This window comes from Palaemon carinicauda, chromosome 39, assembly GCF_036898095.1.
Source record: "Palaemon carinicauda isolate YSFRI2023 chromosome 39, ASM3689809v2, whole genome shotgun sequence".
Lineage (NCBI taxonomy): Eukaryota > Metazoa > Arthropoda > Malacostraca > Decapoda > Palaemonidae > Palaemon > Palaemon carinicauda.
The window spans coordinates 63,606,189-63,746,687 of NC_090763.1; the positions used below are offsets into that span (position 1 = coordinate 63,606,189).

The following is a 140,499-nucleotide window of genomic DNA, read 5'->3' on the forward strand; positions in this document are numbered from 1 at the left end:
TAAATCAATAGCTTTCATTCTCCTGTTTCAGTGATTAACATTAATAGATCCACCTGTCTAGTTTTCATTTACTTTTGCTCACACATTTTCCCTCAACGTTGTTTTAAAAACTTTCATGTTTATGAAGTCTGCTAAACTTAATCGTTACTGCATCGTTTGGCAATCACTCTACACTAATAATAATTTTTTTTTAATACCACATCTTTATCCCTTCATGGAATTTGCTTTATCCCTAAAAATATTCAACAGCTATGTAGACGTAATGCAACTCTAAGGTGGGCTTTTATAAAATTGTTGCTGCCATCTACAAATTTGAACTTTTTATTCTCTCTAATCATACATACATACATACATATACCAAGGCACGTCCCCCAATTTTGGAGGGTAGCCGACATCAACAAATGAAACAAAAACAAAAAAGGGGACCTCTACTCTCTACGTTCCTCCCAGCCTAACAAGGGACTCAACCGAGTTCAGCTGGTACTGTTAGGGTGCCACAGCCCACCCTCCCACATTATCCACCACAGATGAAGCTTCATAATGATGAATCCCCTACTGCTGCTACCTCCGCGGTCATCTAAGGCACCGGAGGCAGCAGCAGGGCCTACCGGAACTGCGTCACAATCGCTCGCCATTCATTCCTATTTCTAGCACGCTCTCTTGCCTCTCTCACATCTATCCTCCTATCACCCAGAGCTTCCTTCACACCATCCATCCACCCAAACCTTGGCCTTCCTCTTGTACTTCTCCCATCAACTCTTGCATTCATCACCTTCTTTAGCAGACAGCCATTTTCCATTCTCTCAACATGGCCAAACCACCTCAACACATTCATATCCACTCTAGCTGCTAACTCATTTCTTACACCCGTTCTCACTCTCACCACTTCGTTCTCAACCCTATCTACTCGAGATACACCAGCCATACTCCTTAGACACTTCATCTCAAACACATTCAATTTCTGTCTCTCCATCACTTTCATTCCCCACAACTCCGATCCATACATCACAGTTGGTACAATCACTTTCTCATATAGAACTCTCTTTACATTCATGCCCAACCATCTATTTTTTACTACTCCCTTAACTGCCCCCAATACTTTGCAACCTTCATTCACTCTGTGACGTACATCTGCTTCCACTCCACTCCACCATTTGCTGCAACAACAGACCCCTAAGTACTTAAATTGATCCACCTCCTCAAGTAACTCTCCATTCAACATGACATTTAACCTTGCACCACCTTCCCTTCTCCTACATCTCATAACCTTACTCTTACCCACATTAACTCTCAACTTCCTTCTCTCACACACTCTTCCAAATTCTGTCACTAATCGGCCAAACTTTTCTTGTGTGTCTGCAACCAGTACAGTATCATCCGCAAACAGCAACTGATTTACCTCCCATTCATGGTCATTCTTGTCTACCAGTTTTAATCCTCGTCCAAGCACTCGAGCATTCACCTCTCTCACCACTCCATCAACATACAAGTTAAACAACCACGGCAACATCACACATCCCTGTCTCAGCTCCACTCTCACCGGAAACCAATCACTAACTTCATTTCCTATACTAACACATGCTTTACTACCTTTGTAGAAACTTTTCACTGTTTGCAACAACCTTCCACCAACTCCATATAACCTCATCACATTCCACATTGCTTCCCTATCAACTCTATCATACGCTTTCTCCAGATCCATAAACGCAACATACACCTCCTTACCTTTTGCTAAATATTTCTCGCATATCTGCCTAACTGTAAAAATCTGATTCATACAACCCCTACCTCTTCTAAAACCACCCTGTATTTCTAAGATTGCATTCTCTGTTTTATCCTTGATCCTATTAATCATTACTCTACCATACACTTTTCCAACTACGCTTAACAAACTAATACAGTGATGCCTCAGGATACGAAATTAATCCGTTCACGATGCGGTTTCGTATCCTGATATTTTCGTATCCTGAGTCGCGTTTTACACGTAAATAGCCTAATCCGTTCCAAGCCTTATAAAAAGTCACCTTTTCTTTCATAAACACGCTAAACTGTAGTAATAAACATGCAATGCAGCCATTTCTATCATTCAATAATTAACACAACCGTTAAAAACAGCCTAATCCATTCCAGAAACCACTATATTATTCAATAATGTAGTTATAGCCAAGTTATCCCCCCCAAGCCCAAAGAAAACGGTCCGTTTTCTTTACTACTGTATAAAAGTTACGGTACTGTATGTACGTAAAGCATTTAGATCAGTGAAGGTGTATTGTTACCTGTACGTACACCTAAATTAAGGATTGATACCTGTACACTCTGAAAAAAAGGTTACAGTTAATTAGTGTAACAAAAAAGTTGAAACTTACCTTTTGATTGAGACGATGTCCGATAGCGAAGTCGCGGCAGAGGAGGATGGCATAAGGCAGAAAACGTAACAAGTGACAGACTACGTACAGTAATTTACACACTTAACACATTAACACTTAAACTTTACGAAATAAAAAAATGGCAGAAATAATTAACACTTAACCTTACGTATGGAAAACTATAAAATGAAAGAAAAAATTACTTTAACACTTAACGGTAACATAAAACTTAAAATTGAATGTTTTTTTTTTGCTTTTTTATAACTTTATGTTTTTCTTATTTTCTAAATCTCTTCTACTTCTTCATCACTTTCTTTTTTCTGTTTCTTTTCTTTACTTTCACCTTCTAATTCTTCATCCCTTCCTCTTTTCTGTTTCTTTTCTTCATTTTCACCTTCGTCTTGGCCTACTAATACCGCTGGCCTCTTTAATAAGAAACTATCCATTGAAGCTTGTTTCTGCCTACTTTTCAACACATTTCTAAAATGCGTTAGGCAAACGTCATTGCAGTGTTGAAGCGCACGGTTGGTATAAACTTTTTCTGGATGTTCCTTTTCGACGTAGTCTGCCATTTTATGGAAACATGCAAGAATTTCCTTGATGTCTGCCGTTTTCAAAGGTGCAACATCCTCCTCATCACCGCTAGAGAGCTGCTCTTGAAAATCACTCACTTGCATCGTCTCCAACTCCTTCAAGTCGTCCGTCGTCAACTCCTCGTGGTGCTCCTCGATAAGTTCATCGATATCTTCCGAGCTAACTTCCAGCCCCATGGACGTACCAAGATGTACGATGTCAGCCACCTCAGACTGCTGAATTGGTTCAGGATGGTCAACGATCTCGGCTTCTCCTCCAGGCTTCCCGAACCCCTCGAAGTCTCGTGCAGAGACAGCATCAGGCCACAGCTTCCTCCAAGATGAGTTTAGGGTACGCCTCGAAACTTCCTGCCAAGCGAGATCGATGAGTTTGAGGCATATCACGATGTTGAAGTGATCTTTCCAAAATTCACGCAGAGTGAGGTTTGTACTCTCTGTGACTTGGAAACATCTCTTGAAGAGATGCTTCGTGTACAATTTTTCAAAATTAGAAATAACTTGCTGGTCCATGGGCTGGAGGAGAGGGGTGGTGTTAGGCGGTAGATACAGGACCTTTATGAAGGAATACTCGGCCAGACGATATTCCTCGAGGCCAGGAGGGTGAGCTGGAGCATTGTCCAACACCAGCAGACATTTCATAGGGAAGCGCTTTTCTTCCAAATATTTTCGGACAGTCGGACCGAAGCAGACATTCACCCAATCAATGAACAGTTGCCTCGTTACCCAGGCTTTTGCATTCGCCTTCCACATCACGGGAAGGTTCTCCTTAATGACTTTGTGGGCTTTGAAGGCTCGGGGATTTTCTGAATGGTACACCAGCAGGGGCTTTATCTTGCAGTCCCCACTGGCGTTTGCACAAAAAGCAAGGGTAAGCCTGTCCTTCATAGGCTTATGTCCGGGTAGCCTCTTCTCCTCCGCCATGATGAACGTCCGACGAGGCATTTTCTTCCAGAAAAGCCCAGTTTCGTCGCAATTGAAAACTTGCTGCGAACTGTAGCCTTCCTGCAGAGTCAACTCGTCGAACGTTTTAACAAAGGCTTCGGCGGCCTTCGTGTCCGAGCTGGCTGCCTCCCCATGCCGTACCACTGAATGGATGCCAGTCCTTTTCTTGAATTTCTCGAACCACCCACGAGAAGCCTTGAACTCTGGGGGTTCCTGCTGGGATGTTCCTTCTCCTGCTCCTTTTTCGGCCTGAGCACGCACGAGATCACCGAAAATAGCGGAGGCCTTCTGGCAAATTGTAGTCTCAGTGATGGTGTCTCCTGAGATCTCTTTGTCCTTGATCCACACAAGAAGCAGCCTCTCCATCTCGTCATGCACGTGCGTTCTCTTGTTGGAGAAAATAGTGACGCCCTTAGAAGGTGTTGCTGCTTTGATGGCCGCCTTCTGCTTCAGGATGGTGCCTATCGTAGACGGATTCCGGCCATACTCCTTGGCGATCGCACTTAAACGCATGCCAGACTCGTACTTTTTAACGATTTCAAGTTTCGTCTCCATCGAGAGCATCGTCTTCTTCTTCTTTCCTTCGGCAACATTCTTGGGACCCATGGCTACAGTAATACGTAATATAATACACTACGTAACGTTATATACAGTCTATGTATAGTAAACACTAATACAGTACAGTGCACAGTAACGAATGTTTATTAACGATAACACGTGGCGTACGAATGTACTGTATATTAACACTAAGTCAAACAAGCGAAAGCACACAATGTCTGTTAACGATACCGCGGTCGGAACGAAAAGAGAGAGAGAGAGATGAACGCCCGTGCGTAGGCAAGCTGGGATAGTTGCCGACCAATAGGAAAGCAGGATCTTATGGCGTCAGCTAGCGTCTGAGTAGGGAGATAACCAATGGGTGAGCGGGAGGCTGTAAGTGAGTCTACCCAAGTTCAAAGTCAGGCGGCGCGCGCTTTTTAAAATTACTCTCGGCGAAGAGTTGGGATCTCGTAAGGTTTTCGTATCCTGAAATTTTATCCGTATTCTGGGGCATAAAAATCTTCGAATCACTTTTCGCATCCTGAATTTTTCGTAAGCAGAAACTTTCGTATCCAGAGGTATCACTGTACCTCTTGAATTACAACACTCATGCACATCTCCCTTACCCTTATATAGTGGTACAATACATGGACAAACCCTATCTACTGGTACCATTGACAACACAAAACACATATTAAACAATCTCGCCAACCATTCAAGTACAGTCACACCCCCTTCCTTCAACATCTCAGTTCTCACACCATCCATACCAGATGCTTTTCCTACTCTCGTTTCATCTAGTGCTCTCCTCACTTCATCTATTGTAATCCTTCTCATTCTCATCGCCCATCACTGGCACCTCAACACCTGCAACAGCAATTATATCTGCCTCCCTATTATCCTCGACACTCAGTAAACTTTCAAAATATTCCGCCCATCTTTTCCTTGCCTCCTCTCCTTTTAACAACCTTCCATTTCCATCTTTCACTGTCTCTTCAATTCTTGAGCCAGCCTTCCTTACTCTCTTCACTTCTTTCCAAAACTTCTTCTTATTCTCTTCGGATCCCACTTGAAGCGGAAAAAGGGAAAGAAGGTACAAGGGGGTTTAAGGAACGAACCTGTGTCTCTTGTGCTTGTTACCTGCGGTTATCACTGAGGCTATGCCTTTAAACCGCTTGGAGCGCGGAAACGACGGTACCTATCGAGAACCTGTCCAGGGATCTTCTTGAATAGTCCTTCAAATAGTGAGCCATGAAGGTAGACTGGTTGGCCCAGGTGCCTGCCCTTAGGATCTGGCCCACTGCCATATTCTTCTCGAAAGCCAATGTAGTACTCAGGCCCCTAATGTCATGGGGCCTGGGCTTCCCCGGCAGGGGGATTCCTGCCTTACTGTAGGCCCTGATGATGACCTGCCGCAACCAGAAGGAGATGGTATTCTTCGAGACTGGCTTCTTCACGAGGCCTGTGGAAACAAAAATACTTTTGATCCCGGGCTGGAGTTTTGCTGTCCTTTCCAAGTATTTCCTCACTGCCCTGACGGGGCACAGGCGCAAATCCTTCGCGTCGTCCGACCGGGGGATTGCCGAAATTGAGAAACCTTTAAATCTGGGGTCCCACACGGCAGGGTTCTGGGTCTTAGCTACGAAGGAAGGGACGAACTTGAACGTGACTTCTCGCCAACCTTTAGAGTGAGCCACTTCGTAGGACAGACCATGTATCTCGCCTACCCGTTTAGCTGACGCTAACACCAGCAAGAACACCGTCTTGAGAGTGAGATCCTTGTCCACGATGTCTTTCAGGGGTTCGAACGGGGGTTCGGATAACATTTTCAGGACCCTTGCCACGTCCCATTGTGGCATCTTCACAGCTTGCGGGGGGCATGATTGCTCAAAACTCTTAATGACCATTGAGATATGTCTGGAGTTACCCAGGTCTATGCCTTTCAGGAGAAAAACTTGGCCCAGAGCAGTGCAGACTCCCTTAATGGCTGGGATGGACATGTTGACCACGTCCCTGAGGTAAACTAGGAAGTCCGCTACTTGCGGGATGGAGGCCTTCAGGGGCCTGATGTCCCTAGCGGCGCACCATTTGGTAAAGGTGGCCCACTTAGCCTGGTAGACAGCTGTCGATGACCGTCTCAGGTAGCCCGACATCCTCGTTGCTGTACTCGACGAATAGCCCTTCCCTCCTCAGGAGACGCTCGATAACCTCCACGCATGAAGGCGAAGAGACCGAGGATTCTCGTGGAATCTTTGGAAGTGTGGTTGCCGGAGAAGGTCTGGCCTGTCCGGAAGGGGCCATGGCGGCTGTTGTGCTAACTCCCTTAGGTCCACGAGCCATTCTCTCTCCGGCCACCAGGGCGCTACCAAAGTCATCCATAGGTTGTCCGTCCTTCTTACTCTGTTGAGGACCTGCCTGAGCATCCCGAAGTGGGGAAAAGCGTACACGTCGAGATTGTCCCAAGGATGTTGGAAGGCGTCCTCGAACGCCGCTTTTGGGTCTGGTACAGAACAGAACACGGGGAGCTGCATGTTCAGCCTTGTTGCGAAGAGGTCCATCACCGGAGAACCCCATTTCTGAATGACAGTCCTGGCTACTTCCGGGTGCAGAGACCATTCGGACGCTACCACTTGCCCCATCCTGCTGAGGTCGTCGGCGAGGACGTTCCTTTTCCTTGGAATGAACCTTGCTGAGATTCTGATCTGCTCCACTTCAGCCCATTCCAGAAGTTGTAACGTGAGGACGCACAGCTCCTTCGACCTTAGGCCTCCGTTTCTTTATGTAAGCTACTACCGTGGCGTTGTCGCACATCAGCGCCACGGTGTTTCCTTGGAGTAGGTGTACGAACTCATGGCACGCTCTTTGTACTGCCCTCATCTCTAGTACGTTTATGTGCTGGGTCTTCTCTAGGGCTGTCCAGTTCCCTCTTGCTGATTTCCCTATGAGATGGGCACCCCACCCCTCCTTCGATGCGTCCGTGAACAGAAGCATCTCCGGAGGGTCGGCTGCAAAGGGCATCCCTTTGAGGGTGTTCGTCCTGCAGCTCCAACATTCTAGGACCCGTTTCGTCTTCGGGAACACCGGGACCACTCTGTGGGGGGAATCCGTTTGGTTCCATCTTTCCTTTAGGTTCCATTGGACCTCCCTGAGCTTTAGCCTGCCCTGGGGGACCAGTTTCTCCAACGACACAAGGTGGCCTATCAGTCTCTGCCAGTCCTTCGCTCTCCTGGGTTGGTCCGTCAGGAAGGGGCGGAGGACCTGGTCCAAGTTGTCCAGCCTGTCAGCGGAGGGGAAGGCTTTCACTAACCGGGAATCCAGAACCATTCCGAGGTAGGTCGTCCTGGTGGAGGGTATCATTTGGGACTTCTTTAGGTTGATGGTGATCCCCAGAACGTTGCAGAACCGCAGCAACATCGCGCCTTGCTCCTTCAGTACTTCCTCTGAGGCTGAAAGTAACAACCAGTTGTCCAGGTAACGAATCAGGCGAATGCCCTGTTCGTGTGCCCAGACTGAGACCGTTGTGAAGACCCTTGTGAAGACCTGGGGGGCAGTGGACAGCCCGAAGCAGAGGGTCTTGAACTGCAACGTTTGGCTCTCCCATTTTACCCGTAGTTACTTCCTGCTGGAGGGATGAACCGGGATTTGGAAATAAGCATCCTTGAGATCTACTGACATCATGAAGTCCCCTTCTCTCAAGGATGTCAAGACTGATTTCGGAGTGTCCATTTTGAAGTCGGTCTTGCAGACGAACTTGTTGAAGGCTGAGAAGTCTATGACCGGTCTCCATCCTCCTGTCGCTTTCTCCACCAGGAATAGCCTGCTATAGAACCCCGGACCTGGGTCCTGGACAGGTTCCATTGCCCCTTTTGCCAACATCGCTGAGACCTCTCCCTGCAGAGCTGTCTGTTTCAAGGGATCCTAGGGGGCTAGCCACTCCGCCTGCTGGTCTGGCATCAGAGGTGGGTCCACTAGGAAGGGCAACCTGTGCCCTTCCTTCAGTACTGTCACGGTCCACGGGTCTGCTCCGTGTTCTTCCCATGCTTGCCAAGAACATTTGAGGCATCCCCCCACCTGAGGCTTCGGCAGGAGTAGGGGGCCTCCCTCCCTATCTTCTCCTTGAGGAGCGGCCTGAACACCCTCTTCTGGACGCCGCGAACGACGGCCTATAGGCGGCTTGGGTCGAGGCTGATCCCCTACGGCAGGGCTGAGACGACTGGGACCAGGTTGTAGCCGAGTTGTCTCTCCTAGGCTGGCTAGGAGCGGGCCGAGGAGGGCGAGGCGCGTCGACGGAGGACCTTCTGTACGCCGTCCTTCTGACCGGGTGGGGCCTGGTCTCGTACGGTCCCTTCAGCCTTCGAACTCTCTCCATCGACTCCTCCGCTGCCTTCGGGGGAAAGATCGCGTCGTCCCACAGGGTCAGGTTCCTCAGAGACCTGGCCTCTCTGTCCGGAAGCCTCCTAGTCAGCTTGCTTAAGACGGTGTCCCTCCTCCGTAGGACCCAATTGGCGGCCAGGGCTAGCGACTGGTAGGATAGGAATTTCAGGGCCTTACCTCCCGAACTGATAAGTTCCTTAAGTAAGGCCTGGGTTTCCGGTATGGTCAGGTCGTAGGATGACTGTACGCCCACCAGTCCAGCCAAGCGGAGACGTTGACTAGGTCCTTCAAGATCTCCTCCATCATGACCGCCTCCGAAGGAGAGAAGCAGATCGGAGCCGTGGACGCCCTTTCTTCTGAGGCTCCCTGCCCCAACACGGTGAGTGCTGGCTCCAGTGCACAGGCGCCCGCTCGCTGTCCCTCTGGGAGGTAGAACTTGCTCTGGGACTTCAGGCCCTGGAGCAGCTTGGAGGCGCTCTGGTTCTTGGGCGCCTCGGCGTGGTTGGCCACGATCCTACCACGTGGGCTCTTCTCAACTTAACGTCCCTCGCTAAAGGAAGAGCCAAGGAGGGGCGTCCACTATCCTGTTGAGGCTGGAACGCCATGCATCTTCGGAGGAGTGTTCCAGCACGTCCAGTCTGTGGTGGCTTCTGATGAGGCCTATCACCCTCCGATAGGCCGATACCTCCGCTGCCGACCCCTCTCCATGGTCGTCGAGATCCTCCGACGGGCGCGCTGACACATGTGACGGGGGTACTCCGACGGGGGACCTCGCACATGGAGAAGTCCTGGACTGACGTCCTCGCAGGAGTTCACGTTGAAGGACGGGCATCGCCGTCGGGACGGGGGCTGCCGTCCTGGGTCCATCATCTCTTCCGGAGGTTCTCGTATCTGCGGGCCTGCCCGTCGAGGAAAGCCGAGGGCCGCGCTCGTGACGAACTAGGTGGCCTTTGGAGGTCAGGACTCGGCTGCCACACCGTAGGGGCGACTCTCTCCTCTGGGCAGATGGAGCCAGAATCTTCGCGGTCTTACGCCTGTCGACTGGAACCTGCCATGATGAGTCCCTCCGTCGGGTGCCACTGCTGCCTGAGGAGTATCTATCCGGGGAGCTCGTCCTCGGATGCCAACTTAAAGGGCCCGGCGCCGCAGCTAGCTCCAGCAGCCTGTCGCGGTGAACCATCACCCACTCACCGTCCGGGGAGGCCCTTTCCTTCCACTTCCTCATGGGGGATCCTGGGCGCCGACTCTCGTGGCGCGACCTCGAGCGGGAGCGAGAGCGCGACATCTTCTTGCAGGACTTCTCCCTTCGTCTCCTGAGCTTCCTCAGTACCTCGTCCTCCAAAGAGCAGGAAAGCTCCTCCACAGAGGAGACCGACGACTTATAGGCCCTCTTCGAAGACCTCGCCTCCCTCGCTGGTGTAGGAGGATTCCTGTGACGCTCCGTGGAAGACAACGCCTGCAAAAACACCTCTGGGAAAACAGCCGACGGCTCTGGGGGGGAGCGAGGAGGCTCTCCCGTGGGAGACCAGGTCCCGAAGTCTTCCTCCATCCTCATCGGAGACCTGAAGGGCGTCTTAGGGGGAACCCACGCAGTGGGGTCTGACGGCGGGGAAAGCTCCTTCTCGACGTCGCCCTCGGCTGCTGAACCGCCTGAAAAACACGCCCAAGAGGCTGGAGAAGAATTAGTAACATTTTTCCCCCACATCGGGTCATCTGAGGAGACGTGACCTGCTGGCACCAGGCCACCGTCTCCCGAAAACACTCCCGCCCCTCCCTCAGGTCCCTCACTCGCCTGGAACGACGCCACAACACCACTGTCTCGAAGGTCAGACTCTTGGGGAAGGGCCGCGGGCCTCTTCCCCGCAACGGACTTACCTCGTCCCCTACTCTGGGTAGGGGAGGTTGGAAGAGAAGCTCGGACCGACAAGACGCCCGGCGAAGCAAGGGAGGAAGGGACGCTCGGCTTCTTAGGCGACTTCTTCGTCGCCTTCTTCTTTTTGGTGCTATACTGCACCCACTGCACCTCATTCCACGACTCGCACTCCGGACACGTGGCGGAAAGGGAACACACGCTGCCCCTGCACAAGGAACACAGAGTGCGGGTCAACTTCAGGTTTCGTGAGGAACGCTCCACACGATTTGCCGGCCATAGGCCCAGGACAACGGCGAGGATGCTCCATGATGTTTGAGAAGCACTACGAGACACAAGCACGCACAGGGAAAGCACAAAGAGAAAGCACAATGGGACCACGTGGGTACCGCATGAGACACAAAGGGTCGGGGACACACAAAGTCACACTGGGATTAGGAGAGCGGCGAGATGATATCGCGACGCGACCAGAGAACTTACCTGAGCAGGCATGCTCTCTGACCCGGGGTTAGCCTCAGGGCGCGTATCACTCCGCCTGAGGTTACCCCTCAAAGAAAATGGGTTTAGGGTAAACTACACAAAACTCTGGTCGGATGGGAGGAGATCCCAGATACTCCTAAGAAAGTAGTTCGAGGTAAGTACTTCGTGTTGGAACAACTCTCATTTATAGTTGATGCCGACTGATTTACTGTAGCATACAATTCAGTATATTAAAAATAGGATACAAGTACAGGTATAAAGAAAAATCTCAAAACTATGGACTTTATTACTTGGTAGAATGTAATAAAAATACTGTGTGAGGGCTTGAAATCATTATGCATCCCATTTTGTCCCGAAGCGAGCAAAAAGTTTGCATTTGTGTTCTAGATTTAAGAAAAACTAAAAAAATATCTGTAATAGTTTTAAAGGATAGAATATCATTAAAGAGCTCTAAAATACAGCTCAACATCAAAAAGACATACAGCTGTTTATCTCAAAGCATAAAACACTTCACTCAAAAGTATGAAAATTATTTTAAAATGTTCCTTTTCCATGTACAAATAACTACTTCAGTAAAATGTTGTGCAAACTATAATGTTACGTACAGTATTAAATATACAACATATAAATATGGCAGACAGATAACAGAAAGTCCTGCATTGAGTAGATCTATTACAAATCGTACGATGAAGGTTGATAAAGTTCACTCAGTTGTCGATACACATACGATGGAGCAATTCCTCGACTGAAAATAAGAAAAATATTTTTGCGAGTAATGATAAATATCTTCTTGTAAACTTGTTGCTATAGATAATGCTTACACTTCTTAAAACTTAGTAGACAAAAGTAGTTTTGCACTAATGAATATAACAATTCTTAGTGCAACACGTTATATGCAAGAATGACAGTTGAATCAGTGGAACTTCAAATGTTCAAACGTGCAGCAAATGTCTTTTATATTGAACAGGCTGACATGTCTCTTTCCATAGTTTATATATGGAAGATCTATTTTAATGTTGTTACCATTTTAAAAACATTTTATTTTAATTGTTCATAACTTCTCTTGCAGTTTATTTCCCTTCCTCACTGGGCTATTTTTCCCTGTTGGAGCTCTTGGGTTTAAAGCATCCTTGCTTTCCAACTAGGGTTGCAGCTTAGCTAGTAATAATAATAATAATAATAATAATAATAATAATACAAAACATATGGAATTTAACCCTGCAGTTTATTCAACATTTAGTTAAAAAAAACTGTAATCCTTTATCAATACAATAACATACATTATGTGCTGAGAAATAGATCATAATGCTTTTGGAATTTTATCCAGAAAGCTAATGTCAAACCAGATTATATTACAATAAAGAGAGCTAATTTGACTTGCATGAAAAAACGGGAGATACTGACATCGAGAAAAAGACTGGTTTACCATTTTTTCTAACTATTTCAGATCTGAATTATTACCACTTCTATTCTCAATGCAATTTTTATGGTTAGAACTGCAGATGAAATAAGGAAATAAACAAAAACAACTTAGAATCAGAATTTCTTTCTCATGCAAATTCATGGTATTTTACTAAATATGTTATTTTCATTAGTAAAATAAATTTTTGAATATACTTACCCGGTGATCATATAGCTGTCAGCTCTGCTGCCCGACAGAAAAACCTAAGGACAAAATACGCCAGCGATCGCTATACAGGTGGGGGTGTACATCAACAGCGCCATCTGTCGAGCAGGTACTCAAGTACTCCATGTCAACACAGAACCAATTTTCTCCTCTGCCCACTGGGTCTCTATTGGGGAGGAAGGGAGGGTCCTTTAATTTATGATCACCGGGTAAGTATATTCAAAAATTTATTTTACTAATGAAAATAACATTTTTCAATATTAAACTTAGCCGGTGATCATATAGCTGATTCACACCCAGGAGGGTGGGTAGAGACCAGCATTATGTGTTACATTAAGAGCTAAGTATTTTGTATTCCATTTTAGCAGTTATTCAAAATAACAAACATAAAATCAATAAGTACCTGGTAAGGAAGTCGACTTGAACAATTACTCTGCCTTTTTAAGTACGTCTTCCTTACTGAGCCTCGCGATCCTCATAGGATGCTGAGCGACTCCTAGGAGCTGAAGTATGAAGGGTTGCAACCCATACTAAAGGACCTCATCAAAACCTCTAATCTAGGCGCTTCTCAAGAAATGACTTTGACCACCCGCCAAATCAAGTAGGATGCGAAAGGCTTCTTAGCCTTCCGGACAACCCAAAAACAAAAATAAAACATTTCAAGAGAAAGATTAAAAAGGTTATGGAATTAGGGAATTGTAGTGGTTGAGCCCTCACCCACTACTGCACTCGTTGCTACGAATGGTCCCAGAGTGTAGCAGTTCTCGTAAAGAGACTGGACATTCTTAAGATAAAAAGACGCGAACACTGATTTGCTTTTCCAATAGGTTGCGTCGATTATACTTTGCAGAGATCTATTTTGTTTAAAGGCCACTGAAGTTGCGACAGCTCTAACTTCGTGTGTCCTTGCCTTCAGCAAAGCTTGGTCTTCCTCATTCAGATGGGAATGAGCCTCTCGTAATAACAGTCTGATAAAATAGGATAAAGCATTCTTTGACATAGGCAAAGATGGATTCTTAACTGAACACCATAAAGCTTCAGACGGGCCTCGTAAAGGTTTTTAAATAGAACTTAAGAGCTCTTACAGGACATAAGACTCTTTCTAGTTCATTTCCAACCATGCGATAAGTTTGGAATATCGAACGATATTGGTCAAGGCCGAGAAGGCAGCTCGTGTTTGGCTAGAAAACCAAGTTGTAGAACATGTAGCCGTTTCGGATGAGAATCCGATGTTCTTGCTGAAGGCATGAATCTCACTGACTCTTTTAGCTGTGGCTAAGCATATCAGGAAAAGAGTCTTTAAGGTGAGATCTTTCAGGGAGGCTGATTGTTGCGGTTCGAACCTGTCTGACATAAGGAATCTTAGTACCACGTCTAAATTCCAACCAGGTGTAACCAAACGACGCTCCTTCGTGGTCTCAAAAGACTTAAGGAGGTCCTGTAGATCTTTATTGTTGGAAAGATCTAAGCCTCTGTGACGGAAGACTGATGCCAACATGCTTCTGTAACCCTTGATAGTGGGAGCTGAAAGAGATCGTTCTTTCCTCAGATATAAGAGAAAGTCAGCTATTTGAGTTACAGAGGTACTGGTCGAGGATACGGATACTGACTTGCACCAGTTTCGGAAGATTTCCCACTTCGATTGGTAGACTCTAAGGGTGGATGTTCTCCTTGCTCTAGCAATCGCTCTGGCTGCCTCCTTCGAAAAGTCTCTAGCTCTCGAGAGTCTTTCGATAGTCTGAAGGCAGTCAGACGAAGAGCGTGGAGGCCTTGGTGTACCTTCTTTACGCGTGGCTGACGTAGAAGGTCCACCCTTAGGGGAAGAGTTCTGGGAACGTCTACTAGCCATCGAAGTACCTCGGTGAGCCATTCTCTCGCGGGCCAGAGGGAAGCAACTAGCGTCAACCTTGTCCCTTCGTGAGAGGCGAACTTCTGCAGTACCTTGTTGACAATCTTGAACGGAGGGAATGCATATAGATCTAGATGTGACCAATCTAGTAGAAAGGCATCTATATGAACTGCTGCTGGGTCCGGGATTGGTGAGCAAAATATTGGGAGCCTCTTGGTCATCGAGGTTGCGAAGAGATCTATGGTTGGTTGGCCCCAGGTGGCCCAAAGTCTCTTGCATACATCCTTGTGGAGGGTCCATTCTGTTGGAATTATTTGTCCCTTCCGACTGAGACAATCTGCCATGACATTCAAGTTGCCTTGGATGAACCTCGTTACTATTGAAATGTCTAGACCTTTTGACCAGGTGAGGAGGTCCCTTGCGATCTCGTACAATGTCAGAGAGTAGGTCCCTCCTTGCTTGGAGATGTACGCCAAAGCCGTGGTGTTGTCCGAGTTCACCTCCACCACTTTGCTTTGAAGGAGAGACCTGAAGCTTTTCCAGGTCAGACAAACTGCCAGTAGCTCCTTGCAGTTGAAATGCATTGTCCTTTGACTCGAGTTCCATAATCCCGAGCATTCCCTACCGTCTAATGTCGCACCCCAGCCTACGTCCGATGCGTCCGAGAAGAGAACGTGGTTGGTAGTCTGAACAGTCAGGGGAAGACCCTCTCTGAGGTTAATATAGTCCTTTCACCAAGTCAGACAAGACTTTAACTTTCCGGAAACCGGGATCGAGACCGCTTCTAGCGTCTTGTCCTTTTTCCAGTGAAAAGCTAGATGGTATAGAAGAGGACGGAGGTGTAGTCTTCCTAGTGACACAAATTGATCCACGGATGACAGTGTCCCTACCAGACTCATCCACAGCCTGACTGGGCAGCGTTCCTTCTTCAGCATCTTCTGGATGGATAGCAGGGCTGGGGGCTGATCGTCTTGTTCAGCAACGTCCTCATCAGAGGGTTCCTCATCCGAAACTGATGAGGAAACGGCAACGGAGTGGGCAACGTCTGACTCGCTGAATCCGGTCGCACTGGTGGATGCGTGACGGAGCCGGACGCAATATCATGGCACTGCTGCACAGTCTGTGAACTGTCAACAACCATGGGTGCGCGAGGAAGTACAGCGTCAACCCGAAACTGTCTAGACTGCTGGGTTGTGCAGTCAACACCCTACCGGGTTGCTGAGGTTGACGCACTGCGTCACAACAAGTCACCTCTGCTGGTTGTTGAACGTCTTCCTAGTGACACACTGAACGTCAACAACCACCTCCGAGCGTCGCTTAACATCAACGTGCGACTGGCAACCCACACTGGGTCGCATCGGTGGAGGAACCACCTCAACTGGTAGACGCGAGTAGGATACCTCAGCGCAACAGGGCGCACAACCAACCGGTTGGAAGGTTGTTGGCCAGAAGGTTCTTCTCCGCATTTAAGTCCTCTATCAAGGACACAAGCTTGGACTGCATGTCTTGCAGCAAAGCCCATTAAGGGTCTACGGGAGCAGGTGTGGCAACAGACGGGGTTAGCGACTGAGGCGGAACCATTTACCATCCCTGGAAGCCTTGTTATGTGTGACATAATAGTACAGCAAAACTTCAAAGGCTCGACAAAAGCTGAGAAGTTGACCTGTAAACAACTTGGAGCGTCTCCTGGCTAGGCGCCAGGGCGAGTCTACCAGAATTGAGAAATCTATTTGGGCAGAGGCATGAACTTCCAAGCCGAGAACTTTTCTCGTGTCCTATCAGACTCTCGCTCTATAAGCCAGTTTAAAAGAAGGGAAATCAAAGGCTGTATCCCTAAAACTCCTCCTGGTGCAAAAACCAGTCGCCTAGCCAACGTAACGCTCTCTAGGAGAGCGAGAGAGCACTAGCTTAACAACAACGGCTTCGAAGTAGCTAGGCCTAGTGTAAGTTCTGACGTTTAGGCGAACGAGGAGCAGCAGTTACAAGATCCGGACGAAGATCCTTAAAAAAATCATCATGATTTAATTAAAGACCATAGGAGGCTAAGCAGCTTAAGGCTCCTCTCCAAATGACAGAGTCCTCAAAGGAATATCAGTAGGAGGGAGAACAGCACTTTCTCATCTACAGGAACCTTGTCCGATAAAAGCTAGGTTATCTCAGTGAGTCTCTCACTGGTGCATTAGTAGCAGACCAGAAGGCAATGTCATGTAACTGCTTGACAGTCTGTGAACTGTCAACAACTGAACTGTCAACCACAACAGGTGCGTGAGGACATACAGCACTGGTGCATTAGTAGCAGACCAGAAGGCAACGTCATGTAACTGCTTGATAGACTGTGAACTGTCAACAACTGAACTGTCAACCACAACAGGAGCGTGAGGACATACAGTGTTCACTCGAGACTGCTTTGACTGTCTATACTGAGCAGTCAAAACAACTCTAGAATGCGGAGGTTGACGTACAGCGTCAAAACAAAGCAACTTAACTCCACCCTCCTGTTGTTGTGGTAACTCGCGAACGTCAACGGAGGGTAGCGTGCGTCTGTGAACGTCAACGTGCGGCTGGCAGGGTACACTGCGCATGGGTGGTGGAACTCTCACAGGCGGAGTGCGGGAGCAGGTAGCGTCAGCGTCTACTGTACGCACAACCTTGGTTGGTTGTAGGCTAACGGGTGCAGCGTCAACCTTCTCCGCACGATACTCCTGCATAAAAGATGCTAACTGTGTCTGCATAGACTGTAGCAAAGACCACTTAGGGTCTACAGTAGCAGGTGCGGCAGCAGACGGTGTTACTGCCTGTTGCGGTACCGCTTTGCCTCTCTTAGGAGGTGAGCAGTCGTCGGAAGACTGCAGGGAGTCCGAACTGACCCAGTGGCTACAACTGGGCCGTTGGACTTGCGCGGAAGGGACCGACTTGCGCTTAATAAGCTGCGAGACCTTGGTCCATGGTTTCTTACGAGAAACCTCTTCCGCAGACGAGAAGTAAATGGGCTCTCTCGTCTTTGTGTGGGTGGGGCGATCTTGGGTAGATACGCCCGAAACCACGGAGGGAAACGTCTGTTCGTTGATCAAGGCCTGACGAACCCATAAGTCGTTCGACATTACTTCTCCCCTGGGCTTGGGAGCTTGCAAGAGGTCCCGGACTAGGTGAACGACAGGCACGAACAGACGAACCCTCGGACGCAACACTGTAACACTTTGCGCATATCACTTTATCACTTCGATTTTCTGTTTTGCCCTTATTTCACTGAAATCGAAACTTTTACTGATTTCTACCTGAAACACGCAATTCTACCCTTCATTAAAAGGTAGTAATTGCGAAAACAGTCGTATAATGCAGCTCATTAATACTAGCAAAAACAGAAAACATATAAAGATAAAGAATTCAGTGGCTGGGAAAGAGACTAAACACTAGTTCAATTAAACTACGTTTACAATCTCTCACCGCACATAGCCTGGGGACAAGAATAAAACCCTAGAAACGTTTTACCTTCTTCCCCGTACAGCGACTAGGGAGGAGAGTGACACGAGAACAACATTACCCGCTTGAACGGAACGTTTTTTCTCCTCTCTCTCCCTCCGTCTCTATCTCTCTCTCTCTTTCTCTTTTGATTTTGCACCTGAGAGAAGAGCCCAATTATATATCGTCAAAAAAACATGTTATATGGCTAAAGGAAAAAACTGAAAGGTTTTCCAAATAAAAAGTTCCTTTAATTTAGAATTTAAACCATTTAAGTTAAGAAAGAATGAACGAAACGTCAGAATCGATTTACTCTTACTGCAAAGTGAAACCGTGATACTCTCTCTCTCTCTATCGTAACGATAGAGCGCATGTTGAACGTCCTGAACGTCAACAACTGCGTAGTCTAAAAAAACTAAACGTTAGTTCATCTTTGAAAACAGTACGAAGACTATCAAAGAAATTCTTTCATAAAACATTAAATTTAAAAAGTTTTAAATTCTTTAAAGGCTAAATACGATAAAACGGGCTCAACGTTGATTAACTTCGGTTCCAAGTTAGGACCGCCTACTATCAGGAAAGGTCGCAAATAAACAAAACATAAAAATTTCTTTTTATATGTTTATAATAAATGGAAAGTTAATCGAAGAGGCCTAATAAAGGCGGAGAGATATAAAATATATAGATCTATAACGTGTTAAGCAAAATTACTAAAAACCTAAACACACTTCCGTCTAAGGGAAGGGTCGGCCATTTAAAAGTGAAAGAGAGTCCATACTCTCTTAGTCACCATAATTAAATCTATCCAAAACGAGTTCAAGTTTTGAGATGAAGATAAAACCCCTGCATAGCGAAAGCTCAAAACTAGAATAGTGTACTTCACCAAATAGTTGTGAAAACAAATCCAGTTAGTAACAGCGTATTTTAGTAGGTCTTGCCAGTGGCACGACAGAGAGAAAATTGGTTCTGTGTTGACATGGAGTACTTGAGTACCTGCTCGACAGATGGCGCTGTTGATGTACACCCCCCCCTGTATAGCGATCGCTGGCGTATTTTGTCCTTAGGTTTTTCTGTCGGGCAGCAGAGCTGACAGCTATATGATCACCGGCTAAGTTTAATATTGAAAAATATTGTACATATCACTCCTCAAAATAACAACACAGCCAGGTTTCCATAACAGTATTATCATTGCAAGGACACTATAAAAATAACTTTACATGTCAATAACACAAATGGCTATTTTAAAATGCAATATGTGACAAACTTAATTTTGCTAAGGGTAGGACCTGAACCAAATCTAAATCTTTCTTCAAATTTAAAAAAAATTATACTTTCTAGCAACATAAATATGAAATGTTAAGGGAGTAGTAAAAAATAGAGGGTTGGGCATGCATGTAAAGAATTCTGTATGAGAAAGTGATTGTACCAACTCTGATGTCGTGGGGAATGAAAGTGACGGAGAGACAGAAATTGAATGCGTTTGAGATGAAGTGTCTAAGGTGTATGGCTGGTGTATCTCGAGTAGATAGGGTTAGGAACGAAGTAGTAAGGGTGAGAAAAGGTGTAAGAAATGAGTTAGCAGCTAGAGTGGATATGAATGTGTTGAGGTGGTTTGGCCATGTTAAGAGAATGGAAAATGGCTGTCTGCTAAAGAAGGTGATGAATACAAGAGATGATGGGAGAAGTACAAGAGGAAGGCCAAGGTTTGGGTGGATGGATGGAGTGAAGGAAGCTCTGGGTGATAGGGGGATAGATGTGAGAGAGACAAGAGAGCGTGCTAGAAATAGGAATGAATGGCGAGCGATAGTGACGCAGTTCCGGTAAGCCCTGCTGCTTCCTCCGGTGCCTTGGATGACCACGGAGGTAGCAGCAGTAGGGGATTCAGCGTTATGAAGCTTCATCTGTGGTGGATAACGGGGGAGGGTGGGCTGTGGCACCCTAACAGTACCAGCTGAACTCAGTAGAGTCCCTTGTCAGGCTGGGAGGAGCGTAGAGAGGAGAGGTCCCCTTTGGTGTTTCATTTGTTTGATGTCGGCTACCCCCCAAAATTGGGGGAAGTGCCTTGGTATATGTATGTATGTACTATGCAAATACAGTAGTGAAAACTATCATAAAAGCAAATACTACAGAACCATCGTAAAAAGAATAAGAAACTGGGCTACTTACTTATTTGTGATGAAACTTGTTACATTTTCTGGAGGGACATAATCAAACTGAGCTGACACAACATTAACGGATGGCGGTAAGTTGACGTCCTTTGGGAGAATCAATGTTCCACTTCCGTAATGGTTTACCTCTTCATAGGCAATGGGGCTGAACTTGTACGTTGGTGTACAAACATAAAGCTGACAACAAATAAAATCGTAAGTTCATAAGAAGTTTTAAGACAAGTTATATATGTACTATAAAATATAGATCACATTAATCTTTGTGAATACAGCTACATTAGTTGATATTGTAAATATGTTTCATATAAATACAGTACTCCATTTCATAAGTAAACTATTAAATGTATGAACCCCAACAATCCCAACCATAACTTGAAAAAATCTGGTTTTATTTTACACTTTTTAATGTTCCTTACCACAGTAACATATTTTATATACTTAGTCTGCTGTTGGAAGATACAGCATGAAACTCAAAACTAAAGAAATTAAATCTATATGCATTGCAATAAGGAAATTATATCATTAGAATTTCCAAACCCAACACTAACATTTTATGACCTGATGAACAATACAACATGTGCAATGCGTACAATTTCATTTTTTAATATTACTGTAATGTATACTGCAATCAAATGATGCAGTGATATTACATAAATATTTCTCAAAGAGAAAGGTAAAACCCCAAGCTTTTAATGACGGCAAAATATTAATTTTTTGGTAAATATAGGAAACAAAATCCAGTTATTCTAACTTACTGGTACAGAATAAAATCTTGCAGCTGAGGCTAAGGGTGCAGCCCCGACAAATGTCTTGATTCCTCCATTACTAAGAACGGTCTTGGTGCCAATAATAACCTTATTTACTCGGGACATCATGGAAAATACTGCACAGTCTTGGATAAGTGTAGTTTGAATGCCAACTGAGCAGAGGGCCTTGGCCATCTTGTGACCCTGTTAACATGAAAAATAAAAATAGGGGAATAAGATGTCATATCCTTTTATATTAAATATGTACCTAAACTGATACTTTAAAAATACTTATAGATAACAAGTAATTGACAATACAGTACAGTATTAGATGAATGAAAGCCAATGACAAGAATAGGACTGACGTAATAATTATCATATCTTTATTATTGAAGAAAAGTTTAATTAGATAACTGGGTCCTACATTTACATCACTCATGCCCTAACCAGGAAAAAAATTATATTACTAAAACACACTTTCTTCATCATAACCACATCAATCACGTGTACTGTATATCTGAATTGCTATTTAGGTGCGAGCCAGAGCTACTAAAGTTCCTAGAGCGGTTGGTTCCATATGTCTGTAAGATCAAAGAGAGTCCAGTAGTATTATGGGTTATGAGTAACTTTGAATAGAAGCAAATGAGGATAAGAGCATACAAATTCAAGTTCATTTACGAACAATGCATCAGTAAGTAACAGAACTCATCCGTTCACCAATCCTTTTAGGGTCAGTCAAGCGGAGAGTGAGCCTGATGTGACAAGCTACCGCTATGGCACCGGCTGCAGGTGTGCAGTCGCATGTGCACCAAACACCATCACAGTAAACCAGGTAAGATTAGGGTATACAGTCCTTGAAGCCAACCTCCTTCTCCAAGAGGGAGTGAAAAAGCTTATCCAACAACCATCTCCCTAGGACTCGGTCAACCGGACTGTGAACCCAGTATGGCAGATACTTCTGAAATACTGGAATCAGGCACCGTCCAGGTAGAGTGGAACGTGTTCCTCCACCTCCCAAATCATTCCGTGGGACACCCTGGGGTGGCCCAAAATCAAGTGGAGTACTGTTCTGCTAACTCTCAGGTAGGTACTACGAGACAAGCTCTCTTCTCTGCATCATCAAGAGGGGAGAGTTTCAGACTCTTGATCATGTCAAACTTATGAGTGGTGAAGGCTCTGTCACCTTCATCATCTCACAGACTGTGTAACAATGACATAGAGCCACTTGGTTTCAAACACAAGTTCATGACCTCAATTCTCTCTCTGCGTGTAAGTTGACATGAAGATGCCTAGTGTCATGTCAGGGCACAGCTGTGTTACTTGAGGAGGACTTGACACCTCCCATGCGAGTGTCGCAGCCTTTTCATTAGCCTCAACAGGAATAAGGTTATTATTATTATTATTACTAGCTAAGCTACAACCCTAGTTGGAAAAGCAAAATGCTATAAGCCCAAGGGCTCCAACAGGAAGTAATGTCCCAGTGAGGAAAGGAAATAGGGAAATAAAATGGATTTTGAGCAAAGTGAAAAATCCATTTTTGGGTGAGAGTGCCATGTCGTCCTGATGGAAGGGTTCCTTTAGGTAGCCTTCTAAGGGATATTTGATACAGTGATACTCCCAGAGAAATATGTTATTTTTATTAGTAAAATAAATTTTTGAATATACTTACCCGATAATCATGTAGCTGTCAACTCCGTTGCCCGACAGAATTCTATGGAGGGATACGCCAGCTATCACAATACTAGAAGGGGGTGTACTTACCAGCGCCACCTGTGGCCAGGTACTCAAGTACTTCTTGTTGACACCTCCTCAATTATTCCTCGGTCCACTGGTTCTCTCTGGGGAGGAAGGGAGGGTCGATTAAATCATGATTATCGGGTAAGTATATTCAAAAATTTATTTTACTAATAAAAATAACATTTTTCAATATTAAACTTACCCGATAATCATGTAGCTGATTCACACCCAGGGAGGTGGGTGAAAACCAGTGTACAAGATTAAAGGATAGCTAAGTATCCCATATTTCATATAACAGTTATCTCAAATAACAATGAAATAATAAGTACCTGGTAAGGAAGTCGAATAGAACCGTTACTCTGCCTCTTTATTTAAAGTTCGTCTTCCTTACTGAGCGCAGCGTTCCTCTTGGAGGCTGAATCAACCCAAAGGTGCCAAAGTACACGGGGTTGCAACCCCTACTAAAGGACCTCTACCAAACCTTTAACCCAGGCGCTTCTCAAGAATGAATAGACCACCCGCCAAATCCAAGGATGCGGAAGGCTTCTTAGCCTACCGTAACAACCATAAAAACAACAATAAAAGTATTCAAGAGAAAGGTTAAAAAAGGTTATGGGATTAAGGGAATGTAGTGGCTGAGCCCTCACCTACTACTGCACTCGCTGCTACGAATGGTCCCAGGGTGTAGCAGTTCTCGTAAAGAGACTGGACATCTTTCAGATAAAATGATGCAAACACTGACTTGCTCCTCCAATAGGTTGCATCCATTATGCTCTGCAGAGAACGGTTTTTATTAAAGGCCATCGAAGTAGCTACGGCTCTTACTTCGTGGGTCCTTACCTTCAGCAATGCAAGGTCTTCCTCCTTTAAGTGAGAATGTGCTTCTCTGATCAGAAGCCTTATATAATACGAAAGCCCATTCTTGGACATGGGTCTCGAGGGTTTCTTGATGGCACACCATAAGGCTTCTGACTGTCCTCGAATAGGTTTAGACCTCTTAAGATAATATTTGAGAGCTCTGACAGGGCAAAGAACTCTCTCTAGTTCGTTACCTACCATGTTGGAGAGGCTAGGTATTTCGAACGATCTAGGCCAAGGACGTGAAGGAAGCTCGTTCTTTGCTAGGAATCCAAGCTGAAAAGAACATGTTGCAGATTCGGTTGTGAAACCAATGTTCTTGCTGAAGGCATGAACCTCACTGACTCTCTTAGCTGTTGCAAGGCAAACGAGAAAAAGAGTCTTGAGGGTAAGGTCCTTGAAGGAAGCTGACTGGAGAGGTTCGAACCTAGATGTCATAAGGAACCTTAAGACTACGTCTAGATTCCAGCCTGGAGTGGAAAGACGACGTTCTTTAGACGTCTCAAAAGACTTAAGAATGTCTTGAAGGTCCTTGTTGGAAGACAGGTCCAAACCTCTGTGGCGGAGAACTGAAGCCAACATACTCCTATATCCTTTAATCGTAGGTGCTGAAAGGGATCTCTCATTCCTAAGATGTAGAAGGAAGTCAGCTATTTGGGTCACAGAGGTATTGGTAGAGGATATTGAATTGGCTCTACACCAGCTTCGGAAGACCTCCCACTTAGACTGGTAGACTCTACGAGTGGAAACCCTTCTTGCTCTGGCAATCGCACTGGCTGCCTCCTTCGAAAAGCCTCTAGCTCTAGCGAATCTTTCGACAGTCTGAAGGCAGTCAGCCGAAGAGCGTGGAGGTTTGGGTGCAACCTGTCTACGTGAGGTTGACGTAGAAGGTCCACTCTTAGAGGTAGAGTCCTGGGGAAGTCGACTAGCCATTGAAGTACCTCTGTGAACCATTCTCTTGCAGGCCAAAGGGGAGCAACCAGCGTCAGCCGTGTCCCTTCGTGCGAGACGAATTTCTGCAGAACTTTGTTTATTATCTTGAACGGTGGGAATGCGTACAGGTCGAGATGGGACCAGTTCAGTAGAAAAGCATCCACATGAACTGCTGCAGGGTCTGGAACAGGGGAACAATACAGCGGAAGTCTCTTGGTTATGGAGGTGGCAAACAGATCTATGGTAGGTTGACCCCACAAGGTCCAAAGTCTGTTGCACACACTCTTGTGGAGGGTCCATTCCGTGGGAATGACCTGATTCCTTCTGCTTAGGCGATCTGCTGAGACGTTCATATCGCCCTGAATGAACCTCGTGACCAGAGTGAGGTTTAGACCTCTTGACCAAATGAGGAGGTCCCTTGCGATCTCGTATAGGCTCCTCGAATGGGTCCCTCCTTGCTTGGAGATGTAAGCCAAGGCTGTGGTATTGTCTGAGTTCACCTCCACCACTTTGCCTAGCAGGAGGGACTTGAAGTTCAACAGGGCTAGATGAACAGCTAGCAGCTCCTTGCAGTTGATGTGGAGAGATCCTTGTTCCTCGTTCCACGTTCCCGAGCATTCCCGTCCGTCCAAGGTTGCACCCCAGCCCGAGTCCGATGCATCTGAGAAGAGATGAAGATTGGGGGTCTGAATGGCCAATGATAGACCCCCCTTGAGAAGGAGGTTGTGCTTCCACCACAGGAGAGTGGTCTTCATCTCTTGGTTGATAGGGATAGAGACTGCTTCGAGAGTCGAACCCTTGTCCCAATGAGCTGCAAGATGGAATTGAAGAGGGCGGAGGTGGAGTCTCCCTAGCTCGACAAACAGGGCCAGTGATGAGAGGGTCCCTGTGAGACTCATCCACTGTCTCACTGAGCAACTGCTCCTCTTCAGCATGCTCATGATGCACTCTAGGGCCTGGCTTATCCTGGGGGCCGATGGAAAAGCCCGAAAATCCTGACTCCGAATCTCCATTCCCAGGTACACAATGGATTGGGAGGGAATGAGTTGAGACTTCTCTATATTGACTAATAGACCTAGGTCTCTGATTAAGTCTAAAGTCCAATTGAGATTCTCCAGACAACGACGACTCGTGGAGGCTCTCAACAGCCAGTCGTCTAGGTAGAGGGAGGCTCTGATGTTCGACAAGTGTAGGAATTTTGCTACATTCCTCATCAGATGAGTAAAGACCATAGGAGCTGTGCTTAGGCCAAAACACAGGGCTTGGAATTGATAGACAACCTTTCCGAAAACGAATCTCAGGAAAGGTTGGGAGTCTGGATGAATAGGAACGTGAAAGTATGCATCTTGCAAGTCCAACGAGACCATCCAGTCCTCCTGTCTGACCGCTGCTAAGACCGATTTGGTCGTCTCCATCGTGAACGTCTGCTTGGTGACATACTCGTTGAGAGCGCTGACGTCCAGCACCGGTCTCCAACCTCCTGTCTTCTTGGCCACAAGAAAGAGACGGTTGTAGAAGCCCGGGGATTGATGGTCCCGGACTATAACCACTGCCTTCTTCTGCACAAGTAGCGACACCTCCTGGTGCAATGCTAGCCTCTTGTCCTCTTCTTTGTAGTTGGGAGAGAGGTTGATGGGCGATGTGGTCAGAGGTGGTTTGAGGCAGAATGGAATCCTGTAACCGTTCCTCAGCCAACTGACAGACTGGGCGTCTGCACCTCTCTTCTCCCAGGCTCGCCAGAAGATCTTGAGTCTGGCTCCTACTGTTGTCTGGAGATGCGGAGAGTCAGTTCTTTCCTTTGGATGTCCTGGATCCTTTCCTAGACTTACTCCTGTGAGAGTCTGGACGGGAGCTTCCTCGGCTGGGGGCTCTACCACGAAAGGGCGGTATGAACCTCGTAGCAGGGGTATCAGCCACTGGGGAGCGATAAGTCTTGGGGACTGAGGTAGCAACCTTAGACTTACGAGCCGATGAGGCTACAAGATCGTGTGTATCTTTTTGTATCAGGGCAGCAGACAAGTCCTTAACCAGCTCTTCGGGAAAGAGGAACTTCGAGAGCGGAGCAAAAAGGAGTTGTGACCGTTGGCAAGGTGTAATGCTGGCGGAAAGGAAGGTACACAGTTGTTCCCTTTTCTTCAACACCCCTGATACAAACATCGACGCTAGCTCACCCGATCCATCTCTAATGGCCTTATCCATGCAGGACATTAATAGCATGGCAGAATCTTTGTCCGCAGGAGAGGTTTTCTTGCTGAGGGCCCCCAGGCACCAGTCGAGAAAGTTGAACATTTCAAATGCTCTAAACATCCCTTTCAGTAAGTGATCCAGGTCTGAGAAGGTCCAACAAACCTTCGAGCGCCTCATAGCAGTTCTCCGAGGCGAGTCTACCAGACTTGAGAAGTCAGCCTGGGCAGAGGCAGGTACTCCCAAGCCTGGTGCTTCCCCTGTGGCATACCAAACGCTCGCTTTCGAAGTGAGCTTCGTTGGAGGGAACATGAAGGAAGTCTTGCCAAGGTGTTGTTTAGACTGCAGCCACTCCCCTAAGATCCTTAAAGCCCTCTTAGAGGATCTAGCTAGGACAAGCTTAGTATAGGTGGACTTAGCTTGTTGTACGCCCAGCGAAAACTCAGATGGCGGAGAGCGGGGAATAGCAGAGACGAAGTGGTCTGGGTAAATCTCCCTGAGTAGAGCCAAGACCTTACGAAAATCAATAGACTGTGGAGAAAGCTTGGATTCGTCCACGTCTGATGAGGGATCCAGGTGTGCCTCCTCATCATCCGACACCTCATCACCAGAGTGTAGTGAAGAGATCGGACAAGAATGCTGAACCGCAGAGTCAGAACGGGTAGGAACAATAACAGTGGTTTCCTCTTCAAGTAACTGTTGAGGGAAAACCTGAGGCTCAGACTGCAAAGGCTGAACAACAGACGAAGCAGAAGGAAGGCGCATGGGTGGAGGAGGCTGACTCCTAGCATGAGAGGTTGAACCCAAGGAAAGCGCTTGCTGAGCGGTGGACGGAGGCGGAGTAGCAAGTTCCTGTTCCTGTGGTAAGAGCGGAGCATGATGAGGTTGAGGCTGCGCAGAACAAGGTAAAGTTCTCGCAAGCTGAGGCTCCTGAGGCGCAAGTCCAGGGTGTAGAGGAGCTTGCCTTGAGGAGGGTTGAGCTCGCTGCAGCGAGAGCTGAGGAGACTGACTCATGGACGGGAGAGGTTGTTGTACCTCAACCGAGAGTTGCACCACTGGTGGAGCAGCAAGGGGAGGCGGAGGAAGAGTGGAATAATCCTCCTGATCCCAACGTAAAGGTTGCCTTAAAGAAGGCTGAGGCTGAACACCACTGGGAACAGCGAACTCCGAATGTGGTTCAACATCGTACGCCTGGCAGATGGTGCTGCGACCAGGCGGAGCGAGCGCAGGCGGAGCGAGAACAGGCGGAGGGAGTGTAGGCGGAGGCGGAGGTGCAACACTCTCAGCCCGACACTCACGCATCAAGTCCGAAAGCTGAGCTTGCATGGACTGAAGCAGAGACCACTTGGGATCGGCAGAAACGACAGTAGACTGAGGTAAAGCCTTAACAGTCGAGCTCTGTTGTGGCAGAACCTTACTCCTCTTGGGCGGAGTACAGTCGACAGATGACTGAGGCGAGTCAGAGCTGAGCCAATGACTGCAACCTGGCTGAGCACTCGCGGACTGGACTCTACGTTTAAGCGGTCTCGAGACCTGAGACCAACGTTTCTTCCCGGACAGTTGATCAGCGGACGAGATAAAGACGGGCTCAATCGTCTGCAGGTGGGAGTGACGGTCTTTGGAAGACACGCCCGCAACCACCGAGGATAATTCTGTGCGCCTAACAAGGCCTGCCGAACCCTTATGCCCTTCGACATTGCTTCTCCCCTGGGCTTGGGAGCTTGCAAGAGGTCCCGGACTGGGAGGACGACTGGCTCGCACAGAAAAATCCTCACGCACCACACTGGCACTAACACTAGCACTTGGCACGGCACTGACACTAGCACTCGTCACAGCACTGGCACTAACTCCACCCACTGCACTCTTGACCTTCAGTTCTTTAACTTCGGCCATCAGAGACTTATGGTCACTTACCACTGACTCTACTTTATCGCCTAAAGCCTGAATAGCACGCAAAACAACTGACATATCAGGCGGAGGGCAAACAGTAGGTTCGGGGGTAGCCACTACAGGGGTAGGAAAAGGTAGGGGATCATGAGGTGAGGAAAAAAGTGAAGAGTGAGAAGAACTCCTCCTAACTCTACCTCTCTCTAACTTAGTTGAATATTTCAAAAGACGGACAAATTCCAATTCCGAAAGTCCGGCGCATTCCTCACATCGATTTTCTAACTGACAGGGCCTGTCCCTACAGTCAGAACAAGCGGTGTGAGGATCTACCGAGGCCTTCGGAATACGCCTATTGCAAGACCTACATCGTCTATGGGAGGGGGCTTGCGAAATGTCAGACATCTTGAATCCAAAGAGTTAGCCAAAGGGGTTCCAAAAACAAGCAAAAATTCGTTAACCGTTAATCAGGACTATATAAAAGCTATCTAGCTAATATAAGAAGGTTTCCAGTAAAGCGACAGCCGTTAATCTGAGAGAATACTTCACCAATTAGCCGTGAATAAACTCGAAGACCATAAGCGTATCCCAGAACGTCTTGCCGGAAGCACGACAGAGGAATAATTAAGGAGGTGTCAACAAGAAGTACTTGAGTACCTGGCCACAGGTGGCGCTGGTAAGTACACCCCCTTCTAGTATTGTGATAGCTGGCGTATCCCTCCATAGAATTCTGTCGGGCAACGGAGTTGACAGCTACATGATTATCGGGTAAGTTTAATATTGAAAAAAACCGAAGGTCTCCAGGATTCTAACTCCTGGCGCGGGTATCCAATTAAGGATATCGCATAATATCAGGGGAAGTATTTTCTTAGATACGACACATAGCAATCTTCTCCCCAAATAGATTTAACTCTTTGATGTAAGGGGGAAGAGTGGCAAAAGAAGGGGGTGCCGTTCTAGGTACCCGATGGATCTCCATCCGTACTACTACCGCGACGCCATTCCTTTTCTTGTCATTTAGCAGAAATGGATGGGGTCAGCAAAAGGGTGGGTCCATCAGGACGACATGGCACTCTCACCCAAAAATAGATTTTTCACTTTGCTCAAAATCCGTATTTTGGACTCGGGCCATGTCATCCTGATGGAAGCATACCAGAGAATTAACTTGAAATTACTATAGCTGTGGGTCTGTGTATGTGCCTTCTACCTTGAATGGATTTCCTTATCTGGTCTACTAGACCTGTATGTGAAATTCCAGGTAACTGTCATTTCCACTAAGCCTGGAACTGGTTTAGTGCTTCTTGCCCCTTGCAGGGAAAGTGTCAACATCGACAATAAGGATTCAAGGTTTGTACAGTATTTCCGTAGGAACAAACGGGAAAACTTTAAAGCTTACCTTTTACTTACCATGGATATCTGTATACTGATTTTAAGTTCTGAGCCCTTATAGGGATTAAATAAAACTCTGGCATGTTTTATTTGCGTGTAACTGAGGTAGCAGTAATAAGACGCAGATATGTTTTAGTATCTTTATTTTGCAACTAAATTATCAAATGTAGTTACAATAGAGTATGAATCTGATCCAACATTAAAACACATCAGGGTCCATATTTTCTCCTATAAAAAAAAAATATATAATTTCATTATAGGAATAATATCACTCAATGGAAATGTGAAACCAAATCTGTCTGACTTGATCAGATTTTTTGGACATGCATAAACACTGTGATGCAAACTTTTACTCAGCACTGGTGTTATTGGTCAGATATGCACCTATATGGAACAGTATGTCAATCATTGTTATGATTTGCACTAGAAGGTAAGTATACCCATGCACCCGATGCACTGTAAAGTCCCAAAACAGTCCACTGTTCATCGCAGCACTAGACGACAGGTTTAATGACACTACCTGCCGCCACTACAAAGTGTTTTATTTCATGTACTTGCTTCACATAGTGTTTATAGAAGACCCTGGATGATTTCCACCCAGTGTATGAGCAGAGTCTCTCAAAGTCCATGTGCTGAAAGAAATTCAACGAAGAAGCAATTTTTCTAAGATCGTGACCTGCGGATGTACTGTCATGATCCACTCTGCGAATAAAGTAGGTGAGCTTCGCTCTCAGTTGTCTTAGGGATAGGTTTAATCCTAAAGTTTTGCCTCTGAAGAGCTGTCTTCCCTTGAAGTCTGAAGTTCTTCGAAGATAGACCTTAAGACACTCTACTGGGCATAGAGAGACATCTTCCTTCAGTGGGCAGATTCTCCAAGGACCCCACTTCTTAGTGGGTAGCTCATTCTTGGCAAGAAAGGCAGGATCAGGAAAAAGGTTCAGTTCTCCTGTGTCTAGGAATTGAATATGGCCTTCGTTTCTGGATAAAGCCACTATTTCACTAACTCTAGCCCCAGAGGCTATTGCAAACAGAAAGATGACTTTCTGTGTTAGATCCTTTCGAGTACAATCCTCATTGTTTAGGTTCGAAGCATAGTGCAAGACTTTGTCCAAAGACCACGTAATGGGCTTTGGAGGGGTTGCTGGCTTGAGTCTAGCGCATGCTTTTAGGATCTTATTGAAGATTTCACTTGTGAGGTCCACTTCAAAGGTGTACAGAAGTGGTCTAGTCAGGGCCGACTTACACGCAGTAATCGCGGTGGAAGCCAGGCCTTGTTCATGTAGGTAAATGGAGAAAGCGAGACAGAAATCTATTGGTATTTCTGTTGGTTTCCTTGTTTTCACAAAGGACACCCATTTCTTCCATGACGATTCATATTGTCTCCTAGTCGAACTTGACTTATACTCTTCAATGAAGTCAACTTTATCCTTCGAGATTCCAAACTTTTTGTTCGCCGCTAGGGCGAGAAAATCATGAGAAGTAGGTTGTTGGTTCTCGAGGATGAAGCGTAGACAGTCGACTTCTGGACCAGTTGGGATAAAACTGAGTTCGGCAGGGGAAACAGCTTCAGTTTCAATTCTAGAACTAGAAGGAACCAGTTGCTTTTGGGCCATTTGGAGGCCACTACTGCTGCTGTCCCTCTGAAGGATCTTAGCTTGTCGAGGACTCTTAGCGGGAGATTGGTTGGTGGAAACAGGTAAATGCGATTCAACTGATTGCCTCTCAAAGCCAGGGTTAAATGCTAGCGACTGGGCTACTAGCTGTTGAGGGACCATCTGGAAGGTGGTCTGAGGCTGGGCTACCAGTTGAGGCACTGTGGCCATGGTCACGGCCCGAAGTTGCGCAGGTCTGCGTAGTCTCCTTACCTTTTTGTTGTTCTTAGGTTGGGGACCTCCGTCTGAGGAATATTTCCTCTTTGAGGTCATGCCCCACTTTTGGAGAAGGTTCCTTTTCTCTGTGGCTGCTCTGGCTATTACCTCTCAGACCATTTCCTGTGGGAAGAGGTCCTAACCCTAGATGCACGATGAAATCAGTTTCCTGGGTTTGTGTTTCACTGTCGCTGAGGCAAACACGTGCTCTCTGCAGGCTCGCCTTGCCCTGATGAAAGCATATGTGTCCTTCGCAAGGGTTCCCAGGAAAATATACATTTCTGGGGCGTTATGTAGGCCTGTGCACATTTCTAGGCAGTTCTGATGAAAAAGGGATTACGCAAGTCTCTCTTTCGTCTCCTGTTCCCTCCTCAGAAGATGATCTGGCAACTTTGGAAGGTTCTCATTTAACTGCTGGCCTGCTATCTCTGGATCCAATTTCGAGACGGAGAAGGTTAGGTGGACGTCTTTCCACTTCTCCTCGCAGGTAGGCATTGCTAGAGAGAATGGTTTGCATTCCTCTAGAATTGGGCAGGGTTTGCCCTCTTCGACTGCCCTGATGACAAAGTCTAGAGCTTTCTCCGAAAAGGGGAAAGAGATGGAGAAAGGAGCAATAAAGGTGGGATGCCTCTTGCTCAGTGCTGAGACTTTGGAGTTGGTGTATCCGGCTCCTTTCAAGAACTTTAAAAGGATGGCTTGCGCCTTGTCAAGTTCGAAGACAATGACTTCCTTCGGTACCGTTTCCTCACGGGATGCAAGTTCATCCCGCAGACTCACGTAACAGTCTGGGTAAGCTGAAAAGCTGGGCCAGAAGTCAAGATCTTCAAACAATGTGGCTCCCAACTTCGAGACGAATAATTTCCCATTCATCATGGGCATATGCTCCGCGTACCTCCAGGGGTGGGTTTCGGAGCAGTGAGGGAGATCTGATACTCTAAGGGGCTTCTTAGTAGAGCCCCTGGAAGGTCCAGGGTGGTCCCTTTCCTGTATCTGTCTCTGATTTTGTTGGAAGGACTGCTTCATCGCCTCCTGTTCCTTCTGGAACGCTTCCAATATCCGCTGGATCGACGTGAAAATCGCTTCACTCTTGTCGACCTGAGTAGTTGGTTGAGGAGTTGGGGTTGAAGAGGTTGACAGCATAGGTTGGTATGCCGTCACGGTGAATTGAGGGTCCTCAGTTACCATCGAAACGGATCCTTCTTCCTCCGTTCATGGTTGATCCACGTCTTCTCCGGGCCTCCTTGCAGCAGGTCCTGTTCTGTGTCGGTGGACACTTCTGACATCCGTTCTTGGTGGATGTCTATGTCTTCTAGTGCCTTGTGTATGTCCGCATCGATCTTCAGCTGTATGAGAGGAGGCTGGACCTGTTCCTGGGGCACTACCGCATTTGTTAGAGCCTTGGGGAACAGAAGGCACCTTAGAGATTCATTGGGTAGGTATGGTACAGGAGAGTTCTTTTGGAACCCCCTTACCCACCTGCTAAGAGTTTCCCTCCCTGTGTCCCTAGTCTCCAAGGTGACTGGGATAGCTTCTCCGAAGCCGTTGGCCAACAGGGTTGAGCAGGTGGAGCAAGCCTTTGGGTCCCAATACTTTAGGGATCCCGACACGATACAGCAGGGGGCATGAGTCCTGTACATCGTGTGCCCACAAACGTCTTTACTTTTGTGGTTGCAGAACAAGGTTGCACACTTCACCATCGGCTCCTCCTGTAAAGGAAATGGATCCAATGAATATTACGGTTTTTATATCATTGATATAAAAGCATACACTTTATTAACAATAGTAATCACTATTGTATATAATAGCTTAGGATAGAAAGCTGGAAAGGAAGTAGAAAAGAAATATGTCTGTGTTTCCTCTCCCAGGCAATTGCCGAAACCTCCGTCAATAATAATATTTGGATTCCCTAGCTTATAACGCTACAAGTAAAGGAATGGCGGCTGGTAGTAGTATGGATAGGAGGTCCACCGGGTACCTAGAATGGCATCCCCTTTCTTTCGCCACTCTTCCCCCTTACATCAAAGAGTTAAATCTATTCGGGGTGAAGATTGCAATGTGTCGTATTTAAAGAATACGTCCCCTGATACCTTGCGATATCCTTAACTAGATACTCGCGCCAGGAGTTAGAATCCTGGAGACCTTCGGTTTAATTATCTGGGAGTATCACTGCAACAAATATCCCTTAGAAAGCTGCCTAAAGGAACCTTCCATCAGGACGACATGGCTGAGCCCGAAAAAAGGACTATGGAAGCCTGAATAAAGTATCCAGACACTGTTCCTTTTGGCTTAGTGAGGCTGCTTGCTTGCTGATGCAACTTTGATCAATGCATACCTCTGTCATCTCAAGGAAGAACTAACGAGCCTAGCCCTGTCAGTAGTATTCCAGTTTACCTGATAGTGCACTTAGACCTGACTACCTTTGCATCTCTCTACCTTACGGATGTTACCCACAGACCCTTGGGCTCCTTTCCTTGGGTCCTGTGGTAGCTGCTCAGTAGTTGTGTAATACTACCAGCTCCATCATGGGACTTATTATCAAGTATCTCATCTAAGGTAACACTTAAGTCTTGAGGAAAGGCAAAATGACAGGCTCATCTACCTCTTGCTTGTTCCCCTCCCAAGGGGATGCATCACACACAACTATAAACGCTCACCAGACGTCTGAAACTGGTGAATTACATGTTGGAGTACCTTTCGCGCAGACATCTGCCATAAATTCAACTCCTCCATTTTCCTAGCAAAGGAGAGGATGGGTCAGTGTCTTATAAAATATTTCTCTTGATATACTGTATCTGGTTTGACAATACTGACACCATCTTATTGTTAGGGAGATAGGTTTTCCATGTCATAGTAGTGACTTCCAGGCCAGTACTGGCTGAGGGCCTAACAGTTTCTACATCCCAATGATTAGCTGTTATGAGATTGTTAGAGTCGTTTTCCTCACTTCTGTGCGCTACCAGAAAGAATATAATGATCAAGGATGAAAAGAACCTTCCAGTTTGGTTTTAGGGAACTTCCTCCTACCAATGAGCGAGTCTCCCTATATCAAAGAACAAAATTTTGTACATGTGTACAAAATAATTTTTATTTTTCTTAGGTATACAAATCACCTGAGTCTTTTAAATCAAATTTCACACCTCAACAACCCTCTTAGTTTTAGGCATAAGACAAAAGTACATTAGCTATTCTGTGACAGGTGGATGGTTGACACATCCCCCTTGCACCACCTGTCATTAACCAACTACCTTGTTAAAGATTCAAAGTAGACAAACTCCTCTGAGCATACGAGGCACAGGACTTGATGTCAAATATTGTAACTTGAAAACTTTTTTGTTTAGATACATGAACAGTGCACCAGCCTTAACTAAATACTGTACAGCATCCTCATTTTCTGTGTATTTTTGCATAAAAGTATACTAACAAGCAACAAAATTGTACACGAAGATGTCAAAACATAGATGTTATCAGATGACTTTTATATCATACAGCTAAAAAATAAACAATTCAACTTACATGGTACTTTGGGGCGCATTCTGCAACAATAACATGAAACTTCCGTCTTTTTGCAGCTTTAGTTAGAAAAGCAAGGACCATGGGACACATTCCACAAGTCATGATTACTTCGTCACTATGAATTTTGCTTACTCCTTGTTCTGCAATCAACGACTGGCTGGAGAAAACAAAAATTATTCAGCAACTATATTTTTCATATAACATAGCATCCCCTCTATTTCCATCTAAGGCTAGGGTTATTATAGATGCGAATTCTGACGAATATCTGTTCATACGACTTCTGACGAATTCGAAGAAAAAACAAACGCATGCATTCCAATGAGAGTGTTTACAGTGGTAGCAACGAACATGTCAGAACACGTAAGAAGTCGTCAGAACCAGTTGAGCGTTCAAACAAGCTTGATTTTTTCATGCGACCTGCGTCTGTTTTTGGTATTTTTGTCCATAGAATTTCATTTGATTTCATTATTCTACCATGCATAACAATACATTGATCAGCCTTGTGTACGAGAACAGGTGTTTGTGGGATATGAGAGAATAACTGGTTGACATGTTCAGTTTTTCCACCATTTAACAACACTGACGTTATTAGTGGACTTTCAAGAAAAAAAACTCTCTCTCTCTCTCTCTCTCTCCACGGTTTCTTAGAAATTTCTGGCCACGTAATCCATCATAAATGACATGTTTTGTATTGAATCAAAATTGACAGGTAAATCATTAATTACGTGTAAAGTGAAACCCAGGGTGGTAACGGGTAGTCAGAAATTAACCCCCGTTCCGGCCCACACGGTAAGGGATAAGTAAGCCAGGATTAATAGATTATTAATCCTGAAGTAAGCGGGCGGCCCACCCCATAGGTAAAGTTGTGCGTGTCAAGTAGGTTTTGTCATAATATCTTTCCCCCCAAATAAGTCACCGTTTCATATAACACAAGAACTATGTATTTTTCCAACTTGTTTTGACTGTGATTATTATTCTTATTGTTGCTGTTATTATCATTATTATTATTATTATTATTATCATCATTATTATTATTATTATCATTATTAAAGGAAAATGTTCATAAACATTCAATTTCTATATTAACGAGCATGGAGAATTTCAGACATATATCAACTTTATTATTATTATTATTAGCCTCCTGGCTAGTACAGTGGTAACGTGTCCGCTTAGCATTCGCATGGCAGCAGATCGATCCCCGTCCAAGACCGTGCGTTTTAGCTGTTTACTGGGGAGGCCACTGCTGTGGTTGGGCACCACAGTGGGGGGTTGCGCTTGCCCAACTGACGTTCTGGTGAGCATCTATTCTGATGAAACTAGAACTGAAACCAGACACCTTAAACCTTTATCATTACAGTATTACTAGCGAAGCCTCATTTGTGCTTCTTCCGTAGTGATTATATCTCCGTGAAACTGTGACATTGTGTAAGGGCTCATGTCCATCTCAGGAATATCAGGGAATAAGCATATCAGAAAACGCGTACAGTATAACCACCTTGTTCTGACGAGGATTTCTGGCGAATTCGTCAGAAGACATTTTCGTCAGAATTCGCATCCATAGTAACCCTAGCCTAAGGCTTAATGGAAAAATATCTTATGACATAAAACAGCATAGGAAAATAATATTACATACATGTACCACTGTATACAAAAGATTTAGACATTTACTTATAGATCCAACTGAAATATCACCATGAACACAAAACGATTCAGATGAAATATTCCTATGTATGCAAAATTTCGAATAACCTTTGTGATATCTTTACACAAAACACTTTCTCATACATCCCTCTTGCTACAAAAGAATTGGCTTGTACTCAAAGTACACATCAGGCTAATGTCTATAGAATTTTATTGGTGATATGATTCCATAATATGAAGACTTTCATAGAGAAGAAAGTCTTGTGATCATTTAGAAATCTGTCATACATCCTGCAAGCAGACTCTTCACATATGAATGACTTGTGTTTAAAGATTGTACTAGTGTGACCCTCAATCCTGGTTCCAATATTGGAGTGTCCAAGGTTAAGGGAGTTGCATTGAAGCCTGAACGATATAGGATTGAGGGAAGGGTAATGCCACATGCCCTAAGAAACATTTAAGAAAATTTTATGCGTTTCACTTTTGACTTATTTGTTATTTGTTTATTTGATATTCAATTTCATATAATTTTTTATATCATTTATTATATAATGACCATATTCATGCATAATGTTGGTTAGGGAAGCTATGGATAATGTGTGGAAGAATAGTGGAACTGAACAAAATCTTCCATTAGTGGCAACTTCCCCAAGATTTACTTTGTCAACACTTTCATAAAACTAGGCTACAGATGCATGTCTTTGATGCAGACAGCTAACTAATAGACTTTAATATGAGTGATGTTCCATATTAAGTATTAGAAATAGACAATATATGTGCAAATTAAAACTTAACTGTAACAAAGTATTGGAATCTAAAATTTGCATTTCATTTAATAATCCCTAGGCATAAGTTACACTTATACTGTGGGGTTGAGTGAGATGGAAATTTTCTTCAGATTCTAATAGCACAGGATACATGACTATGTATGGTTGCTATCAGTCTGTACGATGCAATGCTTGGTGGAACTGACCTTTACAGAACAGAAAATCTATAAATAACGAATAAATCATAAACAGGGGATCAAAGTTTCCAATATGAGCACAATTTGAAACCCCAGACTGAAAGCTCTCAATTCACCTAAGGCAAACAGAGTATCCTTAGCCATCTAAAGTTGCATGTACCATAGGGCTTCTCTCACAAGAACATTATTTTTGGTGTTGTGGATGGTTTCTCTATGGGACAAAATTTGGAGAAATTACTCAAAATATGACTTGGTAGTTTTGCTAACCTGACTTACAACCACTTTTGAACAGCAACTAATTCAATTGTAGAGATGAAAAGAAATTGTGGCAACTGCCAAATGGCAGAACCTGTTAATGATTTCAGACTGGGAAAAAAAATATAGAAAAAGTTCTATAAGTTCCATTTGCAGAATCCAATCTTACCAAACAGACTTGTATGGGCACTTGGCCATCCTATTTTCAGACCAAATACTGTTCGGATTCAAGCACATCATGAATTAACAGTGAAAAGAACATAAAGTAGTTGCTATTAAGAACTTGACAGACAGATTCCTGTAGACTGAGGAGCAAAGTGGGCTACACTTCTCTGGTCTTTGTTTTGGACAAATACTAAATATATTCCATGCTCCAGTCTGCACTGGAGAATCCAGTGCAGACTGAATGGGAGAGATGAAAGTTTTGAACTGAATTACTTGGTGAAAGATTAATAAAGCATAAAAGATTCTCATGATGATATACATCCTAACAATCACCTTCAGGGAAAACAAACTACAAATTCAATCAATCTCAGTGAAAAGGTAAAGGTCTCAGGGAGTATAGTATTTTTCAAGCTGCAAGCAGTATATAATAAATTAATGACAACAATCATCAAGCACACACAATCACTCAGAACTGCATTAAGCTCTAAATCACAGAATAAATAATGGAAAATTTATGAGATACTCTAATCTATAACCATAGTGTATCTAGTTGTCTCATATCTTACTAATAAACCAATTAAAAGTCCATTCTAGAATTCTTTTAAGGTTAAATAGGACTATTTTCTTTTATGGAAGAGTTGCATTATCCTATTTTCAAGGATAATATTTGTGGAATATGTAAAACAATAAACAATGAATAACTTACTAAAACCATCCAGTGGAATGTAAGGTATGACTTGTATAGGTTTTTTATAACACGATCTGAATGAAGTCTACTGCTAGACATGCAAGTTTACAGAATTCTTATGCATGGAAAACTACAAACATAACAAATTCGAAGATAATTTGTATTTTTCCTAACCATACAAACCTTAGCTATTTACAAAGGGGTTACCTTTTAGCGTAGCTGAAATGGCGAGCCATTAGAATTTAACGAGGGTGTATTACCCCCGCGATAGTTAGCGGGGGGTAGGGGAGTGGTAGCTAGCTACCCCTCCTCCCCATCACACACAGGTGAATACTCACTTTCACTTAGAGGTAGGACTTGTCTTGGGGGACAGGGCTGGCGGGCAAATATGTGTAAATAGCTAAGGTTTGTATGGTTAGGAAAAATACAAATTATCTTCGAAATTGTCATTTGTTCCGTAACCGAAATACAAACCACGCTATTTACAAAGGGTGACTTACCCCTTAGGAAGGGTGGAAAGTCCCCAGCCATACTGGCTTTGGCTTTACCCGGGGACTCAGAATCCGAGTGAGTCGCACTCGAGAAAAGGAGTCCCTGCACCTCACAAGTTCCTTGCTCCGCAAGGAACCATGTGGCCTACGTAAGCTTGTGTGTGAAGGAAGAAGTGTGACCCGTCCTAGGCAGTTGACCTGGAGTTCCAGAAGGAACTCTGGGTTAGGACGTTCCCAATACCACCACGTCAGGGTATGGGGGACGCGACAGTATTGACTCAATACTCGGAACACAAGGAAGCATGGTTTACCTGCAGAGGTTCGAGGTCAGCTATGCAGAGACCAGGATGCTGCTTCCCCGTAGAGGGGATGATGAAGAAAGAAGTAAGGGCCAGACATACTTCTTTCGTTCATGCAGACTAAAACCTGATAACAATGCCCTCAACCTTCTGCTACCTGTCCAAAAAGGAGCCTGAGGTTAGACCAGCTGTTGTGTAGCCACCACAGAGCGATAGAAAACGTATCGAGACTCCTGTGGGTCACGCCCTGCAGGAAGCGGGCTGCGAAGGTCATTAGACGCTTCCAGACTCCAGCTTGTAGCACCTGCGTCACAGAGTAGTATTACTCGAAGGCGAGGGACGTTGCGATGTATCCAACATCGTGCTGTAGGGCGACGTGACGGGGGAGGGTCTGGAGACAGGTCGAGATGAATGTCCTTGAGTCCGGGCTGAAGAGGTATACTGGTGACTCTCCCCCCATGTCCTCCTTGTGCTCCCAAATCGGCTGCAACTGAGGACAAACTGCAGCTGTTCCCAGCGCTAACCTCTCGATTCCTTTACTGGCAAGAAAGAGAAGGTCTTGGGACATCAGATACAGAATGGAGACTCGAAATCTTGAAAGAATCGGACCGAAGGGCCGGGACCCCCAGATTCTGAGTCTAGCCAACAACTCAGGAGCGAGCCTGAATGTTTCCTTCCCCTCTTCCTTAGAAAGGGGGGAGTCGTAAGAGACCAAGAAGATTGCTTACACACTGGCCGTGGCCAGAGTGAGCAGGAGACCCAAGGCGGAATACAATCCGAGGCCTGTCGTAAAGGGTCTTGAGAAGATCTCTTAAAGGACTAAAAGTCCGAGCCATGCTCCAAGTTGGAGGTCTTCCTCCGACTAGGGCAGGGACGATCGTAGCTTCGCATGAGCGAGGATAGATCCAGCGGGCAGGAAAAAGTTATTCCTTTAAGCCTGAAGGTCAGGGAAAGGCTGAGCGACGGTCTTCATTGCCGAGAGCGGAAAGGAGTTTCCTCCCGCCGAAAGGCAATAAGACCGTTATTGCTGGAGAAGAGGCCTCAAGGGAAGAGGTATATCTCCCACAGCACCAACCACCTTAGACTCTTCACTTTGCCTGGGAGACCCCTGTGGATGACTATCGCAGATGACGCGACCTCCGTACCGCGACTGTAGCGGGTTGTCTCTTCTTGAGAAGGAAGCGTAGTGTCTCCAGGCATGAAGCCGAAGCGACGCCCCGGTTCGGGAGAGATTTTGCTGTGTGGTTGCTTGAGTAGTCTGCGCCGTGGGAGAAGCTCTCCCGGGAGTTCCGTCAGGGGAAGCAGAGGGTCCAGAAACCGTTCTGCGCATAGTCCCAGTGGAGCTCTCCCATTGAAAGGTTGACAGACAACCTGGTCTTGTTGAGACCCATTGTCCACAGACAAAAAGGAGGGAAGACGCAGGCGTCGAAGTTGTCCCACCATCACCGGAATGCATCTTGCCAGAGTCTCGGGGTCTGAGACTGGGGGGAAGAATAGCGGAAGCTTGAGGTTCCAAGCTGTCGCGATCAGGTCCCCCAGACCAGCACTTGCTGGTTACCCAAGGTCAAAGACCCCCAGGTACACTCTCTCTACGAGGCTCTGCTCGGATAGTCTGAGAGAACATTCCCCTGCCTGGAATCAGAGAGCCGATGGTGGTATTGAAAGAATCTCAATCATCCCGGTATCTCTACTGCAAGATGTGAAGGTGTGAAAATGCGTCCCCTGCTGGTTAGAATACGCCAGAATCATGAAGTCGACGCGCACGGGGCGACTCGGCAGGAGCTGTAGGATCTGTAGAGGGGCCAGACTAAGGCCCCTAAGCCTGCCTGAATGATGGAGGGGTATCCTTCAGGTCTTGACCATAGGCCTGGACCGGAACATGCCCCCCCCCCCTTTCCTTTGAAGAGTCCGAGAACCGCATCAAGAATGTGGGGAAAGGACGAGAATATCCACTACCATCAAGAGGCTCCATAGGTCAACACCCATTGCAGGTCTAATAGTTCCGCTGGTCCCATAGGGCCAGGGAGTCCGGTTAAACATTGCCTGAAGCCACCGGAACTTGGATCGCCCCACATGGAACTTATCCTGAGGCGACCGTTCGGACTATAGACGGGTCAATGAGGACAGGAGAACTAGGAAACGTTCAAAGGTAGGGCTGAAAGCTCTGCTTGACTGAGAACAGGTACTGCAACTCTCCTCAGTCTTGCCACAGTCAACCGAAAGGAAGGCTCGGAGGATGTGGTAACAGAATCTGGCGTCCCCAGGTGGTCACCCATCCAAGTACCGACGTTGCTTAACCTCGCTGGACGGACGAGAAGCGGGGTTTCCAACGTGGTAAGGCCGTTGACTCAATATCATGGCCAGATACTCCAGATGTTGAGGCAGAGGAAGAGAAGGCTCCAAGCAAAATACCATGAGCTCACACTCATGGTAAGCATCCGGAAGCTTGTCCCGGCGCTGAAGAAGGTCGAACCCGAGCCTACCGGAGTTGACCAGCCCTCCAAACAGCAGAGGAGGCGGAAGCCTGCACCTGAGCGGCCAAGAGGAAGGCAGGGAGAGTTCTCTGGGGAAACAAACCTGCTATGCCACGGCGGGATAGCCACACTGCATCATAAGCAGGAATACTTGTAGTCTAGGCTGAATTCGACGAGCACCCTGGAAGATGGATGGAATGGAAACTGAAAGTACCCGTCCTTCCGATCCAGGGTTTAAGGAGTCCTGTCGCCTCGTTACCAGTCTGATCGATTCTGCTGGTCTACGCTGGCCGAAGTTTGTTCGACAAACTTGATCAGGGCTGAGAGGTCGACTACGGACATCCCCTCTCAGATCCTTCCTTACAAGAAAGGATCGACTGAGGGGGCCGGGGGTGAAGCCGTCGATGATCCTAAGGAAGACCTTCGCCTAAGGTATGGATCATTCTGCCCAACCGGGCAACTCTGCTGACGCTATGGCATAGAGGTTCAGAGACACTGAATTCGCTGACAGAGACGGCAGGCGCGATATCCTTGGCTAATCACAGAGATTGTGCGGGAATGGGCATCGGGAAGCTGTCATTCGGATGAGTAACCTTAAGCATCCTCCCAGCGAAAAACCTGCAATCCTAGAGTTTGTGAACTCCTTTTAGGACTATGCCCCCCCGGGGGAGTCTCCCGTGCCATCTGTTCCTGACAGGAGGAAACTGCAATTGGACACCTTGTCCCAGTTGTCATAGCCGATAACTTAGGCCGACGTGGTTGAAAGAAAAGGGCGCTGGAGCCCTGCAGAGTCTGGAAGAAAGTGCCTTGGAGGAGTGAAACCGGAAGTCGATTTCCTCCGCACAGCAACTGTCTAAGTCTCTGTCCTTGGGCACAAACAAACTCTTCTCAAGGATGGAAGGGTGTCTGAGGTCGTCGACCTCCACAGATGAGACACCCGAAGGAAGCCCTCAGTCAGCGCGTCCAGATGGTACAACATCGAGCTTGTCCGCAAGTTAGATACTTAACGACGAAAGGCCAAGGTGCCTGAGCTCGAGAGGAGGAAAGTACCCCTGATCTTCCTGTAGCTTCCTTGAACCAAACCTCGGGCCGTAACCGAGGAGGGAAAGAACCTGGTAAGCTCCCAGAGGAAGAGGTAAGCAGTCACCCCTTGTCCGATGGAGAAATCTCGAACGGAAAGCCCCCCCGCCAAAAATCCTTCCAGGGAATGACGGGGAAGGGCTAACCCAGGTTCAGGAAAGAGGAGTGTTGTTCAGATCTCCCTTAAGTTTCTCCTATTCTTGCAAGTGCCATGCTCTGCGTTTACGGGGTGAGGCCGTGTTCTCGAAATACGCTCCAGAAGAACTCGCCAGGCTGGCCATGCTGCGAAAACCCCATTGGGAATTGTGGTCGCAATCGCCCTGGAGCTCGCGCGACGGAAATTCAAAGATTTCGCGTGGGCGAACGTGGAAGCGCCCATGCGCGGTAACGCAAACGAAGGTGAGCGAAGGAGCGCAGAAGGAGGGCGAGCGTGGTAGGAAGGGCGAGAGCTGGTGGTCGGCGAGCGATAACCCATAGACGAGCAATGGATACTGCAAGAAATAAGCCGACGTTTGTGCGAAGAAACACTGTAGGTTCGCGCGACGGAACACCATCCGTCCGTGCGATGGAAAAACCGTTGGTTCGCGCGTGGGCGAACATTGGAGAGCATGGGCGCGGACGCGCATGAGCGTAGACGTGCAGGCACGTGGGCGTGTGGGCACGCAGGCGAGTGGTCGCGCGGGTGCGCGGGCGAGCGGTCGCGCGGGCGCGCAGGCGAGCGGTCGCGCGGGCGCGCAGGCGAGCGGTCGTGAGGGTGGGCAGGTGGATGAAAGCGAGTCCGAGGCGGCGAACGCAAGCGTTAGCGCGATGGCGAGGAAACGCGCTGCCGCGTGGGTGAGGAAGACCGCTGGCGATATGGATCAACAAGCGATCGGTGGTGAGCTGGTGAGCGCTAACGCGCAGGTTGGCGATGGCGCGTTGTGTTATGCCGAGGCGATGGTCGAGCAGCATGCGCAGGTGAGCGATCGTGCGTTGGCGAGCAGTATGCGAAAGTGAGCAATCGCGAGCAGCATGTGCAGGAGGGCGATCGCGCGATGGTGATCAGCATGCGCCGGGTCGCGCGATGGTGATCAGTATGCGCAGGGTCGGGCGATGGTGATCAGCATCCGCAGGTGTGCGGTCGCGCGATGGCGATCAGCATCCGCAGTTGAGGGTCGCGCGAAGAGAGAGAAAGACATAAGTCAAACTCGATCGCCACCCATAAAATTACGCCGTGGTGGCCTAACTGCCGAGGACTCCACAAAGATATCGTACACTACACACACAAATCTGAAAAGGAAACTTACTTACTGTATTTCTATACTCAAATATATATACAAACATGAAAACATGTTTACATATATATTGAGTAAATGAAAAGTAAGCGATTAAGTAAAGACAAAACAAACAATGGCTGCCAAGAGAGGACCAAGACAGAGACGTCTGTCACAGTCCGAGCCAAAAGTGAAAGTGAGTATTCACCTGTGTGTGAGGGGGAGGAGGGGTAGCTAGCTACCACTCCCCTACCCCCGCTAACTATCGCGGGGGTAATACACCCTCGTTAAATTCTAATGGCTCGCCATTTCAGCTACGCTAAAAGGTAACCCCTTTGTAAATAGCGTGGTTTGTATTTCGGTTACGGAACAAACTTAATTCACATCGCTGAATGCGCAAACATTATCTAGCTGTGTTAACCACACAATCATGAATGCATCATATATGATAGTTTTTGGCAATCAAGTGGATAACTGTAGCATAAAAACTAAGAAGCTGCATGCCTGACCTTCATAAAGATCAGGGCCTTAAATGACTTATAAATTCAAGTTTATTCAACAAATATAAACTAAAATTCAATGTATTACTTTATAGATACAATTAGCTCCATAAAACTCACCTTTGTTCAATCTCAGCTTTGTGCTCTGCTATTGCTTCCAGAACTCTATTTTTTAGCTCTGGAAATACTTCCATGCACTCTGGAAGATCTCCACTTGTAGGATCCCCAAACATCAGCTGTGCGACTATGTGACCGCCGAACACCATTTGGGAAATTCCATGGCCAGCCCCACTATCGCATGCTCCTCGACAAGCATTGTATTCATCAATTACAATCTGGGAAAAAAGAAATTCAATTAATACATACATACATACTGTACATATACCAAGGCACTTCCCCCAATTTTGGGGGGTAGCCGACATCAACAAATGAAACAAAACAAAAAGGGGACCTCTACTCTCTACGTTCCTCCAGCCTAACAAGGGACTCAACCGAGTTCAGCTGGTACTGCTAGGGTGACACAGCCCACCCTCCCACATTATCCACCACAGATGAAGCTTCATAATGCTGAATCCCCTACTGCTGCTACCTCCGCGGTCATCTAAGGCACCAGAGGCAGCAGCAGGGCCTACCGGAACTGCGTCACAATCGCTCGCCATTCATTCCTATTTCTAGCACGCTCTCTTGCCTCTCTCACATCTATCCTCCTATCACCCAGAGCTTCCTTCACTCCATCCATCCACCCACCCAAACCTTGGCCTTCCTCTTGTACTTCTCCCATCAACTCTTGCATTCATCACCTTCTTTGGCAGACAGCCATTTTCCATTCTCTCAACATGGCCAAACCACCTCAACACATTCATATCCACTCTAGCTGCTAACTCATTTCTTACACCCGTTCTCACTCTCACCACTTCGTTCCTAACCCTATCTACTCGAGATACACCAGCCATACTCCTTAGACACTTCATCTCAAACACATTCAATTTCTGCCTCTCCGTCACTTTCATTCCCCACAACTCCGATCCTTACATCACAGTTGGTACAATCACTTTCTCATATAGAACTCTCTTTACATTCATGCCCAACCCTCTATTTTTTACTACTCCCTTAACTGCCCCCAACACTTTGCAACCTTCATTCACTCTCTGACGTACATCTGCTTCCACTCCACCATTTGCTGCAACAACAGACCCCAAGTACTTAAACTGATCCACCTCCTCAAGTAACTCTCCATTCAACATGACATTCAACCTTGCACCACCTTCCCTTCTCGTACATCTCATAACCTTACTCTTACCCACATTAACTCTAAACTTCCTTCTCTCACACACTTCCAAATTCTGTCACTAATCGGCCAAGCTTCTCTTCCTCGTCTGCAACCAGTACAGTATCATCCGCAAACAGCAACTGATTTACCTCCCATTCACAGTCATTCTCGTCTACCAGTTTTAAACCTCGTCCAAGCACTCGAGCATTTACATCTCTCACCACTCCATCAACATACAAGTTAAACAACCACGGTGACATCACACATCCCTGTCTCAGCCCCACTCTCACCGGAAACCAATCACTCACTTCATTTCCTATCCTAACACATGCTTTACTACCTTTGTAGAAACTTTTCACTGTTTGCAACAACCTTCCACCAACTCCATATAACCTCATCACATTCCACATTGCTTCCCTATCAACTCTATCATACGCTTTCTCCAGATCCATAAACGCAACATACACCTTCTTACCTTTTGCTAAACATTTCTCGCATATCTGCCTTACTGTAAAAATCTGATTCATACAACCCCTACCTCTTCTATAACCACCCTGTATTTCTAAGATTGCATTCTCTGTTTTATCCTTGATCCTATTAATCATTACTCTACCATACACTTTTCCAACTACGCTTAACAAACTAATACCTCTTGAATTACAACACTCATGCACATCTCCCTTACCCTTATATAGTGGTACAATACATGCACAAACCCAATCTACTGGTACCATTGACAACACAAAACACATATTAAACAATCTCACCAATCATTCAAGTACAGTCACACCCCCTTCCTTCAACATCTCAGCTCTCACACCATCCATACCAGACGCTTTTCCTAATCTCGTTTCATCTAGTGCTCTCCTCACTTCATCTATTGTAATCTCTGTCTCATTCTCATCTCCCATCACTGGCACCTCAACACCTGCAACAGCAATTATATCTGCCTCCCTATTATCCTCAACATTCAGTAAACTTTCAAAATATTCCGCCCATCTTTTCCTTGCCTCCTCTCCTTTTAACAACCTTCCATTTCCATCTTTCACTGTCACTTCAATTCTTGAGCCAGCCTTTCTTACTCTCTTCACTTCTTTCCAAAACTTCTTCTTATTTTCTTCATATGAATGACCTAATCCCTGACCCCACCTCAGGTCAGCTGCCCTCTTTGCCTCACGTACCTTGCGCTTTACTTCCACATTTTTCTCTCTATATTTTTCATACTTCTCTATACTATTACTCTGCAGCCATTCTTCAAAAGCCCTCTTTTTCTCTTCCACTTTTACCTTCACTCCTTCATTCCACCATTCACTGCCCTTCCTCATGCTGCCTCCAACAACCTTCTTGCCACACACATCACTTGCAATCCCAACAATATTTTCTTTTACTAACTTCCACTCCTCCTCTAAATTGCCAGTTTCTCTTACTTTCACTTCGTCATATGTCATTTTCAACCTTTCCTGATATTTACCTTTTACCCCCAGTTTTATTAGCTCTTCAACCCTCACTAGCTCCCTTTTACATCCACCTAGTCTATTCCCCACTCTTTTGCTACAATTAATTTTCCTTCCACCAAAAAATGATCAGACATACCGTTAGCCATACCCCTAAACACGTGCACGTCTTTCAATCTTCCAAACATTCTTTTAGTTATCAACACATAATCCATTAATGCCCTTTCTACTACTCTTCCATTTGCCACTCTTACCCATGTATACTTATTTTTATCTTTCTTTTTAAAAAAGCTATTACTTATCACCATCTCTTGCTCAACACACATATCTACCAGTCTCTCACCACTCATTTTCACCTGGTACGCCATACTTCCCAATGACACCTTCTACCTCTCCAGCGCCCACTCTAGAATTCAAGTCACCCATGACAACTACATAATTCCTTTTACCCAGTCCTTCTACACACCTAGTTAATTCATTCCAGAACTCAAACCACTGCAGGTAAACCATGTTACCCTGTGTACCTAGTATTAAGATTAATAATGCTGCGTCCCCATACCCTGACGAGGTGGTATTGGAAAAGTCCCAGTCCACAGTTTTCCATCTAAAGAACTTCGGAACAACTTTCTAGGACGAGTCACACTTCTTCATACCTACACACACAGATTACGTAGGCCGCAAACCTTGCGTAGAACTGTACTGTACAGTGCTAACATAGTACAGTAAGCCCTTAACTTACTAGGAATGAAGTTAAGTGAACCTGAAAATGTGGCTGTCAAATAGTTTTCTTTAAGTCTCCACAAGTTCTTAAAACGCCACTGAATCCATAAAGATTAAGTGGTTTGTAAGCATACAATAAATGAAAAAGGGAGAGAAAGAGAGAATGGATTTACTATATTTATTAATACAATTATGATTCATACTCTATTCAATGTTATGTTTACATTTTCTCTTTCAGGTCATTATTACATGTGAACAAAGAAATATTACAAATTCGTAGATATTTTGTATTTTTCCTAACTAGACAGACCTTAGCTATTTAATAGGGGTATTACTTTCGGTGTAGCTGAAATGACGAGCCATTAATTTTTAACGAGGGTTAACTACCCACACTGCTAGTTAGCGGGGTAAGGAGGGTAACTTGCTACCGCTCCCCTCCCACACCTCTGATTGACCTCACTTTGCTTGGAGGTAGGACTTCAAGGGGGATAGGGCTGGCAGGCAAGTTTGCTTAAATAGCTAAGGTTTGTATAATTAGGAAAAATACAAATTATCTACAAATTTGTCATTTGTTCCGAAACTGGAATACAAACCATGCTATTTAATATGGGTGACTCACCCATTAGGAAGGGTAGACGTCCCAGCCAATCTGGCTTTTAGGCTTTACCCGGGTCCTCCTTATCTGAGTGTATTAGCACTCAAGAAATAAGAAGTCCCTGCACCTCGCTAAAACCTTGCTACGCAAGGTTTGCAGCCTACGTAAGCTGTGTGTGCAGGTATGAAGAAGTGTGACTCGTCCTAGAAAGTTGTTCCGAAGTTCTTTAGATGGAAAACTGTGGACTGGGACTTTTTCAATACCACCTCGTCAGGGTATGGGGACGCAGCAATATTAATCTTAATACTAGGTACACAGGGTAACACGGTTTACCTGCAGTGGTTTGAGGTCAGCTATGCAGAGAACTCAGGATGCTGCTTTCCCCAAGAGAGGGGATGATGAAGAAAAGAATAAGGGCCAGTCAAACCTTTCCATTCATGCAGACTAAAACCGGGTAACAATGCCCTCAACCTTCTGCTACTTGTCCAATAAGGAGCTTGAGCTTTTAAACCTGCAGTTGCGCAGCCACCACAGGACCGATAGAAAATGTATCGAGTCTCCTATGGGTCACGTCTTGCAGGTAGTGGGATGTGAACGTGTTTTGACGTTTCCACACCCAAGCTTGAAGAACCTACGTCACTGAAAAATTTCTTTTGAAGGCCAAGGATGTAGCTATGCCCCTGACATCATGTGCTCTGGGGCGACGTAACAGAGGAGGGTCTGGATTCAGTGCAAGGTCAATGACCCTGCGAATCCATGCTGAGATGGTGTTCTTGGTGACCCTCCTCTTAGTCATTCCTGTGCTGACGAATAGTGCTGACACACGAGGACGGGCTGCGGCTGTTCTCTTGAGGTACGGCCTCAAAATCCTTACTGGGCATAGTAAGAGATAGTCTGGGTCATCAATTACAGTACAGAGACTAGAAATCCGGAAGGAGTCGAATCGAGGATCTGCTAATCCCGGTTTCTGAGTCTTAGCAATAAACTCAGGGACAAAGCTAAACATTACTTCTCCCCATTTCCTTTAATGGGCGATGTCATGTGAGAGACCATGAAGTTCACTGACTCGCTTGGCCGAGGCCAAAGCTAGCAGGAACACCGTCTTCCAAGTCAGGTGGCGACCTGTTGCCTGACGTAATGGTTCACAGGGAGATCTCTTAAGAGACCTGAGAACTTGAACCACGTTCCATGGGGGAGGTTTCACTTCTGACTGGGGGCAGGTAATTTCATAACTCCGAATGAGTGGAGAAAGTTCTAGCGATGAAAAAATTTCCATTCCTTTCAATATGAAGGCGAGGCTTAAGGCTGAGCGATAGCCTTTCACTGCCGAGACTGAAAGGCACATTTCTTCACGCAAATACACAATGGACTCTGTTATTGCCGAAATAGTGGCATCGAGTGCAGAGATAGCCCTTCCACGGCACCAACCACAGAAGAATTTCCACTTTGCCTGGTAGACTGCTGCTGATGATTTTCACAGATGTCCAGACATCCTAATCGCAACTTGTTGCGAAAATCCTCTCTCAGAAAGGAGATGCTGGATATTCTCCAGGCGTGAAGTCGTAGTGAAGCTACGGCTTTGTAGAAGATGTTGGCGTGTGGTTGTTTGAGTAGATTGTGTCGTGGAGGGAGTTCTGTTGGTGGCTCCGTTAGGAGTTGCAGAAGGTCCGGGAACCATTCTGCATGATGCCATAGCGGAGCTATGAGGGTCATTGAAATATTGACTGATGTTCTGGTCTTGTTGAGTACCCTCCTCATCAGACAGAACGGGGAAAAAGCAAAAAAGTCGATGTTGTCTACCATTGTTGGAAAGCATCTTGCCAGAAAGCCTTGGGGTCTGGGACTGGGGAACAATACAGCAGGAGCCTGAAGTTCAGGGCCGTTGCAAAGATGTCCACAGTCGGAGAACCCCACAAAGTCAGGACTTTGTTGGCTACCAGATGATCCAAAGACCACTCAGTGATCACTATCCGAGATGCTATGCTAAGGTTGTTGGCGAGCACATTCCTTTTGCCTAGAATGAAGCGTGCGGTGGTATCGAGTGGATTTCGGCCCATCTCGGTATCTCTACTGCTAGATGGGATAGTTGCTGTGAAAGAGTACCTCCTTGTTTGTTGATGTAGGCCACTACTGTGGTGTTGTCGCTCATTACCACCACAGAGTGACTTTCCAGGTACTGTTGGAACTGTTGAAGGGCCAGAAAGACGGCTTTCATCTCTAGGAGAATTATGTGGAGGTACTTTTCTGACTCTGACCAGAGGCCTGAGGTCGTGTGGTGCAGCACGTGAGGCCCCCACCCTTTTTTTTGAAGCGTCCGAAAACAACATCAAATCCAGGGGGAGGACGAGAAGGTCCACTCCTTTTCGTAGGTTCTCATCTGCCACCCACCACTGGAGATCAGTCAGTTCCGCAGGTCCCATGGGGATCTGGATGTCCGTGGAGTTGTACGCTTGATTCCACCAGGACTTGAGTCGCCACTGGAGGGATCTCATCTTGAGGCGACCATTGGGAACTAGACGGGCCAGCGATGAAAGGTGACCGAGGAGACGTAACCACGATTGGGCTGGAAGTTCTCCTCGTCTGAGAAGAGGTCTTGTGACTTTCCTCAGCCTTGCTATCCTGTCATCTGATGGGAAGGCTTTGTGGACATTGGTGTCTATAATCATGCCTAAGTATACCAGTCTTTGAGTGGGAAGCAGTGAAGACTTCTCGAGATTTACCATGATCCCCAGATCAGGGCAAGGTCTCAGAAGTTTGTCTCAGTGTTGAAGAAGGGATGACACCGAGTCTCCTAGGATTAACCAGTCGTCCAAATAACGGAAGATACGGATACCAATCCTGTATGCCCAAGATGAAACTAGGGTGAACACTCTGGTGAAGACTTGTGGTGCTGTGGAGAGACCGAAGCACAGCACCTTGAACTGGTACTTTCTGTTGTCTAGGCTGAATCTTAAGTACTTCCTTGAAGACGGATGCACTGGGATCTGGAAGTATGCGTCCTTTAGGTCCAGTGTGCACATGAAGTCTTGCGGTCTTACTGCTAGTCTGACCGTGTCTGCCGTCTCCATGCTGAATAGAGTTTGTTTGACAAACTTGTTCAGAGCTGAGAGGTCAATGACTGGTCTCCAGCCTCCAGACGCCTTCTTTACAAGAAAGAGTCGACTGAAGAAGACTGAAGATCCGTCGAGGACCTCTTGGAGAGCGCCCTTCTTCAACAGGATCTGGACTTCTGCCTGAAAGGCTTGCCCCCTTGCCAATACCATGGCAAGGGAGTTCAATAACACTGGATTCGTTGTCAGGGGAGGTACAGATGTTATGAACGGGACGCGATATCCTAGACTGATCACGGAGATTGTCCAGGAATCAGCCTCGAGTTGCTTCCACCTGTTTGAGCAACTTTGTAGGCATCCCTCCCACTGGTGGACATGCAAGGGGACTGCCTATCCTAGCGTTTGCGGCCTCGGCTGCTCCCTCTAGGATTCTTGCCTCCCCTGGAGGACTTTATGCCTTTCCTTTCTTTGACAGGAAAAGGCTTAGACACCAAGGTTTTCCCTGCTGTTGTCGTCTTAGTGGTCTTGACTGGACGGGACTGCTGTGGTGCCGGAGGCTTATAGGGCTTGGACGTTAAAGCCCTATGAAGGAGGGAGCCTTGATGAGACTTCCTCCACCTCTCAGCGGCATGTTCTACATCCTTAGGCTCGAACAAGATGGATCCCTCTAGAGAGGAATGTCTGAGCCTATTGATCTCGGTGCTAGGGACCTTCTGATGGAATCTCTCAGCTACTGCATCCTGACGTTTCAGAATTGTATTTGCCCACAAGTTCGAGACTTGGTGGGCAAGAAACTCGATCGTGCGAGTACCTGAGAGAAGAAAGGTTTCCATAGCTTTCCTGGTACGTTCTTTGGAGAAATCCTCAGAACATATCAGGATACCTAGGGTCCCCAACCAGATATCGATGCATGGCACACTTCGCAACTTTCTCCTGGTTGAGGATCTCGGCTGCCGAGAACGAGACCTGCCGGTTGGAGAGTCTCTCAAGAGCGACTCCCCTAGTAAGCTCTTCCAGCGAGTGGTGAAGAGAAAGAGCTAAACAAGGCTCCTCAAGGATCTCGAAGTACCTCCTCTGCTGTACGCGAGGAGGTGGGAGGAGCTTGTTGGTGGCACCGTAACGGTTGGAGGAGGACATCTCGGAGAGCTATTGTGAGATCTAGTCCCTGGTACTCTTGACCCCTGAGACCAGGTCACCGTTGCACTGGTTTTAGAGGTTTTCTGAGTACCAAAGACACGGTCCAAAACCGTGTCCTTGCCCTCTCGAGGAGGGATCTCTGGGTCGGAAAACCCGTTGAGAGCCCTCAGAGTCAGAACTTGCCAAAACGCATGTTCTGACTCGTGCTGGTCTCCTCCTGCTGTAGGACTTGCAGCGAAGTCTCCTTCTATCCCCGAAGGCTCTTCTTGGGGAAAGTCGCGGACGTTCCTTGAGTGGCTAGCTGGCTCCATCCTAGTCCTAGTAGAGGACTTCGGCAATGTTTTGGAGTCCTTAGATTCCTTCCTGGGAAGAATGTAGGACTCCAACATTGACGAGGGTGGCATGTTCCTTTCAATCCCCGACTGAGTAGACACCTCGGCGCGAGGAGAGGTTTCCCCCATTGGTGCAATGGGGGAAAGTCTCTCCTCGCGTGATTCCCCTAGGAACGGGAAATCTTCGTGCGAAAGGGAAGGAGAGGCAGTCTGGGGAAAAGAGGGAACCTGCCTCGAAGGTCTGTGTGGAGTCAGTTTTGCCCTTGGGGAAGTTACCGCGTCTGGAACTCCTCTTTTTCTCTTCAAAGGGGTAGAAGCAGCCATGGATCTGTGCCCTAATTCAGAGAAGAGGGGCTTGAAAGCCTGCGTTATGGCTCTGATCAGTGCACCGAACCAGGGCTGTTAGCTGACAGATGCGCTGTCAGACATACTCTTTGAAGGGACAGGAATTGAAGGATCCCTGGGAGGAGTCCTCACCATTGGTGGGTTCGCCTGTGATGGCTTTGGTATCCTGGACCCCTCTAGATGCTTCCCTTCTCCCACAATGCGCGGTGGTATGCGCTTGCGGGGAGGGGAATGAGGCGATAGCCACCTTGCCGTGCGTATATCAGCAGTCTCACGCGCGGGATGATATTGACATTCGCGCGAGGGAGCATACCGGGGCTCGGGCGAGGGAGCATACCGGGGCTCGGGCGAGGGAGCATACCGGGGCTCGGGCGAGGGAGCATACCGGGGCTCGGGCGAGGGAGCATACCGGGGCTCGGGCGAGGGAGAATACCGGGGCTCGCGCGAGGGAGAATACCGGGACTCGCGCGCAGGAGACTGTGGGCATACGCGCGGGCACGGGAGACTGTTGGTGCGCGATCGCGCGTGAGGGAGACTGTTGGCGCGTATGCGAGCGGGGAAGAGTATTCGCGCGTGCGCAAGATCGATGGATTGAGTGCGCGCGCGAGCCAGAGTTCGCGCGTACCTGTACCAGCCGTAGGGCGCGCGCGCAGGAGAAAGATCCCTAGCGCGCGGGCGCGCAGTTGAAACATGAGAGGCACGTGGGCGCGCGATAGAACGTTGGCGTGAATCCTTTGGAGAGGATACGCGAGCGCGCGCAGGGCGGGCGTACATATCCTCGCGGATGCGTGCGGGGGGAAGGCTGGCGCAACGGCGAGCGCTGGCGCGATGGTACTAGCTGGTGCGTGAAAAAAGCCAGCTTTGTTGACTTCCCAGCAGCGCCCAGATCAGTAGATCGTTGGTGCGCAGGAGAGTTAGGTGTTGGGCACGTTTGAGCGCGGGCAGGAGACTGATGGCACGCGGGAGAGTGCTGGCAAGCAGGAGAGCCCTGGCGCGCAGGAGAGCGTTGGCGCGTAGGAGAGCGCTGGCGCACAGGTGAGAGTTGGCGCACAGCTGGGCGCGGGCGCGTTGGGAAATGTTTGCGCTTAGGCTCAGGCAAGACCTGGCGCACAGGAGAACGTGGGCGCGTATGTACATGAGGGCGTGCATAGCGCGTGATAGAGCTATGCTCCTGTTGGGACGTATGCGCGTGTTGGCGCATACGCCCTTGATGCCCTGTGTTAGGGTTTAGAGATGGGGCCTGCCGAGCTACTAAAGAGCGCTCGTCAGGTTTCGTTGGCGCATAGCGCATATCTGGTTGGCGCGCCTTAGCATGCTCAGATGAAGCCTTGTTAGGCCTATGTAAAAAAGGTGACAGCAGGTCGGCAGGTCTGTCGGGTGGAAGGACGACGTGTCCTTTAAAAGGATGACCTTCTACTGAAGGAGATCGCAAACGATCTGCAGTAAGGTCCAGGACCAGTGACCAGTGCAGGAACAGTGATAGGTGATTGGTTTCGAGGCTCCTCTGCGGTAGACTGCAACGAAGGTGATGAACCAAAGAGGCGCCTCCTCGCCGCAGGTAAAGGAAGGCCTCTTAGGCGAAGAGGAAGGTGAGCCTTCTGACGAATGAGCCCTCTGGGGGCCGTTGGATCAGCAAGCTGACCTTCTGCAATCCTCCGAAGAGGAGTCTCTGTAAGTGAACTACCCCGAGGGGAAGAAACACCAGCAGGAGAGACCGACGATGGACTTAGTTTCTCCCTCGTAGGTTGAACAGAGACGGGAGAAACTAAGCCGTCAGCTACCGTAGGGTTTGGAGTGGAAGAGTTGATGGGTGATACCGCATTGGATACCTCTGACACCACAACGTCGACAAGAAACAGAGGATCAACCTCTGCCGGTGACGGCGATTGCTTGACAGCGGCACACAATCGGATGTAGTTAAGCAAAACCTCCTTGGAGGGCGAATCCGTAAGCCCCAAGGAGGACCAAAGCTGAAAAAGGGGGGTTAGTGACATATCCTCCCTAGGGGGGAGTGGTGGAGCTGCTTCGCTAGGGGAAGCAACGTCATCTCTCAAGCCCCGAGGTTGGTAAACAGTAAATCTGTCTACGCTACCACTCGACGGTCTCTCGAAAGAGACTGACCGAGTGGGAGCTTCTGAGGAGGTTTGGTCAATGGAAGAAGAGGCCTTGGGTTTTTCTCCTTTCAAAGAAACCTTCGAAGGAGAAATATCCCGTTTGGACTTCTTCTTCCGTTGTCGCGAAAACCTCTCCCACTGTGAGGTAGACCACTCACTACACCTGTTGTTGCTATCACACCGTTGGCCCCTACAAGAAGGACAAAGGGCGTGAGGATCAGTCTCGACCGCCGACATGAATGTTCCACAGGGGCGGTCGGGAAACCCAGGGGAAGTGCGCATGATTGCAGACGCCAACTTCACAAACAGAAAAAGAAAAAGACAAAAGCATTAAATGGCTGCCAAATGACGGCGAGAATGAGAGCAGACACGTCCGATTACCATCCGAGCTGAGAGCAAAGTGAGCTCAAGCACAGGTGTGTGAGGGGGGGGGGGGGGGTTTGCAAGCTACCCTCCCCTACCCCCGCTAACTGGCGGTGTGGGTAGTAAACCCTCGTTAAAAATTAATGCCTCATCATTTCAGCTACGCCGAAAGTAATACCCCCTATTAAATAGCGTGGTTTGTATTCCAGTTACGGAACAACTGCATTTCTCACATCAATCATAATTCACCTGTGAAGGGTTGTAGGTCAAAATTAGATGACATTCCAACAGAATACGAGGCTTCTATTTTCTAATCATCAAAGATGGCCAGGGGAAAGAAGAACATCTTGACATCAAGAAAATAGTCGGTGGACACAGAGTGCAGATACTACACTCAATCTCTTTTGACAAAGGCACAACAAATCAAGTGTTCCCCTGGACACAAGTGAAATCTCTCATCCTTGTACATACTGTACAATGAATGCCTCTTCATTTCAGATCATAGGAAATTTCATTCATACTTTTCAATAGGAAAAACATACTAAGAACTAAAATAAGCCCTGGGTCTGTTTCCAGTTATGGTGCAAAATAACAGTTATGAATACAGTAATCAAATAGGTGGAAAATATGACAAATTCGTAGATAATTTGTATTTTTCCTAACTATACAGACCTTAGCTATTTATTAGGGGTATTACTTTCGGCATTGCTGAAATGTCGAGCCATTAATTTTTAACGAGGATTAACTACCCACACTGCTAGTTAGCCGGGGGGGGGGGGGGGCATAGGGAGGGTAGCTTGCTACCGCTCACCCTCACAAACCTGTGATTGAGCTCACTTTGCTTGGAGGTAGGACTTCAAGGGGGATAGCGCTGGCGGGTAAGTTTGCTTAAATACTTAAGGTTTGTATAGTTCGGAAAAATGCAAATTATCTACGAATTTGTCATTTGTTCCATAACTGGAATACAAACCACGCTATTTAATAGGGGTGACTCACCCATTATCAAGGGTGGATGTCCCAGCCAATCTGGCTTTTGGCTTTTACCCAGGGGCTCCTTATCTGAGTGTATCAGCATTCAAGAAATAAGGAGTCCCTGCATTAACAATGCTACACAAGGTTTGTGGCTGACGCAAGTTGAGTGTTGAGGTATGTAGAAGTGTGACTGTCCTGGTAAAGTTATTCAGAGTTCTTTAGAAGGAAAAACTGTGCACTAGGACTTTCCCAATACCACCTCGTCAGAGTATGGGGATGCAACAGTATTAATCTTAATACTGGGTACACAAGGGAGCATGGTTTACCTGCAGTGGTATGAGGTTAGCTATGCAGAGAACCCAGGATGCTGCTTTTCCCAAGAGAGGGGAGAGTGAAGAAAAGAATAAGGGCCAGTCAAACCTTTTCATACATGCAGACTAAAACCGGGTAACAATGCCCTCAACCTTCTGCTACTAGTCCAATAAGGACCTTGATGTTTTAAACCAGCTGTTGTGCAGCCACCACAGAACCGATAGAGAACTTATCAAGTCTCCTGTGGGTCACGTCTTGCATGTAGTGGGATATAAACGTGGTCTGACGCTTCCACACCCCAGCTTGAAGAACCTGCGTCACTGAATACTTTCTCTTGAATGCCAGGGACGTAGCTATGCCCCTGACATCATGAACTCTGGGGTGACGTGACGGAAGAGGGTCTGGATTCAGTGCATGGTCTATGATCCTGCGAATCCATGCTGAGATGGTGTTCTTGGTGACCCTCCTCTTGATCCTTACTGTGTTGATGACTAGTGCAGGCACACGAGGACGGGCTGCGGCTCTTCTCTTAAGATACAGCCTTAAACTTCTCACTGAGCATAGTAAGAGGTGGTCTGGGTTATCTGTTACAGTACGGAAACTAGAAATCCGGAAGGAGTCGAATCGAGGATCCGCTACTCCCGGGTTCTGAGTCTTAGCAATAAACTCAGGGATGAAGCTGAACGTTACCTCTCCCCATCCCCTTGAATGGGCGATGTCATATGAGAGACCATGAAGTTCACTGATTAGTTTGGCCGAAGCCAAAGCTAGCAGGGACACCGTCTTCAGAGTCAGGTGGCGATCTGTTGCCTGGCGTAATGGTTCATAGGGAGGTCTCTTAAGAGACCTGAGAACTCAAACCACGCTCCATGGGGGAGGTCTTCCTTCTGACTGGGGGCAGGTAAGTTCATAACTCCGTATGAGTAAAGAAAGTTCTAGCGATGAAGAAATGTCCATTCCTTTCAGTCTGAAGGCGAGGCATAAGGCTGAGCGATAGCCTTTCACTGCCGAGAATGGGTAGGCGCATTTCTTCACGCAAATACACAAGGAACTCCGCTATTGCTGGAACAGTGGCATCGAGTGGAGAGATACCCCTTCCACGACACCAACCACAAAAGACTTCCCACTTTGCTTGGTAGACTGCTGCTGAAGACTTTCGCAGGTGTCCAAACATCCTGATCGCAACTCGTAAAAAACCTCTCTCAGAGAGAAGATACTGGATAGTCTCCAGGCTTGAAGCCGTAGTGAACCTACGGCTTTGTGGAAGATGTTGGCATGTGGTTCTTTGAGTAGATTGTCTCGTGGAGGTAGTTCTCTTGGTGGCTCTGTTAGGAGTTGCAGAAGGTCGAGGAACCATTCTGCGTGATGCCATAACAGAGCTATGAGTGTCATTGAAAGTTTGACCGATGTTCTGTCCTCATCAGACAGAACGGAAGAAAGGTGTAAACGTCGATGTTGTCCACCGTTGTTGGAAAGCATCTTGCCAGAGAGCCTTGGGGTCTGGGACTGGGGAACAGTACAGCAGAAACCTGAAGTTCTGGCCCTTGCGAAGAGGTCCACAGTCGGAAAACCCCACAAAGTCAGGACTTTGGTGGCTACTAGATGATCCAAAGACCACTCGGTACTCACTATCTGAGATGCTCTGCTCAGGTTGTCGGCGAGCACATTCCTTCTGCCCGGAATGAAGCGTGCCGATAGTGGTATCGAGTGGATTTCGGCCCATCTCGGTATCTACTGCTAGATGGGATAGTTGCTGCGAAAAAGTACCTCCTTGTTTGTTGATGTAGGCCACTACTGTGGTGTTGTCGCTCATCACCATCACAGAGTGACTTGCCAGGTACTGTTGGAACTGTTGAAGGGCTAGAAAGATGGCCTTCATCTCTAGGAGATTTATGTGGAGGTACTTTTCTGACTCTGACCAGAGGCCTGAGGTCGTGAGGTGCAGCACGTGGGGCCCCCACCCTTTTATTGAAGCGTCCGAAAACAGCATAAAATTCGCGGGGAGGACGAGAAGATCCACTCCTTTTCGTAGGTACTTATCTGCCACCCACCACTGGAAATCTGTCAGTTCCGCAGGTCCCATGGGGATCTGAATGTCCGGGGAGTTGTATGCTTGATTCCACCAGGACTTGAGTCGCCACTGGAGGGATCTCATCCTGAGGCGACCATTGGGAACTCTACGGGCCAGCGGTGAAAGGTGACCGAGGAGACGTAACCACGATTGGGCCGGAAGTTCTTCTCGTCTGAGAAAAGGTCTTGCGACTCTCCTCAGCATTGCTATCCTGTCATCTGATGGGAAGGCTTTGTGGAGAGTGGTGTCTATAATCATGCCTAGGTATACCGGTCTTTAAGTGGGAAGCAGTGAAGACTTCTCGAGATATACCATGATCCCCACATCAGGGCAAAGTCTCAGAAGTTTGCCTCGGTGTTGAAGAAGGGTTGACACCGAGTCTACTAGGATTAACCAGTTGTCCAGATAACGGAGAAGACGGATGCCAATCTTGTGTGCCCAAGATGATACTAGGGTGAACACTCTGGTGAAGACTTGTGGTGCTGTGGAAAGACCGAAGCACAGCACCTTGAACTGGTACATTCTGTTGTCTAGGCTGAATCTTAAGTACTTCCTTGAAGACGGATGGACTGGGATCTGGAAGTACGCGTCCTTTAGGTCCAGTGTGCACATGAAGTCTTGCGGTCTTACTGCTAGTCTGACCGTGTCCGCCGTCTCCATGCTGAATAGAGTTTGTTTGACAAACTTGTTCAGAGCGGAGAGGTCGATGACTGGTCTCCAGCCCCCAGACGCCTTCTTTACAAGAAAGAGTCGACTCAAGAAGCCTGGGGATCCGTCGAGGACCTCTTGGAGAGTGCCCTTCTTCAACAGGGTCTGGACTTCTGCCCGAAGGGCTTGCCCCCTTGCCGCTCCCATAGCAAGGGAGTTCAATGACACTGGATTCGTCGTCAGGGGAGGTAGAGATGTTATGAACGGGACGCGATATCCTAGACTGTTCACGGAGATTCTCCAGGATTCAGCCCCGAGCTGTTTCCACCTGTTTGAGCAACTTTGTAGGCATCCCCCCACCGGTGGAAATGCAGGGGGGACTGCCTATCCTAGCGTTTGCGGCCTCGGCTGCTCCCTCTAGGATTCTTGTCTCCCCTGGAGGACTTTTTGCCTTTCCTTTCTTTGACAGGAAAGGGCTTAGACACCAAGATCTTCGCTGCTGTTGTCGTCCTAGTGGTCTTGACAGGACGGGACTGCTGTGATGCCAGAGGCTTATAGGGCTTGGATGTTAAAGCCCTAAGAAGGAGGGAGTCTTGATGAGACTTCCTCCACCTCTCAGCGGCATGTTCTACATCCTTAGGCTCTAACAAGACGGATCCCTTTAGGGAGGAATGTCTGAGCCTATTGATCTCGGCGCTAGGGACCTTCTGATGGAATCTCTCAGCTACTGCATCCCGACGTTTTAGGATGGTAATTACCCACAAGTTCGAGACTTGGTGGGCAAGAAACTCGATCGTGCGAGTACCGCAGGGAAGGAAGGTTTCCATAGCTTTCCTGGTACGTTCTTTGGAGAAGTCCTCAGAACGTATCAGGATACCTAGGGTCCCCAACCAGATATCGAGCTACTAAGTGGCTTGCATAGCACACTTCGCAACTTTCTCCTGGTTGAGGATTTGGCTGCCGAGAATGAGACCTGCCGGTTGGAGAGTCTCTCAAGAGGGACTCCCCAGGTTAGCTCTTCCAGCGAGTGTTGAAGAGAAAGAGCTAAACAAGGCTCCTCAAGGATCTCGAAGTACCTCCTCTGCTATACGCAAGGAGGTGGGAGGTGCTTGTTGGTGGCACCGTAACGGTATGGAGGAGGACATCTCGAAGAGCTGTTGTGAGATCTTGTCCCTGGTACTCATAACCCCCTCAGACCAGGGCAGGGTTGCACTGGTCTTAGAGGGTTTCTGAGTACCAAAGACATGGTCCAAAACCGTGTCCTTGCCCTCTCGAGGAGGGATCTCTGGGTCGGAAAACCCGTTGAGAGCCCTCAGAGTCAGAACTTGCCAAAACGCATGTTCTGACTCTTGCTGGTCTCCTTCTGCTGTAGGACTTGGAGCGAAGTCTCCTTCTATCCCCAAAGGCTCTTCTTGGGGAGAGTCGCAGACATTCCCTGAGTGGCTAGCTGGCTCCATCCTAGCCATAGTAGAGGACTTTGTCAATGTTTTGGAGTCCTTAGATTCCTTCCTGGGAAGGATATAAGACTCCAACATTGACGAGGGTGGCATGTTCCTTTCAATCCCCGACTGAGTAGACCCCTCGACGTGAAGAGAGGTTTCCCCCATTAGTGCGAGGGGGAAAGTCTCTCTTTGTGTGATTCCCTTGGGGACGGGATATCTTCGTCCGAAAGGGAAGGAGAGGCAGTCTGAGGGAAAGAAGGAACCTGCCTCGAAGGTCTGCGTGGAGTCAGTTTCGCCCTTGGGGAAGTGACCGCGTCTGGAACTCCTCTCTTCCTCTTCAAACGGGTAGAAGAAGCCATGGTTGTGTCTCAATTCAGAGAGGAAGGGCTTGAAACCCTGAGCTACGGCTCTGATCAGTGCACTGAACCAGGGCTGTTAGCTGACAGACGCGCTGTCAGACATACCCTTTGAAGGGAAAGGAATTGAAGGATCCCTGGGAGGAGTCACTACCATTGGTGGGTTCACCTGTGGTAGCTTTGGGATCCTGGACCCCTCTGGAAGTTTCCCTTCCCCAACAATGTGCGGTGGTATGCGCTTGCGGGGAGGGAAATGAGGCGATGGCGACCTTGCCGTACGTCGTTCAGTAGTCTCGCGCGCGGGAGGATATTGACGCTCGCGCGAGGGAGGATATTGGGGCTCGCACGCGGGAGACTGGTGGCGCTCGCAGGATTATCACGTTGAGTGCGCGGGCGAGTGGGAGAATGTTCACACGCATCTGTGCCGGCCGTAAGGTGCGCGCGCAGGAGAAAGTTCTCTAGCGCAAGGGGGCGAAGAGGAATCATGTAGGGAACGCGAGAGAAGGCTGGCGGGTTGGTACTGGTTGGCGCGTGGGAGAAGGTAGCATTGCTGACTTCCTGGAAGTCCTGCTATCCATTGACAGTTGGCGCACAGGTTTTACCAGGCGCATAGGATGGTGCGCAGCATGGCGCGCAGGAGAGTATGATGTTGAGCGCGTATGCGAGCGGGCAGGAGAATGTTGGCGCGCAGGAGAGTGCTGGCGTGTAGGGGAGCGCTGGCGAGCAGGAGAGCGCCATTGTGCAGGAGGTTGATGGCGCGCAGGTGGTTTGCGCGCAGGTGAGTATTGGCACGCAGGTGAGTATTGGCGCGCAGATGGGCGTGAGCGCGTGGGAGTCTGTGGGTGCGTGGGCGCAGTTTGTGCAGGCAAGACCTGACGCGCAGGAGAACAAGGGCGCATATGTGCATGAGGGCGCGCATAGCGCGTGATGGAGCTATGCTCCTGTTGGAGCGTATGCGCGTCTTTGTGTATACGCTCTTGATGCCCTGTGTTAGGGTTATGGTGAAAATCCGCGCATAGTGATGGGGCCTGACGAGCTACTAAAATAGCGATCGTCAGGTCTCGTGGGCGCGTATGTTGTTGGCGCACAACAGCGTGCTTAGGTGGAGCCTTGCTAGGCCCATGTAGAAATGGAGACGGCAGGTCGGCAGGTCTGTCGGGTGGAAGGTCGACGTGTCCTTTAAAAGGACGACCTTCCACCGAAGTAGATCGCAAACGATCTTCAGAGAGGTCCAGGACCAATGCAGGTGCAGTGATGGATGATTGGTCTAGAGGCTCCTCTGCGGGGGACTGCATCGAAGATGTTGAACCAAAGCGGCGCCTCCTCACCGCAGGTGAAGGAATGCCTCTAAGGCGAAGAGGAAGGCGAGCCTTCCAATGAATGCGCCCTCTGGGGGCCGTTGGATCAGCAAGCTGACCTTCTGCAGTCCTCCGAAAAGGAGTCTCTGTACGTGAACTCCCCCAAGGGGAAGAAACACTAGCAGGAGAGACTGACGAAGGACTTAGTTTCTCCCTCGTAGGTTGAACAGGAACAGGAGAAACTAAGCCGTCAGCTACTGTAGAGTTTGCAGTGGAAGAGGTGATGGGTGATACCGCATTGGATACCTCTGACACCATAACGTCGACAAGAGACAGAGGATCAACCTCTGACGGTGACGACGAATGCTTGACAGCAGCACCCAATCGGATCTAGTTAAGCAAAACCTCCTTGGAGGGCGAACTCGTAAGCCCCAAGGAGGACCAAAGCTGAAAAATGACAAATTCGAAGATAATTTGTATTTTTCCTAACCATACAAACCTTAGCTATTTACATTGGGTTTACCTTTTAGCGCAGCTGAAATGGCGAGCCATTAGAATTTAAAGAGGGTGTATTACCCCCGCGCTAGTTAGCGGGGGGGTAGGGGAGTGGTAGCTAGCTACCCCTCCCCCCCCTCACACACCGGTGAAGCTCACTTTCACTTAGAGGTAGGACTTGTCTTGGGGGACAGGGCTGGCGGGCAAATATGTGTAAATAGCTAAGGTTTGTATGGTTAGGAAAAATACAAATTATCTTCGAATTTGTCATTTGTTCCGTAACCGAAATACAAACCACGCTATTTACATTGGGTGACTTACCCCTTAGGTAGGGTGGAAAGTCCCCAGCCATACTGTCCTACGTAAGCTTGTGTGTGAAGGAAGAAGTGTGACCCGTCCTAGGCAGTTGACCTGGAGTTCCAGAAGAAACTCTGGGTTAGGACGTTCCCAATACCACCTCGTCAGGGTATGGGGGACGCGACAGTATTGACTCAATACTCGGAACACAAGGAAGCATGGTTTACCTGCAGAGGTTCGAGGTCAGCTATGCAGAGACCAGGATGCTGCTTCCCCGTAGAGGGGATGATGAAGAAAGAAGTAAGGGCCAGACATACTTCTTTCGTTCATGCAGACTAAAACCTGATAACAATGCCCTCAACCTTCTGCTACCTGTCCAAAAAGGAGCCTGAGGTTAGACCAGCTGTTGTGTAGCCACCACAGAGCGATAGAAAACGTATCGAAACTCCTGTGGGTCACGCCCTGCAGGAAGCGGGCTGCGAAGGTCATTAGACGCTTCCAGACTCCAGCTTGTAGCACCTGCGTCACAGAGTAGTATTACTCGAAGGCGAGGGACGTTGCGATGTACCCGACATCGTGCTGTAGGGTGATGTGACGGGGGAGGGTCTGGAGACAGGTCGTGATGAATGTCCTTGAGTCCGAGCTGAAGAGGTATACTGGTGACTCTCCCCCGTGTCCTTCTTGTGCTCCCAAACCGGCTGCAACTGAGGACAAACTGCAGCTGTTCCCAAAGCTAACCTCTCGATTCCTTTACTGGCAAGAAGGAGAAGGTTTTGGGACATCAGATACAGAATGGTGACTCGAAATCTGGAAGGAATTGGACCGAAGGGCCGGGACCCCAAGATTGTGAGTCTAGCCAACAACTCAGGAGCGAACCTGAATGTTGCCTTCCCCTATTCCTTAGAAAGGGCGGAGTCGTACGAGACCAAGAAGATTGCTTACACACTGGACGCGGCCAGAGTGAGCAGGAGACCCAAGACGGAATACGATCAGAGGCCTGACGTAAAGGGTCTTGAGAAGATCTCTTAAGGGACTAGAAAGTCCGAGCCATGCTCCAAGTTGGAGGTCTCACTCCGACTAGGGCAGGGACGTTAGCAGCTTCGCATGAGCGAGGAAAGGTCCAGCGGGAAGGAAAAAGTTATTCCTTTTAAGCCTGAAGGTCAGGGAAAGGCTGAGCGACAGGCTTCATTGCCGAGAGCGGAAAGGAGTTTCCTCCTGCCGAAAGGCAATAAGATCGTTATTGCTGGAGAAGAGGCCTCAAGGGAAGAGGTATATCTCCCACGACACCAACCACCGAAGACTCTTCACTTCGCCTGGAAGACCCCTGCGGGTGACTATCGCAGATGACGCGACCTCCGTCCCGCGACTGTAGCGGGTTGTCTCTTCTTGAGGAGGAGGCGTAGTGTCTCCAGGCATGAAGCCGAAGCGACGCCCCGGCTCGTGAAAGATGTTGCAGTGTGGTTGTTTGAGTAGCCTGTGCCGTGGGAGAAGCTCTCCCGGGAGTTCCGTCAGGGGAAGCAGAGGGTCCGGAAACCGTTCTGCGCATAGTCCCTGTGGAGCTCTCAGGGCCATTGAAAGGTTGACAGACAACCTGGTCTTGTTGAGACCCATTCTCAACAGACAACAAAGGAGGGAAGACGCAGGCGTTGATGTTGTCCCACCATCACCGGAATGCATCTTGCCAGAGTCTCGGGGTCTGAGACTGGGAGGAAGAACAGCGGAAGCTTGAGGTTCCAAGCTGTCGCGATCAGGTCCCTCAGACCAGGACTTGCTGGATACTCAAGGCCAAAGACCCCCAGGTACACTCTCTCTACGAGGCTCTGCTCGGATAGTCGGAGAGAACATTCCTCTGCCTGGAATGAGAGAGCCGATGGTGGTATTGAGAGTATCTCAAATCATCTCGGTATCTCTACTGCAAGATGCGAAGGTGTGAAAATGCGTCCCCTGCTGGTTAGAACACGCCAGAACCATGAAGTCGATGCGCACGGAGCGACTCGGCAGGAGCTGTAGGATCTGTAGAGGGGCCAGACTACGGCCCCTAAGCCTGCCTGAATGATGGAGAGGTATCCTTCAGGTCCTGACCATAGGCCTGGACCGGAACATGCCCCCCCCCCCCCTTTTCTTTGACGAGTCCGAGAACAGCATAAAAAATGTTGGGAAAGGACGAGAATATCCACTCCCATCAAGAGGTTCCATAGGTCAACACCCATTGCAGGTCTAAACGTTCCGCTGGCCCCATAGGGGCCAGAAAGTCCGGTTAATCGTTGCTTTGAAACCACCGGAACTTGGACCGCCCCGCATGGAACTTATCCTGAGGCGACCGTTCGGAACTATAGACGGGTCAATGAGGAAAAGAGAACTAGGAAACGTTCCAAGGTAGGGCTGAAAGCTCTGCTTGACTGAGAACAGGTACTGCGACTCTCCTCAGCCTTGCCAGAGTCAACTGAAGGGAAGGCTCGGAGGAGGTGGCAACAGAATCTGGCGTCCCCAGGTGGTCACCCATCCAAGTACAGACCAGAACCGACGTTGCTTAACCTCGATGGACGGACGAGAAGCGGGGTTTCCAACGTGGTAAGGCCGTTGACTCAATATCATGGCTAGATACTCCAGATGTTGAGGCAGAAGAAGAGAAGGCTCCTAGCAAAATACCATGAACCCCCACTCATGGTAAGCATCCGGAAGCTTGTCCCGGCGCTGAAGAAGGTCGAACCCGACCTACCGGAGTTGACCAGACCTCCAAAAGGCGAAGGAGGCGGAAGCCTGCACCTGAGCGGCCATGAGGAAAGCAGGGAGAGTTCTCTGGGGAAAAAAACCTGCGATGCCACGGTGGGATCGCCACACTGCATCTTAAGCAGGAATACCTGCAGTCTAGGCTGAAATCCACGAGCTTCCTGGAAGATGGATGGAATGGAAACTGAAAATACCCGTCCTTCCCATCCAGGGCCTAAGGAGTCCTGTCGCCTTGTTACCAGTCTGGACGATTCTGCTGTTCCACGCTGGACGAAGTTTGTTCGACAAACTTGATCAGGGCTGAGAGGTTGACTACGGAACTCCCGTCTCAGATACTTTCTTACAAGAAAGGATCGACTGAAGAAGCCGGGGGTGAAGCCGTCGATGATCCTATGGAGGACCTTCTCCTAAGGCATGGATCATCCTGCCCAAACGGGCAAACTCTTGCCGACCCTATGGCATAGAGGTTCAGAGACACTGAATTCGCTGACAGAGACGGCAGGCGCGATATCCTTGGCTGATCACAGAGATCGTGCAGGAATGGGCATCGGGAAGCTGTCATCCGGATGAGTAACCTTAGGCATCCTCCCAGCGTGAAACCTGCAAGGGGAAGAGGCCAATCCTAGAGTTCGTGAACTCTACCGCTCCCTCTAGGACTATGCCCCCCCTGGGAGAGCCTCCCGTGCCATCTGTTCCTGACAGGAGCGAACTGCAATTGGACACCTTGTCTCAGTTGTCGTAGCCGATCCGATAACTTAGGCCGACGTGGCTGAAAGAAAGAGGCGCTGGAGCCCTGCAGGGTCTGGAAGAAAGCGCCTTGGAGGAGTGAAAACGGAAGTCGACTTCCTCCGCACAGCCGCTGTCTATGTCTCTGTCCTTGGGCACAAACAAACTCTTCTCAAGGATGGAAGGGTGTCTGAGGTTGTCGACATCCACGGATGAGACACCCGAAAGGAAGCCCTCGGTCATTGCGTCCAGATGGTCCAACATCGAGCTTGCCCGCAAGTTCGATACTTGACGACGAAACGCCAAGGTGCTTGAGCCCGAGAGGAGGAAAGTACCCATGACCTTCCTGTAGCTTCCTTGAACCAAACCTTGGGTCGTAACCGAGGAGGGAAAGGACCTGGTAAGCCCCTTTTACGAGATGGAGAAGAGGAAGGGGTAAACAGCCACCCCTTGGCCGATGGAGAAATCTCGAACGGAAAGCCCCCGGCCAAAAATCCTTCCAGGGAATGACGGGGAAGGGCTAACCCAGGTTCTGGAAAGAAGAATGTTGCTCCCAAAAGATTCTTCTTATTCTTGCATGTTCCATGCTCTGTGTTTACGGGGTGAGGCCGTGTTCTGGAAATACGCTCCAGAAGACTCGCCAGGCTGGCCATGCTGCGAAAACCCCAATGGGAATCACGGTCGCAATCGCCCTGGAGCTCGCGCGATGGTAAATCAATGATTTGCGAGTGGGCGAACGTGGAAGCGCCCATGCGCGGTCACGCAGGAACGCAAACGAAGGTGAACGAAGGAGCGCAGAAGAAGGGCGAGCGTGGTAGGAAGGGCGAGCGTGGTAGGAAGGGCGAGAGCTGGTGGTCGGCGTGCGATAACCCATAGGCGAGCAATGGATACTGCAAGAATTAAGCGGACGTTCGTGCGAAGAAACACTGTCAGTTCGCGCGACGGAACCCCGTCGGTTCGCGCGACGGAACCCCGTCGGATCGCGCGACGGAACCCCGTCCGTCCGCGCGACGGAACCCCGTCCGTCCGCGCGACGGAACCCCGTCCGTCCGCGCGACGGAACCCCGTCCGTCCACGCGACGGAACCCCGTCCGTCCGCGCGACGGAACCCCGTCCGTCCGCGCGACGGAACCCCGTCCGTCCGCGCGACGGAACCCCGTCCGTCCACGCGACGGAACCCCGTCCGTCCGCGCGACGGAACCCCGTCCGTCCGCGCGACGGAACACCGTCCGTCCGTGCGATGGAATACCGCTGGTTCGCGCGCGAGCGAACATTGGAGAGCATGTGCGCGGTCGCGCATGAGCGTAGGCGTGCAGGGACGTGGGCATGCGGTCGCGCGGGCACTTGGGCGTGTGGCCGCGCAGGCACGTGGGCGAGCACAGGCGGTCGGGAGACCAATGACGCGTAGGCGGGCGATGGCGCGTTGACGAGCGATGGCGCGTTCTGGTGAGTGATGGCGCGTTCTGGCGAGCGATAGCCCGTAGGAGAGTGAAGGCGCGTTGGCAAGCGATTGCGCGTCGGCAAGCGATTGCGCGTCGGCAAGCGACGGCGCGTTGGCGAGCGGTGGTGCGTTAACAAAACGCTAGCACGCAGGTGAAGAATCGCGCGGGCGCGTAGGCAATTGCCAACGCGAGAGAGACTAGTGATGGTTAGCGCGCATCGCGCTAACAGAAGGCGCGCAGGTGCATCAGGAAGGTGAGCGCTGAAGCAAGCTGTTAATCAGGCGATCCTAGACGGTCAGAAAACCGTTGGCGCCCATTGGTGCGTGGCAAAGAAGGGCGCGCAGATGTGCGCTGGCAATTGAAGAAAGCTGGCGCACAGAAAGACAGAAGTAAAGGTGAGCGCTGGCGAGCAGGAGGAAGATCTACGGCAAGACTCAGCTACCGGAGATCGTGGTCCACAGCAGGCGAGCACTAGATCGCTACTGATGGTGGTCAGGCGAACTGACACACGTGGCAGATCGATGGCGATCGTTGACGCGTAGGAGATCGCTGACGAGCAGGTGAACGTTGACGCGTCTAAGGTCGCTGGCGAGCTGGTGATCGCTGACGAGCAGAAGGCAACGCGCGGAAGCCTGCGCGTAGAAGAAGAGTCCTTGACCCAGACCTGAACCGAAGTTCTAGATCGCGAGGGCGAACGTGGGCGCACAGGGCGCGTAACAGGAACCAACAGGAACAGCAGAGATGATCATCATATGAGCGCTGACGAACAGGAGAGCGCTGGCGAACAGGAGAGCGCTAGCGATCAGGAAAGCGCTGATGAGCAGGAGAGCAGAAGGGCGCGCAGGGGAACCCTGACACGCAAGGGAAGAACCCCCGTGGGAGGCAACCCTTTGCCCCGAAGGGATCGTTGTCCGTCGGGAAACTGATGTCCGTCGGAAGACCGTTGTCTGTCCGCCGGCAGACTGCTGTCCGTCGGAAGACCGTTGTCCGTCGGGAAGACCGTTGTCCGTCGGGAAGACCGTTGCCCGTCGGAAGACGAGGTCAGACTGCTGCCCATCTGCACCAGGGGCGGAAGATCAAGAAGGAGTTGTAGGTTGCATACGGAGATTCAAAAAGGCGCCTCTTAGCACCCTTATAGGGAGATGAGAGGCCCTTACGACGAGGCGGACAGGGAGCCTTACGGCGAAGGAGGCCAACAGCAACAGCAGCAGAAGAATCCTCCGAAGAGGAGTCTCTATGAGTGTACTCTCTCGCGAACGAAAGAGAAACACTTCGTAGAAGAGACTGGTCAGCCAGTGACCTAAAAGGAGCAATCCTCCGAAGAGGGGCTCCTGCAGTTGCCCAGCCCCTTGAGCGAAACTGCAGGTGCGACCGCTCAGCACCATGAGCATAGTCGCACGAAAAAAAGGCAAGAGAAGAACCCCCCAAAAGGGGAAAAACTCAAGCCTGGACAAGAAAAACTTCCCTCGGAAGGAAAGTTACCCACCCAAGGAGGCAAGCCTCCTGAGAGTTCTAAAATGAACTGGAGAGCTGTCAATTGTCACGGGAGTACTTCCAGTAGAAGGAGACACGCCCCTGACGAAAAACCAAAGGGGAGGCAGCAACAGCCGAATCCCCAGGCCTCAACAAGACAGCTCACACCGTTGCCATATTACAGAAACGAACTAGATAGGTAACTGTAAAAAAATAAAACAAAAATCATTAGTACACATTCATTCCCCCGGGAAGGCTCCGAAGAGGAATCCCGAGGGAAAGGAAACAAGAATTACACAACAGGCACGTGCCCTCACAACCACTTACACTCACGGAAGGAGAGCTGTAACCAAAACAGAATTATAACAATTATAATTATGAAACTATGTAATTATGTAATTTAAAAATGAATGAACACTAAAGAAAGAACAAAAACCCCGAAAGGAATCGTTCTACAAAGCTGAAAAAATAACAAATACAATTAGATTCATAAACTAATTGAGACAAAACGTACGGCGTAGCAACCCCCCCACACGGGAAGGAAGCTACAAGGGGCGTAGTAAACGTAGTAAAAGGGTGAACGACCTCAAGAGAGAGAGAGAGAAAGACCGAAGTCAAACTCGACCGCAACCCATAAAATACACCGTGGTGGCCTAAACTGCCGAGGGCTCCACGGAGATATCGTACACTAAACACACAACTCTGAAAAGAAAACTTACTAATTTCTACACTCAAATATATATACAAACATGAAAAACTGTTTACATATATATTGAGTAAAAGAAAAGTAAGTGATTAAGTAAAGACAAAACAAACAATGGCTGCCAAGCGAGGACAAAGACAGAGACGTCTGTCCCAGTCCGAGCCAAAACTGAAAGTGAGCTTCACCGGTGTGTGAGGGGGGGAGTCCCCTAACCCCCCGCTAACTAGCGCGGGGGTAATACACCCTCGTTAAATTCTAATGGCTCGCCATTTCAGCTGCGCTAAAAGGTAAACCCAATGTAAATAGCGTGGTTTGTATTTCGGTTACAGAACAAAGGGAGGTTAGTGACATATCCTCCCCGGGGGGGAGAGGTGGAGCTGCTTTGCTAGTGGAAGCAACGTCATCTCTTGAGTCCCGAGGTTGGTAAACAATACATCTGTCTACGCTACCACTCGACGGTCACTCGAAAGAGATCGACCGAGTGGGAGCTTCGGAGGAGGTTTGGGCAACGGAGGAAGAGGCCTTGAGTTTTTCTCCTTTCGAAGCAACCTTCGAAGGAGAAATATCCCGTTTGGACTTCTTCTTCCGTCGTCGCGAAAACCTCTCCCACGGGGAGGTAGACCACTCCCTACACTCACTACACTTGTTGTTGCTATCACACCGTTGGCCCCTACAAGAAAGACAAAGGGCGTAAGGATCAGTCTTGCCCGCCGACATGAATGGGGCGGTCGGGAAACCCAGGATAGGTGCGCATGATCGCAGAGGCCAACTTCACATAAACAGAACTATAAAAAGAAAAGACAAAAGCAATCAAATGGCTGCCAAATGACGGCGAGGATGAGAGCGGACACGTCCGACCACCATCCGAGCCGTGAGCAAAGTGAGCTCAAGCACAGGTATGTGAAAGGGGGGGTAGCAAGCTACCCTCCCCTACCCCCGCTAACTAGCGGTGTGGGTAGTAAACCCTCGTTAAAAATGGTATTTTCATTATAAAATAATTTTTTTAACATACTTACCCGGTAATTATATATATATAGCTTACGTCCCTAACGTCACGGCAGAAAATTCAAAACTCGCGCCAATCGCCGATTGGATAGCCAGGTGTACCAACCCTGCGCCCTAGCGAGGTACCTGGGAACCATTCCAGGAACCCTCATATATTCCATGCCTCTAGTCTCTTAGAGGGGAGGAGGGTGGGACTTAAATTATATATAACTACCGGGTAAGTATGTTCAAAAATTTATTTTATAATGAAAATACCATTTTTAAACATAAGACTTACCCGGTAGTTATATATATAGCTGATTAACACCTTTGGTGGAGGGTTAGAGACAGCTAGTATATCTGGAATTCTGCTTAAGAGTTAATTAAAACAAACCTAAGGGTTCGTACCTGATAAGGAAGCTGACTCCAATGATTCTCTGCCTCATTATGTCTGCTAGCCTTATGAGATCCAGCGGTCCTCCCAGGGGGCTGAAGATCTCGTATGGACTGTTAAACCGGTGTATATATCTCATTATGACAGAACCTCCTTCAATAACCAGTTCCAGGCGCTCTTCAAGGAACAAAATTGATCACCTGACTAAAATCAATGATTGTGGAAGACTGACACAATCTCCACAAACAACCATAAAAATAAATAAAAGTACCAAGAGAAGAAAAGGTTATTGGGATTATGGGAACGTAGTGGTGGATCCTTCACCCACTACTGCACTCGCTGCTACGAATGGACCCAGAGTGTAGCAGTTCTCGTAACAAGTCTGAACACTTTTCAAATAATATGAAGCGAACACAGATTTGCTCCTCCAAAAGGTTGTGTCCATTATGCTTTGCAATGATCTATTCTGTCTGAATGCTGCTGACGTGGCTACTGCTCTGACTTCGTGAGTCTTGACCTTTAGAAGTCCAAGGTCGGCTTCATTACAATGTACATGCGCTTCTTTAATCAGGAGCCTGATAAAAAATGACAGTGCATTTTTTGACATCTGTAACGTGGGCTTTTTGACTGAGCACCATAGAGCTTCAGAATTGCCTCGTAAATCTTTTGTTCTGTCCAGGTAGCATCTCAGAGCTCTTACTGGGCATAAGACTCTTTCCAACTCCTCGCCAACTAAATCCGAAAGATTCGGAATCTCAAACGCTTTGGGCCAAGATTGAGAAGGGCATTCATTTTTGGCAAGAAAGCCTAATTGTAAAGCACAGACAGCCTTACCATCACGAAAACCAACGTTCTTACTAAACGCATGTATTTCACTCACTCTTTTGGCTGTTGCGAGACTAACCAAAAATAGAGTTTTCATAGTAAGGTCCTTCATAGAAGCTGAACCTAATGGCTCAAACCTGTCACTCATAAAAAACTTCAATACAATATCCAGATTCCAGGCTGGTGAATCTTGGTTTCGTTGCTTTGTAGTCTCAAAAGACTTAAGAGGTTCTTGCAGATCCTTATTGTTAGAAAGGTCCAGGTTTCTATGCCTGAACACAGTCGCTAACATGCTCCTATATCCTTTAATCGTCGAGGAGGAGAAGTTGCACTTCCTTCGAAGGTGGAGCAGGAAGTCCGCAATTTGGGCTACAGAGGTACTGGATGAGGAAAGAAAGTTGACTCTACACCACTCTCTAAAACTCTCTAAAAACCTCCCACTTGGATTGATAAACTTTGATAGTTGAAGTTCTTCTTGCTCTGGCAATGGCTTGAGCTGCCTCCTTCGAAAAGCCTCTAGATCTAGTGAGTCTTTCGATAGTCTGAAGGCAGTCAGCTGAAGAACGTGGAGATTTTGATGGAATCTTTCCAAGTGGGGCTGTTTGAGTAGATCTACTCTTAATGGAAGGCTTCTTGGGTTGTCTACCATCCATTCCAGTACCTCTGTGAACCATTCTCTTGACGGCCAAAAGGGGACCACTAGGGTCATTCTGGTCCGTTTGGATGCTACAAACTTCTGTACCACTTTGTACAGGATCTTGTATGGTGGAAAAGCGTACAGATCTAGGTTGGGCCAATCCAACAGAAACGTGTCTATGTGGACTGCTTCTAGATCTGGTACTGGAGAGCAATACGCCTCTAACCTCTTTGTCTTTGATGTTGCGAAGAGGTCTATGCATGGTTGACCCCAAAGTCGCCACAGGCTCTTGCAAACTTGAAGATGGAGCGTCCACTCTGTTGGTAGGATCTGACCTCTTCTGCTGAGCCTGTCTGCCATTATGTTTTTCTCTCCTTGGATGAACCTTGTCATTAGGATAACGTTCCTCTCCCTTGCCCACAAAAGGAGATTCTTTGCCGTCTCGTACAGATATCTCGAGTGAGTTCCCCACTGCTTGGCAATGTAAGCCAATGTCGTCGTGTTGTCGGCATTGAATTGAACCACTTTGTTGGTGACTGATCCTTCGAAACTTTTGAGGGCTAATAGAACTGCCAACAATTCTTTGTGATTTATATGCAAGTTCTTTTGGGTCTCTGACCACAGTCCCGAAACTTCCAACTTGTTTAGGGTTGCTCCCCACCCTGAGTCCGAGGCGTCGGAGCATAACACAAGGGCTAGGTTCTTTTGCGTTAGGTCGAGACCTTCCTGGAACTTGTTCGGTTCGTCCCACCACCGAAGGCAGTCTTTGATGGAGTTCGTAATTGGAATAGTCATAGTCTCTAGGTCTTTCTCCTTGTTCCAATGGTTGTTGAGATGGAACTGGAGAGGACGAAGGTTCAGTCTTCCTAGGGGAACAAATTGTTCTAAGGAGGAGAGGGTTCCTACTAGACTCATCCACTTCCTTGCTGAACACATGTTCTTGCTTAGAAAAGATCAGAGTTTCAACCTGGCTTGCTCCATCCTTAAATGAGATGGAAAAGCCCGAAAAATCTGACTCCGAATCGTCATTCCCAAATAAAGAATCTCTTGTGATGGAATCAAGAGAGACTTTTCCTTGTTGACAAGGAGACCCAGTTCTTTTGTAAGGTTCAATGTTGTCTGAAGATCCTTCAGGCAGTGATCGTATGTGTGAGCTCTGAGAAGCCAGTCGTCGAGATACAGGGAGGCTCTGATGCCCCTTGAGTGGAGGATTTTTGCTACATTTAGCATGAACTCCGTAAAGACCTGTGGGGCTGTGCTGAGGCCGAAACATAGGGCTTGAAATTGGAAAACTTCTCCCTTGAATACGAATCTTAGGTAAGGCCTGAAGCTCGGATGTATTGGGATGTGAAAGTAAGCGTTCTGGAGGTCTAACGAGACCATCCAGTCGCCTTTCCTTACTGCCGCAAGAACTGATTTTGAAGTCTCCAGTGAGAACTTCATCTTCGGGATGAACTTGTTCAGCGCACTCACGTCCAGGACTGGACGCCATCCCCCCGAGTTCTTGGGTACCAGGAACAGGCGGTTGTAAAAGCCTGGTGAACATATATCCTGTACTCTTTCTATGGCCCCCTTTTCCAACATGAGAGACACTTGGATAATCAGAGCTTGTCTCCTCTCTGTATCTGGGAGAGAGATCCACAGGAGCTAAGACCAAAGGAGGATTCCCTAGAAAGGGGATCTTGTAACCCTCCTTCAAGATCTGTATAGACCATTGATCTGCTCCTCTCTTCTCCCACACTTGCCAGAAGTTGAGTAGTCTGGCTCCTACTGCCTGAAGGCAAAAGCAGTCAAACTCTGCTTCGGCCTGATCTGAAGCCTCTCCTCTTATTCCTTCTAGCGTCAGGTCTGGAGCTACCCCTGCTGGAAGACCTCCCTCGAAAGGGCTGGGAAAACTTGGGAAAAGAAGTTTCTTCCTTAGTTTTGCGACTGGTAAATGAAGGTGGTAGGGCTTTTCTGGCTGTCTTAGAGACCAGATCTTGACTAGCCTTTTGAGCTAAGGATGACGATATTTCCTTAATTAGTTCTTGTGGGAACAACAAGGGAGAAAGAGGCGCATACAACCGCTCAGATTTCTGGAAGAGAGTAACCCCCAGAGAAAGAAACGAGCATAACTGATCCCTTTTCTTTAGAATGCCTGCAGAAAAAAGCGCTGCTAATTCATTGGATCCATCCCGCAAAGCCTTATCCATACAAGAGTCCAGTCCAAGAAGTTAAAAACTTCGAAGGCTCTAAATATGCCCTTAAGCAGGTGATCCATCTCCGATGTAGACCAGAAGATCTTGGTCTTCCTCATGGCCGACCGACGAGGAGCATCTACGAGGCTTGAGAAATCTCCCTGGGCAGAGGCAGGTATCCCCAAGCCGAGAACTTCTCCTGTCTCGTACCAGATACTAGACCTGGAGGCTAGTCTAGCAGGAGGAAAAGGAAAAGCTGCTTTCCCTAAGGCTTTCTTGGACTGCATCCAGTCACCCATCAGTTTTAGAGCCCTCTTAGACGATCGTGATAAAACCATCTTGGTAAAGCGAGCCTGCTTAGAAGCCTTCCCAAGAGTAAACTCGGACGGTGACGAATGGGGAGCCACTGATACAAAGAAGTCTGAGAATTCCTCAGTAAAAACTTTCATAAGTTTTTTTCAAGTCACCAGAATGACGAAAAGAAACAGTCCTCGTCTTCTGAAACTTCCTCAAACTCCACAGGAGAAAGCTGACCTTCGATGTCCTTCTCTGGTAAAGTTCCATCGGGAGCAACAGTGTTGAGAGCAGTATCCTTCTCGAGAAGATCCTGAGTTCCGACAGCAACAAAAACTGAATCATTACGAATAATATCAAGCGGGCGTGTTACTTGTGGCTCAGCCAAACGCTCGCGATCAACTCGATCGGAACTAATGAGTTCCTGAACTTGAACTGCGTTAGTGTTATCTTGGAGAGGGTAAGCCTCATCGTCATAATCAAGACTAACTTCTGAAGCGTCTGAAATATGGTAAGAGGTAGGGCGTTCAGGATCGTATCCTGAAAGGTGCTTGCCGTCGCTTCCTGACAAGTGTTCAGCGCTGCGAATCGCTTGCCGCTCAACGACCTGTTCAGCTGTTTGTCGCTTGGAAACACGTCCTGGAGGATGTTCACTAAGGTAACTTGAAGAGCGGAAGGCATCCTGAGATCTAGGATGTTCGACAGCCTGTTTCGCAAGATGTTCGGCAGCCTGTTTCGTAGGGCGATCGGCAGCCTGTTTCGCAGGACGTTTGGCAGCCTGTTTCGAAGGACGTTCGACAGCCTGTTTGACAGGACGTTCGACGTCTCTCTTTGAAGGACGTTCGAGCACACGATCTGACTGAAGGATCTCCTTGCGATTGTAAGGACGTTCTTAGCCTCGTAGTAAAGCGCCTTCGACATTAGGGCTGTCAACTGCGGACTTAGGTGATTGTTTAGGATCACGTCCTAAAGGACGTTCAATGTAGCTAGCAGGAAGCTTGGAGCCTCGAATATGAGGACGTTTGACATCATGAACCACCGCGCGCTTAAGACTACGTTCGGGAACACGTCCTACAGGACGTTTCAAAACGTGCTACGCAGACTGCTCGCTCTCGATCCTGACAATAACTGTCACGTGTGTCAGCTTGAGGCTTGACGCTACGTTGGTAGTTCTGCATGAACGACGAGAGCCTGCTTTGCATCTCTTGTAGCATGATAAAATTAGGATCTGAACGTTGTGATATCGGTGATGACACCACAACGTTCTCCTCATCGCTCAGGCGTACAGAGCGCCTGGATGGAGAAAACCAGTCTGAAGGATGCGTGGGCGCCTGTATTGAGGTTAAGCCTGGTCCTGACTGCATAGTAGGATCCTTGGTAGTGTCCGACGTCCTAGAAGGACGTTTAGTCGGAGAACTTACAAACGACTGGTGTATCCCAATGGCTACAGCCAGGCCGCAAACTAGCAGGACGTTGGTTTTCCTTATCAAAGGTCCTCTTAAGAGGTCTGGAAGCAAGCTTCTAGCCTCTTTTAGGCAAAGCGTCATCTGAAGACGACGAGAAACAATTAACCTCATCTTTCCATTGGTGAGGGTGAACGTCCTGGGAAAAGCCCACAGGTACGTTCGAGGGGACGTCTGCTCGTGTTTTAAAGCCTCTCGTCTCCTTTCGCCGTCTGACATTCCTTCTCCCAGGGGTTGGGGAGCTTGGAAGAGGTCTAGGACTAGGACGACGACAGACGCGAGCAGGCGCACCCTCCACGGCACTTAACTTCACTGCACTTTTCGCACTTTCACCCTTCAACTGCTTGACGTCGGACATAAGCTGAGTTCTGTCCGCCGCAAGCGATTCCACTTGAATCGCTTGAATCGCAACCAACATGTCTTTGAGCGTCGGCTCATTAGCAGCAACAGTAGCGGGATAAGGATTTACCACGACATGGGAAGGAAGACTTTAGAAGAATGAGAAGAACTTGGTCTCAATCTATCCCTTTTGAGTTTATGTCTATACCTGTCAAACTCAGTCCATTCATGATCTGACAAAAGAACACACTCATCACAGCGATCCCCCAAATCACATTCTTTACCTCTGCAAGCAACACAGACAGAATGGGGATCAAGAGAAGCTTTTGCCATTCGGGTCTTACACCTACTCACACATAACCTAAAAGTTATAGGGGGGGTGGCCATTTGGAAAAATTTAAAGAGAAATCAGACAAGCGAGGGTCAAAAATTTTCTAAATCCAATCGTATTAAAGAATATCCAAAAGCGAGATCAAAAACAAGCGGGAGTCAACAACCAAAGTTTTGTACTTCACCAAAATAAGATCAATATTGACGAGCAGAATATCCACGTGTCGCCGCTAGCGACGGCAGGGAATATATTAGGGTTCCTGGAATGGTTCCCAGGTACCTCGCTAGGGCGCAAGGGTGGTACACCTGGCTATCCAATCGGCGATTGGCGCGAGTTTTGAATTTTCTGCCGTGACGTCAGGGACGTAAGCTCTATATATAACTACCGGGTAAGTCTTATGTTTAAAAATTAATGGCTCGTCATTTCAGCTACGCCGAAAGTAATCCCCTTATTAAATAGCGTGGTTTGTATTCCAGTTACGGAACAACTGTACATTATACATAAAAGCATTTAGTTAAAAAAAAATGGTAGGATACTTACTTTGATGACTCTGTGTACCATGTTACATGGAGTTGTTTCCCATGGCATCTTTGCCATGACAGCTGTTCCGACATTGCGTAACAAGTTCAGCAGCTGGCTAAAAAAAATTGTTTATTTTGAGAACATCGTAAATGATTCACTTAAATTTTGAATCACATTACACAATAAAAAAATAAAATACTGTCTTCCATATACACGATGAGTTGAAACAAAGTTAATAAAAATGCTAATAAAATAATAAACGGTACTAATTCCAACATTGACAAAATGATATTTTAATTATAAAATAAATTTTTGAATATACTTACCCGGTGAATATATAATAGCTGCAACTCTGTTGCTCGACAGACAAAAAACAGTAAAAACTCGCCAGCGATCGCTCTACAGGTTGCGGGTGTGCCCACCAGCGCCAACTGTCGGCCAGATACCACTCTCTCGATGTAAACAAAGACTCAATTTCTTCTCATCCCACTGCGTCTCTATTGGGGAGGAAGGGAGGGTCGTTTAATTCATATATTCACCGGGTAAGTATATTCAAAAATTTATTCTATAATTAAAATATCATTTTTAAATATTTAACTTAGCCGGTGAATATATAATAGCTGATTCACACCCAGGGTGGTGGGTAGAGACCAGTTAAATATGTTTACATCGTATAAGCTAAGAGTTTTTTTATTTCATTTTGACAGTTATCAATATAACAAAATCAAAATAAATAGGTACCTGGTAAGGAAGTCGACTTAGACGATTACTCTGCCTTGTAAGTACGTCTTCCTTACGGAGCCCCGCGATCCTCTTAGGATGCTGACAGACCCCCAGGAGCTGAAGTATCAAGGGCTGCAACCCATACAATAGGACCTCATCAAACCCCTAATCTGGGCGCTCTCAAGAAATGACTTTGACCACCCGCCAAATCAACCAGAATGCGAAAGGCTTCTTAGCCTTCCGGACAACCCATAAAAACATTAAAACATTTCAAGAGACAGATTAAAAGGATATGGAATTAGGGAATTGTAGTGGTTGAGCCCTCACCCACTACTGCACTCGCTGCTACGAATGGTCCCAGTGTGTAGCAGTTCTCGTAAAGAGACTGGACATCTTTTAAGTAACATGACACGAACACTGACTTGCTTCTCCAATAGGTTGCGTCCATGATACTTTGCAGAGATCTATTTTGCTTAAAGGCCACGGAAGTTGCTACAGCTCTAACCTCGTGCGTCTTAACCTTAAGCAAAGATCGGTCTTCCTCACTCAAGTGTGAATGAGCTTCTCGTATTAACAATCTGATAAAACATGACAAAGCATTCTTTGACATAGGCAAGGATGGTTTCTTAACCGAACACCATAACGCTTCAGATTGGCCTCTTAAAGGTTTAGTACGAGCTAAGTAGAACTTAAGAGCTCTAACAGGGCATAAGACTCTTTCTAGTTCATTGCCTACGATCTCCGATAAGCTGGGAATATCGAAAGATTTAGGCCAAGGACGAGAAGGTAGCTCATTTTTGGCTAGAAAACCAAGTTGCAGAGAACAAGTGGCTTTTTCTGACGAAAATCCGATGTTCTTGCTGAAGGCATGAATCTCACTGACTCTTTTAGCTGAGGCTAAGCATACCAGGAAAAGTCTTAAGAGTGAGATCTTTCAGGGAGGCTGACTGTAAAGGCTCAAACCTGTCTGACATGAGGAATCTTAGGACCACGTCTAAATTCCACCCAGGAGTAGCCAAACGACGCTCCTTAGTGGTCTCGAAAGACTTAAGGAGGTCTTGCAGATCTTTTTTGTTGGAAAGATCTAAGCCTCTATGCCGGAAGACCGATACCAACATGCTTCTGTAGCCCTTGATAGTGGGAGCTGAAAGGGATCGTCCTTTTCTCAGGTATAAGAGAAAATCAGCTATTTGGGCTACAGAGGTACTGGTCGAGGATACAGAAACTGACTTGCACCAGTCTCGGAAGACTTCCCACTTCGATTGGTAGACTCTAATGGTAGAAGCTCTCCTTGCTCTAGCAATCGCACTGGCTGCCTCCTTCGAAAAGCCTCTAGCTCTCGAGAGTCTTTCGATAGTCTGAAGGCAGTCAGACGAAGAGCGTGGAGGCTTTGGTGTACCTTCTTTACGTGCGGCTGACGTAGAAGGTCTACTCTTAGAGGAAGACTTCTGGGAACGTCTACTAACCATCGAAGTACCTCGGTGAACCATTCTTTCGCGGGCCAGAGGGGAGCAACTAACGTCAACCTTGTCCCTTCGTGAGAGGCGAACTTCTGCAGTACCTTGTTGACAATCTTGAATGGTGGGAATGCGTAAAGATCCAGATGTGACCAATCTAGGAGGAAGGCATCTATATGTATTGCTGCTGGGTCCGGGACTGGAGAGCAATAGATTGGAAGCCTCTTGGTCAGCGAGGTTGCAAAGAGATCTATGGTGGGTTGACCCCAAGTCGCCCAAAGTCTCTTGCACACATCCTTGTGGAGGGTCCATTCGATTGGAATTACTTGACCTTTCCGACTGAGACAATCTGCTAGGACGTTCAAGTCGCCCTGGATGAACCTCGTTACTAGGGAGATGCCTCGATCTTTTGACCAGATGAGCAGGTCCCTTGCGACCTCGTACAAAGTCAGTGAGTGGGTACCTCCCTGTTTGTAAATGTACGCCAAGGCCGTGGTGTTGTCCGAGTTTACCTCCACCACCTTGCCTCGAAGGAGATTCTCGAAGCTTAACAAGGCCAGATGAACCGCCAAAAGCTCCTTGCTGTTGATATGCATGCTCCTCTGACTCGAGTTCCACAGACCTGAGCATTCCCGACCGTCCAGCGTCGCGCCCCAGCCCAAGTCCGATGCGTCCGAGAAGAGAACGTGGTTGGGTATCTGAACTGCCAGGGGAAGACCCTCTCGTAGGCTGATATTGTCCTTCCACCAAGTCAGACAAGACTTTATCTTTTCGGAAATCGGGATCGAGACCGCCTCTAGCGTCTTGTCCTTTTTCCAGTGAAAAGCCAGATGGAATTGAAGAGGACGAAGGTGTAGCCTTCCTAGCGAGACAAATTGCTCCAGGGATGACAGCGTCCCTACCAGACTCATCCACAGCCTGACTGAGCAGCGTTCTTTCTTCAGCATCTTCTGGATGGAGAGCAGGGCTTGATCTATTCTGGGGGCCGACGGAAAAGCCCGAAAAACTTGACTGTGAATCTCCATCCCTAAATACAGAATAGTTTGGGATGGGACCAGCTGTGACTTTTCCAAATTGACTAGGAGTCCCAATTCCTTGGCCAGATCTAGAGTCCAATTGAGATCCTTCAGACAGCGATGACTGGAAGAGGCTCTGAGAAGCCAGTCGTCCAAGTACAGGGAGGCTCTGATCTCCGATAGCTCGAAACTGGTACCCCACATTCCTGTAAACAAACCTCAGAAACGGTTGGGAATCCGGGTGTATAGGAATGTGGAAGTATGCCTCCTGAAGGTCGAGAGAGACCATCCAGTCGCCTTCCATAAATGCTGTCAAGACAGCCTGGTAGACTTCACCGTGAAGTTTGTCTTGACAATGAACACATTGAGCGCACTTGCCTCTTACGTACTCCTGCAGTGAACATGGCTGCCAAATCATGGAGCCATCCCTGAGGGACTTGTCCCTGCAGAGAACGTGGCTGTCAGATCATTGGAGCCATCCCTGAAAGCCTTGTTTATGCATGACATAATTGTACAGCAAAACTTCAAAGGCTCAAAAACAGCTGTGAAGTTGACCTGTAAAATCTTGGAGCGTCTCCTGGCCAGGCACCAGGGAGAGTCTACGAGATTTGAGAAGTCTATCTGGGCAGAGGCAGGAACTCCCAAGCCGAGAACTTCTCTCGTGTCATATCAGACTCTCGCTCTATAAGCCAGTTTAAAAGAAGGGAAAGCAAAGGCTGTATCCCCCAAACTCCTCCTGGTGATAAACCAGTCGCCTAGCAAACGTAAAGCTCTCTAGGAGAGCGAGAGAGCACTAGCTTATAAAACAACGGCTTCGATTTAGTAGCTAGGCCTAGTGTAAGCTCTGACGTTTAGGCGAACGAGGAGCAGCAGTTCCAAAAAGATCCGGACAAAGATCCTTAAAAATCAGCATGATTTATTTAAAGTCCATAGAGGGCTAAGCAGCTTTAGGCTCCTCTCCGTCTGACAGAGTCCTCAAGGGAATATCAGTAGGAGGGGGAACAGCAACTTCCTCATCTAAAGGAACCTTGTCCGATAATAGCTGAGTCTCAAGCAAGGGAGAGACCTACCGTGGTGGCAATGCTTTACAAGCAGAGTCCACACGCACTGGTGCATTAGTAGCGGACCAGGACGCAACGTCATGTAACTGCTTGACAGTCTGTGAACTGTCAACAATAACAGGTGCGAGAGACCAGGACGCAACGTCATGTAACTGCTTGACAGTCTGTGAACTGTCAACAACAACAGGTGCGTGAGGACGCACAGCGTCCACTCGAGACTGCTTTGACCGCCTAGACTGAGCAGTCAAAACAACTCTAGAATGCGGAGGTTGATGCACAGCGTCAAAACAAGTCAACTCCGATTGTTAGCGAACGTCCTGAACGTCAACAGGAGCATCAGCAAGTGGCCTAACGTCCAAATGTGGCTGAAAATCCACACGAGACCGCATCGAGTGTGGTTCTAAACAACATGACTGACGTGACTTAGCTACGCCAACGTCAACAGGACGCACAAAGGAACGTTAGGTTGGCTGAAAGCCAGGATCTCGATGAGATAAACGGCTAGGCTCAACGGACTAATCGGCAGAATAGTCTTCCATAAGGGAGGCAAGCTTATTCTGCATGTCTTGCCGTACAAGCCATTTAGGATCAACGGAAATGGTTGCGGTAAGAGACGAGGGTAACGTCTGTGACCGCAACACTTTGCCAACAAAAAGAATCTCGGAGTCTGTGTTACGCTTTTGTTAGGCGGCGAGCAGTTATCCGATGACTGCATGGGGTCAGAGCTGTCCTAATGGCTGCAACCAGGACGCTGGACCTGTCCTGAAAGGACTGACTTTCGCTTAAGGGCCTCGAAACCTTGTTTCAGGTTTCTTATGCGAAAAGCCTTCGGATGACGAGGAGAAAATTGTCTCTCTCGCCTTATGGTAGGGGAGATCTTGGTAAGATACACCCGATACCATAGAGGGAAACGTCTGTTCGCTGATCAAGGCCTCTCGAACCCATAAGTCGTACGACATTACTTCTTCCCTGGGCTTGGGAGCTTGCAAGAGGTCCCGGACTAGGTGAACGACAGGCACGAACAGACGAACCCTCGGACGCAACACTGTAACACTTTGCGCAATATCACTTTATCACTACGATTTTCTGTTTTGCACTTATTTCACTGAAATCGAAACTTTTACTGATTTCTACCTGAAGCACGCAATTCTACCCTCATCAAAAGGTAGTAAATGCGAAATCAGTCGTATAATGCAAGCACATTAATACCAGCAAAAAAACAGTAAACATCTTTTAAGATAAAAAAATCAGTGGTTGGGGAAGAGAATAAACACTAGTTCATTCAAAACTACGTTTTCAATCTCTCACCGTACATTGCCTGGGGACGAGAATAAAACTAAAAACGTTTTTCTGGGCTCCGACCTGTGCCGGGCAGTGAAATACTCCTAGAGCACTATTTCTAAGGAATATAACTGCTATATATTACCAGAGAAAAAAAGCATAGGAATGCCAGGTTGAACCCAGCTCGCTCACCTATATAAGGTGTCGGTATAAAATACTGGGGCGTGATAATTCACAACCAGAGGTCTCGCACTATTTAGATATCTCCTCTTCAAAATCCCCGCCACAGCGAGGTGCCGTTCAACACTACTACCACTAACCCAACCCACGCCAGTGACGTCACTCCTTTATAGCACTTGTTGTTATTAAGTCCAACATGTTTTTTTCTCGTGTTTATCCTTGGATTTATCATTATTTTATAATCGATGGCCGATTCCCATGATACCCCATCGAAGTTAAGTACTTTATCCATGAATGTTAGCGAGATTGGGCAGTGTAACCTCTGTTTTTATTAATGGAGAAGTGTTTATATATGAACGGCGTCCCCGTTCTTACCGTTCATGGTTCGGTTCTGCCCTTTTTTCTCGTTAGTTCGTCAGTCATTAATATTTGTTCGAACTTTTAGGAGTTTTTTCCTTACATTTATATAGTACACCGTCTTTGGAACGTTTTCTCTCCTCTCTCTCCCTCCGTCTCTATCTCTCTCTCTCTCTCTCTCTCTTGATTTCGCACCTAAGAGAAGAGCCCAATTACGTTTCGTCAAAAAAATATGTTATTTGACCAAAGGAAAAAACTGAAAGGTTTTCCAATTAAAAAGTTCCTTTAAAATAGAATTTAAAACATTTAAGCTTTGAAAGAAGAATGAACAAAACGTCAGAATCGATTTACTCTTTCTGCAAAGTGAAACCGTGATACTCTCTCTCTATATCGTAACGATAGAGCGCAAACTGCGTAGCATAAATAAACTAAACGTTAGTTCATCTTTGAAAACAGTACGAAGACTATTCAAAGAAAATCTTTCATAAAATATTTATTAAAAATATTCATTTAAAAAGTTTTAAATCATTAGCTCTTTAAAAGCTATTTACGATAGAAAGGGCTCAACGTTGTTTAACTTCGGTTTCCAAGTTAGGACCGCCTACTCTCAGGAAAGGTCGCATATAAACAAAACATTAAAATTTATTTTTTATGTTTATTATAAATGGAAAGTTAATCGAAGAGGCCTAATAAAGGCGGTGAGATATAAAATATATAGAGGAAAATCTATAATTAATTTATAACGTGATAAGATAATTACTAAAAGCCTAAACACACTTCCGTCTAAGGGAAGGGTCGGCCATTTAAAAGTCAAAGAAAGTCCATACTCTCTTTGTCACCAAAAATTAAATCTATCCAAAACGAGTTCAAGATTTAAGATGAAGATAAAACACCTGCACTGCGAAAGCTCAAACCAAAATGAAGTACTTCACCAAATATGTTGAGAAAACTCCAGGTTCTACAGCGAGTAAAAGTACGTCTTGTCGACACGTCGACAGAGAAGAAATTGAGTCTTTGTTTACATCGAGAGAGTGGTATCTGGCCGACAGTTGGCGCTGGTGGGCACACCCGCAACCTGTATAGCGATCGCTGGCGAGTTTTTACTGTTTTTTGTCTGTCGAGCAACAGAGTTGCAGCTATTATATATTCACCGGCTAAGTTAAATATTTAAAAAGTAATCTTTAATCAACTTGCATTTTTTATTTTATAGTTGAAGTTTAACATAAAGATATAGGTTGTGATGTTTAGATCAAATGTCATGGAAGATCTCTGTCAACTACAGTATCTAAGACAAATTCAGACAAATAAACCACATCTGAAGGACAATAAAACCTTTTAATCCTAAAGGTCCATTCCAATCAACCTAATGCCTTTAATCAAATGAACATACAAGAATTCCAATCATTATTCAGTGTCTTAATATTCTAAAATTCTCATTAAATACAAGCAAAAAACATTGTAAGCATACATAAGCGTAGTCCATAGGGGAGGTAACAACACAATGCCAAAGTATTATTCTGATTACTTTACACCAATACTTATAAATCTTTTTAAACAGTTACAGATATCCCATTAAATTCAGTACAGTATTTCCTTAGCAAACAGTTTATCTTCTATCAGGCAAACTCTAGTAAGGTAAAACAATTAAGACACGGATGAAATGAATGCGAGTGAATTCGGATTATCTGCATGTGTCGTATATGAAACAGGCGTTGATGATCTTGGAAATAAATCTGTGACAAAGATATGATCTACTTAGTACTCTGTCTTTCTCTATCATATCCTTTGTAACTGCTGCTTGTTCCAAACAGCCTCTATGGTTGTTATTACCATACACATCCATTGCAAGAATGTTGTGATCCAAAACTATGTGCGTTGCTTGTATATCTATATCTCTCTATACTAGAAAATAATTTGAATTGACTATCTTTTATCATAACAGAAATTGGTATGCACAAATTTTCTGTGGTTAGTATATACAGTCTTCATTAACTTTATGTTCAGTCTAATTACGCATGCTGTAGATATAGCATATAGTTTGACTCAACAGTACAGTATTCCAAATTACATTTCGGAACTTTAAAACTTTCTTCCCTATACCATCTACTTTGGCCTTTAGATGTCTACTAGGATCCCAGAAAAGCCTAACCTAGACTAGAACATTAAAAAATCTCAGACAATAACTGTCATAACCCCATAGCAACCTTTATCTCCCTCAGATAAGCACAACAAGTCTTTTCTGACTCACATGTAATGTCATTCAAATTCAAGAAATAATAACCTTAGCAGTATCCTCCTTCGGATTTTAGTGCCACCCTTGTCCTGAAAACGCAAGCATTAAAAGAGCATCTTGCTTCCAATGCATGAGAACAGTCACAAAACTTATACTCTCTTTCCTCAAGATCCTTGTAATCTTTCAAAGATGAGTTATAGGTGTCTCAGGAGAAGCTGGCAGTCTATGAAAGTAGGGGCAAAGTTTTCAAGGAAGATTGTTAGTCCACTTTAGAAAAAAAAATTAATAAATGGCATGCTTATACTCTGAACTTACCTCCCAGTTTCCCACTGACCATCAGAAACTATCTTCTCCAGCAGTTCCAAGCTCTCTTCTGCTTTAACCTGTTCAGTGCCAAACTTCCTAAGAAACAAAAAATTACTTTAGTTTTGTTAAATAAAATGTTATTTTTATTAATAAAATAAATTTTTGAATATACTTACCCGGTGATCATATAGCTGCAACTCTGTTGCTCGACAGAAAACCTACGGTCAAAATACGCCAGCGATCGCTATGCAGGTGGGGGTGTACATCAACAGCGCCATCTGTCGAGCAGGTACTTAGTACTCCAAGCAAACAAAGAACCAATTTTCTCCTCGGTCCACTGGGTCTCTATTGGGGAGGAAGGGAGGGTCCTTTAATATATGATCACCGGGTAAGTATATTAAAAAATTTATTTTATTAATAAAAATAACATTTTTCAATATTAAACTTAGCCGGTGATCATATAGCTGATTCACACCCAGGGGGGTGGGTAGAGACCAGCATTACATGTTTACATTATTATGAGCTAAGTATTTTGTATTTCATTTTAGCAGTTATTCAAAATAACAAACATAAAATAAATAAGTACCTGGTAAGGAAGTCGACTTGAACAATTACTCTGCCTTTTTAAGTACGTCTTCCTTACGGAGCCTCGCGATCCTCTTAGGATGCTGAGCGACCCCTAGGATCTGAAGTATCAAGGGTTGCAACCCATACAACAGGACCTCATCAAAACCTCTAATCTAGGCGCTTCTCAAGAAATGACTTTGACCACCCGCCAAATCAAGTAGGATGCGAAAGGCTTCTTAGCCTTCCGGACAACCCAAAAACAATAATAAAACATTTCAAGAGAAAGATTAAAAAGGTTATGGAATTAGGGAATTGTAGTGGTTGAGCCCTCACCCACTACTGCACTCGTTGCTACGAATGGTCCCAGAGTGTAGCAGTTCTCGTAAAGAGACTGGACATTCTTAAGATAAAAAGACGCGAACACTGATTTGCTTTTCCAATAGGTTGCGTCGATTATACTTTGCAGAGATCTATTTTGTTTAAAGGCCACGGAAGTTGCGACAGCTCTAACTTCGTGTGTCCTTACCTTCAGCAAAGCTTGGTCTTCCTCATTCAGATGGGAATGAGCTTCTCGTATTAACAGTCTGATAAAATAGGATAAAGCATTCTTTGACATAGGCAAAGATGGATTCTTAACTTAACACCATAAAGCTTCAGACGGGCCTCGTAAAGGTTTTTAAATAGAACTTAAGAGCTCTTACAGGACATAAGACTCTTTCTAGTTCATTTCCAACCATACGATAAGTTTGGAATATCGAACGATATTGGTCAAGGCCGAGAAGGCAGCTCGTGTTTGGCTAGAAAACCAAGTTGTAGAACATGTAGCCGTTTCGGATGAGAATCCGATGTTCTTGCTGAAGGCATGAATCTCACTGACTCTTTTAGCTGTGCTAAGCATATCAGGAAAAGAGTCTTAAAGGTGAGATCTTTCAGGGAGGCTGATTGTAGCGGTTCGAACCTGTCTGACATAAGGAATCTTAGTACCACGTCTAAATTCCAACCAGGTGTAACCAAACGACGCTCCTTCGTGGTCTCAAAAGACTTAAGGAGGTCCTGTAGATCTTTATTGTTGGAAAGATCTAAGCCTCTGTGACGGAAGACTGATGCCAACATGCTTCTGTAACCCTTGATAGTGGGAGCTGAAAGAGATCGTTCTTTCCTCAGATATAAGAGAAAGTCAGCTATTTGAGTTACAGAGGTACTGGTCGAGGATACGGATACTGACTTGCACCAGTTTTGGAAGATTTCCCACTTCGATTGGTAGACTCTAAGGGTGGATGTTCTCCTTGCTCTAGCAATCGCTCTGGTTGCCTCCTTCGAAAAGCCTCTAGCTCTCGAGAGTCTTTCGATAGTCTGAAGGCAGTCAGACGAAAAGCGTGGAGGCCTTGGTGTACCTTCTTTACGCGTGGCTGACGTAGAAGGTCCACCCTTAGGGGAAGTGTTCTGGGAACGTCTACTAGCCATCGAAGTACCTCGGTGAGCCATTCTCTCGCGGGCCAGAGGGAAGCAACTAGCGTCAACCTTGTCCCTTCGTGAGAGGCGAACTTCTGCAGTACCTTGTTGACAATCTTGAACGGAGGGAATGCATATAGATCTAGATGTGACCAATCTAGTAGAAAGGCATCTATATGAACTGCTGCTGGGTCCGGGATTGGTGAGCAAAATATTGGGAGCCTCTTGGTCATCGAGGTTGCGAAGAGATCTATGGTTGGCTGGCCCCAGGTGGCCCAAAGTTTCTTGCATACATCCTTGTGGAGGGTCCATTCTGTTGGAATTATTTGTTCCTTCCGACTGAGACAATCTGCCATGACATTCAAGTTGCCTTGGATGAACCTCGTTACTAGTGAAATGTCTAGACCTTTTGACCAGGTGAGGAGGTCCCTTGCGATCTCGTACAATGTCAGAGAGTAGGTCCCTCCTTGCTTGGAGATGTACGCCAACGCCGTGGTGTTGTCCGAGTTCACCTCCACCACTTTGCCTTGAAGGAGAGACCTGAAGCTTTTCCAGGTCAGACGTACTGCCAGTAGCTCCTTGCAGTTGAAATGCATTGTCCTTTGACTCGAGTTCCATAATCCCGAGCATTCCCTACCGTCTAATGTCGCACCCCAGCCTACGTCCGATGCGTCCGAGAAGAGAACGTGGTTGGGAGTCTGAACAGTCAGGGGAAGACCCTCTCTAAGGTTGATATAGTCCTTTCACCAAGTCAGACAAGACTTTATCTTTCCGGAAACCGGGATCGAGACCGCTTCTAGCGTCTTGTCCTTTTTCCAGTGAAAAGCTAGATGGTATAGAAGAGGACGGAGGTGTAGTCTTCCTAGTGACACAAATTGATCCACGGATGACAGTGTCCCTACCAGACTCATCCACAGCCTGACTGGGCAGCGTTCCTTCTTCAGCATCTTCTGGATGGATAGCAGGGCTGGGGGTTGATCGTCTTGTTAAGCAACGTCCTCATCAGAGGGTTCCTCATCCGAAACTGATGAGGAAACGGCAACGGAGTGGGCAACGTCTGACTCGCTGAATCCGGTCGCACTGGTGGATGCGTGACGGAGCCGGACGCAATATCATGGCACTGCTGCACAGTCTGTGAACTGTCAACAACCATGGGTGCGCGAGGAAGTACAGCGTCAACCCGAAACTGTCTAGACTGTCTGGGTTGTGCAGTCAACACCCTACCGGGTTGCTGAGGTTGACGCACTGCGTCACAACAAGTCACCTCTGCTGGTTGTTGAACGTCTTCCTAGTGACACACTGAACGTCAACAACCACCTCCGAGCGTCGCTTAACGTCAACGTGCGACTGGCAACCCACACTGGGTCGCATCGGTGGAGGAACCACCTCAACTGGCAGACGCGAGTAGGTTACCTCAGCGTCAACAGGGCGCACAACCGACCGGTTGGAAGGTTGTTGGCCAGAAGGTTCTTCTCCGCATTTAAGTCCTCTATCAAGGACACAAGCTTGGACTGCATGTCTTGCAGCAAAGCCCATTAAGGGTCTACGGGAGCAGGTGTGGCAACAGACGGGGTTAGCGACTGAGGCGGAACCATTTACCATCCCTGGAAGCCTTGTTATGTGTGACATAATAGTACAGCAAACTTCAAAGGCTCGACAAAAGTTGAGAAGTTGACCTGTAAACAACTTGGAGCGTCTCCTGGCTAGGCGCCAGGGCGAGTCTACCAGACTTGAGAAGTCTATCTGGGCAGAGGCATGAACTCCCAAGCCGAGAACTTCTCTCGTGTCCTATCAGACTCTCGCTCTATAAGCCAGTTTAAAAGAAGGGAAATCAAAGGCTGTATCCCTAAAACTCCTCCTGGTGCAAAAACCAGTCGCCTAGCCAACGTAACGCTCTCTAGGAGAGCGAGAGAGCACTAGCTTAACAACAACGGCTTCGAAGTAGCTAGGCCTAGTGTAAGTTCTGACGTTTAGGCGAACGAGGAGCAGCAGTTACAAGGTCCGGACGAAGATCCTTAAAAAATCATCATGATTTAATTAAAGTCCATAGGAGGCTAAGCAGCTTAAGGCTCCTCTCCAAATGACAGAGTCCTCAAAGGAATATCAGTAGGAGGGAGAACAGCACTTTCTCATCTACAGGAACCTTGTCCGATAAAAGCTAGGTTATCTCAGTGAGTCTCTCACTGGTGCATTAGTAGCAGACCAGAAGGCAACGTCATGTAACTGCTTGACAGTCTGTGAACTGTCAACAACTGAACTGTCAACCACAACAGGTGCGTGAGGACATACAGCACTGGTGCATTAGTAGCAGACCAGAAGGCAACGTCATGTAACTGCTTGACAGTCTGTGAACTGTCAACAACTGAACTGTCAACCACAACAGGTGCGTGAGGACATACAGTGTTCACTCGAGACTGCTTTGACTGTCTATACTGAGCAGTCAAAACAACTCTAAAATGCGGAGGTTGACGCACCGCGTCAAAACAAAACAACTTAGACTGTTGTTGTACCTCGCGAACGTCAACGGAAGGTTCCGTGCGTTACTGAATGTCAACATGCGGCTGGCAGGGTACACTGGAACGCATGGGTGGCGGGACTCTCTCAGCTGGAGTGCGGCAGAAGGTTGCCTCAGCGTCCACAGGACGCACAACCGTGTTGGTTGTAGGCTAGAGGTTGGTGCAGTGTCAACCTTCTCCGCACGAAAGTCCCGCATCAATGACGTTAACTGAGACTGCATGGTCTGCAGCACAGACCACTTAGGGTCTACAGGAGCAGGTGCGGCAACAGACGGTGTGACTGCCTGATGCGGTACCGCTTTGCCTCTCTTAGGAGGTGAGCAGTCGTCGGAAGACTGCAGCGAGTCCGAACTGACCCAGTGGCTACAACTGGGCCGTTGGACTTGCGCGGAAGGGACCGACTTGCGCTTAATAAGCTGCGAGACCTTGGTCCATGGTTTCTTACGAGAAACCTCTTCCGCAGACGAGAAATAAATGGGCTCTCTCGTCTTTGTGTGGGTGGGGCGATCTTGGGTAGATACGCCCGAAACCACGGAGGGAAACGTCTGTTCGTTGATCAAGGCCTGACGAACCCATAAGTCGTTCGACATTACTTCTCCCCTGGGCTTGGGAGCTTGCAAGAGGTCCCGGACTAGGTGAACGACAGGCACGAACAGACGAACCCTCGGACGCAACACTGTAACACTTTGCGCATATCACTTTATCACTTCGATTTTCTGTTTTGCACTTATTACACTGAAATCGAAACTTTTACTGATTTCAACCTGAAACACGCAATTCTACCCTTCATTAAAAGGTAGTAATTGCGAAATCAGTCGTATAATGCAGCTATTAATACTAGCAAAAAACAGAAAACATATATAAAGATAAAAAATTCAGTGGCTGGGAAAGAGACTAAACACTCGTTCAAATAAACTACGTTTACAATCTCTCACCGCACATAGCCTGGGGACAAGAATAAAACCCTAGAAACGTTTTACCTTCTTCCCCGTACAGCGACTAGGGAGGAGAGTAACACGAGAACAACGTTACCCCGCTTGAACGGAACGTTTTCTCTCCTCTCTCTCCCTCCGTCTCTATCTCTCTCTCTCTTTCTCTCTTGATTTCGCACCTTAGAGAAGAGCCCAATTATATTTCGTCAAAAAAAACATGTTATTTGACTAAAGGAAAAAACTGAAAGGTTTTTAATTAAAAAGTTCCTTTAAAATAGAATTTAAAACATTTAAGCTAAGAAAGAATGAACAAAACGTCAGAATCGATTTACTCTTACTGCAAAGTGACACCGTGAAAATTCTCTCTCTATCGTAACGATAGAGCGCAAGTTGAACGTTCTGAACGTCAACAACTGCAGAGACAAAACAAAACGTTAGTTCAACTTTGAAACAGTACGAGACTATCAAAGAAATTCTTTCAAAAACATTAAAATAGCATAATATGTTAACAGGTAAAACCGAAATGACGGGCTCAATGTTAATTAACTTCGGTACAAGAAAAGACCGCCTACTATTAGGAAAGGTCGAATATAAACAAATATAAAAGGAAGTTAATCGAAGAGGCCTATAAAAGGCGGAGAGATATAAAATAAATCTATAACTTTTGTTAAGCAAAATTAAGAAAGAGAGTCTATACTCTCTTAGACACCAACACTTCCGTCTAAGGGAAGGGTCGGCCATTTAAAGGTGAAAGAGAGTTCATACTCTCTTCGTCACCATAATTAATCAAATTAAGTCCAAAAGCTAGCTAAGCTAATAATAGAACTTCCTGAATAGCGAAAGCTGAAATCTTAGAGCAATACTTCACCAAAAACCGTGAACAAGACTCCAAAATTATAAGCGTATCCATGAACGTCTTGCCGGAAGCACGACAGAGGAAAAATTGAAGTGGTGTCAACAAGAAGTACTGCAGTACCTGGCCACAGGTGGCGCTTGTGAGTACACCCCCCTCTTGTATAGCGATCGCTGGCGTATCCCTTCCGTAGAATTCTGTCGGGCAACAGAGTTGACAGCTACATGATTATCGGGTAAGTTTAATATTGAAAATTCTCCATTAGAATGGTTTACTACGTGATACTGTATACACTAGTATAATACATGAACAAGAAAGACTGCCTTCAACTGCTTTGAGTATCTTATATAAGATGACTTCTATGAGGCTGTTAGATGTAATACCTCATCTCATTGCAATATAAAATGTTATTTTCATTAGTAAAATAAATTTTTGAATATACTTACCCGATAATCATGTAGCTGTCAACTCTGTTGCCCGACAGAATTCTACGGAAGGGATACGCCAGCGATCGCTATACAAGAGGGGGGTGTACTCACAAGCGCCACCTGTGGCCAGGTACTGCAGTACTTCTTGTTGACACCACTTCAATTTTTCCTCGGTCCACTGGTTCTATGGGGAGGAAGGGTGGGTCAATTAAATCATGATTATCGGGTAAGTATATTCAAAAATTTATTTTACTAATGAAAATAACATTTTTCAATATTAAACTTACCCGATAATCATGTAGCTGATTCACACCCAGGGAGGTGGGTGAAAACCAGTGTACATGTATATCAAGAAGCTAAGTATCCCGTATTTCATATTATCAGTTATTCAAAATAACAATGAAATTACAAGTACCTGGTAAGGAAGTCGACTTGAGCCATTACTCTGCCTTAAATAAGTTCGTCTTCCTTACTGAGCGCAGCGTTCCTCTTAGGAGGCTGAACAACTCTAAGGTGCTGAAGTATCAAGGGCTGCAACCCATACTAAAGGACCTCATCACAACCTTTAACCTCGGCGCTTCTCAAGAAAGAATTGACCACCCGCCAAATCAACAAGGATGTGGAAGGCTTCTTAGCCGACCGTACAACCCATAAAAAGTATTCAAGAGAAAGGTTAAAAGGTTATGGGATTATGGGAATGTAGTGGCTGAGCCCTCGCCTACTACTGCATTCGTTGCTACGAATGGTCCCAGGGTGTAGCAGTGCTCGTAAAGAGACTGGACATCTTTGAGATAGAATGATGCGAACACTGACTTGCTTCTCCAATAGGTTGCATCCATAACACTCTGCAGAGAATGGCTCTGTTTGAAGGCCACTGAAGTAGCCACAGCTCCCACTTCATGTGTCCTTACCTTCAGCAAAGCAAGGTCTTCTTCCTTCAGATGAGAATGTGCTTCCCTAATCAGAAGCCTGAATAGTAAGAAACTGAGTTCTTAGAACTTGGAAAAGAAGGTTTCTTGATAGCACACCATAAGGCTTCTGATTGTCCTCGTAAAGGTTAAGACCTTTTTAGATAGTACCTAAGAGCTCTAACTGGGCAAAGTACTCTCTCCAGTTCATTCCCCACCAAGTTGGACAGGCTTGGGATCTCGAACGACTTAGGCCAAGGACGTGAAGGAAGCTCGTTTAGTAAAAACCGAGCTGCAAGGAACATGTAGCCGTTTCAGATGTGAAAACAATGATCCTGCTGAAGGCGTGGATCTCACTTACTCTTTTAGCTGTTGTCAAGCACACGAGGAAAAGAGTTTTTAATGTGAGGTCCTAAAAAGAGGCTGATTGGAGAGGTTCAAATCTTGATGACATAAGGAACCTTAGGACCACGTCTAGATTCCAGCCTGGAGTGGACAACCGACGGTCCTTTGAGGTCTCAAAAGACCTAGGGAGGTCCTGTAGATCTTTGTTGGTGGAAAGATCCAAGCCTCTGTGGCGGAAAACCGCTGCCAACATACTTCTGTAACCCTTGATCGTAGGAGCTGAAAGGGATCTTACTTTCCTTAGATATAACAGGAAGTCAGCAATCTGGGTTACAGTGGTACTGGTTGAGGAAACTGCATTGGTCTTGTACCAGCTACGGAAGACTTCCCCTTGAGACTGATAGATTCTGAGAGTGGATGTTCTCCTTGCTTTGGCAATCGCTCTGGCTGCCTCCTTCGAAAAGCCCCTAGCTCTTGAGAGTCTTTCGAAAGTCTGAAGGCAGTCAGACGAAGAGCGTGGAGGTTTGGGTGTACCTTCTTTACGTGAGGTAGACGTAGAAGGTTCACTCCTAGAGGAAGAGTCCTGGGAATGTCGACCAGCCATTGCAGTACCTCTAAGAACCATTCTCTCGCGGGCCAGAGCGGAGCCAACCAACGTCAGCCGTGTCCCTTTGCGAGAGGAGAACTTCTGAAGTACCCTGTTGACAATCTTGAACGGCGGGAATGCATACAGGTCGAGATGGAACCAATCCAGCAGAAAAGCATCCACGTGAACTGCTGCTGGGTCTGGAATCGGAGAACAATACAACAGGAGTCTCTAGGTTATCGAGGTAGCGAACAGATCTATGGTTGGCTGCCCCCACAGGGCCCAAAGTCTGCTGCAAACATTCTTGTGAAGGGTCCACTCTGTGGGGATGACCTGACCCTTCCGGCTGAGGTGATCTGCCATGACATTCATACCGCCCTGAATGAACCTCGTTACCAGCGTGAGCTTTCGATCTTTAGACCAGATGAGGAGGTCCCTTGCGATCTAGAACAACTTCACGAAAGAGTCCCTCCCTGCTTGAAGATGTAAGCCAGGGCTGTGGTGTTGTCAGAGTCCACCTCCACCACTTTGTTAAGCTGGAGGGACTTGAAGTTTATCAAGGCCAGAAGAACCGCCAACAACTCCTTGCAATTGATGTGAAGTGTCCTTTGCTCCTGATTCCATGTTCCCGAGCATTCCTGTCCGTCCAAAGTCGCACCCCAGCCCGTGTCTGATGTGTCCGAGAGGAGACGGCGGTCGGGTTTCTGAACAGCCAAAGGTAGACTTCCTTGAGAAGAAAGCTGTTCTTACACCACGCGAGAGAAGACCTCCTCTCTTCGGAAACAGGAACTGAGACCGTCTCTAGCGTCATGTCCTTTATCCAGTGAGCAGCTAGATGATACTGAAGGGGGGGAGGTGGAGTCTCCCTAACACGATGAACAGGGCCAGCGACGAAAGTGTCCCTGTTAGACTCATCCACTACCTGACTGAGCATCGGTTCCTTCTCAGCATGCTCTGGATGCATTCTAGGGCTTGGAAGATCCTTGGGGCCGACGGAAAAGCCCGAAAAGCTCGACTCTGAAGATCCATACCCAGGGAGACAATGGTCTGGGATGGGATGAGCTGAGACTCCTCAAAATTGACCAGGAGGCCCAGTTCCTTGGTCAGATCCATAGTCCATCTGAGAATCTCCAGACAGCGACGACTTGTGGGAGCTCTTAAAAGCCAGTCGTCTGACGGAGCCGGACACAAGATCATGGTACTGCTGCACAGTCTGTGAACTGTCAACCATGGGGAAGCGAGGAAGTACAGTGACAACCCGAAGCTGTCTAGACTGTCTGGGTCGTACAGACAACTCCTTATCGGGTTGCTGAGGTTGCCGCACTGCGTCACAACAAGTCACTTCTGCTGGTTGTTGAACGTCTTCCCAGTGACACACTGACTCCGTAAACAAAAAATCCTTTAACAAGGACTAAGCTTGGACTGCATGTCTTGCAACACAGCTCAAGGTGTATGGGAGCAGGTGTGGTAACAGACGGGGTTAGTGACTGAAGTGGAACCATTACCTTCCCTGGAAGCATGTTATGCTTAAATAAAAGTCCATAGGAGGCTACGCAGCTAAAGGCTCCTCTCCAAATGACAGAGTCCTCAAGGGAATATCAGAAGGAGGGAGAAAAGCACTTTCTCATCTACAGGGACCATATCCGAGAAAAGCTAAGTGCTCTCAGTGAGGGTTTCAATGGTGCAAAAGCAGCAGACTAGAAGGCAACGTTATGAAACTGCTTGACAGTCTAGTGAGTTGGCAACAACCAAAGATGTGTGACTGAGAAGCATGCGGTAAGGTATGCAGAGCATGTTGTATGCAGAGCATGCTGTATGCAGAGCATGCTGTATGTAGAGCATGTTGTATGCAGAGCATGCTGAATGCAGAGCATGCTGTATGCAGAGCATGTTGTATGCAGAGCATGCTGTATGCAGAGCATGCTATATGTAGAGCATGTTGTATGCAGAGCATGCTGAATGCAGAGCATGCTGTATGCAGAGCATGTTGTAAGCAGAGCATGCTGTATGCAGAGCATGCTGTATGCAGAGCATGCTGTATGTAGAGCATGCTGTAAGGTAAGCAGAGCGTGTTGCATGGCGTGTAACATTTCTCAGAAATTCCATGACCAGTGCTAGAGTGAGTAATATCTCATTACCGTCCATTGAAAGTGCACGTGCCGAGGGAATTGATTTAGACTGTTTTGTTGATGAATTTGATAGCCGGCATGATAATCGTAGAATTAAGCTACACTAAATGTACTATAATCTACTTCACCTCAGGAAAGGGAAACTCGCCCTGTTGGCAACACTGCATTACTTCATGCATGCTTGCATGAGGTTTTAATATCAACATAATATTTACCTTACATTCATAACTCATGATTCATTTTTGTTTTGAAGATATTTTTGCCATATTATGCGATATTGTTAAAAATATATTGCAAGGAATACATATATATTTTTATATAAGTAATACAAATAACCTCCATTATCATAATGTTTGTGTAGGCATACATGTATATGATTACAAATGCAAGTTATGAAAGTAATGAGGTGTTATTTCCAAGTTGAATGGGAAGAGGCTCAAGTTGAGGAGAAAGTGGCAGATGCATGTGTTGAGGTGGCTGACTCATAGCATGAGGTTGCTGCCTCAAGAGTTGCACTTGCTGTAAGGGTTGCGGATGCGCAGTAGCAGGTTCCTGAGGAACGAGTTAAGGTTCCTGAGGTGTGAGCTGCGAGAGTTGAGGTAGCTGCGCAGAACGCAGTTCTTGTCTCGCGAGTTGAGGTTCCTGAGGTGCTAGCCTAAGCTGCAGCGAGTGCTGAGGTGGCTGCCTCATTGATGGAAGAGGTTGTCGTACCTCAAGAGATTGTTGCCTCGCTGGTGGAACCGCAAGCGGAAGCGGAGGAAGTAAGGCATAAGATTCCTGCTCCCATTGCTGAGGTTGCCTTAAGGAAGGCGGAGGTTGCTGCACACCGCTGGTAACTGGCAACTCAGTACGCGGTAAGGTATCCTGAGGAACCTCAACATCGTACGCCTGGCAGACTGGACTGCGGTGAGGCGGAGCGATCGCAGGAGGAGGTGTAACCTTCTCAGCCTGACACTCACGCATTAAGACCGCAAGCTGTGACTGCATGGACTGCAGCAAAGTCATCTTGGGGTCGGCAGACGCTAAGGTCTGCTGAGGCAAAGCCTTAACAGAAGATGAGGTCTGTTGCGGCATCACCTTACCTCTCTTAGGAAGTGTGCAGTCACCTGATGACTGCGGAGAGTCAGAGCTAACCCAATGACTGCATCCGGGTTGTTGAACTCTAGAGGTCTGGACTTTACGTTTAAGAGGTCTTGAGACCTGAGTCCAGCGTTATCTCCCCGAAATTTCTTCTGCAGACGAGTAAAATAAGGGCTCAATCGTCTGCGGGTGGGAGTGACGGTCTCTGTAAGACACGCCCGCAACCACCGAGGATACTTCTGTGCGCCGATCAAGGCCTGCCGAACCCTTTTGCCCTTCGACATTGCTTCTCCCCTGGGCTTGGGAGCTTGCAAGAGGTCCCGGACTGGGAGGACGACTGGCACGCAAGAAGTACCCTCACGCACAACACTGACACACTTTGCGCTAATCACTTATCACTTTTGAATTTCTGTTTGCACTTATTTCACTGAACTCGAAACTTTAAGTGGTTTGTACCTGAAACACGCAATTCTATCCTTCTTTAAAAGTTAGTAATTGCGAAAACAGAATTACAATGTAACAGAAAAATCTAATGAAAGATAAATAATTCAGTGGCTGGAAAGAGACTAAACACTAGATCAAATAAACTACGTTTAAAATCTCTCACCGCATAAAGCTTGAGAACAAGAATAAACTCTAGAAACGTTTACCTTCTTCCCCTAAAGAGACTAGGGAGAAGAGCAAAAACGATAACAACGTTACTCGCTTGAACGAAACGTTTATCCAGCTCTCTCTCCCTCCGTCTCTATCTCTCTCTCTCTCTCTCTCTCTCTAGACTTAGAACCTGAGAGAAGAGCCCAATCATATATACTCGTTAAAACATATTATTGTTAAAGGAAAAAAACTGAAAGATTTCCCAAATAAAAAGTTCCTTTATTAGAATTAAAACCATTAAGCTAAGAAAGAATGAACAAAACGTTATAAACGGTTTACTCTTACTGCAACGTGACACCGTGAAAATTCTCTCTCTATCGTAACGATAGAGCGCAAGTTGAAAGTTCTGAACGTCAACAACTGCAGAGACAAAACAAAACGTTAGTTCAACTTTGAAACAGTACGAGACTATCAAAGAAATTCTTTCAAAAACATTAAAATAGCATAATATGTTAACAGGTAAAACCGAAATGACGGGCTCAATGTTAATTAACTTCGGTACAAGAAAAGACCGCCTACTATTAGGAAAGGTCGAATATAAACAAATATAAAAATTAATTTTAATAATTTTATAATAAAAGGAAGTTAATCGAAGAGGCCTATAAAAGGCGGAGAGATAAAAAATAAATCTATAACTTTTGTTAAGCAAAATTAAGAAAGAGAGTCTATACTCTCTTAGACACCAACACTTCCGTCTAAGGGAAGGGTCGGCCATTTAAAGGTGAAAGAGAGTTCATACTCTCTTCGTCACCAATTAATCAAATTAATTCCAAAAGCTAGCTAAGCTAATAATAGAACTTCCTGAATAGCGAAAGCTGAAATCTTAGAGCAATACTTCACCAAAAACCGTGAACAAGACTCCAAAATTATAAGCGTATCCATGAACGTCTTGCCGGAAGCACGACAGAGGAAAAATTGAAGTGGTGTCAACAAGAAGTACTGCAGTACCTGGCCACAGGTGGCGCTTGTGAGTACACCCCCCTCTTGTATAGCGATCGCTGGCGTATCCCTTCCGTAGAATTCTGTCGGGCAACAGAGTTGACAGCTACATGATTATCGGGTAAGTTTAATATTGAAAAAAACATGTTATTTGACTAAAGGAAAAAACTGAAAGGTTTTTAATTAAAAAGTTCCTTTAAAATAGAATTTAAAACATTTAAGCTAAGAAAGAATAAACAAAACGTCAGAATCGATTTACTCTTACTGCAAAGTGAAACCGTGATACACTCTCTCTCTATCGTAACGATAGAGCGCATGTTGAACGTCCTGAACGTCAACAACTGCGTAGTCTAAAAAACTAAACGTAGTTCATCTTTGAAAACAGTACGAAGACTATCAAAGAAAAGCTTTCAAAAAACATTAAATTTTAAATTCTTTAAAGGCTAAATACGATATAACGGGCTCAACGTTGATTAACTTCGGTTCCAAGTTAGGACCGCCTACTATCAGGAAAGGTCGCATATAAACAAAACATAAAAATTTATTTTTATATGTTTATAATAAATGGAAAGTTAATCGAAGAGGCCTAATAATGGCGGAGAGATATATATATACTGTAGATCTATAACGTGTTAAGCAAAATTACTAAAAACCTAAACACACTTCCGTCTAAGGGAAGGGTCGGCCATTTAAAAGTGAAAGAGGGTCCATACTCTCTTTGTCACCATAATTAAGTCTATCCAAAATGAGTTCAAGTTTTGAGATGAAGATAAAACCCCTGCATAGCGAAAGCTCAAAACTAGAATAGTGTACTTCACCAAATAGTTGTGAAAACAAATCCAGTTAGTAACAGCGTATTAGTAGGTCTTGCTGGTAGCCCGACAGAGAGAAAATTGGTTCTTTGTTTGCTTGGAGTACTAAGTACCTGCTCGACAGATGGCGCTGTTGATGTACACCCCCACCTGCATAGCGATCGCTGGCGTATTTTGACCGTAGGTTTTCTGTCGAGCAACAGAGTTGCAGCTATATGATCACCGGCTAAGTTTAATATTGAAAAAATTATGACAATTAGATTTGCACTTTTATATATTGTACAAGACTCATAAACAAAAGTCTACAAATCATGAAATAAGTAACCCAGAGATAGCATCGCAAATACAGGTAGTAGGTTGGCCAGGGCACCAAACACCCGTCGAGATACTACCACTAGAGAGTTATGTAGTCCTTTGACAGGCCAGACAGTACTGAATTGGATCCTTCTCTCTAGTTACGGTTCACTTTCCCTTTGCCTACACATACACCGAATAGTCTGGCCAATTCTTTACAGATTCTCCTCTGTCCTCATTCACTTGACAACACTGAGATTACCAAACAATTCTGCATCACCCCTGGGGTTAACTACTGAACTGTAATTGTCCAGGGGCTGCTTTCCTCTTGGTAAGGGTAGAAGAGACTCTTTAGCTATAGTAAGCAGCTCTTCTAGGAGACACACTCCAAAACCAAACCATTGTTCTCTAGTCTTGGGTAGTGCCATAGCCTCTGTACCATGGTCTTCCACTGTCTTGGGTTAGAGTTCTCTAGCTTGAGGGTACACTCGGGTACACTAATCTATCTCGTTTCTCTTCCTCTTGTTTTGTTAAAGTTTTCATAGTTTATATAGGAAATATTTATTTAAATGTCAGTGTTCATAAAATACATTATTTTTCCTTGTTTCCTTTCCTCACAGGGCTACTTTCTCTGTTGGGCCCCTGGGCTTATAGCATCATGCTTTTCCAACTAGGGTTGTAGCTTTGCAAGTAATAATAATAATAGGAAACCAATTACCCACGGCCCATGCAAACGATCTGTTAAAGCAAAAGTATCTGGATAACAGTTGCAGCCTGCTATTTTAAACTCAACATACTACTTCTATCAATCAATGTCCCTAATGTTAATAAATATGACAAATTCGTAGATAATTTGTATTTTTCCTAACTATACAGACCTTAGCTATTTAATAGGGGTATTACTTTCGGCGTAGCTGAAATGACGAGCCATTAATTTTTAAAGAGGGTTAACTACCCACAACACTAGTTAGCGGGGGGGGGGGGGGGGGGGGTAGCTTGCTACCGCTCCCCCTCACACACCTGTGATTGAGCTCACTTTGCTTGGAGGTAGGACTTCAAGGGGGATAGGGCTAGCGGCCAAGTTTGGTTAAATAGCTAAGATTTGTATAGTTCGGAAAATACATATTACTGTATCTACGAATTTTTCATTTGTTCCATCACTGGAATACAAACCATGCTATTTAATAGGGGTGACTCACCCATTAGGAAGGGTGGATGCTTCAGCCAATCTGGGTTTTTTACTTTACCCAGGGGCTCCTTATCAGAGTGTGTTAGCACTCAAGGAATAAGGAGTCCCTGCGCCTCGCTAAAACCTTGCTACGCAAGGTTCGCGGCCTACGCAAGCTGTGTGTGAAGGTATGTAGAAATGTGACTCATCCTAGAAAGTTATTCAGAGTTCTTTAGATGGAAAAACTATGCACTAGGACTTTCCCAATACCACCTTGTCAGAGTATGGGGACGCAACAGCATTAATCTTAATACTAGGTACACAAGGGAGTATGGTTTACCTGCAGTGGTTTAAGGTCAGCCATGCAGAAAACCCAGAATGCTGCTTTCCCCAAGAGAGGGGAGAATGAAGAAAAGAATAAGGGCCAGTCAAACCTTTTCATTCATGCAGACTAAAACCGGGTAACAATACCCTCAACCTTCTGCTACTTGTACAATAAGGAGCTTGAGGTTTTAAACCCGCTGTTATGCAGCCACCACAGGACTGATAGAAAACGTATCGAGTCTCCTGTGGGTCACGTCTTGCAGGTAGTGGGATGTGAACGTGTCCTGAGGTTTCCACACCCCAGCTTGAAGAACCTGCATCACTGAGTAGTTTCTTTTGAAGGCCAGGGACGTAGCTATGCCCCTGACATCATGTGCTCTGGGGCAACGTGACAGAGGAGGGTCTGGATTCAGTGCATGGTCAATGACCCTGCGAATCCACGCTGAGACGGGGTTCTTGGTGACCGTCCTCTTGGTCCTTCCTGTGCTGACAAATAGTGCAGGCACACGAGGACGGGCTGCGGCTGTTCTTTTGAGGTACAGCCTCAAACTCCTTACTGGGCATAGTAAGAGATGGTCTGGGTCATCCTGTTACAGTACGAGACTAGAAATCCGGAAGGAGTCGAATCAAGGATCCGCTACTCCCGGGTTCTGAGTCTTAGCAATAAACTCGGGGACGACGCTGAATGTTACCTCTCCCCATCCCCTTGAATGGGCGATGTCGTGTGAGAGACCATGATGTTCACTGACTCGCTTGGCAGAGGCCAAAGCTAGCAGGAACACCGTCTTCCAAGTCAGCTGGCGACCTGTTGCCTGTCATAATGGTTCATAGGGAAGTCTCTTAAGAGACCTGAGAACTCGAACCACATTCTATGGGGGAGGTCTCACTTCCGACTGGGGGCAGGTAAGTTCATAACCCCGTATGAGTAAAGAAAGTTCTAGTAATGAGGAAATGTCCATTCCTTTCAGTCTGAAGGCGAGACTTAAGGCTGAGCGATAGCCTTTCACTGCCGAGAATGATAGGCGCATTTCTTCACGCAAATACACGACAAACTCCGCTATTGCTGGAATAGTGGCATCAAGTGGAGAGATACCCCTTCCACGACACCAACCACAGAAGACTTTCCACTTTGCCTGGTAGACTGCTGCTGATGATTTTCACAGATGTCCAGACATCCTGATCGCAACTTGGTGCGAAAATCCTCTCTCAGAGAGGAGATGCTGGATAGTCTCCAGGCATGAAGTCGTAGCCAAGCTACAGCTTTGAGGAAGATGGTGGCATGTGGTTGCTCGAGTACATTGTGTCGTAAAGGGAGTTCTTTTGGTAGCTCCGTTAGGAGTTGCAGAAGGTCCGGAAACCATTCTGTGTGATGCCATAGCGGAGCTATGAGGGTCATTGAAAGATTGACCGATGTTCTGGTCTAGTTGAGTACCATCCTCATCAGACAGAACGGAGGAAAGGTGTAAACGTCAATGTTGTCTCACCGTTGTTGGAAAGCATCTTGCCAGAGAGCCTTGGGGTCTGGGGAACAGTACAGCGGGAGCCTAAATTTCAAGGCTGTTGCGAAGATGTCCACAGTCGGAGAACCCCTCAAAGTCAGGACTTTGTTGGCTACTAGACGATCCAAAGACCATTCGGTACTCACTATCTGAGATGCTCTGCTCAGGTTGTCGGCGAGCACATTCCTTTTGCCCAGAATGAAACTTGCCGATAGTGGTATCGAGTGGATTTTGGCCCATCTCAGCATCTCTACTGCTAGATGGGATAGTTGCTGCGAAAAAGTACCTCCTTGTTTGTTGATGTAGGCCACTACAATGAACTGTTGAAACTGTTGAAGGGTTAGAAAGACAGCCTTCATCTCTAGAAGATTTATGTGGAGGTACTTTTCTGACTGACCAGAGGCCTGAGGTCATGTGGTGCAGCACGTGGGGCCCCCACCCTTTTAATTTTGAAGAGACTCAAAACAGCATCAAATCCGGGGGGAGGACGAGAAGGTCCATTCCCTTTCGAAGATTCTCGTCTGTCACCCACCACTGAAGGTCTGTCAGTTCCGCAGGTCTCATGGGGATCTGGATGTCCGGGGAGTCGTGTGCTTGTTTCCACCGGAACTTGAGTTGCCAATGGAGGGATCTCATCCTGAGGCGACCACTGGGAACTAGACGGGCCAGTGATGAAAGGTGACCGAGGAGACATAGCCACGATTGGGCTGGAAGCTCTTCTTGTCTTAGAAAAGGTCTTGCGACCTTCCTCAGCCTTGTTATCCTGTCGTCTGATGGGAAGGCTTTGTGGAGAATGATGTCTATAATCATGCCTAAGTATACCAGACTTTGAGTGGGAAGCAGAGAGGACTTCTCGAGATTTACCATGAGCCCCAGATCCTGGAAAAGTCTCAGAAGTTTGTCTCGGTGTTGAAGAAGGGTTGACACCGAGTCTGCTATGATTAACCAGTCGTCGAGATAACGGAGGAGATGGATGCCAATCCTGTGTGCCCAAGATGACACTAGGGTAAACACTCTGGTGAAAACTTGTGGTGCTGTGGAAAGACCGAAGCACAGCACCTTGAACTGGTATATTCTGTTGTCTAGGCTGAATCTTAAGTACTTCCTTGAAGACGGATGGACTGGGATCTGGAAGTACGCGTCCTTTAGGTCCAGTGTGCACATGAAGTCTTGTGGTCTTACTGTTAGTCTGACCATGTCTGCCGTCTACATGCTGAACGGAGTTTGCTTGACAAACTTGTTCAGAGCTGAGAGGTCGATGACTGGTCTCCAGCCTCTAGTCACCTTCTTTATAAGAAAGAATCGACTGAAGAAGCCTGGGGACCCGTCAAGGACCTCTTGGAGAGTGCCCTTCATCAACAGGGTCTGGACTTCTGCCTGGAGGGCTTACCCCCTTGCCGATCCCATGGCAAAGGAGTTCAATGACACTGGATTCCTGGTCAAGGGAGGTAGAGTTGTTATGAACGTTACGCGATATCCTAGACTGATCACCGAGATTGTCCAGGAATCGGCCCGGAGTTGCTTCCACCTGTCTGCGCAACTCTGTAGGCATTCCCCCACTGGTGGAAATGCAGGGGGACTGACTATCCTAGCATTTGCAGCCTCAGCTGCTCCCTCTAGGATTCTTCCCTCCCCTGAAGGACTTTTTGCCTTTCCTGCCTTTGACAAGAAAGGGCTTAGACACCGTTGTCTTCGCTGCAGTTTTTGTCGTCGTTGTGGTCTTGGTTGGACGGGACTGCTGTGGAGCTGGAGGTTTATAGGGCTTGGATGTTAAAGCCCTATGAAGGAGGGAGTCTTGATGAGATTTCCTCCACCTCTCAGCAGCATGTTCCACATCCTTAGGCTCAAACAGATGGGACCCCTCTATGGAGGAACGTCTGAGCCGATTGATCTCAACGCTAAGGACCTTCGAGACTTGGTGGGCAAGAAACTCGATCGGGCGAGTACCTGAGAGTAGGAAGGTTTCCATAGCTTTCCTGGTACATTCCTTGGAGAAATCCTCAGATAGTATCAGGATACCTAAGGTCCCTAACCAAATATCAAGCCATGCAGTAGTTTGCATAGCATACTTCGTAACCTTCTCCTGATTAAGGATCTCGGCTGCCGAGAACGAGACCTGCCGGTTGGAGATTCTTTCAAGAGGGATTCCCCTGGTTAGCTCTTCCAGCAAGTGGTGAACTGGGCTCCTCCAGGATCTCGAAGTACCTCCTCTGCTGTACTCGAGGAGGTGGGAGGAGCTTGTTCATGGTACCGGAACGGCTGGAGGAGGCAACCTCGGAGAGCTGCTGGGCGATCTTGTCCCTGGTACTCTTCACCCCTTGAAACCAGGGTGGGGCTGCACTGGTCTTTGAAGTTTTTGAGTACCAAAGACGCAGTCTAGGACTGTCTCTTTGCCCTCTCGAGGGAGGATCTCTAGGTTGGAAAACCCATTGAAAACCCTCATTAGAGTCAGAACCTGCCAGAATGCATGTTCTGACACCTGCTGGTCTCCTCCTCTTGTAGGACTTTCAGGGAAGTCCCCTTCTGTCCCCAACGGCTCTTCTTTGGGAGAGTCGCGGACATTCCCTGAGTGGCTGACTGGCTCCATTCTAGCCCAAGTGGAGGACTTTGGCAGGGTTTTGGAGTTTTCAGATTCCTTCCGGGGAAGGAGGTAAGACTCCAACACCGATGTGTGTGGCATGTCCTTTCTGTTCTCAGACTGCGGGGAACTCTTGGCGTGAAGAGAGATTTCCTCCATTGGTGCGATGGGGGAGTCTCTCTCTTCGCGTGGTTCCCTAGGTAACGGGAGACCTTCATCCAACAGGGATGGAGAGTTTGTCTGAGGAACAGGAGGAACTTGCCTCGACGGTCAGCATAGAGTCAGCTTCGGCCTCGGGGAAGTAACCGCGTCAGAAACTCCTCTTTTCCTTTTCAAAGGGGTAGAGGAAGCCATGCTTCAGTGCCTTAGATCTAGAGCTATAGGTCGCTCTGATGAGCGATCAGACAGGACAGGCTTGAAAGCCTGGGTTAAGGCTCTGATTAAGGCACTGAACCAGGGCTGCTGACTGACAGACACACTGTCAGACAGATCCTCTGAAGGGAAAGGGACTGAAGGTTCCCTGGGAGGAGTTACTGTAATATGACAAATTCGGAGATAATTTGTATTTTTCCTAACCATACAAACCTTAGCTATTTACATTGGGTTTACCTTTCGGCGTAGCTGAAATGACGAGCCAATATTTTAACGAGGGTTAACTACCCCCGCGCTAGTTAGCGGGGGTAGGGGAAGGGATAGCTTGCTACCCCTCCCCCCCACACACCGGTGATTTGCTTCACTTCACTTAGAGGTAGGACTTGACTTGGGGGCCAGGGCTGGCGGGCAAATATGTGTAAATAGCTAAGGTTTGTATGGTTAGGAAAAATACAAATTATCTCCGAATTTGTCATTTGTTCCCTAACCGAAATACAAACCACGCTATTTACATTGGGTGACTTACCCCTTAGGAAGGGTGGAAAGTCCCCAGCCTTACTGACTTCGGCTTTGCCCGGGGACTCCGCCTCACAGTGAGTAGCACTTGAGAGAAGGAGCCCCTGCACCTCACAAGTTCCTTGCTTCGCTAGGAACGAGTGGCCTACATAAGTTGTGTGTGGAGGAAAGTGTGACTCGTCCTATGAAGTTGACCTTGAGACCTTTAGATAGGAATCTAGGATAGGACGTTCCCAATACTACCTCGTCAGGGTATGGGGGACGCGACAGTATTAAGCTTAATACTAGGAGCACAAGGAAGCATGGGTTACCTGCAGAGGTCGAGTTCAGCTATGCGAAGACCAGGATGCTGCTTCCCCAAGAGAGGGGAGAATGAAGAAAGAAGTAAGGGTCACACATACTCTTTCATTCATGCAGAGTAAAACCGGGTAACAACGCCCTCAACCTACTGCTACTTGTCCATAAAGGAGCCTGAGGTTAGACCAGCTGTTGTGCAGCCACCACAGGGCCGATAGAAAACGTATCGAGGCTCCTGTGGGTCACGTCCTGCAGGTAGTGGGCTGTGAAGGTCGTCTGACGCTTCTAGACCCCAGCTTGAAGCACCTGCGTCACAGAGAAGTTTTTCTTGAAGGCCAGGGACGTAGCAACACCCCTGACGTCGTGTGCCCTAGGGCGCCGTGACGGAGGGGGGTCTGGATTCAAGGCGCGGTGGATAACCCTTCGAATCCAAGCCGAGATGGTGTTCCTGGTGACCCTCCTCTTCGTCCTGCCTGTGCTTACAAACAATGCTCGCACTTGAGGACGGACTGCAGCTGTTCTCTTCAAGTAGTACCTCAGACACCTCACTGGACATAGTAGCAGCTGGTCTGGGTCGCTTGTTACAGAACGGAGACTCGCGATTCTGAAAGAGTCGAAGCGAGGATCCGGCACCCCAGGATTTTGAGTCTTGGCAACAAACTCAGGGACGAACCTGAACGTTACCTCCCCCCATCCCCTTGAATGGGCGATGTCGTACGAGAGACCATGAAGTTCACTAACCCGCTTGGCCGAAGCCAAAGCGAGCAGGAAAGCCGTCTTCCAAGACAGGTGGCGATCGGAGGCCTGGCGTAATGGTTCGAAGGGAGGTCTCTTAAGAGCCCTGAAGACCCGAACCATGTTCCAAGGAGGAGGTCTCACTTCCGACTGGGGCCAGGTAAGCTCATAGCTACGTATGAGTAGAGAGAGTTCTAGCGAGGAAGAAATGTCCACGCCTTTCAGCCTGAAAGCCAAGCTTAAGGCTGAGCGATAGCCTTTCACTGCCGAGACAGAAAGGCGCATTTCCTCCCGCAGATATACGAGGAACTCCGCTATTGCTGGAATAGTGGCATCGAGTGGAGAGAGACCCCTCCCATGACACCAACCACAAAAGACTCTCCACTTTGCCTGGTAGACTCCCTCAGAGGACTTTCGCAGGTGCCGAGACATTCTCTCCGCAACCTGTTGCGAAAAACCTCTCTCCATGAGGAGACGCTGGCCAGTCTCCAGGCGTGAAGCCGAAGCGAGGCCACGGCCTTGTGAGGGATGTTGGAGTGGGGTTGTCTGAGAAGCTCGTGTCGTGGAGGAAGTTCTCTCGGGAGCTCCGTCAGGAGCTGCAGAAGGTCCGGGAACCATTCCGCGTGATGCCATAGCGGAGCTACCAGAGTCATCGAACAGTTGACCGATAGTCTGGTCCTGTTGAGCACCCTTCTCATCAGACAGAACGGTGGGAAGCCATACACGTCGATGTTGTCCCATCGTTGCTGGAAAGCATCTTGCCAGAGAGCCTTGGGGTCCAGGACTGGGGAGCAGTACAGAGGCAGCTTGAAATTCAACGCTGTCGCGAACAGGTCCACGGTCGGGGAACCCCACAAAGTCAAGACTTTGTTGGCTATCTGAGGATCCAAAGACCACTCGGTACTCACTATCTGCGAGGCCCTGCTCAGACTGTCGGCGAGCACATTCCTCTTGCCAGGAATGAAGCGAGCTGATAGTGTTAGCGAGTGGACTTCGGTCCACTTCAGAATCTCTACTGCAAGATGGGATAGCTGCTGCGAAAAAGTGCCTCCCTGCTTGTTGATATAAGCCACTACTGTGGTGTTGTCGCTCATCACCACCACGGAGTGACCCGCCAGGGTCCGTTGGAACTGATGAAGAGCAAGAAAGACGGCTTTCAACTCTAGCAGGTTGATGTGCAGGCACTTTTCTGATTCTGACCAAAGGCCTGAGGTCCTCTGGTTCAGAACATGCGCCCCCCACCCTTCTTTTGACGCGTCCGAAAACAGTGTCAATTCCGGGGGGAGGACGAGAAGACTCACTCCCTTTCGCAGGTTCTCGTCGACCAGCCACCACCGCAGGTCCGTCTGTTCCAAAGCTCCTATCGGGACCTGAACGTCCGGGGAATCGGATCCTTGATTCCACCGGGACTTGAGCCGCCACTGCAGGGATCTCATCCTGAGGCGGCCATTTGGAACCAGACGAGACAGGGAGGACAGGTGACCTAAGAGACGCAACCACGATTGGGCGGGAAGCTCTTCTCGCCTGAGGAAGGGTTCCGCCACCCTCCTCAGCCTTGCTATCCTGTCGTCTGATGGAAAGGCTTTGTGGAGATTGGTGTCTATCAGCATGCCTAGATAAACCAGTCGTTGGGACGGCTGCAGAGAGGACTTCTCGAGGTTTACCATGATCCCCAGATCCTGGCAAAGACCTAGAAGCCTGTCTCGGTGTCGAAGAAGGGTCGACTCCGAGTCTGCTAGAATCAGCCAGTCGTCCAGATAACGAAGGAGACGGATGCCGTTCCTGTGCGCCCAAGATGAAATCAGGGTGAACACTCTGGTGAACACCTGAGGTGCTGTGGAGAGACCGAAACACAGCACCTTGAACTGGTAGATCTTGTCGTCTAGGCAGAATCTCAAGTACTTCCTGGAAGACGGATGGATTGGGATCTGGAAGTCTAGAGGTCTCACTGCAAGTCTGACCGTGTCCGCTGTCTCCATGCTGAACCGAGTTTGCTTGACAAACCCGTTCAGAGCCGAGAGGTCGATGACAGGTCTCCAGCCTCCAGACGCCTTCTTTACAAGAAAGAGTCGACTAAAGAAGCCTGGGGAGCCGTCGACGACCTCCTGGAGAGCATCCTTCTTGAGCATGGTCTCGACTTCTGCCCGAAGGGCTAGCCCCTTTACCGATCCCATGGCATAAGAGCTCAACGACACTGGATTCGCTGTCAGGGGAGGTTGAGATGTTATGAACGGGACGCGATAGCCTTGGCCGATCACCGAAACCGTCCAAGCATCGGCCCCATGTTGCTGCCACCTGTGCACGCAACGTCGAAGGCATCCCCCCACAGGTGGACACGCGGGGGATTGCCACTCCTAGTGTTTGCGGCCGCAGCCGCCCCTCTAGGAGTCTTGCCTCCCCTGGAGGACTTACCGCCCCTCTTGACCTTGGCTGGAAAGGGCTGGGGCTTAGACACCACTTTCTTAGCTGCCGGTGCCTGCTTCAGTGCCTTACGAGGCTGCTGCTGCTGTTGCTGCGGAACTGGAGGCTTATAGGGCCGAGCTATAAGGGCCCTATGGAGGAGGGAGTCCTCGCTAGATTTCCTCCACCTCTCAGCCGTTCGCTCCATATCCTGTGGCTCCAACAGATTCTCCCCAAGGAGGGAAGCATGTCTGAGTCTATAGACATCCACGGCGGGGACCTTCGGGTGGAACCTCTCGGTCACCGCATCGCGCCGCTTCAATACCGAGTTGGCCCACAGGGTGGTGACCTGGTGCGCCAGGAACTCGATGGAGCGGGTGCCCGAGAGTAAGAAGGTCTCCAGGGCCTTCCTATTGGTCTCCTTAGACAAGTCCTCGGAGCACAATAGGATGCCCAGAGTTCCTAGCCATATATCCAGCCACGAAGTGGCCTGTATGGCGCACTTCGCGACCTTCCCATGGCTCAGGATCTCCGACGCCGAGAATGCCACCTGCCGGGCGGAGAGCTTCTCGAAAGGAACTCCCTTAGCCAGCTCTTCTACGGAGTGATGGAGAGGAAGAGCGAGACTAGACTGACCCAAGATCTCAAAATACCTCCTCTGCTGGAGACAAGGAGGTGGGATGAGTTTGTTCCCGGCAGAGGAACGACTGGAGGAGGCAAGAATCGCGAGTTGGGCATTGGCCCTGGCTCTGGCACTCTTCAATCCCCGAGACCAGGGCAGAGCTGCACTGGTCTTAGGGGCCTTCTGAACATCGAACACCTGGTCCAGGACCGTGTCCTTGCCTTCTCGGGGGGTGATCACGGGGTCCATGAACCCGTCGAGTTGCCTCATCAGGCTCAGGACCTGCCAGAAGGCATGTTCAGATTCCTGCTGGTCTCCTCCTTGCGGGCTGGCAGCTAAGTCTCCCGTTCCCGGAATCTCTTCCTGGGGCGAAGCGTGGACGTTCTCCCGGGGAGCAGCGGGTTCCTGGCGAATCCTTGAAGACGATTTCGGGATGGTCTTGGAGTCCTTGGGTTCCCTCCTGGGAGGGATACAGGATCCCAACAAAGAGGTTCGGAGAGCACCTTCCACGCGAGACGATTCTCCTCCATGAGTAGAAGGCTCCCCCCTTGGTGCCGAGGAGGAGACTATCACCTCACTGGACTCACCCAAGGACAGAAAAGCCTCGTCCACGGGAGAAGGAGAAAACACCTGCGAAGGGGATGGGGCCTTCCCGACAGACCTCTTAGGAACCAACTTCTCCCTGGGGGAAGTCACCACGAAGTCCACTCCTCTCCTTCTCTTCAGCGGAGGTGAGGCAGTCGTTGGCTTGTGACCTTGATCGGCGAGTGCCGGCTTCATAGCCTTCACTAACGCCCGCATCAGAGGACCAAACCAAGTCTGTCGCTCCACGGACACAGAGTCCGAAATCCCCGCTGGAGGGAAGGGGATCGGGCGATCCTTCGGAGTGGACACCACTGGACCTGCCTGAAAAGGAAAAGGGGAAGAAAGTCGCACTGACCTCTCTGAAGTGTCTTCCCTATCCTGCACAAGAGTCTTGCGCTTTTGTGGAGGCGATCCTGAGCGCGGTCTGGTGACATGCGTTCCTGCTGCTGTCACGGGCTGCGAAATCCGGCGCGAACGGTGGTCGCGCGTAGGCGAGTGGGCGCACAGGCGAACGAGCGCGTGGGCGAGCCGGTGAACGAACGCGTTGGCGCGTCGGCGAGGGAGAGTGTTGACGCGCGGGCGAGCGAGAACGCTCCGATGACCGCTGACGACGTTGTTCAGGAGACCTGTAGCGCGTGGGAGAGCGATTGCGAGCAGGCGATCGGTGGTGCGCTGGTGAACGCTGGCGCGTAGGCGAGCGATGGCGCGTTGGCGCAAGGTGACGCGTTGGTGAGCGATAGCGCATAGATCGCGTAGGCGAACGACAGAGCGAAGGCGAGCTAACAGAAGGCGACCCATGTCCTTCCAGATCTTCTGGGCGATGGCGCGTTGGAGAACGCTTGTGCGCAGGCGATAGGTCACGCGGGCGGTCTGTAGATCGCCGATGTTCAGGTGATCGCTGACGCGCAGGAGAACACTGACGAGCAGGCGAATGTTGAAGCGTCTGTGATCGCTGGCGAGCAAGAGGGCGACGCGTGGAATCCTGTGGGGAACAGCCGGCGCGGGGCGCAGAGGCGAACGTTCACGAACCGGCACAGGCACAGGAACAGGAGGCGCGTGGGCGTACGTGCGTTTTGGAAACACGCGCTGGAGAACGCGAGCGATGTTGTGTAGGAACAAGCTGAGGATCGCGAAGGCGCTCAGGAGACTGATGGCGCGCGGGGCGTACAACAGGAACTGCAGGATATTCAGAGACCACAGGGGAGCGCTGGAAGTCTGTCGCTCCACGAGCAGTGGGGCGATGGTCCTCAGAAGAGCGCTGACGAACAGGAGAGCGCTGATGGTCAGAAGAGCGCTGACGAGCAGGAGAGCGCCTGTGCGCTAACACTGCAGAAGGGCGAGCAGGGGAACGCTGGCGCGCTGGGCGCTCAACAGGAACAACAGGTTGAAGGGTGTCCTCAGGAGAGTGCTGGCGAGAAGAGGGGCGATCATCAGGAGAGCGCTGGCGAACAGGAGATCGCTGACGAACAGGAGAGCGCTGATGAGCAGGAGAGCGCCTGTGCGCTAACACTGCAGAAGGGAGCGCAGGGGAACCCTGACGCGCAAGGGAAGAATCCCTTTGCTACGAAGGGACCGTTGCCCGTCGGGTGACGAGGTCAGGCTGCTGAACATCTGCCCCAGAAGTTGAAGGTCTGGAAGGCGTAGGAGACCGATCCCCAGAGAGGTCTAAGGAAGCTGGAGCTGCAGGCTGTTTACGGCGAGGAGAGTCCCCTTCGGAGGAAGAAGGTGAAGATCCAAAAAGGCGCCTCTTAGCACCCTTATAAGGAGACGGGAGGCCCTTGCGACGCAGCGGACGGTGAGCCTTACGGCGAAGGCGGCCACGAGGAAGATCGTCAGGACCATCAGTCCTCCGAAGGGGAGTCTCAGTCAAAGCACTCCCCTTAGAGGGAGGCTGGACAGCAGAAGAGCCCACGGGACTCCCTTCCCCCTTCAAAGGATGTACGGAAGGGGGAGGAGAGCCGAAAGCACCAACATCCACAACTGCACCTGCAGAGGATTGACCCGCCCCGTCGGAAGCCTCTGTCACCACGACGTCGACGATAGACAGAGGGTCTACCTCTGCTACACCGGCGACTGCTTAACAGCGGCCCCTAACTGGACAAGGTCAATCAGGGCTACCCTGGAGGGCAGGCCCTTAAGCCCCAGGGAAGCCCAAATCTGAAAAAGATCATCGTTAGACAAAGATTCATCAACAACCTCCCCCGGAGGAGGAACCGCCCCGCTATGGGAGGCGACGCCCTCTCCCCCAACCCAAGGTCGGGAAACAGAACTAGGGCCTGCGCTCCCACTCGGCAGACTCTCCTTAGGAGCCGAACGAGGGGGAGCTTCGGAGGAGGTTTGGGCGGCGAAAGAAGTGTCCCGAGAACCTTCCTCCTTCAAGGCAACCCCGGAAGGAGAACGGTCTCTCTTGGACTTCTTACGCCGGCGGCCAAACCTCTCCCACTGGGAGGCAGACCACTCCCTGCACTCACAACACGTATTCTCTTGATCACACCGTCGGCCTCGACACTGCGGGCAAAGGGTGTGAGGATCAGTGTCCACGGCCGACATAAAAGTACCACAAGGGCGGCCGGCAAATCCAGGGCACTTGCGCATAGTGAACAATAAAGGTGGTCAACTTCTAAACACACACACACAAACTGAAAGAAAAAGCAGAAAAAGATTAAGGCTGTCAACGAAGACGATGGACAGACACGTCTGTTCATCGCCGGAGCCAAAAGTGAAGTGAAGCAAATCACCGGTGTGTGGTGGAGAGGGGTAGCAAGCTATCCCTTCCCCTACCCCCGCTAACTAGCGCGGGGGTAGTTAACCCTCGTTAAAACTATTGGCTCGTCATTTCAGCTACGCCGAAAGGTAAACCCAATGTAAATAGCGTGGTTTGTATTTCGGTTACGGAACAAAGGTGGGTTAGCCTTAGAAGGTAGCTTAGGGATCCTGAACCCCTCTGCATGAAATTGTTTCCCTTCTCCCACAATGCGCGATGGTATGCGCTAGCAGGGAAGGGAATGAGGCGATGGCGACCTTGCCGGAAGACATCCCTGTTGGTGCGCATGTTCACGCACGGGAGAATAACGGTGCTCGCGCGCGGGAGAATAACGGTGCTCGCGCGCGGGAGAATAACGGTGCTCGCGCGCGGGAGAATAACGGTGCTCGCGCGCGGGAGAATAACGGTGCTCGCGCGCGGGAGAATAACGGTGCTCGCGCGCGGGAGAATAACGGTGCTCGCGCGCGGGAGAATAACGGTGCTCGCGCGCGGGAGAATAACGGTGCTCGCGCGCGGGAGAATAACGGTGCTCGCGCGCGGGAGAATAACGGTGCTCGCGCGCGGGAGAATAACGGTGCTCGCGCGCGGGAGAATAACGGTGCTCGCGCGCGGGAGAATAACGGTGCTCGCGCGCGGGAGAATAACGGTGCTCGCGCGCGGGAGAATAACGGTGCTCGCGCGCGGGAGAATAACGGTGCTCGCGCGCGGGAGAATAACGGTGCTCGCGCGCGGGAGAATAACGGTGCTCGCGCGCGGGAGAATAACGGTGCTCGCGCGCGGGAGAATAACGGTGCTCGCGCGCGGGAGAATAACGGTGCTCGCGCGCGGGAGAATAACGGTGCTCGCGCGCGGGAGAATAACGGTGCTCGCGCGCGGGAGAATAACGGTGCTCGCGCGCGGGAGAATAACGGTGCTCGCGCGCGGGAGAATAACGGTGCTCGCGCGCGGGAGAATAACGGTGCTCGCGCGCGGGAGAATATTGATGCTCGCGCGCGGGAGAATATTGATGCTCGCGCGCGGGAGAATATTGGCGAGCACGCGTGCAGGAGAATCATGATGAGCGCGTGGGAGAGTGTTGGCGGGCGTCCGTAGGAGGGAGAGGGCGCACGCTCGCATCTCTAAGTGTGTGCGCGGGAGAAAGTTGATGCGCAGGTGAGCCCACATGTTCTGGCGAGCTCTGGCACGCAAGTGAGGGCAGCAACATGGTTGTCGTCTCACCTACAGACTTGTACACAGGAGATTGATGGCGCGTAGGTTTCTATTAGCATGTTGATTGGCGCGCAAGATGGCGCACAGGAGAGCGCTGGTGCGCAGGTGATGTAGGGCACACATGTTGGTGCGCAGGAGAACATTGGCGCACAGGTAAATACTGGCGCGTAGGAGAGAATTGGCGCATAAGAGAGAATTGGCGCGCAGGTGGGTGCTGGCGCATAGGAGATCGTGGGCACGTGTGCACAGGGCGCATAAATGCAGGAGCGTGCTGGCGTGCAGGCGACCCTGGGTGTATGTATGCAGGTGATCGTGGGCGCATGTGCGCACGGGGCGCAGAAGAGCGCTGAAGATCAGGAGACTGATCGCGCGTAGGCGCATGTTGACGCGCAAGCGCGTGAGGTTGCTGCTGTCTGTGAGGGCGAGCAAGATGAGTGGTGCGCCGAAGTGTTGTAGACTAACGAGCTGCTGGTGAGCGCTGGTCAGGGCGCGTAGGCGCGTGGTGCGCAGGGCGAGATTGATGGTGCGCAGTTGCGCACTTTGGAGGAGCTTTATTAGGCTTAACAGGCTACAAGAACGGTGATGGAAGGTCAGCAGGTCTGTTGGATGGATGGTCGACGTGTCCTTTAAAAGGACGACCATCCACCGAAGGAGATCGCGAACGATCTGCAGAGATGTCCAGGACCGAAGTCACAAGACTGGTTGCAGGTCCAGTGATGGATGAATGAAGGTCTAGAGGATCCTCTGCGGGAGACTGTATTAAAGACGTTGAACCAAAAAAGGCGCATCTTCACCGCAGGTGAAGGGAGGCCTCTAAGGCGAAGAGGAAGGCGAGCCTTCCGACGGATGCACCCTCTGGGGGCCGTTGGATCAACAAGCTGACCATCAGCAGTCCTCCGAAGAGGAGTCTCTGTAAGTGAACTCCCCCGAGGGAGAGAAACACTAGCAGGAGAGACCGATGATGAACTTAGTTTCCCCCTCGGAGGATGGTCAGGAATGGGGGAAACTAAGTCGGCAGCTACAGTTGTAGAGTTTGGAGTGGCAGTGGAGATGGGTGATGTCGCATGAGACACCTATGACACAAAAACGTCGACAAGAGTCAGGGATCTACCTCTGACGGCGACGATGATTGCTTGACAGAAGCACCCATGCGAATGAACTCAAGCAGGGCCTTCTTGGAGGGCGAACCCGTGAGCCCCAAGGAGAACCAAATCTGAAAGATGGAAGTCAGTGACAAGTTCTCCCCCGGGGTGAGAGGTGGTGCTGCTTCACTAGGGAAAGCAACCTCATCTCTCGAGACCCGGGGTTGGTCAGAAATAACTTGGTCTACGCTATTACTCGACAGTCTCTCGTAAGAGACCGACCGAGTCGGAGCTTCGGAGGAGGTTTGGGCGACGGAAGAAGAGGCCTTGTGTTTTTCTCCCTTCGAAGCAACCTTCAAAGGAGAAATATCCCACTTAGACTTGTTCTTCCGCCGTCGCGAAAACCTCTCCCATTGGGTGGATGACCACTCCCTACACTTGTTGTTGCTATCACATCGTTGACCCCAGCAGTAAGGACAAAGGGCGTGAGGATTAGTTTCGACAGCCAACATATATGTTCCACAAGAGCAGCTGAGAGTCCAGGGCAGGTGCACATGTTTGCAGAAGTCAACTTCACACACAATCTAAGAGAAAGAGAGAAAACAAAACAGCATTAATGGCTGCCAAATGTTGGCGAAGATGAAGAGCGGTAACATCCGTTCACCATCTGAGCCGAAAGCAAAGTGAGCTCAATCACAGGTGTGAGGGGGAGCGGTAGCAAGCTACCCTCCCTAACCCCCGCTAACTAGCGGTGTGGGTAGTTAACCCTCGTTAAAAATTAATGGCTTGTCATTTCAGCTACGCTGAAAGTAATACCCCTATTAAATAGCGTGGTTTGTATTCCAGTTACGGAACAAATCAATTTTAATGCTTTCATTCAACTACTGTAGCTATAATTCTGTGGGATATACCACTTTTTAAGAATTTGTTTCTCATATAATATCAATTTGTAAATTATGGTAGATATTTGACTCCCATTTCCTAATCATTGCTCATACTTATTTTCATTAGTTTCTTGTCTAATGCGCGTAGTGCAACATGCACCACTTGCCAGAACAGAGGAGCAATAAATTAATAAGGGTGTATGTATGATACCGGCCACCTGTATGTATGATGATGGCTAAGAACCGGGCAGTGTAAGCGGGGTGACAGAGGGCCATTAGCCCCCACCCCCTGTTTGGTAAGTAGGTAGAGACAAGGCTTGTAGGTTAGGTTAGGTTAGGGGGGGGAGTTTAAGTTAGTTTATGTCCATTTTTTATGAACGCTGGAGGAACTGGCCGCTGACATACAAAGGCTCCAAATAATGTTTAAAGGCAAAAGCGTAGACCAGTCCAACATACTCATGGATACAATAAAATATGAATGACGACAACAGGAAGGATTCTCGTTATTTATGCGAGCAGGAGGCCTGGTAATCTGACAATCTACAAACATACAACACAGTCTTAGTGTACCATACTTTGAAATGCCGCTATGTGAATGAAATTGTGGTTGCAGGAGGGCAGAACCCTTCTGGTAAGTATGAATACGATTAACAATTTTAGTCAAGTTACGCTAAGAAATAGCCTACTGATTTACTGCAACTAAAGCAAAGAGGCAGATGCTGTGAGTAGAACACCCATTGGTCTAGCTTTAGACTGGACTACTGCCCACTTAGAAAATCTGGCGCCTTTGTATATCAGCAGCCAGTTCCTCCAACGTGCATAGAAGATGGACATCAACCAACCTTAATCTTCCAGCCTAACCTAACCTATAGGTGTATGCATGATAGCGGCCACCCGTATGTATTATTATGTCTAACTTACAATACGGCAGTGTAAGGGGGGTCCCAGGGCGGGGCAATAGCCCCACTGTTAGGTAGTAGGTAAGGACACGGCTTGTAGGTTAGGTTAGCGGGGAAAGTTTAGGTTAGTTGATGTCCACTTTTAATGAACGCGTTAGGAACTGGCTGCTGATATAAAGGCTCCCTAACCTACAAGCTATGTCCTTACTACTTACCTGACGGGGGGCTAACGAACCCCACTTAAAATGTCAAATTCTTAGTCAGCCACTATCATACATTTCGATGGCCACTATCATACATACACCCAGAAAACTTGAAGGTTTGCTAAAGGGCAATATATCAAAATAAATTACAGTACGAGAAACCGATAATGCCGTAGAATAATGGAATTACGGGCTCCAGAGCCTGTGGTACACAGGCAGACGAAATCTCTTTACCATAAGGTAGACCTCAGTCTAGACTAGACCGCACTCCAAGATGTCTATATAAAAAGATTGATTATGCTTTCAACTCACTCTAAACGAAGTTTGTCGATAAATTCGTCGTCCATGGCAGAAATTAATTCCAAAATAATAAATCTCACGTAATATTTCTAGATTATGTCAAGCGATGGGTCTGGTAGAATGAATTCTCAGGTTCAGGTTCAGGTTCTGGGGTGAGGCATAGCCTTTACAACGGCGCCTCTGTGTCTTTTAGTTTTGTGTGTTCCTTATTTTCACTAGTCTTTCTCTTTTCATCCACATTTGTTGTAGTATACTTTTCTTATTTTCAATATTCTCTTCACAAAAAAGGAATTTTCCAACTGTTTGTGCACTATCTTCTTCGTATGGTTGTTGGAGCTCAATTGCTTTTATTCTTATATCACTAAACTGTGGACAATATAATATAAAGTGGTTAGCATTTTCTTCTACATCACAGAATACACAGTTTATATTTCCATCTTGGTGTCTGTTTCTTATATTCAAGCCCAATGAGTTTGTCCTTGCTCTGAATAATAAAATTGACAAAAATGTATTGTCATACACTTCCTCCTCCTTGATTTCACTTTTCCAGTTTTTATACAAAATTAAACTCTCCTTACACTCCATTTCACTCTTCCATTTGCTTGTGTCCCATTCTCTTGTTCTCTTCTTTATGTCCTCTTTCGTACATCTCTTGACTTCTCTCATCGCCATCCCACATTCTCCATCATACTTCTTCACATGCATCCACCACTTCCTCTCTTTTTCTTCCATATCATTGACTATTGCTGTAAGTAGGTCCTTTTCTCCCTTAAAATGCTATTAAGGTACCTCAGCTTACCATCCATTACCCTTGTTTTCATAGCAGATGCTCCTACATCCCCTCTCAAGGCTACAATTGCTGTATTCTTTACACTCCCTAACATCCTTCTATACACTCCATTCTCTATTCTCTGCAACTTTTCTATTTCCGTTTCCGTTAAGTTAATCACATTTGTTCCATATAATATAGAAGGTAGTGCTACACTTTTCCAGTATGTTTTCTCTATCAGTATCTTATTACAACTTTTTTCTATGATCGAATATGTAAGATTAGCTAGCTTTTGCGCCTTAACTATCATTTTACTTTTCTGTGTTTTGAACATATTCCTACTATCATCTACCTTGATACCTAGGTATTTAATATTGCTTACTACTCTTATTCCCTCTATATTATCTGGTTTCTCCTTCATATTATATATAAGTACGCTACTTTTGTCTCTATTTATGTCTAAACCACACTGCTTTCCTATATCTATCACTTTCCTTATGTTTAATTCAGCATCCTCTATATTCTCAGCAAGCACTAGGACATCATCAGCAAAAAATACTACGACTAGCTTTATAATATCATTTTTAAAACCATTACCTTCCTTTTCTACTTATTTTATGATCTGATAAGTTGTAAGGACAGTGAGACAAGCGTCACCAAGATCAACTGATACTTTATTTGTTGTTGTTGTTGGGGTATTAAAGCCAACACTTGTTGTTGGCACGGGCCTTTCCCTTGGTTGGCCCGTAGGTGATCTGTAAAAATTTATAAGGTAGTTGCATTAATGGAAATTTGAAAGGTTTTTAGTAGTAGAGAAAGATGTGGATAGGGTAAGGATGATGGTGGTAGTGGTAGAGGGCCATCATTTCTCGGATAGTGGTAGTTTGAAAAGTGGGGGTGTAAGGCTTTTGAAGATTAGAGAAAAATTGTGCAGGTGGGGTTGTCCAACCCTTTACTCCCTAGGGTCCCTGCAGAGAGATTTTTAAGTGGTAGATTAGTTGAGAAGTGAAAGGGGGTGATGTGAATAGAGCCATACAATGAGGGGATGAGATGGTGCATGGAATGAGGAGGTCTTACCTTGGTGGAGGTAGTGTTGAAAGCAACTGTGCATGTGTGTCTATGCTTTCGACAATTGCTTTTGCCAGTGTGGCTGCCTCTTTCATGGCGTGTGGTGTGTTGATGTCTACAAGTAGATCACCTCGTAGCTGTGCTGTTTCTCTGCATTCTAGTAGGTAGTGCAGGAGAGGTTGTTGTGGTATGACATCACAGTGTTCACACCTTGTCTGGATGTCATCTAGGAGTTCCCAGTTTGCTTTGTAACCCAGCCGGAGTCTGTGTATGCATACTGCCAGTTTTCTTGGGGTGTATCTGTCTATGGGAGGGGGTTCTAGTTCCGATGCCCATTTGTACCATGTTGCAGAGGGAGAGCCATTCTCTATCCTCATATGTAGTTCCTTGATTAGGTTGTTCTTGAGCTGTGTCTTTATTTTGCTTTTGATTTGTTGCAGTGCAGGCTGTATGTGCACCTGTACATTGTGAATGTGTTTGGTGCTTTTGGCTAGCTCATCAGCCTTTTCATTCCCTGGTATCCCGATGTGACTGGGGATCCAGTTTATAGTTACTAGTCTGTTTCTTTCATTATGTTGATGTAAGAGGATTTTAATGTCCGCTATCAGGGATTTGTTTTCTTTGTTTTTGTCCTGCTGTAGGACCTGCACTGAGGATCGTGAGTCAGTATGGATGACTACTGGTCCTTCCTCATTTTCAATAGAGTATTTTAATGCTTGCTGTATTGCAACAAGCTCTGTCTGCAGGGTGGAGACATTGTTGGATGTTTTCCAGCAAGCTGTGAACTTGCAGGAGTGAACTGCCGCTCCTGCTGTTTGGGTTCCAGGATCTACTGTGCCATCAGTATAGTAGATCTGTGCCCCTGTTGTTTCTACTGAGGTTATTGCTGCTTCTGCTGCGTTTCTGAGTTCTTCTATTGTGCAGTTTTCTTTTGCCCTTGGGAGTTTGGTGTAGTTGAATTTAGCAACTTGTTTTTTCCATGGTGGAATGTGTATAGTACTTTGTGCTGTGTCAGGTTTTAATTGTAGGATTGTTTCTGTAAGGCCAAGTCTTTTGATGTTATTGCTATGGTCCTTGCCATAAGAATCTGGGGTTTGTACTTCAGGATGTTTGGATAGTTCCTCTCTTACTCGTCTTTTGGTGATTGAGTCTCTGTCTGACAGGAACATCTTTGCAACTATGCTTGCATTTCTTAGTGCAATTCTGTCTTCGAGGGTTGGTAGTCCGGTTTCCAACCTTAGGTTGCAAAGTCTTGTCCACATTGGGGCACCCAACATGAGCCTCATGGCATTGTTTTGAATCACTTCAATTGTGCTTGTTTGTAGATCTGTTAGTCCCAGGAGTGTTGGGGCGGCATAGTCTACTAGTGATCTGGAACAGGCTAGATAGTATTTCTTTTGGATGTGTTCATTTGCTCCATCCTTGAGCCTGCACATATATCTCATAGCTGCATTTCTGGCATTTGTTCTTTCCTTGAGATTTTTTATCTCTTGCTTGAAAGTGAGCTGTTTGTCTATTATTACCCCGAGGTATGTGTATTGGTCCACCCATTCTAGGGGTTCCATTCCTATTGTGAGTGGTTGTACGGGGTTTGGGGCTTTGATTGTCATTGCTTTTGTTTTGGCAATGTTAATTTTTAGTCCAAGCTCATTGGATTTGTGGCTGATGGCATTGAGTGCTCTTTGCATTTTTATTGTCCTGACTGGCCCTCGAGCTATTACACATACATCATCTGCATAGATAAATATATTAACTCCTTCAGGTAGCTGAAGTGAGGCTATATTCTCCATGAGGATGTTGAAAAGGAGGGGGCTTAGAATTCCTCCTTGTGGCGTACCATTTTCCAAATCATGATATGTGGATATCACTCCTTGAAATTTGACTCTGGCTTGCCTTCCTAGCATGTAGTTTTTAGTCCATGCTAGTAGGTGTCCTTTGACTCCTTTTTTGGCTACTGATTGCAGCACTGCAACTGGGCTTGCAAGCTCGAAGGCTTTTTCAAAGTCTATGAAGACTATTGTTGCCTTGTTCTGATTTATGCAGCTTAATACATCTGTGATGCATTCAGAGGTTCCAATTCCCTCCTGATATGCATATAGCTGCTTGTTTAGGGGGCCAATTTTGTACTTTATTCTGTTTAAGACCATTTTTTCTCCTGTTTTTTCTATACAGGATACCAAGGCTATTGGCCTGGGATTTGTTGGATCCTTTGGCTTGGGAATTGGCTGTGTATCTTGTTGTCTCCAGGTTTGAGGCCTTATGTGCTCTAGGTGTGTTTTGTTTAGTAATCTTAGGAATGCAGTTTCTCCTGCTGGACCCATGTGTTTGATCATTGTGTAGGTGATTTTGTCAGCTCCAGGTGCAGTGTCTTTCCCTGTCTTTTGTACTGCTCTTAGCTCCTCAACTGTGTATGGGGTGTCTGTGTCATCCTGCTGAAGGCAGGCTGTGTTGATCTCTTCCCATCTTGATGGTGCCAGTTGCTCTTGTTGCATTCTGGTTTCGGGGGAGAGATTGATTGACAGTGTTCTGTTTGCAAAGGATGTTGCAATTCTTTCAGCCTCCTCATGTGGGTGTGGGTGTGTGGCAATTGGTGTCTTTCTCTTTTTTCCGGCTACTCTGCCTAGCCATTTCCAAAGCTGAGTTAGATTGGTGTATCCTGACAGGCTTGAACACCATTCCATCCATTTTTCAATTCTGATTTCATGGATTCTTTCATTTGTTTCAGTTTTGACTGTTTGTAGTAGCTCTCTGTTTTCTACTGTGGATCTTCTTCTGTATACTTTTGTGACTCTGTTTAGTCTGGTTTTTAGTCTTCTGACTTCTGGGCAGTAGTACCAGGAGTCTTTGTAAGTGTAACTACCTTGTGTTGTTTTTAGTGGCATAGCTCTGTTGGCTGCATTGTGAAAGGCCTCAACTAGGTCTTTTTCTAGCTGGTCTATGTCCTCTGGAGGAGCGTAGCTGATTGCCCATTCCTCTATGGTTGTTTGAAAGCAGACCCAGTCTGCTAGGTCCTGGTTCCATCTTGGTGGGGGTGGTGGGATTGGAGGTAGTTGTTGTAAGTCCAATTCTGTCACTGTGGCAAAGTGATCACTTATCAGGGTTGAGTGTACTTGCCACTTGGTTAGGTGTCTAATGGCTGTTGTGGCAAAAGTCAGATCTAGTCTTCCACCTCTTATGTGTGTAGGTTGCCCTGTGTTTAGGAGGGAGACTCCCTCAAATTCATCCAGGGCGAAAGCTATGTGTTCCCCTGAGGGGTTTGTCCTTGATGGGGATGATAGTATGGGGTGATGTGCATTAAAATCCCCGCAGATAATTGTTGGTGTTCTTTCTGTGTGAGCAAAGAGTTGAGTTAGTTGTAACTCTCCTGTATCCTCCCTATGTAATTTTCTGTATATGTTGTATATGTCTATTTTTTGATTCAGTAATGTTATTGTTACTGCTAGTGTCTCTATGTTGGTGCCACAGGGAATAGGGTTGTGTAACCTTGTTGTTGGTATGCTAGTTTTAACTAATGTAGCTAGTCCTCTGTCTGTGCCTATCTGTGGTGCGATGTAGGCATTGTAGCCTGGGATTTTTAGTTTCTTTCCTGCTGGAAGATTGGTTTCTTGTAGCAGGATGACATCTACATTCTCAGTTTTGCATATTGCAATTAGGGAGGAGATCTTTGGTCTAACACCGGCTGAGTTCCAGTTCAGAACTCTTACTCCATGGTGTAGGTTGAAGAGTATTGTCTAGGGTCCCTAGGGGCAAAGGCAATTGCCTTGACCTCGGAGGATGAAGTGGATGAGGTGGATGGGGTGAGAGTGGATGATGGGATGATGGATGGGGTGAGTGGTATGATAGGTGCTGGGACTGAAGTGGAGGATGTGGAAGGTACGGGTGATTGAGGTGATGGAATGGTAGGTGTGGTTGGTGAGGAGTGAGAAGTGATCTCCTGGATAGCAAGAGAGGGGGATTGGGAGGACTTATTCCTGGAGAGCAAGTCTTTTAGGACTTGATCAATGCTGGTAGCAATTGTTGCAGCATTGATTTTTCCAGTCACGGCCTGAGTGACTAGTTCGGTCAGTTTGTCTTTTAGGACCGTGGTCTTTATGAAGATGGTCCTAGGCAGTGGTTTCGGACCTTCGGTTGGAGCCTTGGAGGTAGATCTGGCTCTGGGTTTAGATACTGACCTGGTTCTTGTTCTGGAGTTGGAGTGCCTGTTTAGCTCCTCCTGGGTATAAAATCTCCTTCTGGGTAGAGGTTTGGGGGCCGCTCTTACTCTTGATGGGTCCCTTTTGTCTTTGGGGAGGGCAGCAATTACTCTTGCTACCCTTTCAGGGCATCCCCAGGCCATTGCAGTATGCCCTTTCTTGCAGTTGGAACACTTTTTGACTGTGGGTATTCCAGCAGCCTTCTTGTCAATGCACTCCTGTGTGGGGTGCTTGAGGCTGCAGACAGCACAGGTTGGGACCTTTGCTTGGCATTGGTCCTTATGATGCCCATACTTCTGGCAGTTGTAACATCTGAGGGGATCAGGGTAATATTTGTTGACCCTGAAGCTGCCAAAGATGCCCAGGTCGACTCTTCGTGGGTGTGGACCCTTGAATGTCACCAGTATGGCTTTTGTAAGGAAGCCTGCCTTATTCTTCATCCTTTCCGCTGCAGTGATATTTGGTAATTTAGTTAGGTGGCTTTCCATCATATCAGTTGGGTAGCCAACCACAACTGCTTTTTTTAATTTTTCCTCTTCTTTCAGCTCCAATAGCTTAATGTCTGAGGTGCTTCGCAAGGTTATCAGTGCCCTTGCGTCCTTGGTGGATATGGTCCACTGTCCTTGCCTGTTCGGTTTGGCAATCATCTGAATGTTTTTGTGCTTGCTTTCAAAGGCAGCAATAGCCTTGAAGGCCTCTGATGAGTTACCAGCCAAGACCCTAAAAAAATAGGTCTTGTTTTCTCTAGCAGGCTGGTTGCTGCTTCCTGCGGTGAGGTTTTCTTGCTGTGTGGGTACAACATTCCCTGGTTGGCTCCTTCTAGGAAGTTTCTTTTTCCTCCTTACTTCCTGCCAAGGTAGGTTTCCTTCTCCATCAGAGTCGTTGTCGTTGGTCCTCTTCCGGTTAGTTTGGTCTTGGTCCTGTTCCATTCGTTTCCGTTCATTGTCCATGAGTTCCTTTTCGGCTTCCTTGTCAAGTTCAGTTAGAAGGGGTTGCAGGTCGGGGTCCATCTCCATTTCACCAGTTGCTAGAGCTTCTAGTACGATCTCATGAAGTTCGTTCCAGGATAAGTCCTTTTTTTCAAGATAAGTAAGTATATGATCAGAGACCATATAGAGGGACAGACAGTGTGCCTGGTGGGGTTGTCCAACCCTTTAAGCCCTAGGGCCCCAAGCAAAGTTATAGTAGAAGTTATAAGAATGAATTACAGAATCTGAAAATGAAACACAAATTCGTTAGTTATATGGGGGTTATGCTAACTAACCTATTGCTAGAGCAGTGCTGAAACTAACTCTTTTTAGCTAAGTACTAGCCTACACAAATAGCTGTTGGGGAGCCTTCTTACTGCGTTCACGCACTAAGACGGCCCAGCAGTCTATTCCTGCAGGTAGGGAGGTTGGGGGTAATAAGTAAAACTCAGTGGAGACCTAAAAGTTTTTATTTGAGCTGATTCCTGACCCTATTTGAATACTGGCTTATTTCGCCAGTTACCAAGAATAACAACCTATTACTTATCAAACAACTTGGCTTATAGGCGCCAAGCCTAACAGCCCTATGCCACTTGCCACAGACAGCGAGAGTGGGAGTTTTTGACCCTTGGGCCCTGCTTCAACTGGAGTTTTAAGACCACAACGGCTACCAGATTTTCCACAGGAGGATCTATTAGTAAGGTAAAATTATGTAGTTGGAGGCAAAGCTTAGCCTATATTGTCAATTTTAATTTTCTTTATATGAGGGGGCTGATTACAGCCAATTCAGGGGCAAGGCCCTTGTCAGTACAGCAAAAACTGCAACAGAAATCGTCGAAAAAACGGCGAAAATCGGCGACGAATTCGGCGAGAAATCGGCGAAAAACGTCGGCGAAATCGGCGATTTATCGGCGGAGGCGGCGGCGGCGGTGGCGGCGGTCTCTTCAGGAAGCTGAAAGTATCAGCAAAGTGAAGAGGGAGCAGGCAACAGCAGTAACGGCGGCAGAAGATGTTGGCAGTCAGCAGGCAGGAGCAGCAGTGATGGTCCTCTCTCAGTGGGATCTGAGTGAGAACTGGGACTTTATTTGAATGCGCACGGAAATACATAACAAGGTGCGGACGGAAACGTAGGATTACATTGGCGCCAAGTCAGATTGAAGTGCCCGCCAAAATATATGTGTTTTCTTACACTTACAAATATATGAATTATGGGTTAAAAAAAACATGTCATGAAACGATACATATATCAAAATGTAGCTCTGGTAGAGCGGAATATATATACATAGGACACCACAGTGTGGCGAAGAGAGAATTTAAATAAATAAGTAGTTTGTCGATTTTCTGGACGACGAAGGGATCGGTGTCCTTACAAGTACTCCCCCCCCCAAGACATCGGGCGGCGTAGAGGGCTGATGATCAATCTTCGTATCTCCTCGGGCGTCGGAGGGTTCCTCTTGTTTTTGAACGGAGGGGCGCGCTGGCGGTCGGTGTAAGGATCTCTTCCTCTTGACGTCGTTTGATGATTTTTCCTTCGTTGGGCGGCTTGTTTTGTGGCGGAACTCTGGGTCTGCCAGGTCCAGCGGAGGCGGTGTCGCTTCCTTCGAGAAACGCTGGTTTCACGCGGTCTATAGAGACCCAGTCCTCTTGGCCATGGACGTCGAGAAGGAAGGCTTTCGTTGTCTTTTTAATAACCCGGTAGGGACCTCGATAAGGTCTAGTCAGTGGTTGTCGATGAGCGTCGACACGGACGAAAACGTACTTGCAGTCATCCAGGCTTTTTGGCTTGAAGTGCTTGGTTCTGTCCTGGTAAGTTTTGAGACACGGCCTGAACTTCCTGGCGATATCCCTTAGGTGATCCAGCTGCGTGTCGTCGGTTGATGAGGGAAAGAATTCGCCAGGAACTGCGAGCGCTTCCCCGTAAACTTTTTCGGAGGGCGAAGGTTCGCCGTCTGCGCGAGGGGCGGTGCGAAGGCCGAGGAGTACCCAAGGAAGTCGTGATTTCCAGTCCCCGTCGGTGCAGCTCGCCATCAGGGACGCCTTGAGGGCGCGGTGCGTTCGTTCGACCATGCCGTTTGCCGCGGGGTTGTATGCCGTGGTGCTGTGGAGCGTCGTCCCCATCAGGTTCGCCAAAGCCAGCCATATTTCTGAGAGGAAAGCGGGGCCTCTGTCAGTCGTGATGTCGTCAGGAACGCCAAACCTGCTCACCCAGCTTGACAGGAGGGCTTCGGCACATGCTTGAGTCGTAGCTTCGGTCATCGGCGATGCCTCCAACCACCTCGTGGAGCGATCGATGATCGTAAGTAGGTAGCGAGCGGATCCAGAAGGGGGCAATGGTCCCACGACGTCGATGTGTATATGTCCGAAACGTCTTTTTGGCTGGGGAAAATCGCCCACCCCCGATTCGGTATGACGGCTGACCTTGCTTGACTGGCAGTTGATGCATGACCTCCCCCATTCCCGGGCGTCCTTTTTTATCCCTGGCCAGACAAACTTTTCAGACAGAAGGCGAGCGGTGGTGCGTCCTGAGGGGTGCGAAAGTCCGTGGATGATATCGAATATTTTCCTTCGGCAGGAGGCTGGTACCCAGGGACGAGGGCGGCCCGTGCTGGTGTCGCAAAGAATAGTTACTCCTGCTGGTCCGAGGGGAACCGCACTTATCTTGAGCGCGGATGGCTCCGTCAGGTGAACCTGTGCTTCTCGGTCGGTGCGTTGTTCGGTTGCGAGATTGGCGTAGTCGATTCCCAAGTGGATCGCGTCAATTTCAATCCTTGAAAGGGCGTCCGCGACTGGGTTTTTCTTTCCTGGGACGTAACGTATGGTGCACCCGAATTCGGCTATTGATGCGAGATGACGTTGTTGTCGGGATGACCATGCGTCCGTTGATTTCGTGAAGGCGTGGACGAGGGGTTGATGATCCATTGCAATCGTGAAGGGGGTACCCTCCAAGATGTGCCTGAAGTGGCGGACGGCGAGGAGTTCCCTATCGAAGGTGCTGTATCTTGTTTCGGCGGGTTTCAATTTCTTGCTGAAGAATGCCAGCGGTCGAGGAGAACCATCGACGAGTTGCTCCAGCACAGCCCCGCAGGCGACGTTGCTGGCGTCGGTCGTTAGTCGCAGGGGCGCGTTGTCGTCGAAATGAGCCAGGGTGGTGGCATTCGCAAGGGCATCCTTCGTCCGAGCGAATGCCTGTTGCTGGGGCAAGCCCCACCCGAGTTTTTTTGCTTTTCCTTTCAGGACGTCGTCGAGGGGTGACAGGGTTTGTGCGATGTTGGGGATGAAGCGCCTGTAGTAATTGACCATTCCCAAGAACTCCTGAAGTTGGCGAATGGTCGTAGGTATTGGGAACTTCCTGATGGCGTCGACTTTGGTTGTCATGGGTTTTACCCCGCGCGAGGATACACGGTGACCAAGGAAATCCACTCCCTCCGCACCGAACGTACATTTGTCGAAGCGTACGACTAGGCCGTTCTCCTGTAGGCGCTTTAGGACGGTGCGGACGTGTCCCCGGTGTTCCTCCTTGGTTTTCGAGAATATCAGGATGTCGTCGACGTAGCAGACGCAGAAAGGTAGGTCACCCAGAATGCTATCCATTAGTCGTTGGAAGGTTGCCCCGGCGTTGCGTAGACCGAAGGTTGAGTATGCGAAGGTGTAGGATCCGAAAGGCGTTACAATGGCAGTTTTCGGGATATCTTCCGGGAATACGGGGACCTGGAAGTAAGACTTGAGAAGGTCCATCTTGGTAAAAAACCTTGCGCCGTGCAACGCGTTCGTTAGGTCCTGCATGTTGGGCAGTGGGTAGTGATCGGGCGTTGTGATGAGGTTGAGGCGCCTGTAGTCGCCGCAAGGTCTCCAGGACCCGTCCGGCTTTTTAACCATGTGCAGGGGTGATGCCCAGGGGCTCGATGCTTTCTTACAGATACCCATGCGTTCCATGTCCTCGAAGGCGCGTTTGGCATCCTTCAGTTTCTGAGGTGGGAGGCGGCGGAATTTGGCGTGAGTAGGAGGTCCTGTCGCTGTGATGTGGTGGTAGATGCCATGCTTGGACGGGGAACCTGGCGAGTGTCGGAGCTCGGGCTTGAAAACCTCGGGAAACTCTCGTAGGAGGTCGGCGTAGGGGTGCGTTGTTACGGCGGATACGGACATTGTTGCAGGGCCATGTTCTAGGGCGCGAGACTGGCAGGTCCCCGTGTCGATGAGACGTCTGTTAGCGACATCGACAAGGAGTCCATAGTGGGCGAGGAAATCCGCACCGAGGAGGGGGCGATTGACGTCGGCGATAGCGAAGGGCCAAGAATACGAACGGCCCATGATAGATATCTTGAGGGTCTTGATTCCATAGCACCGTATGGGAGATCCGTTGGCGGCGATGAGTGAGGGAGCGTTTTTGTCGGGACCACGGTCTAGGTCGAACTTCGAAGGAGGGAACGTTGACTGCATTGCGCCGGTGTCCACCATGAGTCTACGGTTGGAAATGGTATCGAGGATACAGAAACCAATCTTGTTATGGTTAACTGCGGCCGCGATGGTGGCAGGTGGATGCTTCTGGCGTCATCTTCTAGGGAAACTGCATGGTGCTCTACATTTCTTGGCGTCACTGCCGAACTGTTGGTGGTAGAAGCACCATGCTGGGTTAGGCCTAGGGTTTGGTCGCGTCGGTTGCGGTGGTTTCTTTCTTGATAGAATGTTGATCTCGTCGTCCTCGAGGGCCATTGCCGAGGAGTCTATGGAAGAGCAGCTGCTGAAGGAGGAGAACGGAGGCGGTGTTGACGATGATGCTCCGAGGCGAGATGCTTTGGAGGCCTCGTGGAGCTTCTGAGCCTTCGACAGGAGTTCGTTCATCGGGAGCGTGTCGGCGTCTGTCAATTGGGCCCGTACGTCCTGTGGTAGGCGTCGAAGAAAGATCTCGCGAGATAAGCTAATCTCACGTCGTCGGCCGTTGCTGTCTGTTTCGGGGAGCATGAGCAGGCCGGTTAGCTCGTCCCACGCCTCGACAGGAGAGGTGTCACCCATGGGCTTGCCGGCGAGGTCCAGTACTTTCTGTGCCCTTGCTGAGACGGAGAGGGAGTAGATACCGATGAGTTTCGTTCTCAGGTCGTCGTATGAAACTTGGCCGGCCTGGGCGTCGAGCCATGAGGAAATCTTGTCGAATACTTCTTCAGGTATGGAGGTGAGAACGATGTCAGCCTTGGCGCAGGAGTCGCTGAGTCTAGCGACGCGGAAGAGTATGTCCGCTCTCAGGAACCAGGAAGCGGTGTTGTGTTGAGAAAAGGGCGGCAGTTTGACTTTGGGCGTGGAGGCGAGGCCGTTGGGTGCGATGGGCGTGTTGCTTCCTACATCGTGGCCAGACGACGAGTCGGCGAAGAGGTGAGAGGTTGATATGTCGGTTAAGCTCATCCTACTGCCTTACGTTCACCGAAGTGTGGGAGAACCAAAGGCAGGTTCTTGCCTAAGGTAACGGAGTATGTAGAAGGTAGCACGGCCGTAATAAGTCCGTTAATGGCAAAGCCAAAACCGCTGATGCTACTTTCAACTCCGGGGTCACCAGTTGTAAGGACAGTGAGACAAGCGATACCAAGATCAACTGATACTTTATTTGAATGCGCACGGAAATACATAACAAGGTGCTGACGGAAACGTAGGATTACATTGGCGCCAAGTCAGATTGAAGTGCCCGCCAAAATATATGTGTTTTCTTACACTTACAAATATATGAATTATGGGTTAACAAAAACATGTCATGAAACGATACATATATCAAAATGTAGCTCTGGTAGAGCGGAATATATATACATAGGACACCACAGTGTGGCGAAGAGAGAATTTAAATAAATAAGTAGTTTGTCGATTTTCTGTACGACGAAGGGATCGGTGTCCTTACAAAGTAATTAATTTGAATAATGGTGTAGAGGCAGTACAGCCTTGCTTTATTCCACTACTTACGCTCAATTTTTGTTCTACTCTTTCCCCTATGTCTAACGTAGTCGAGTCTCCCACATATACTTCAGCTATAGAGTTAATTATACTAGTAAGTACTTTATATTGCTTTAATGTTTCTATGAGTGCTTCCCTTTTTATGGAATCGAAAGCGTTTTTGAAATCTAAAGAGGCCACTATGAGTTTTTTCTTATTTTTGAAAGTTTCTTCGACCATGTATTGTAAGATGAATATATTATCCTCAATCCTTCCTCCTTCTGTAAATCCCGCTTGACTATCCTCTATGGCATTGTTACTTTTTAGATGCCCTTCTATTTCATCCTTGATAAAAGCCATGTAAATTCTATATGATACATTTGTGAGAGCTATAGGTCTCAATTCCTTTGCTGTTGGCTTGTTTTTCTTTTTTAACATTTTTGTTCTGGATTCTTTCCAGCTTTTGGGTTTTTCTTTGCTGTCTAGTTCCTCTTTATAGCAGTTCACTAGTGTATTCTTGCATATATCACTCATCATCATTACTTTGTAGTAGTCTGGCTTTAGTCCATCTGGCCCAGCTGCTTTACCTTTCTTTAGACGTTTTAAGCATTTTTCTTGTCTGAGGATGTGTTCAATATTTTGCGTGTTTAATCAGCCAATAGTTTTGGTTATATAACGGCTCCCAGTTAAGTCCTCCTTAAGAAAAAAACGTGAGAAATATAACTTTAAATAAACATATACAGTACAACACGTATTGCATTTTTTTTTATCTGGGTCTGAATAAGTTATATAATGTGTTGGCAGATTTACCCTGGAGCTAATAGATTTATAGTTTACTATCACTTCTGGATTATTTCAGTCTCTATACATTTTGAAATCATATTGAATGAATCTTTCTGAAGACATTTAGACAAAGTCGAATAAAATTTGCCATTCGTTTGCTTTAAGCTGTGAAATAAGACCTAATAAAAGCGGATATCAAGCTTAGTCGTCACATATTCTAAATTCAAATTTATAGAGATAATAACGTGCATATACTATATACGCAAAAATGAATACAGAATGCTACAACTTGAGGCCCTCAACTGAATTATTATTATTACTAGCCAAGCTACAACCCTAGTAAGAAAAGCAAGATGCTATAAGCCCAAGGGCTCCAATAGAGAAAAATAGCCCAGTGAGGAAAGGAAATAAGGAAATAAAGAAATGATGAGAATAGATTAACAATATATCATTCTAAAGACAGTAACAACGTCAAAACAGATATGTCCTATATAAACTATTAACAACGTCAAAAACAGATATGTCATATATAGGCCTAAACAATAAAAAGACTCATGTCAGCCTGGTCAAAATTAAAACATTTGCTGCAACTTTGAACTTTTGAAGTTCTACTGATTCAACTACCCGATTAGAAAGATCATTCCACAACTTGGTAACAGTTGGAATAAAACTTCTAGAATACTGTGTAGTATTGAGCCTCATGATGGAGAAGGCCTGGCTATTAGAATTAACTGCCTGCCTAGTATTACGAACAGGACAGAATTGTCCAGAGAGATCTGAATGTAAAGGGTGGTTAGAGTTATGAAAAATCTTATGCAACATGCATAATGAACTAATTGAACAACGGTGCCAAAGATTAATATCTAGATCAGGAATAAGAAATTTAATAGACCGTAAGTTTCTAAATGAGGTCGGTAAATACATCAATAAGGCAGTAAGATAAGTACGGATGATTAAATTTGGTTAAGTTAAATGAAATACTAATGCTATTCGAATATAATTCCAATCCCCTCTAGCTAAAACAATATTGATGGTGTCTTCTACAATGGGCTGATATTTTCAAACAGTATGGTTTATTCATTTCCTTATTGGGCTACTTTTCCTTATAAGAGCCCTTGGGCTTTTCCAACAAGGGTTCTAACTTAACTAATAATGATAATAATAATGATGACCTTGAAATATTTCATATTATTTATTTATCTGTTGCATACAGCTTATTTGTTATCATCTTATTTCCTTTCCTCACTAGGCTGCTCTCCTTGTCGGATCCCCTAAGCTTGTACCACCCTGCTTTTCCAACCATGGTTGTAGATTGGATAATGATAATAATAATAATAACAATAACAATAATAATTTATCAAGTATCTTGAAATTGTAACAATTTTTATATAATATTTTCATTTGTACCCGTACATGTTCATATATATATATATATACTGTATATATATATATATATATATATATATATCAGCCACCCGTTGAGATACTACCGTTAGAGAGTTGTTGGATCCTTCTCTCTTGTGGAGAATTATTTTTATTTAAATGTCTGAGTGGGAACTTGGTTAGTCCAGGAAAATCTCCCTACGCCAGTTACTCAAAGATCAACAGGGGAGGACAAGGAGCAATTACACTCAGGGCACAAACACCCTGCTAATAACTTTACTGACGTAGTTCACTAACCATCAGTCTTAGATACAAAAAAAGGGGAAATTTTACTCTATCCAGAGGCCGAAGAACTTCACACGTGAAATAAAAGTAATTTAATGGCCTACTCTAGCTTTGTCAGGTCTATAGTCATCTACACTCTCAGGCTCTGTTTCGACTCCTTCCTAGGGACCCCGGTGAGATGCTGGACAGGAATATTACGTTTAGTAATTATTGAGACAAACCAAAAAATGGGAGCAGTGATGTAAAGTAAAGTATCACGTTTAAAAATATGGATGTTTACCTTCGAAGCAGATAGATCAATACAAAGTTCCTCGCTAACACACTTGACTTACCTAGGCTTACTCATTTCAAAATATCGGATATTCTGTCCCGTGATCAACTAATCATAACAGACAATCAAATAAATGAGGGAGTAAAAATACGACAAGGTTTAATTAACCTAACCTTGATTTATTATATAAATTTACATCAAAATAAATGGACATCTGAACAACACAAAACGTAACAAAAAGAAATGTAAATTAATGAAAAAAAAGTGGTTGAATAGACTCGTGGTCTTCTGCAATAATTAATAATTGAAATTGGGTCAGACACGTGGTCTGTGACCCCGAGACTCTAGTCTCAAAGTGAGAATGAAATGCAAAATAGTACACACAATCCGAAATATGTAATAGCCAGTTAACCTACTGTAATCAAGTTAAAATTAGTCTAAACTAAAAAAATGGGGAAAAACTAAGTGGCCACGTAATGGTACCTGCACTCCTTGGAATACCGTCTTTGTCCTCAAATGGCTGTTGACCGGATCGTTGCACTCTTAACTGGCTCACCTCAAGAATCCTCACTTTTGGCAGATATGGTTTATTAGGCTCTAGTTCTTCCATCTCTCCAGCCGGCAGGATTCCTGTGTGAGGCGAGTTTTGGGAAGGCGGGGGGAGGGGGATGAGCCAGAGGTGCACGGATCCACTGACAGGAAGGTCAGTCGGTCACTACGGCTTCCAAACGAATGGCCTGATGATAGGGTCGAGACTCGAGAGGGATCACCTGGCTTCACCTTTCAAGACAAATGAGGGTCACGATGTGCAGGGTAACCTAGTGGAGGTGCCATCTCGGGACTTTAGGACAGGGCAACATATTGTTGCAAGGAGTGCATTGGAGGCAGGATTTTGTACAAAATATTTAGAGAAATCTTGCTGCTCTAAGGGAGTTTGCATATACAATAATCCTACCAATGCTGGCTTGCTAAAAATTAAGAGTTTAAATAATAAATTAGCAATAGGCTGGTGCGATGGGCATACATCTTAAAATTAACAAACCTTAATTGGTATTGGGAAATAAAAGCTGCTTCCAAGTCAGCATCATTGAGATTACTGTATTGATAACCGCGGGCCATCCGCGTAACTGAGCAGTCACGTGACTTCCCGCACGTGGCGCAGTGAAAACAAACCACACTTTAACGTGGTGCTGCATGAACGGTCGTCTGTTAAAGCTAAATTATTCGCCATTATGCCTTCATCATGTGTTATTTTCAACTGCAAGAATCCCAATATGATGCAAGGAAAGATGTTGCATTTTTACAAGTTCCCCAGTCGTACCAGAAGCCCGGATAGGAGGGATAAGTGGCTTGCAGCATGCCAGCAAATGAATTCAAATGGACACAAATGGTCCCCACTAAAGAGTCGGGTTATTTGTAGTGGACACTTTATCTCTGGTATTTACGAAATTTAACATATTTTAATATAATTTAACATTCTGGTGGTTGGTGTTCCAACAGTATGTCTATTGGTGTTCATTATGAATTTATATTAAATTGCCAAAATACAGGTAAACCCAACATGACTGAGAAAGAACACCCAGACTACATTCCATGCATACTGCCTTTCAAGAAAGACAGCTATGCCAAAGCCAAACGACAACTTGAGAGGTATGAGCGAAATGACAAGAGAAGGCGATTGGTTTATGAGGCCAGCAGTAATACACCTCACACTTGTGTGCTGTAAACAGTTCAAAATAATTATTGTTTATCATCATTTTTAACTTGAAAGTGTCGCTAGAAGTTATAACAGTTGTATTTTATATCTTATTACTCACCTGAAGCATTTAACTTTATATTGTAACGTGTTTTAGCAGCTCCATCCAAAGAATTAACGTAATCGTAAGCCATTGCTCTGGTTTGTTTTCACTTCGCTTGATTCCCGCGGTAGCGGTCACCTGATCGATGACGTCAGCCCGCGGTTATGAATACTCAAACCAGTTTAATCATTTATCTCGACCCACGTAGTTTAAGGAAAGAACCACCTTACGCCCGCTAAGGTCACGAATATGACGTACGCAATTGTCAACAGGTTTATTAATTTAAAATAGTTTACCCGATATTTCTGTAAAGAAAACTTAATATAGGAGAGAACGTTAAAGGGGTGGCTACAGTATTATTAGGAGAGAGCCAAAAATACGAAAGGAAGAAGAGTGAAGAAAATTCTTCACAGTTTGCACCAGATTTCAAGTAGGAATTTTGCAGTCTTCGCCTTTTTCATTGAACTTGAAAATTATGAAACATTAGAATCATGTTTTACTTACTTTACTTACATTTACGGGTTTATTTCTCGCCCTCCATCAAACACTAAAGGTCTGTTCAGGCGGGCCTTGGTGGGTGAAAAAAAATAATTTCTCTCCAGTTGATATTTTGCTCTGTATCGTTATCAGTTATTTCGATAGCATTTGTATTCAGGCTTAATAGTTTTCAGGTCACTATTATAACACTTTCTAAAAAGATAAGTCTTCAGGTTTTTCTTGAAAGCTGCCACATTATTGCTATTCCTGATATCGAGTGGAAGGTCGTTAAAGAGTCTCGGTGCAGCATAGCTGAACGTTCTTCCTCCTATTGCATGATTCACACTAATTTCGAATAGTCTATGTGGGTCATCTGCATGTCTAACTCTTACAGCGGCGCTGGTAGCTTCAGGGTAGGGGACCAAGCAATCACGAAGATATATAGGCTTATCACTTGTAAGTGCTTTGTGAGTCAACAAACAAATTTTAAATTCAATTCTAGCCTTAACAGGTAACCAATGTAGATCGATCAGTGCAGGAGTTATTCTCTCCCGAAATTTAATGCCTCTTATCAGTCTAGCCGCCCGGTTTTGCACATTTTGAAGCTTTCTTAGTAGTGTATTGGGAAATTTGCAGTACAGAGGCGAGGGTCATGATGCGCACGGTAACCCAGTGGAGGTGCAATATATTGTTGCAAGGAGTGCATAGGAGGCAGGATTTTTTTTTTTTTTTTTACAAAATACTCAGAGAAATCTTGCTGCTCTAAGGGAGTTTATATACAACAAATTCCTATTCTGGCTTGCTAAGAATTAATTAGTTAATGATCAATTAGCAATGGGCTGGTGCGATGGGCAAACATCTTAAAATTAACAAACCTTAATTGGTATTGAGAAATAAAAGATGCATTCAATTCAGTAGTATTGAGATTACTGTATATTTAAAAATCAGTTTTATATTTTATCTCGACCCAAGTAGTTTAAGGAAAGATCCAACATACGCTGGGATAAGGCCCCTTGTGCGTACAGTATCTACTGTCAGCAGATTTGGTAGATTTAATATAGTCCTCCAAATATTTTGATAAAGGAAACTTAATATAGGAGAGACGTTTAAGGGGTAGCTACAGTATTATTAGATGAGAGCCTAAAATACGAAAGTAAGAAGTGAAGGAAATTCTTCACATTATATATATATATATATATATATATATATATATATATATATATATATATATATATATATACACACACACACACACACACACACACATATATATATATATATATATATATATATATATATATATATATATATATATATATATATATTTATATATACATACATATATATATATATATATATATATATATATATATATATATATATATATGTGTGTGTGTGTATATATATATGTATATATATATATATATATATATATATATATATATATATATATATATATATATATATATATATATATATATATATGTGTGTGTGTGTGTGTGTGTGTGTGTGTGTGTGTGTGTGTGTGTAGTGCTTACATGGTTTC

The 140,499-nt window shown here is 47.2% G+C and overlaps 1 protein-coding gene across 1 annotated transcript; it reads right to left on the reverse strand.

Moving 5' to 3' along the window:
• Positions 1-11,433: 11,433 nt before the first annotated feature.
• eIF2Bbeta (eukaryotic translation initiation factor 2B subunit beta) lies at positions 11,434-121,217 on the reverse strand. Its single transcript, XM_068362421.1, has 8 exons — positions 121,060-121,217; positions 88,125-88,211; positions 79,520-79,616; positions 45,311-45,525; positions 35,381-35,537; positions 21,024-21,218; positions 20,267-20,445; positions 11,434-11,910 (listed from the first exon to the last, which is right to left on the reverse strand). The coding sequence occupies exons 1-8, from the start codon at positions 121,092-121,094 to the stop codon at positions 11,838-11,840; spliced, it is 1,038 nt and encodes a 345-aa protein (XP_068218522.1). The 5' UTR covers positions 121,095-121,217; the 3' UTR covers positions 11,434-11,837.
• Positions 121,218-140,499: the final 19,282 nt, after the last annotated feature.

Bases quoted from the DNA above. Each gene is read 5' to 3' on its own strand.
- eIF2Bbeta (XM_068362421.1), bottom strand. From the start codon at position 121,094: ATGGACGACGAATTTATCGACAAACTTCGTTTAGA. The intron at 88,212-121,059 runs GTGAGTTGAAAG...TTTGTTTCTTAG, and splicing joins ATCGACAAACTTCGTTTAGA to GAAGTTTGGCACTGAACAGG. The intron at 11,911-20,266 runs GTAAGTAGCCCA...TCTTATTTTCAG, and splicing joins ACAAGTTTCATCACAAATAA to TCGAGGAATTGCTCCATCGT.